The sequence below is a fragment of the Phacochoerus africanus genome, chromosome 2, assembly GCF_016906955.1.
Source record: "Phacochoerus africanus isolate WHEZ1 chromosome 2, ROS_Pafr_v1, whole genome shotgun sequence".
NCBI classification, from domain to species: Eukaryota; Metazoa; Chordata; class Mammalia; order Artiodactyla; family Suidae; genus Phacochoerus; species Phacochoerus africanus.
This window is the reverse complement of record NC_062545.1, coordinates 276,359,669-276,497,112: the sequence shown is the minus strand read 5'-3', so window position 1 is coordinate 276,497,112 and position 137,444 is coordinate 276,359,669. Positions and strand designations below refer to the sequence as shown.

The following is a 137,444-nucleotide window of genomic DNA, read 5'->3' as shown; positions in this document are numbered from 1 at the left end:
CACAGGATCCGAGCCATGTCTGCGACCTACACCACAGCTCACGGCAACACCGGATCGTTAACCCACGGAGCAAGGGCAGGGACCGAACCCGCAACCTCATGGTTCCTAGTCGGATTCGTTAACCACTGCGCCACGACGGGAACTCCCAGAAATGGACAGAACTTTAAATCAACTATAACAACAACAACAACAACAAAAAAGTTGTTTTAAGCCTCTCTGCACCCCAAACCCACAGCAGAACCATAATAAGCAAAGAGTCTCTTTCATGGGAAGCCCTTACACAGAGCGTCGGTTGGGGCAGGAAAAAGAAGTTTTAGAGAGGTGTGTGGGGTGGGAACTAACCACATTCTGCGGCTTTTCTCGGATGAAGGGATGGTACTTATCAGCTTTTTGAATGGGGTGATTTTGTGGGGTTTTTCCTCCTCACTTCCAATGAGTATTTATTTTCATGTCTAATCTAGATTAGCAATTTTTATTATTTTTGGCTCTCTGCCCAGTGCATCCATCCATCCCTGTTGGGCCTCCCCAGAGGGCCCCAGGAGTTGACCCCCCCCCCATCGAAGTTTGGGTTCGTTCTCACACTCCCTCCCCCTCCTGGGGGAACCCGCTGTGCAGCTGATGTGTGATGTCCCTGTCACCCCGGGTTCGAGTCCCGGCCTCCCCGACCTGGGCTCACAAGGCCCCTCACACGACACCGAGCTGAGCCACGTCCAGGCTGATCTGCACTGGGCTTTGGGGCCCCAGGGGCAGCAGCGAAGCCAAGAGCCGTGTGCCCAGGGCGGCGTCCGGAAAAGGTCACGTCGTGTTTGTGTTCCGGCTCTTTCTCCTCCTGGAGTTCCTGCAAGGCCCCGGGCTTATCTGAACACGGGCTGGCTTTGTGTGCTACCATGCTCTGAGTCACGGTCATTGCGGGAGGCCCGCCCTGGCGGCCAGGGAGCGTCCGCTTTTTCCCAATAGGAGAGGGGTGCGGCGTCGGCGAATGTACAATTACGGAGACAGCCTCTTTGTCCCTTCTTTTGGGGCACTGGACTGCTCAAACTTTATTAGCATAAGTGGTTGATTATATAGCCAGTTTTTCACTACAGATTACATCTAGTGTTAAAAGTACTTTGGTTAACTGTTAGGCTTTGTTTTTTGATCACATGGTACAGTAGCAATACGTTACATTCTAAAATCTTCAACTTCACTAAATTCAATGCGTACAATTCAAGGACAAACAGGTGCAGCATATCATGTGGGAAAGAGGAGACCCAGCACAAACCATCTCATGGGCAGCCAATTCCCACAAGCTGAAGAAGGCACAAACACAAAAAATCCTGTCTTTAGACTAGTGTCTATCTTTAAAGCGTCCTTGGCAGGGAGACAGTGTGAGAACATACAAATCAACTTAGCCAGCTACCACTACAAGTTTCTAAAATCAAGGACAAGACTCACAGCTGAGTTTCTTTTGATCAAGAGTAATATATGTCTAACCTCTATAGACCTCAGTAAAATCCTAACTCTAAAGTTTACTGTATAACTAGTTCATAGATAAACACTCTGTTTTAATTACGTTGGATTTGAATAGGGGAAAGTCCTTCAGGATGAAATGCTTATTACATGATTGTTGCGATTTTGTGAAATCACAAATCACCACAGGAAAATAAGAGTGGGAAATTTGTTGCGATTTTGTGAAATCACAAATCACCACAGGAAAATAAGAGTGGGAAATAGGAACAATAAGCAAATAATCAGGAAAGACTGAGGAAAACTGAATAGCAAGTGAAAAACAGAAAAGTCTAAGTCATCCATGGAACAACCCCCACTCAGCAACACAAAATGGAAATTATTTTCTGGGAAGTTGAGTTTTCCACCTATGTCGGCAGGCGAGCCTTATTGTCTTCTGGGGCCTGTCCTCGGAATTGTGCCGTCCAGGCAGGCATCCTCTTGTTTAGGAAGCTGCCCTCAGAATTGCACCATTCAGACAGGCCCCTTTTCCTGATTATGAGCTTGCCCTTGGAATTGCACCATTCAGGCAAGCTCCCTTCCTCGGCTTCTTGTATTTTCTCGGCTCCCCGCAGGTCATGGTCAATGTCACACATAGGCAAGAATGTGCCTGGAGGCCGCCTAGATTCGTGTCCTCCAGTCTCCGCTGCCAGGTCAGCGCCAGTGCAGGTGGCCTCCCCTCATGCTCCCCACAGGCTCCTCACACCCCCATCCCAGAGTGGATTCCCCGGGACGGGGCTCCCGAAGGCAGGCCTCTCCCAGGCATTGGTGCCTCGGAGCCACATGGGGCTCCCTGATGCGGTCAGCACAGGGGGCCCGGCTGGACGACCTTGGCCATCAGCGGGGGTGGAGGGGCCTCACTGGAAACGCCACAAGCTCCTGGCGAGGCTTGTTCCTAGGGGCCTGGTCCCCTCTGCGGTGGGACGGGCCTGAGCCCGGGACTGGAGGGCCAGCCCAAGAACCGTCCCCAAACTGTCCTGTAGGAGGACATCCGTGACCTTTCTCTGAGGACCCCAGGACTTGACTAAGAGAAGCCAGGAGCCCCTGAGAAGGGAGCAGCCTGAAACCACCCAGATGCAGCTCCTGGAAGCCCTGGTCCAGCCAGGCAGAGCCAGGCCTCCCGGCCTCCAGCGAGCAGCTCAGTGTCCCTGCCCAGGTGCCCAGCAGAGGCTGGAGATGCCCAGATGAGGCCCCGAGACCAGGCCCTGTGAGGGAGGCTCCATCCCCTGTCCTGCTAGCTGAGCCCCTGCCTCAGGAAGCCTCTCTCTGGGGCCTGGCTTGATGCAAACATTTGGGATTCAGGAAGTTCTTTTTGGGGAAAGGGTCAGAGATATAGATAAAGACACATGAGGGAAGCTTTGTAGGCCAGCCGTATATATAATTGCAGAAATTAAAAAAAGATCTAATGCCTGAGATGGGGAAATGGATAAAAAAAATCACAAGGTATCCTTAGGGTCCAGATTTGACGGCATTCTTGGGAGATCTTTTGCTGTGGTTTATCAATTTTGGGAAAAAAAAAAAAAAACATTTTCAATATTGAAGACATGTGAGGACAGATGCACTTTTTTTTTTTTTTTTGGTCTTTTTAGGGCCACACTTGCGGCATGTGGAGGTTCCCAGGCTAGGGGCCCAATTGAAGCTGCAGCTCCCAGCCTACACCAGAGCCACAGCAACGCAGGATCTGAGCCGCGTCTGTGACGGACACCACAGCTCACAGCAACACTGGATCCTTAACCCACTGAGCGAGGCCAGGGATCCAACCCTCGTCTTCATGGATACTTGTCAGGTTCGTTACCGATGAGCCGCGATGGGAGCTCCAGATGTACCATTTTGATTGTACGTGCTCTGCTCTCCTTTGCCCACAGACACCCGTTCAGAAGCACACGGAGGAGGCAGCAAAGTTCCCAGAACCATCACCCTCCGCACATGACCCTCTAACCACTGCTGACGCCTTCCAGAACTTTCTGTCTCCCCTGGGCTCCATGTTCTAAAAGCCCTCTGTTCTACTGCGAGTGGGACCTATTCTGCTTGAAAACACACCAGCCCTAACTCACAGACGGGGAACTCCTTTGACCACGAGGTTTGACACAACAGGATGAATCTCGTTAAATTGCCCCAGTTGGAATTTCTGGACCAGACGGCGGGTGAGTTAAATGTTGAAAGAGTTCTAAGGAAGCCCTGCCCCAGGCCCTCTGCTGCTGCCAGCGAGGGGCCAGTTGGCCTTGCCCCTACAAGGACCTGTCCCCCTGTCCCGTCTCACAGCCGAGGGAGGCAGAGGCGGGGCTGGGAGGTGGGTAAGCCGCCGCTCCCCTTTCACCCTGGGTTCCCCCCACCCCCACCCTGCAGTGGCCATGGTGGCGCTTTTAGGAGGTGAGAATGATGGGGGCTGCCTCTGTCCCAGGTTCCCCCCAAGGGGGTCCCCCTGGGGTGACCAGGGATTCTCTCTCTCACTCTCATTTCTTTCCTTTTTCGGTCTTGTGAGGCCTTGGTTGTCATGGCCTGAGGAGTAATGATTCCACCATAGACTAAGGGCCAACAGAGAGGCTGCCCTCGGGGGCAGAGGGCTGGGGGGCTGAACAAAAGAGGAACTTCACCTCCAACTTTTGCATGTCCAGCATTTTCTGATTTTCATATAATCTGAGTCAAAAAAGGTTATTTGCCATTTGCACCATAGTTGTCTATTTTTAAGAAAAAAATGGTAATTGCCTATCATCTCACCTCCCCATCCCCCAAGAGTTTGATGAGGCTGCCTTCAAGCACATGATTAATCTGGGGACGAGCAAATCCTCAGGGTAGGCGGTCATTTCTTTGCAGGCATCAAGCAGGTTAGGGGGAGTTTCCGGGGCGCCTTAGTGATCAGTAAGTGACACGGCCTGACAATGTGCTGGGCTGCTGTGCATGGGATGGGGTGGGGATGTTAGGGCAGGGAGTCAGGGGCCTGAGGAGGCCCTTGGTGGCCCTGTTGGTGGCAGACTTGGTACCCTTCCCCCCTCCCCCAAGCCCAGAGTGGCGCCCCGGGGATGCTGACCACCGTCCCGGCTCCAGGGTAACTCTGTCCCATCTAATGGTCACCCTTCCCTGTGGTGGGTGATTATTCCCACGAATAGCGGCGGGAAAAGCACCCAGGGCCTCGGTGGCATCACAGGGGGCTGCCCAAAGCTTCAGCTCCAGCCCTGCGAGCCAGTGCCCGGCCAGGTGCAGGGTGAGAGGAGCACGATGCGTGGCCTGGATGCCGGGAGGGTTTGGGGAAGCTGTGCTGGGATGGGGGCAGGAAGGGCGGTGTGGCAGGTGACAGTGTGAGCACCAAGGGGGAGGTACCAACGGCTCGGGGGGGGGTCAGGGGCAGGGCTCTGCATAGGCTGCCATCAAAGAACCACTGCTGATTTCCAGCCACAAGGAGGAGGCACCAGGACAAAGCAACAGGATACGGAGTGACCTTTAAAGCGCCAAAGGTGGACCATGCCCATTGCCACTCACGCCAACGATTATGCAGTTCACCGCACCCACGCGGAGGCAGCGCCCACGCCCGTGTGCAAGCCGGCTTCAGCTGGCTTGGCCCTTTCTTGGGAAGTGAAGCAGATCTCTGGCTTGGAGCCCCGGGCGTTGACCACCTGACAGCAGCGCCAGGCAGACCAGTAATTTCCAAGTGTCCGTTCACCAACCATTGCCTTGCTGTAAGCCGAAGAGAACAAGAGCTTTCTTTTCACCCTCGATTCTCAGGGTTCCACCTGCTTGCTTTGTTTTGGGGAAGGGAGACGCCTAGGTTGTGGTATCAAACATCCCAGAGCCAGATGGGCGAGGTCAGGTAACACACCTCACCTTGAACTCTGCTCCGGCAGCCAGTCCTGGGATCGTTCTTGTCAGTCTTACCGGTTCAGCTCTGGGAATATTCCTAAATTCTCTCTTTCTTTTGCCTCAGGGGGTGGAACTGCGTCTAGATCATCTCCGATTTTAACAGAGGTGATTTTAAAATCGTCTCTGATTTTAGCTTTCTTTTAACGACTTGGTGGGCACATGCTTCACTTCCCACAATATTCATCCACGCCAAGTGTGCCATCCAATGATTTTTAGCACAGGTGCAACGCCGTGCAGCCTGCAGCAAAATCAAGTTTTGGAACATTCCTCTTACCCCAAAAAGCTCCCTCATGCCCACCAAACACCAATCCTCAGTCCCACCCCTGTCCCTGGAAACCACGAATCTGCTTTCCAGCACCATAGATTTCTCTCTTCTGGACCCTACATATAAAGGGACGCACACAGGAGTTCCTGTTGTGGCTCAGTGCTAACAAACCCTACAGGTATCCATGAGGACGCAGGTTCTATCCCCAGCCTCGCTCAGTGGGTTAAGGATCCGGCGTTGCCATGAGCTGTGGTTTGGGTCACAGACGCGGCTTAGATCCAGTGTTGCTGTGGCTGTGGTATAGGCTGGCAGCTGTAGCTCTGACTCACCCCCTAGCCTGGGAACTTCCATATGCCATGGGTGTGGCCCTAAAAAGACAAAAAATAAATAAATAAAAATAAAAATGAAGTGACTCACGCAGCCCGTGGCCAGCGTGTCTGGCCTCCCTTGCTCAGGATCACAAGTCCGAGGTCCATCCGCACGGCAGCGTGTGTGTCAGTGCTTCCCTCCTTCTGGCCGAATACCCTTCCTTGGTGTGGGTGGACCCATTCTGTACCCCGTTCTTCATGTGCGCCATGTGGCTTGCTCGCCCTCTTTGGCTATCATGAATGAGGCTGCCGCGAGCCCTCAGGTCCACAGTCTTGTGTGGATGTGTGGTTTCAGTTCTCTTGGGCAGACACCTGGGCATGGAATTGCTTGGTCCTGTGCTCCCTCTGTTGAACCATTTGGAAAACTGCCAACCTGTTTCCCCTGATGGTCGTGCTCCCATCAGCAACGTACGAGGGTCCCAATTGCTCCACGTCCTTGACAACACCTGTTGTCCACTTTCCTAGCTGATGCCACTCCCGAGGGTGTGAGGTGGCAGGTCTTTGTCACTTTGACTTCCGTTTCCCTAGTGACTCATGACGGTGAATCGCTTTGCTGTTGGCCATTCGTAGATCTTCCGGGTGAAATGCATAGTCAAATCTTTTACCTGCTTTTTAGTTGAGTTGCTCATTTTAATGACTTACTATTATGGCTTAAGAGTTATTTATATACCAGGAATACAAGTTCCTCATCAGATATGTGATTTACGCATATTCTCTCCCAGTCTGTGGCTTCTCCTTTCACTTTTATGATGGCGTTTTCTGAATCACAAACGTTTTTAATTTTGACAAAGTTGAATTTATCTTTTTATTTTTTTTTGTTGGATCATTCTTTTGGGGATGTATCTAAGAAATCCAGCTAACCCAAGATCGTGACGATTTTCTCCTATATTTTCTTCTAGAAGAAAATATAGACTTTTTTCCCCACAGCATGCTGAGGCTTGAGGTGGGATCTCAGTTCCCAGACCAGGTTCCCAGAACCTGGGCCTCAGCAGTGACAGCACTGATTCCTAACCATAAGACCACTAGGGAACTCTCAGAAGTTTTGTAGTTTTAACTGATACGTTTAGGTCTGTGAACAGTCTTTTGTTTGTTTGTTTTGTTTTGTTTTTGCCTTTTAGGGCTGTACCCACAGCATATGGAGATTCCCAGGCTAGGGGTACAATCAGAGCTGTAGCTGCTGGCCGACACCACAGCCACGGCAACATCAGATCTGAGCTGGCAACACCGGATCCCTAACCCACTGAGCAAGGCCAGGGATCAAACCCTCAACCTCATGGTTCCTAAGTCAGATTCGTTAACCACTGGGCCACGACGGGAACGCCCGAGTGAACTCTCTTGAATTAAGTTTTTAGTATGCTGTGAGGTGCAGGCCTAATTAAATCTTTTCCCAAGTGGATATACAATTATCCCAGCAGAATTAGTTGAAAGCATTTCTCTTTTACTATTGAATTGCCTTGGCACCTTGTCAAAATCAATTAACCATTGGAATTCCATGCTGGCTCAGTGGGTTAAGGATCTGGCATTGTCACTACTGTGGCTCAGGTTGCAGTTCGATCCCTGGCCTTGGAACTTCTGCGTGCTGAGATTGTGGGCCCGCCCCCCCCCCAAAAAAAATCAATTAACCATAAATGTAAGGGTTTATTCCCTGATTCTCTGATTTTATTTCACTGACCCATATGTCTATCCTTAGATGGCAATATCGCAGTGTCTCGCTTGCTGGAGCTTTATAGTAAGTGTTGAAATGAAAAGTGAAAGTTCTCCAACTTTGTTCTTTTTCAAGATTGTTTTGGGTCTTTGAGCCCCTTGCAATTTCATATGAATTTTAAGATCGCCTTATAAGTGTTTGAAGAAACCCCGCAAAACACCACCAGGATTTTGCCAGTGACCGAATTGAATCTATGCGTTGATTTGGGGAGAGCTGCCACCTTGAAGGTGCTGAGTCTTCTGAGCCCCGCGTGTGGTCTCTCTCTGCATTTATTACAGCCCCTTGAGCTCTCGGCTCACTTTACGGGTCAGTGCAGGTCTTGCTAAATATTAACGTTGTTAAATTTATTCCTAGATATGTCATTCTGTTGGAGGATATTGTGATTGGAATTGTTGTCTTGCTTTCATTTACACACAGTTAATTGCTGGTAGATAGAAATAGGATTGGGGAGTTCCCGTCGTGGCACAGCGGTTAACGAATCCGACTAGGAACCATGAGGTTGCGGGTTCGGTCCCTGCCCTTGCTCAGTGGGTTGACGATCCGCCGTTGCCGTGAGCTGTGGTGTTGGTTGCAGATTCGGCTCGGATCCCGCGTTGCTGTGGCTCTGGCGTAGGCTGGCGGCTACAGCTCTGATTCGACCCCTAGCCTGGGAACCTCCATATGCCGCGGGAGCGGCCCAAAGAAATAGCAAAAAGACAAAAAAAAAAAAGAAAAAAGAAATAGGATTGGCTTGTGTGTATTGGTCTTGTATCCTAAGATTGCACAAACTTCTTTGGTAGTTTTCGTAGTGTCTTCTTGTCGATTCCCTAAGAGTTTCTACACAGAAAATGATGCTGTGTGTGAATAAAGACCTTTCCCAACTTCCTTTCCAACTGGGAGCTTTAATCTCTTTCTTTGCTCATGTCTGGATTTGATGCTTTCTCTGCTCGTTTCTGGATTTGATGCTTTTTTATGCCATATGCCTCTAGCTTGAGGGTACAAGCTAGAACCCTCACATATTTGGGGAACTCGATTGTTAAATGCTTCAACATTTATAATTATCTTCCTGAAGAATTGAGGAGTTCCCGTCGTGGCGCAGTGGTTAACGAAACCGACTAGGAACCATGAGGTTGCGGGTTCGGTCCCTGGCCTTGCTCAGTGGGTTAACGATCTGACGTTGCGGTGAGCTGTGGTGTAGGTCACAGACGCGGCTCAGATCCTGCGTTGCTGTGGCTGTGGCGTGGGCCGGTGGCTACAGCTCCGATTCGACCCCTAGCCTGGGAACCTCCATATGCCGCGGGAGCGGCTCAAGAAATAGCCAAAAGACAAAAAAAAAAAAAAAGAATTGAGCCTTCATCTATTATGAAAAGTCCCTCTTTCTCTCTAATAGTATTTCTTTTGTCATAAAGCCTATTTTGTCTGATATTAATAGAACTCCTCTAGCTCTCATGGTTAATGTTTGCACAGTATCACTTTTTCCATTATTTTATTTTAACCTCCCTTACCTTGAACCTGAAGCATCTTTCTTGCAGGTGACACAGAGGCAGTGGAGTTTTCTATTCTCTTTGGTGGTATCTGTCTTTTGATTGAAGTGTTTTAACCCATTTACATTTAATGGAATTACTGATCTGCTCGGGTTTACATCTGCCCTTTTGTCATTTATTTTCTATAGGTCTCATGTCTTTCTTTCCCCTGTTCTTCCTTTGACTCCTTCTTTTGTGTTGAGCAGATACTTGCTCAAGTATTTTTTGCTGCCTCTCCTCCTTCCCTCTGTTCAGACTCCCATGTCAATATTGATTGTGTCCTGTGCTCCTCGTTCTCCAGCTTTTTGTATTGGATTATTTCTATTGATTTATCTTCAAAGTCTTCTGATGCCTTCTTCTACCATTTCGGATAGACTGTTGAGCCCTCTATCTCCGCTGCACATGTGCAAGGCCTCACCCTGAGCAGGAGTGAGTAGATGGCGGTGTGCCCTCTAGTCTCTCCCGAGGGGGCACAGGTCTGCACATACACATGACCTTCTAGACCCCCCAGAGATGTGTGGGAGAGTGTCAAGGCCAACAATTTCTGCCTCAGCACCCGACACTCCCTCTTACATTTCTGGCTGGTGTGCCAGCCTATTGCTCAATGCGAAGTCAGTCTGCTAGGGTTGACTTTCCACGTCAGCTGCCATTCATCCTTAGGGGCTGGGGTTGTCCCACCTGTGCAAAGACCAAGTTGGAAACCCCTAACAGTGATGCTGCCCACCTCTCAGGGGTGCACACCCACCTCTAGCACAGTCTCATCCTGAGGGTCCGGGGGATGAGAGCTGCCCAGGGACACACCACAGACTCTCACTGCTCTTATCTGAAGGTTCAACGCCCCTCTATTGGCCACAAGCCTCTGGGCTCTTCCCAGAGTCCTGAACACCTTGTTTTAAGATGGTTTGTCCAGTGTTATCATCATTTTCTGGCAAGAGGATGTAGTCCATTCCTCGCTCCACTCCCTGTGTGTCCAGCCACCCCTTCCCCATCATGATTCGTTATTATTATTCAATTTAGTTTAATTAGGGTAGAGTTGATTTACACTGTTGAGCCAATTTCTGCTGTACAGGATAGTGACCCAGTCATACACGTATACATCCATTCTTCTTCTCATGCTGTCTTCCATCACGGTCTATCCCAAGGCCTGGATATAGTTTTTTGCGCTGTACAATAGGACCTCATTGCTCATCCATTCTAAATGTAATAGTTTGCATCTATCAACCCCAAACTCCTAGTCCATCCCAATTCTTCCGCCCCCCCCCCCACCCCACCCTATCACAAGTCTGTTCTCTACGACTGTGAGTCTGTTTCTGTCTTGCATGTAGGTACATTTGTACCATATTTATCTTTTATTTAATTTCCATTTTATTTGTTTGTCTTTTTAGGGCTGCACCCATGGCATATCAAAGTTCCCAGGCTAGGGGTTGAATTAGAGCGATAGCTGCTGGCTTACACCACAGCTCATGGCAACACAGGATCTTTAACCCACTGAGCGAGGCAGGGATGGAGCTCCATCCTCATGGATACTAGCTGGGTTCTACACCCACTAAGCTAGAACAGGAACCCCTTCTCTGTTATTTCTTTCCAGCTCTGGCCCCTATTTTCAGGAGCAGATTTCTGGAGCTCGCCACCCCTGATCATCCCATGGACTGTCCCCCATCACAGCATCCATGGACACAAGCTCCACTAGGGCAGGAGCCACATGGGTCCCACTCACTGAGGAAGCCACCCTGCTCAGCACACAGCAGAGACTTTTCGGCACGTGGGGACCCCACACCCACATTAGCAGCTGCCCAGCGCTCACTGGTCCACGTGGACCAGGACGGATGCGTCCCATCCCCTCTCCGTGGACACTGGCGTTTCCAGCCCCTGATATTCCAGCCTGTGCCATGCCGGACCCTCTTGAAAATACATCTTGGAGACACTGTGCAGGAGTCCCTGCGGCCGGGGTCTCGGGATGGGCTCTGCAGGGGAAGGGCCCCACCTGTGCACTTCTGGTCCTGCACACGTTTCTCCCAGAGAGCAGCGTCCTTCCTCACGTCCCCCGAGGGCATCTGCTGAGTCTCTGCTTCCTCATGTTGTCCCCAGAGCTACTGGTCACCAGACGAGAGACCTGCCCGTGGGACGGTGACCATGCTGTCGCCACAGTGTTCACATGTGTGTGTCCTTGTCAAGCATCGCTGACCTATACTGACTGTGTGTTGTGTTGCCTTTCTTTGGAATTGGATGATTGTTCTTTGTCCCTTTCTTTCTCTCTCTCTCTCTCTTTTTTTTGCTTTTTTTTTTTTTTTGCTTTTTTTAGAGCCACACCAGCAGCATAGGGAGGTTCCCAGGCTAGGGGTTGAATCAGAGCTACAGTGGCCGGCCTACACCTCAGCCACAGCAACTCGGGATCTGAGATGCATCTGGGACCTACACCACAGCTCATGGCAACACCGGATCCCTGACCCACTGAGCGAGGCCAGGGATCGAACCGACGTCCTCATGGATACTAGTCAGATTCATTTCTGCTGTGCCATGATGGGAACTCCTGTCCCTCTCTATCTTTTAAATTTACAAAAAATTTTCATATTCCTTTTTTTTTTTTTTTAATGCCTACACTCATGGCACATAGAAGTTCCTGGGCCAGGGATTGAATCTTATGGCAACTGGCAACGCTGGATCCTTTAACCCAGTGCCCTGGGCCAGGGATTGAACCCATACCTCTGCAGCGACCTGAGTTGCTGCAATTGGATTCTTAACCCCCTGTGCCAGAATGGGAACTCCTGTCCCTTTTTCAAAAATTGACTTTCAAGATTAGGGGGACCACAGGATGTCACACGTTGCCCTGGCCCTGGGCTGTGAGGAGGTTCTTCCAGTTTGTGGGTTGTCTTTCTCACTTTCTACATGTTTATTGTTCCTGTTTTGGCCACAGGAAGAGCCAGGAGTTTCCCATCGGTCTTCTGGCTCTGATGTCACACTTAGAACAGGGGACACTGCCCAGACGCACACAGTGACTCAAAGGGCTTCATTTTGTACATCTCCTCTTTCATCTGTCTGGGGTTTGCATTTCAAGTAATAAAAATGTCATTTCAAATAAAAACGAACCCCCCAAAAGAACCTGTCCCCAGTTAAAATATGCAGGCTACACAGAAAGCCACTTACTGTGGGATTCCATTTATAGGAAATATCCAGAACAGGTGAAGATACAGAGACAGACAGCAGATGAAGGGCTGTCGGGGGCTGGGGGGGTCGGTGGGGAGTGAGCGCTTCCAGCAGCGTTTCCTTCTGGAGAGTGACATAGTCTGCACGGGACATGGGACACGGGACACGGGGAAGGCTGCGAGGCATCGTGAATGTACTATGCGCTCATCAATTGTTTAATTTAAAATGACGCTGATGAGGAGTTGCCATCGTGGCTCAGCGGAAACAAATGTGACTATAACATGGGGGCCTCGCTCAGTGGGTTAAGGAGCCAGCATTGCTGTGAGCTGTGGTGTAGGTTGCAGATGAGGCTTGGATCCGGTGTGGCGGTAGCTGTGGTGTAGGCTGGCAGCTACAGCTCCGATTCGGCCCCTAGCCTGGGAACTTCCATATGCTGCAGGTACGGCCCTAAAAAGACAAAAATAAACTAAACTAAAATGATGCTGATGAAATTTCATTGTTTTTAAATTTAGAGCCTAAAATATAAGGCACCATATAAAATGTAAAATGAAAAAATAAATGTAAAGAAAAACAGAGCCCATGACGTGGGAAGGGGAGGAACATCCTGGGGGGGCAGCAGGTGGAAAGCTGGCTGCGGGGCCAGCCCTGAGGGCAGCTCCAGCCGGTTCTCCCTGCAGGGCTGCTGGGCCGCGAGCTGCCCCGGGTCTCCTGCAGGAGCAGGTGCAGGTGGCTGTCCCTGGTCACCTGGGGCCTCACCCTGGAGATCCTGCATGCCGGTGCTCGCTCCCAGCCTGTGCCCCCCTCGTGGACGGTGGGTGCCCCTCATTCAGGGAGGTGGGAAGGTGTTCCTGCCAACCAGCTCCTCCCTGATCTGCAGCCTGGAGCTCTGAAAAGACAGTGACGGGAAGCCAGCCCGATGCCGATGCTTTTCTGCCCACTGGGCCTTCCGCTCCCAGATCAGGCACAGACCTGTGTGCACAGACCTCTGCCCAGGCTGCAGTGAGGCCCACCTCTAGCACCTGCTATAAACCTCGGGCAGATGGGCACTGCCCCAGCCCTCTGTGCCCCATCCAGCCACCTTCGCCTGGGGGTTAACCTGACCGGCCTGCCAGGCACTGACCCCTCACCAGCCTGCTCCTGCTCAAGGCAGGCCCACCCAACACCAACCCTCCCTTCCACACCTGGGGGAGGGGACAAAGGGCTTCCCGGGGGTGCGGGTGGGATCCCAGAGGGGCCTGGCTGGCCCTAGTTTCCCTGGTCCCCTGTGTTACCTTTGGGCACCACCGGGCAAATGACCAGAGGTGTCTGTGGCCACAGCCTTGGGACATCAGGACCCAGCTGGAGGATGTGTTGCTCATTCGGGGTCTCTGGCCAAGGAGCGGGGCAGGGGCTTCTCTAGAACGTGGTGCCTGGTTACCCAGCTGCCAGTTCTATTGGGCTCTCTTATCAGGGAAGTGAGGTCACCTCCTGGGCTTCCCTTTCCAGGGCCTCTGCTCAAACGGGAGCCCCCCAAGATCCCCCCTGGACTCCGAGTGCTGCCCCCCACCCCATGCTGTGTCCTCCCCAGGCGGGGAGGCCTGGGTGCCGCCAGGACCCCAGCTCTGGGGACACAGCCAGGTTCAGACCCAGCCCCTCCTCTCACCAGGATGTGACCCTGGACAAGCTGGGCCACTCCAGGCCTCCCCAGTGTCCCCATCTGCACAGTGGGGGCTGCTCTAGCATCTACTTCCTGGGGGTCGCCAGGTGCAGAGACCTGTAAACACCACAGAGCCTGTAAAACCCCGGGGCTGGGGTCACATGCAGCTCGTGCACAGAGCTAGCAAAAGGAGGGTCACGGCAGAGCTGAGCGTAGCCCAGAGGACACCGCAGACACGCCCGGGCCTGCCCTGGGTCTTGGGACAGGGAGGTCCCCTCCCCTGGGGGGGGGGGGGGCTGAGATGAACTGAAATGCAGACATTGCCTCCCCCAACCCCCCGCCCCCTTCCAGGTCCCCTCCTGTCCTGTCTCACCTGGCCTGGGGGTGGGCAGCCCCACAGTGGCTCCAGGGGTCCTGCCTCCCGGTCACACATCCCTGTGCAACCCCTCCCCGGGGGGTGGACAGACTTTGGGACTGGCTCCTGATGACTAGAATTGGGCAAAAGGGATGCGCTCTCCTTTCCGAGACTGGCTTAGGAAAATCCTGTGACGTCTGTCTGCTGCCCTCCCGCCTGTGTTCATTCTCTCCTGTCTCTGTCTGTCCATCTCTGCCTCTGATCGAATGTTCTAGAGAAGCAAGAGCAGATATTATGAGCTCCCGCGCAAAGAACTGACATCGGGTCCCAACCCACATATAGGAAAGACCTGAGCGCCCATCCAAACCGAACCCCACCAATAATCCAAATAAAAGACCTTAGAGATGAGCATCCGTTGAGACCACAGCCCAGCCTCCTGGGCCACTTTGAGGCAGAGACTCCCAGCCACAGACATTGAGTTGGTCAGCATTGGTCCTTGCAAGCACTGGGTTAGGGCAATGAGACCCCCTAGTTGGAGGGGCTACAGGAGAGGAGGCCTCCGCTCACTCCTCTGCAAAGTGGGGGTCGGAGTTCCCATCTTGGTGCAGCAGAAACGAATCCGACTAGGAACCATGAGGTTGCGGGTTCAATCTCTGGCCTCGCTCAGTGGGTTAAAGATCCAGCATTGCCATGAGCTGTGGTGTAGGTCGCAGACGTGGCTTGGATCCTGTGTTGCCATGGCTGTAGTGCAGGCCGGCAGCTGCAGCTCCGATTAGACCCCTAGCCTGGGAACCTCCATATGCCACAGGTGCGGCCCTAAAAAAAAAAAAAGGAATTAAGTGGGGGCCTAGACAGGGGGACCCCAGGATCCCACAGGCTTGCAGAGGGTCTGTTGGCCTTGGTTCTCCATCCATGACCCGCTCTGCTCTCAGTCCTTGGAAAAGGCTTTCTGCCCCCTGAAGTCCTTCTGAGGAGGGGGCAGCCTGGGGACTTGGGGACTGGGGATGGGGGGGTGCAGATGGTGGCAGAGACTGGACCACTTGTCCCGGAGAAGGAACCAGACCCTCCTTGTTGATGCCTGGGGGTCCTCATTTGGAAGTGGGTGGAGTCATTGCCCTGGTTGGGGTGAGGAGGCCTCGTGAGTGAACTGGACACCAGAACAGTGGGAGGAAAGAGGGGAGCAAGAGAGGCTCTGAGGTCCCTCTCACCCCCAGGAGCTGGCAGGTCCTGCTCCTCTGCCCCCTGGGCCCTGGTGGAAACACGACTCTGAGAACCCCAAACAAGACACTTCGTTTCCTGGTTTTCCTGCCTGGGGCTGCAGTGCCGAGGATGACCACTAGGGGCAGGCTGTCCCCTCTCTGCTCAAGGAAGGGACCCGGGGGTCGTTCTGGGCATCCCCCTGCCTCTCTTCAGACATGAACCTTTTATTCTTAGCCTCCAGGCCCACAGTGTGAGCTGCTCAGAGGCAGGAGGGGGCTCTGAGACCCATTACTGTCATTCAGCTGCTGGGCCCTGGGCACTCACCCAGGACTGGAAGCCTGGAGAGGCAGATGGACATGAGCAGGAAAGCAAACCCATGGGAGAGAGGAGAGCAGGTGCTCTGGAGAAAGGAGGGGGTCCTGGAAGGGTCTCCTAGGTACCAACAACGATGGTCTTGCCCCTTGTCCCCGACGAGTGCTCCAGTTTCTGCCACCATCTGCAGCCCCAGGTCCCCAGTCCCCCAAGTCCCCAGGCTGCCCCCTCCTCAGAAGAACCTTGGGGGGCAGAAAGCATTTTCCAAGGACTGAGAGCAGAGCGGGTCATGGATGGAGAACCAAGGCCAGCGGACCCTCTGCAAGCCTGTGGGATCCTGGGGTCCCCCTGTCTAGGCCCCCAGTTTACAGAGGAGTGAGCTGAGGCCTTCTCTCCCGTAGCCCCTCCACACGGGGGGTGGGCGTGGGGCTCATCCTAGCTTCTGGGGTCCAGAGGGGTGGATATAGAACCCCAGACCCCGTCTTCCCCAGGTAGCTCTGGGGGCAGCCCCCTGGACACCCTGGGGACCCCTGGCCTGTCCCCTTCCCTATGCCCCGGGCAAGGACACGTTGCTAGGGTCCGCATGTGCACTGTGGAGGTGCCCAGAGGAATGGGTCCCATGTGGGAGGGGGCGGGCAGGGGTCTTCCAGGATCTGAGGGGCTCCAGTTCCCACGAGAGCAAACCTCAGGGGAGGCTGAGGCTGGCGGGGGAGGCGGGAACCCTCTCTGCCCCTCTGGACTCCGCCCACCTCCTGGGCCCAGGGAGACCCTGCCTCGGCCGGCCTCAAGGCGGGTTGGAAGTGGCCATGCATCAGCTCAGCTCCACAAGGACGCGGCGAGTTCAGGGTCACACTAGTCTTCCTCACATGAGGCTGCCCGGCCTTGGGTTCAAGCCAGGCGCGCACCAGAGAGCAGAGACCACGTGCACTTGACCATGCCCCGAAGCGCGCATGCGCAACACCAATGGCTCCCCACGTGGCAGGTCCCCTGTGTCCCAACTCCTGACAACTACTCTGTGACCAATCCCCTGCAGGTCCTGTAGGCTGGAGCTGACCTTGCCATCCTCACACTGCCTTCCCCCAATTCCATGCCTCAGACCTGCAGAAACCCCCGGGGACACAGGGTAGGGCTGTGGCACCCACCCCTCCTCCACTCTCACGCCCCTTGGTCTGAGACACCACGGACACTCAGGACTTCAGAGGCTCCTCCCGCCGTCCCATCCCAGCTTCTACACCCGGTCCCTGTCCCAGCCCACCTGCGGGACCCCACAGACAGGCAGAGTCACCGGGGATGCTGAAGCTCTTTATGTGGAACCAGGAGGGGGGGCGCTGGGGGGGACAAGAGGGGGCGACCAGGCCCCAGGGGCTGGGGCTCCTTCCATGTCCTGCAGGATGGTGGGTCCTGGTGGTGCCAACCTGGGGCTGCGTGGAGCCTTGGTGCCCCGCCCTGGAAAGGAAAGGGAGGGTCAGCGGGACCAGGAGGGGGCAGGGGGAGGGGCAGATGCGGGGTCTCAGGGCCGCAGCTGGAGGGGCAGAATCCACCTTCCACCGGTTCCCTGGGTGGGTGGGTCAGACCCAGGCTCCATGGCCCGATGGCACAATGGTGACCCCAGGGGACATTTAGAGAACAGAGGGAAGCCTCAGTGTGGGACAGACACTGAAGGGAGGGGCCTGTCCCAGAGCAGAGAAGGCTCTCCTGGCCCACGGGGTTGGGGGGGTCCCCTCCTGCCTGCAGCTTGGGGGCCTTCTGTGGCTCCTGATGTCCCACTGAACCCAGGACATTGTTGGCTTCCAGGGCCACTCACCCTAATTGTTCTCCGGACGGCAGCCTTCTGTAGAGACCGAAACAAACCCAGGGATGAGCAGGTGCCCCGGACCAGGCCAGACCCCTCACTGCCCGCAGCTCGGACACACCCCTGTGACCGGGGGCAGGGACCCTGGTGGCCCTGTGACCCAACACAGCGCTGACATCTCCCCATGGGGGGTCTGGGGAGGGACAGGAGGGCCTAGGGGGTGACGTGAAGGAGGGGTGGACACAGGGAGGGACGCGGACTGGACCTGGGGACACAGAGGGCCGGCCCTCACCCGTCTGCGCAGGTATGGAGATGTCATCCTCCGACAACCCCCTGCGCTGCACAAATCTCTCAAAAGCTTCCAGGGCCTCCGGGTTCACCTCGGGATTCCTACCTGCAGGTGAGGCCCCAGGTGAGTCTCAGGGGCCAGGGCCGGGGAGGGGGGGGGGCTCCAGCACGTGGAGAGCGGCCAAGGGCAGGGGGAGTGGAGTGACAGGTCCAGAGGAGACAGGCTCCCACCCAGGTGACAGGCCCCCGAGAAGGGGGTAGCCATGGGGACATGAGTCACTGAGGGCTCCTGGGGACCCGGGCTGGCTCCCAAAGCTACCTGCAGGGTCACAGCCCTGAGCTGGAAGGAAGTCCTGGCCCTGAGGCCCTGTGCTGCCCTCTGACCAGCGAATTCTTGGACTTCACCCTTCCCGAGAGGGACCTTGCCTGGACAAGGCCTCCATCAGCAACCCCTCCCTCCCCCACGCTGACCTCAGGAAGCAGGACTTTGCTGCTGCAGTGGCCAGAATCCCCCCCGAGAGCGGTCAGGTCACGGGGGGAGGTGTGGCTGCCCCTCCCCAGGCTGTACACTGCCGGGCACACCAGGGCCACCACGCGGTTCCCATTCTGGAACCAGGGTGTGGCTGACGCGGGCTCCACGGGCTTCTGGAAGCAGTGACTGCGGGGCTGGGTCAGAAGGTGGGGTCTCCGAGGGTGCAGGATGGTCGCCCCTTTACCCATGAGCTTTCCCACGTGGAGCTGTTTCCCGAGGACGTGGCCCTCGCAGTAAAAGACGTAGTGGTCCTTCACTGGCAGCTCCAGGATGTACACGTGACGCTTGCCCCCATCTGCAGACAGACAGAAAAATGAATCTTGACCATCTCAATCCCTAGAGAAGATACACGAGACACATTAAGGAACATTCTGGAGCGTCCAGCTTCCCCCCACCCCCGAGCTGAACAGAGCTCCCCATCTTCCAGGGGCCCCACCGACCTGTGTCCAGGACCTGCTGCTGCCCAACCATGACCTTGACCCCGGGGAGGAGCTATGGAGTCAAGAGAGGCTGGATGCTTGGAGGCTGGGGCTGGCACCAGCCAGGACCCCCCCAGAGGGAGGGTTGGGCCCCTCATCCTGCTGTGGACAAACCTGTCCCTTCTGGTGTCTGTGGAGCGGGGAGCTGAGCATCTCTGAGAGGGGACAGGGTGGGACCCCAGGCTTCACGGCCGCCCTAGGCAGGGGGAGGCCTGGGCTCTGGCACGGCTGGGCCGGGACTCACAGGCACTGTATTTGCCAGGCTCCTCCGTTGGCTGTATCACAGTCCCCTTCTCATGGCACTGACCTTTCTTCCTGGACATGGGGGGAGCAGGGGAGCCACTCTCAGCAACACACCTGTGCCCACCTGGGTCCCCCGAATTGCATCGTCACTCCCACAGCCCGGGACTTTTCCTGTCATGGCCAAGGGCATGTGCATTTTAACAACACCCCGAGCTGCGATATGAGGGTGCGTCAGGAGGGGCTGCTCCCAGGTGACCCCCTGGGGCCCAGGGAGGTGATACCCACATGAAGGTGAACGTGATCTCCAGGTCCCCACCGTCCAGGGCAGTCACTGTCATGGGGGACACCTTCCTGGGCCTCCACTCCTTAGGCAGGTCCTTGTCTGTCACAATGGCTTTCACATACAACGTCCCTGTGATCTGAGCAGGGCAGGGCTGTGAGCCCACCACGGCGGGGGGCGCGGGGTGGGGGGGGGGGCTGACTTTCCTCCTCACCCACCGCCACCTCCCCCTGCACACAGGCTGCAGCCCCTAAAAGGCAGGCTGGGATCCCCACACCCGCACACCCTCAAGCTTGGTCAAACCAAACCCAGCATTCAGGGCTCCCAGCCCCGGAGGCAGGGGTGCCTGTGACCCCAGGAGTCTGTCCCCTGCACGGACCAAGCCCAGCACCGGACGAGTCTTCTCTCGAGAGGGCCCAGCGGTGCCTTGGGGCCCAGGGAGTCAGGTCACCAGGCCCTGCGCCCCCTCCAGCCCGAAGAGGGCCCTGACTGAGGGCAGAGCACAGCCCTCGGCTGCCTCGGACCCCTTCCTGGGGGAGCGCAGGGTCGAACCCACCTTAGAGCACAGCCCTAAGACAGCACCCTGGCCCCGCCCCCTCCAGACTGTCACCACCTACCCCACCTGCCCTTCCCGCCCTCCCAGGCTCACATCTGGGGTCTCCACGGGGAAGAAAAGGGGGCCCTGGGCCCGCAGGGCGGGGACCAGGCCGAGCGCGATGGTCAGAAACAGGAGCTTCATCTCGGGGCTCAGCTCACAGCTGCCGGCGGGTCACCTGGGGTCTCGATGTGGCTGTGCCTGCAACTCCCGGGCTGCTGTTTATACCCACCTGGGCTCCTGGCCCCTGAGCACCTGGCACAGATCGCACCCCACCCCCGGCATCTCAGCCAGTTCCGCCTGGAGGGGGAGGGGGATGTGGTTCGTGTGAAATCTGATGAGTGACAATCAAAGGCCACCCGGAATAAAGGACGTAATGCCGGGCCATGTTTGCCACCCCAGGATGCTTGCTCATAGGTAAGCCACCTGGAGGAGGCGGCATCAGCCTGGGGGCGTTGGGAGCCTGCCCTCTGAGCCCCAGAGCCAAGGCCAAGACTGCTCGCCCCGCCCCCGCCCCCACCCTCCCAGAGCCCAGGGCTGGGGGCTTCTGCCAGTTCTCTGGGGACCGGCAGGCTCACCTGCTGAGGCAAAAGGGACCGAGCTTTAGAACTGCAGGGTCACAGATGTGGGACTGGCCAAGTCCCCAGGGTCCCTGGAGCCCATGTCTCACCTGCCAAGCTGCCTGGCACTTGCTGGTCCTGGCCTGGGATGCCAACCCGGGGTCCTCCTGAGGGTGGGGCCCTGGATTACGACCTGGGATCAGCCTCAATACCGCCTGTTCAGAGGGGTCTCCCCAGGCCCCGGGCGGAGGGATCGGACTCCCCAGCCCCTCATTCCAGACCCCGAGGGCAGGCTGTTTCCAGGAGCACAGTTATTACCCTCCGGAGGCGCTTGTTCATTTCTGTTGTCATTTTGGCTGCAGTGAGCAGCGGCTGGATGTGGGATCTCAGTTCCCGGACCAGGGATTGAACCTGGGCTGCAGCAGTGAAAGTGCTGAGTCCCACCCGCTGGACCACCACGGAACTCCCGGCCCTGCTCATTTCCGCACATGCGTGTTCACTGCCTGAATCTCCTGTTGCAGCTGAAGTTCCCTAAGCAGGGGCTTGATTCCCGGGGGTCCTGTTGGGTGGGGCTTTGGGGGAGCTCCGGCCAGGGGGTAGGTGGTCCCTGGGTATTTGTTGCTAAAGGAGTAAACCAGTGACGTGATCTCTGGGGCCTCAGAGCTGATGGGGGACATGCAGCTCTGTGGCTCTGGGTCCCCGTGAGGCTGGAGGATGCGCGAGGGGCTGGGCGTCTTTCTTCAGGACCCCGTATTCCTGGGCCTCACTCGTCCTCCCCGAGACCACAGCTGACCCAGGGCCTGAGGGCTCAGGCTGGGGTCATACAGTGAAGCCTTTGTGCTTTGTTGGCCCCAGATTGGACACTGCTGTCAGCTGCCCACCCCAAGTACCGGCTAAATAATAATAATTAGCCCTCTCTTTAACCCCTGGGGGAGGTACAAAAGGTGCTGGCACCACCCAGTAATTACTGCAGCTCGGAAGGTGCCGGGAACAGAAAGCCCCCTCCCTGGGAGTGGGCAGGGGCGGGGCCGTGCCCATTAGGACAGGGTTAGTAAGCAGGCTGGCACCTCCATGTCCGTGGAGGGCTCTTCCTGTTCCCTGTTCCCCTGGGCTGTACCCAGAGAACACAGGTGTAGGTTATTCCATGGGCGTCGCTGATCTAAGCGTCTATGAAAGGGACAAATTTAATTCCATCCTGGAGAAAGCAGTGGAACAGCATGCAGGTCTTACTGACAGAACAGGGGTGGCCCCCCCAAAACCCTCTGCTTGGTGCGATCGAGCTCCCCATGCCTCCCCCACTCCACCCCCATGCCCTGGGCCCCAGCGGGCTGCCCCCTGCCCAGTTGTCCAGCTGTGTGTTTTCTGGATCCTGGACATGCTCAGCTGGGTGTGGACACCACGGGGAGGTAGTGGGCAGGAGGGGAGAACCACCCCTGTGCCCAGTGCCCCGGGACGTGAGGCTTCCTCTGGCTACTGCTCCCTTTAGGAGGGTGGATCCTGCAGGGCTTCCCAGTCCATAGCCCTGGCTCCACTTCTGGTGAGTCTCTCATGGTCCCGCCGTGGAATCTCAGGGTGCTTACAGCTCCTGGGTGCTGCCACCTCCAAGGGTCTCTCTGGCATGGACAGGTTCTTGCTTTCCTTAGCATTTGGATGTCAGAAGGTTTGGATGACACCACCAGCAAACCCTAAGACCAGAGGGCTCACCGGCTGAGCCTGAGGGGCGTGTAGAAGGGGGGGGACGACGAGGGATGCCTCTAAGGTCCCCAAACACCTGGCCAGGGGGGACTGCAGCTTGTCCCAAAGCTGTCTCTTCACGTTATCTTAGCGATCATGGCCAGCACCACCCTGGAGCCTCAGCTCCAGAACTGGCCAGAATGGATTCAATATGGAGCATGAGCGAGGGGTGGACTGGGGGACAGTGCTTTTGCCCCCCGCCTCCTGCAGCAGCAGTGCATGCTTCCTACACTCAGACAGGACCCCAGCTTCCTGCCTCGACTGCCTGCATCCTTTCTTCTGTGCCTGCCCTGACCCCATGGGTGAAAGCAGACGAGCAGGTGAACTAACACACCCGGTCCAAACAGATGGGAACTCAGGGGCTTCCTATCCTGGGCTCCTCACTCCCCAGTGGGACAATCTGACGTGGTCCCACCATCACTCAGGAGGCCTGAGTCCCAGGAGCCCACAAGGGTGGCCATCTCATTAAAACACCCTGAATTAGACTTCCTATCTCCCCATCTCCCTTGACCTCAGACTCCTGGCTTCTAGACCTGGGAGAGAATGAATTTCTGTGCTTTAAGGCACACGGTTTGTGGTACTTTGTGTTATGAAACTAACACAAGCCCTAAGATATTAATAATTACATCAAATGTAAATGGACTAAATATACAAAGTAGAAAACAGGGATTGACAGAGTGACGAAAACCACGATGGGACTCCACACCGTCTTCATAAAACTTACTTCAAATGTAACAAAAGAGACATGTTGGAAGTAAAAACATCAAAAAATAAATAAGATAAATACGTGCTCATGGAGCCAGCTATCAATAGATGGCCTCTGTAATTCAACATCGATATATGTCGGCCCTTCCTTGCCTGTTCTAACGGAGCTGGTCCCAGCAGGGGATCCTCTTTTGCATCCAGCGTGAGCTTTTTGTTGGCAGAAGGCATAGAATGAAGGGTCCTCCTTCCTGGTACCCGGGTCCTTCCATTTATTCTTTTCCTTTCTGCGGCTATATGACGCATGGTGGCACCAATAGAGGATGTCCCCAGCCACTCACCGCACTGAGCACAGAGCATCCCCACAGATGGGTTCTCTGGAGATACCATGGCACCCCCCACAAGTGGATTCCCAGTGAGTCCTGTAGGCGTCCAAGCCTCAGCCCACCTGCCCTTGGGAGGGGAGTTTCCTGTGTGCCAGTCTCAGCCTGCATTTGCCACCGGCTGGCCTTTGCCCTGACCACAGACCAGCTTTGGACCAGGGCAACTCACTTTGGCTGCAGGCTCACCTTCTCCAACAAGGTCTGAAACCAGCCTTGGCGAGGGGTCTCCTCCCAGATTTGATTCTTCCTTAGCTATTCTACGGTGAGCCTGAGCTCTTCTTCATTTTTTTTTTTTTTTGTACTTAATTTTTCATTCTACAGACTCTCTCTCTTCGATCTGCTGTATGGCTTCTGTTTCCTGATGGAAGGAGGATTCATATAATTATATATTATTATAAAAGGTGCTAAGTCAAAGGGGGAGAAGGGGAGAAGGAAGTGTCAGGACAAGGGGTAGTTTATGTTCTAGGTGGCTGGTCTGCGACAGCCTCATCAAGGTGACCTGTGAACACAGAAGAAAGATACTGGAGGAAATGGGCCATGAAATCGTGAGGTGGAAGAGGCTTCCAGGTGGAAAGAACATTCTGTGTAAGTCTTCAGGTGGGAGAGGGTGGGGTGTGTTCCAGGGGCACAAAGGAGGCAGCAGGACTGGAACAAATGACGGAGGGAACACTGGCCACAGGTGCTTCCGAAAGCACCTCTGCTGTCAGGCGTGCAGGCTGCCGTGAGGATTTACCTTCTACTGCAAGAAATGGGGACCCCGGGAGAGATTTTTACAAAGCCAGTAAACCACTTATGGATTTAAAGCGTCGCTCAGTTGCTGCATTGAGGACAGGCTGGAGGAAAGGCAGAGAAATCCGTCAGAAAGATCCTGCTACAACAATCCAGGTTGGGGACAGGGCAGTGAGGTCTCCTCAGCCCTCAGGGAGTGATGCGGTAGGCTTCAGTGTGGACTTACATACCCACCACAAACAAATAGAAAGCGGGTCAAAATATGTGAAACTACAGTTTTGAGACATTGGCCAAGAGAGAGCGCAAGGCTGTCCCTGGGAGGGACACAGGCAATGCGAGCCCTGCGTCTGTGAATCGTCTATCTACATCCAGCCCCGCGGGACAGAGCAGGGAACCCAGGCAGAGCAGGGCAGTCACGCCAAGTGTGGGAGACAAGCCTGGACTCTGGGACATCTGCAATGATGAGAGTGAGTTGAGTGTGGAACCAGAGAAGAGAAAGCTGTGCAAAGAAGAGCTGCAGAGGGTCTCACTGGAAACCAGTCTATATATGCAGTGGGGGAGGCTCCAGGGGACAGAGAATAACTATTTGGGGTAAAGAACGTTTCCAAAGACTAGCCCTTCTCCACACGCATTCTGTGAAAGTGTTTCTGGACTGAGGTCCCCAGCAGTGGGGGTCCCACAATCAACCCCACCCTGGCTCAAGGTAGATGCCCAGGACACAGCAGCTGAATGATCAATAGAGGGTCTCAGAGCCCCCCCCCCGGCTCCGAGAAGCTTCCGTTGTGAGCCTGGAGGCTAATAAGAGGTACATATTCAATCAGAGACTGAGGGACGCCCCACAGGACCCCTGGGTCCCTTTGCCCAGCAGCTCAATTGAGCAGAGCGGGCTCAGTCTGCCCCCTGGTGGTCAAACGCAGAACTGCAGCCTCCCGCAAGAAACTGGAAAACTCTTCAGGTACCTTTGTTTGAGGTCTTCGAGGCAGTGGTTCGTTCCACAGAGGCCCAGGGGGCAAAGGAGGAGGACCTGTCCCCTCCTGGGGGATGAGAGGAACCTCGGGGCCTCTCTCCCCTCTTCCCTCCCACTGTCCTGGTGTCCGCGCGGGAGCCCTCCTCACACCAACCAGGGCAATGACTCCACCCACTTCCGAATGAGGACCCCCAGGCATCAACAAGGAGGGTCTGGTTCCTTCTCCGGGACAAACGGTCCAGTCTCTGCCACCAAGTCCCCAGGCTGCTCCTTGCTTAGAGGGACCTCAGAGCATAGAAAGCCTTTTCCAAGGACTGAGAGCAGAGCGGGTCATGGATGGAGAACCAAGGCCAACGGACCCTCTGCAAGCCTGTGGGACCCTGGGGTCCCCCTGTCTAGGCCCCCAGTTTACAGAGGAGTAAGTTGAGGCCTCCTCTCCTGTAGCGCCTCCGCACTGTGGGGTCTCATCCCAGTTCCAGGAGCCCGAGTGGTGGACACAGGAGCCCAGACCCTACCTTCTCCAGCCCCGCTCTAGGGGTGGCCCTGGCCTGGGGACCTCCTGCCATCAGCCTGGCATTTCCCCCTCCCCATGCCCTGGACAAAGACACGTTGCTAGGACATGGGGTGCCTCTGCCACATGGCAGAGCGGCCCCCAACCTCCTCCTTCTCACTCCCTGTGCTGCCTCATGCTCTCCTCTCTGACCCCCAGCAGAGGAGTCAGAGAATCAGAGAGAGAGAGAGAGTGTGTGTGCGTGCGTGTGTGTTTGCGCACCCGCACCTGCGCACTGTGGAGATGCCCAGAGGAATGGGGCCCACGTGGGAGGGGGTGGGCAGACGTCCTCCAGGATCTGAGGGGCTCCCGTACACGTGAGAGCAAACCCCACGGGACGGACACTAAGGCTGGTCGGGGAGGCGGAACCCTTCCTGCGGCTCTGGACTCTGCCCACCTCCTAGGCCCCGGCAGACCCTGCCTCCTCGGGCCCCAGAAGCTGGGCACAGAACTGCATCGCCCAACTCTGCACGGACCGGCTCTCCCCACTGACGGGTGTAGTAGGGACGCACTGGAGTCACACTGGCCTCCTTCCTTCAGCGCAGTCCAGCCTAGGGTCCAGGATGCGGCGCCCACGCAGAACCCCAGACAGCACCTGCACGTGGCCTTGCCCCACAGCGCGCAGGCGCAGTACTAACCCCGCCCCGCACGGTGGAGCCGCTGGCGGCAGGTAGTCCTTACTCTTAGGGAGCTGCCTGGGAGCTCCGTGTTTTAATCTCACTTTATGGACAAGCAATGGCCGCAGAGTTCAAGGTCACTGAGTTCTAAGTAACCAAGTCCGGCCGTGAACGGGGCACTCAGAATCATTGTTCTTACATCAATGCCCGATGACCCCCTGAGTCCAGCACGTTGGGCTCCTTCCTCTCCCTGCGTTAATCTCTGATCCCATTTCCAGTGGAGGAAACTGAGGCTCTGAGTCACCACACGAGCTCGCCCGTCACAGGGCTGTGACATGGCCCTGCTGTGGGTTTGAATCCAGGTCATTCTGACCCCAAAGGCTGTGCTTGCCCAGGAGCCTGAGCAGGTGGCCTCTGAGTCCAGCTTTGGAGATGACCCCTTGTGGCTGGGGGACTGTGGGGGCCCACTGCAGGCGGGGGGGGGGGGGCGGCTCTGAGGGGAGAAGGGCTTGGTGGGGTCCCTGGGGGAGGAAGGCTCTAGGGAGGCAGGAGGTGGGGGCCAGGGCTGCCCACTGGGGAGGGCGTCTGGACCACAGAGCACAGGGCAAGGAGTGTGGGGCAAAGAGCTGGGGGTTGGTTCCCTGCAGGTTGTTGAGGACACGGAGGAGCTGTCCTGGAGCCACAGCAGATGTTGGGCATAAAGACAGATAATGGCCAACTGCCCTGATGGGATCTCCCGTTAGGTTGGGTTTTCTGCTATAAGTAGGAATTTATCCTAATCAGGGTACTAGCTTTACCACGAATCACTGTGTGAGGGGGACAAGATCCCCCCCCCTTTTCTGGGACTTGGCCCCATCTGCACAGTGCTGGGAAAAGGGGGGATTAGTAGGAGTCTGAAGACCACTGCTTTTCCTGACCACATCCATGTCCTGTTCTACTGCTAACACTGCCTCCAGGTCTCTTTGAGGGACCCCCCCCTTGGTGGGTGTGTCCATCCTCAGAGATGTCTCGTGGCCCAGAATGGCTGCAGGAGCGCCAGCAAGGACCTTTGACCATATGCATTTCAGAGGACAGGAAGGAGGAAAGAAAAAAAAAGGCAAAAAGGTCTTCATGTTGTTTCAGCTCACTGTGAGCAGCCTCCTGAAGGCCCACATGACACATATAATTGTCCTGAGCTTCCCTACGAGAGACGTCGGGAAATACAGCCTTTCAGTTCAGTGAATTGCTTCCCTGAATAGAAGGGAGACTCTATTCTTTTAAAAAGGGAAGAATGAAACCTGTGTGGCCATGACCCCTGCTCTTTCCCTAAAGGAAACTCTAGAAGAGGAGAGGGAACTATGGGTAAATCAAAAATTAATCTGTCTTGGAGTTCCCGTCATGGCTCAGTGGTTAACGAATCTGACTAGGAACCACGAGGTGGCAGGTTCGATCCCTGGCCTTACTCAGTGGGTTAAGGATCTGGTGTTGCCATGAGCTGTGGTGTAGGTCACAGACGCAGCTCAGATCCCGCCTTGCTGTGGCTCTGGTATAGGCCAGTGGCTACAGCTCCAATTAGACTCCTATCCTGGGAACCTCCATATGCCGCAGGTGCAGCCCTGGAAAAAGACCCAAAAAAGACAAAAAAAAAATTAAACCGTCTTAATTGCTCTAAAAATTTTTTGCCATAAAAAGTTTGCTGTACTGGAGTTCCCACTGTGGCTCAGCAGGTTAAGAACCCAACATAGTCTCCATGCGGATGTGGGTTCGCTCCCTGGCCTTGCTCAGTGGGTTAGGGATTTGGCATTGCCCCAAGCTGTGGTGTAGGCCAGTAGCTGCTGCTCTGATTCAATTCCTAGCCCAGGAACTTCTGTATGTCATAGGTGCAGCCCTTAAAAAAAAAAAAAAAAAGCAGTACTAATATAATTCTGATTTCAGTGTTTTATTAGGCATAGAATCAAAACATTTTGAGTGGTAAGTCAGCTGAGCCGTAATAGCAGGGTCAAGGTGGAAGGGTAATAACAGCAAGGCCAAAATGACTATAGTTTTTTTCTTTTATTTTTCCTTTTTTTTTTCCCACTCCCATGGCATGTAGAAGTCCCCCCTGGCCAGTAATCAAACCAGCAGACAGCTGTGACCCAAGCCACTTCGGTGACAATGCCAGAGACTTAGCCCCCTGAGCCATAAATGTCTGTCATTTTAAATGTGTTAGAAAGACATCTGTTTAAAATAATCCTGGCTCAACGGTAACGATCCCAGCTAGTATCCCTGAGGATATGGGTTCGATCCCTGGCCCAACTCAGTGGGTTAAGGATCCAACATTGCCTCGAGCTGCAGTGTAGGTCACACATGCGGCTCAGATCTGGCCGTGCTGTTGCTGTAGCTGTGGCATAGGTCAGCAGCTGTAGCTCCAATTAAACCCCTAGCCTGGGAACGTCCATGTGCCACAGATGCGGCCCTTAAAAAAAGGAAAGAAAAAAAAAACCAACAATCTAGTTACCATGTTTTTAATGGCTGTGGTAGTTGGGTTATACTGAAGTTGAAATAACATCTGATTTTGCACACATAATATCACAGGCTGGGGAGGCCTGTCGTCATTTAAGAACCCAGAGTTCTACCATCACATGCCTTCAGCCTCCCCAGGGCCTCATTGCCATCAGCATCTGTCGGCAGAAAGGGAAAGACATAAAAGGAACAGGGGATTTCATGAGCTGGGTCTGGAAGGGTCACGCATCAATTCACTCCACTTCCATTGGCTGGAACCAGTGATGTGGTCACATCTGAGCAAGGGAGGCTGGGAAATGTAGTCTGTTTGTCCGAGGAAGGGAGAGGATTTAAAGGACAACTAGAGTTCTCTGCAACCACGAATCACTCCCTTGAATTTATTGTCTTTCCCAAATCTTTGTTGCCGACCGTATGCCCAGCATGGTGCGGAGAGCTGGAGGGGACAGAGAACTGGTTCTCTGGGGAGAAGCTCACAGGATGAGAGAAGGACTAAGACATGGTATAAAGAGCCTGCCCTCCCAAGAGAGGAAAGGATAAGGTGGGGGCGCTCTGGGAGCCCCACGAATCATTACAGACCAGAAGCCTCTGGAAGATGAGAGCAACTGAGCTCCACTGTCAGAGACAGACAAAATCGGCATCAACCAATCCACGGTTTTAAGTTACTGTGTTTTTGGACAGTGGTGTGTTACACAGCAAAAGCAAACTGATACATGATCAAATTGATTAAAAATTAAACCCAACTAAAACAAAGAAAATGAATGCAATAGTATGATGATGATTTGACCTAGAAGTTACTGTCTTTTTCTTTTTTTTTTTTTTTTGCTTTTTAAGGCCGCACTCATGGCATATGGAGGTTCCCAGGCTAGGGGTCTAATCAGAGCTACAGCTGCAGACTACACCACAGCTCAGAGCAACGCCAGATCTGAGCCACGTCTGCAACCTATATCAGAGCTCACAGCAACGCTGGCTCTTTAACTGAGCGAGGTCAGGGATCAAACCTGCAACCTCGTGGTTCCCAGTCGGATTCGTTTCTGCTGCGCCACCACGGGAACGCCTGTCATCACCTTTCATGTCGCCTTCAGAAATCTGATGTTTTCAATGAGCAAAGTATAGATGTTCTTGTTTGTGATATATAGATTTATTTCATCCTTTCTAAAAACATTCACGCACAATGTATCAACGGATGAATAAACTGGTTTATTTAATTGTCCCCCAAAAGTGGACATTGACAATGGTTTTGTGTTATTACAAACAATTCTTACCTCCTTGAGCGATAGGAGTGATTTTGTCATTTCTAATACATGTTGTCACATACTTTCTCTCATTTCTCCATTTATCTACCAATTGGCAGTGTGGTAGATATAAATGTACATTGTGTAAATATAACATATAAACTATATATGCGATAGAATATATAGGAAGACCATGGAAAGGCAGGTGTGGAGGTGATCTTGTTTTTTGTCTTTTTAGGGCCCCACCCGCGGCATATGGAGGTTCCTGGGCTAGGGGTCGAATCTGAGCTGTAGCTGCCAGCCTCCACCCCAGCCACAACACCACCAGATCTGAGCAGCATCTGTGACCTACACCACAGCTCACGGCAACACTGGATCCTTAACCCACGGAGTGAGGCCAGGGATCGAACCTGTGTCTTCATGGATACTAGTCGGGTGCGTTTCTGCTGAGCCCCAACATCTCCCGAGATGCTTTTTTCTATTTTCACATCATCTCAGGAACTAGAGATGCCTCCACTCCAGCTCCAGTTGCTGTCCATTCGGAGGAGCCAATTGCAGGTGCAGAATCGGTGCAGAAGTAAAGGCAGCTCCAGAGCCTGAGAAATACTCAGCCTCCATTGACGCCCCACCTTCCAGAGCAGCAGCCAACACCAGCATCAGCCGCAACAGCAGCTCTGGATCCAGGAGGAGCATCTGGACTGGCTCTTGAAGGAGACCAAGAGATCTTTCAGGACCCAGCATGCTTGCGGGAGAGCCAACTTGAACTGCCCTAGGGCTCAGTTCATAAGCCATACCTTCAACTTGCTACCCCAAAAGAAATTTCCTTCTCTTCCCCTGTTGTTATGTTTGGGGGTTTTGTGTGTTTGTTTACATTTTACGGCATCTTCTACTTTAGGTTTTAAATTAAATATAACAAACTGTAAACCTTTTATCATCTACCATGCTACAGCTCATGAGTACTAAGTACATTTGCAATGCTCTGCAGTCAGCCCCACTATTTAGTTGCAGAATATTTCATTCCCTAAAGGGAAATACTGACCAAAGGTATTCACCCCCCATTCATCCCTTCCCCAGTTCAACTGAACCCCTTATCTGCACTCTCTCTCCATCCTTTACCTATTCTTAATGCTTTTTATGAATGGAAACGCAGAGTCGGTACCTTTCTGTCTGCTCACATATTTTAAGAGGGGAGTAGTTACCTTTTGTTTTCTGGGTTTCTCTATGGGGAGAATCAACAGTTGCTCCTTATGGAAACCTGAAGCCTGCACAGGTACCACCACTCCAGAGGCAGAGCCATCACCTGCACTTGCATCTGCTCCTGCAGAAAACCTGGAGGCAGCTCAGGACCCACCACCTTTGCAGGGAGAAGCATCACCTGCAGGCGACCCAGAAGAAGAATCTTCCTTTCCCTAGCCCAGTGCAGCCCCTCATCTACATTCTCTCTCTGTTCCTTTACTTATTCTGGATGTTTTTTCCTAAACGGAATCACAGACCAGGTACTCGTGTGTGTGCTCACATATTTTCAGAGGGGAAAATTTAATTTTTGGTTTCCGGGTCTCTTGGAATAGCATTTTTGTTACATGAAAGATACATCCTATAGATAAAGATCAGGTGTATAAAATGAAGCCCTTTTAGTAAAATGAAGCTGATCCAGAAAACAGATGAGCAATGCCTGGCTCTTCCTGTGGCCAAGAGGAACAAGAAAAATGTAGAAAGTTGGAAAAACGAACCACAAATGCAACAGCATTCCTCAAAACCCAAGGCCAGAAAAAGATTAACCTCCTGTGTTCCAAAAAACCCTCAGAAGTCAAGGTCTTTACAAGGGACGAACAAACACATCAGTTCCAACGAGAGGCAGCACACTCGGTCGCTGCATGCTCGGCTTCCCCAGTGAGGACACAGGCAAATGTGTGTCACTGCTATCTGCATAGACCAGCACCCCTTCTTCTCGTGGGTGTGGCCAGCCTCAAAGCCAGCCCTTCCATCAGCCTCCAGGCCCCACACGGAGTCCAGGACCAAGGATAGCTCCCACTCCAGCTCCAGTAGCCAGCTCTGGTAGGGTGTTGCCCACATGCTCACCGGTTCCTCCAGCTTGAGGTGGGGAGGTGAGCTTCACCCAGAGTCCCCTGGTGACCAGGAAAGAGGGTGACTGCCCAGTGCTGCCTGACAGCCCTTCCATCCCTGTCCTTCTTGGGGTCAGGGTTCCCCACCCCACACTCCCAAAAAGGCCAGCAAGCCCAGGAGCTGGATGCTGGCCCAGGGAGCTCTGCAGGGTCACACACAGACCATGGTTATGGAAGTTGACCTCCCCGAGGTCCCCAAAGTCTCTGGCATCAGCTGGGCCTCCAGCAGCACCTCATCTTCAGCCTCCAGCATGTCTGGCGGAGCCTGGGGCATGCAAAGGCTGTGTCTCAGGGTCTGCAACTGAGCTCCTCGCTGTCACCCTCCATCTGGCAGGTGGACGATGCTGCAGCACACCTGTCAGCCTGGGAACGAAGAAGAGCAGCATGAAAAGGAGTGTCCTGCTGACCAGGCGAGCGGGGCATGCCCTCGGCCCCCTCGCTCAGACCTCTCCTGGCACAGACCTCTCCTGCACAGCTTCTTTGACAAGATGCCATCTCTGGGCCCTCCTAACAGCGTGCCCAGCACCATGAAGTGCCAGATGACTGGCACAGCCCCGCCTGCACAGAGGAGGAAACTGGGCGGCCTCTTCAGCTTGGTTGATGTGGAGAACCCATGCTTGAGTGGGGGTACACAGCACGCCCACTATGGTCCCTCCAACTGTGGGATGCCGCAGCCCTCATCAGACAGCGCATCTTGTCCCCCACAACCAGCAGTGACCCTGACCCCTCTCCCTACATTTAAAGCCCTGTGCTGTGTGGTCCAGACACCCTCCCCAGTGGGCACCTCTCACCCCCACTGCCACCTCCCTGGAGCCTTCCTCCCCCGCTGCGTACAGTGCCCCTCCCCCACAACCCTCATCCACAAAGGAGTCACCTCCAAGGCGGGGCTCAGAGGCACAACTTTTGAGGTCAGGTTACTCTGCGTTCAAACCCACAGTGGGACCATCTCACAGCCCTGTGACAGGCAAGCTCGTGTGACAATTCTCAGAGTCCATTTCCTCCCTCGAGGTCAGTGACTCCAACCTGGGGAGGGAGTGCTGGGATTTAGCGCAAGGAGGTGAAGGCGCCCAAAGTGCGGGACCTTGTATCCCAGTGTCCTGCTGTGAATTGGGGGGGGGGAGGATGGCGGAGAGAGGAGGTGGGGCCCGACTCGGAGTCCACCTCCGACTCCGCTTCCCCTTGATCCGGCCAAGCACGGAGCTGGACCATGAGGTGGAACCCAGGGACGGGGACATTGGAGTGGAGGGTGTGTTTCGTGTCTCTCTTGTCCCCAGGTCTTCACACCCAACTATTCCGGGGCCCTGTGGGCCCGCCTGGCAGTAGTGCGGGTGGTCCCAGGCCTGCAGGGATTGGGGAGGGGTGTCACAGAGCAAGCAGCAGAGACAGGGACATCTGGGACCAACCACTTGGGGGGCCGTTGCTGTTTGGCGGTTCATGGGTGAGGCGGGGTCCAAGGCTTCTAACAGTTGATGGGAAGCTCGCGCATGCCCAGAATGCTCCCTCGTCAAACAGCCAGGGCCAGGAGCCCGTGACTCTCTTGCTGAGCAGAGCGCATGCAGCTCCTCCTCCACCCCATCTTGGGACAACTGGCAAATGCAGGCCAGGAGAGGCAGAGACTGAGGTGGGCTCAACCTTCCCAGGGGGGTTGCTTTGGGAATGAGAGCCTCTAAGCTCTGGAAAGACCTCGCCCCCCCCCCCCATTGGGGGCCCTTTCCTCTGGGGTCCCCACACAGATACAGACACATACACACACACACTCTGACTGCTCCGTTATGGGTCAGAGAGGCATGAACACTGGGGAGGCGACAAGAGAGAAAGAGGAAAGTGAGCGGGGCATCCAGTCTCCTGGCAACACACCTGGACCCCTGGCAGAGGAGGGGAAAGATGTCCACTTGATGGCAGGGGGTTCTCAAGGAGCTCAGGGGGCTGCCTCATGCTAGAGACAGCCCCCTGCCCAGCTCACTTGGCTGGAGACACTTGAAAGAGCAATATGTCCTCCTGCGGGGTTCCAATGTCCCGAGGCCACAGCCCGCACGAGAGCCTTTTCCAAAGCTGCGGACATGGCATCCGTCCTCACCCCAGATGCCCCTGGCTGTTTGCATGGAGGCACCCAAAGATAACACAGGGAAGACCAGGGCAGCCAGCCCAGGGCAGGCCACCACTCTGATCCCACTGGCAGCCCTCTGTCCCTCCCCATATGTATGTGTGGAAGGTGGGGGCAGGGGCGGTGGGAGGAGCTCCTGCTGGAGCAAGAGCAGGCTGATGAGGGTTCAGAAGCCCAGGTCAAGCTGGTGAGATGTCCCTGGAGGCCGCCTGCTCAGAAGCCACCCAAGAGTCTAGCTAGGGTTCCATCAAGGGCTTTGCTCATTGAGGGGCCAGAGTCCCAGGGTGAAGAGTCTGGGCTCCTCCCTCCCTCCACCCCCACCATCCAGCCCCTGCCTTGGCCAGGAACCAAGTCTCCACTGTCTATGAACTTCAGGATCTGAGCATGAGTATTTTTGCCCTGCTTGTTTTTTGAACAGTCCCTCTTTGTGGAAAATTAGCTCCTATGAGAAAATGATTCAGCCCTGAACGCGGATGAGACCCGAGAGTGGGGACGGTCACTGCAGACCCCCTTCCAGGGCAGCGACCGCTCCTACATCCCCTTCTCCTGTGCACCTGCTGGGCCTTCACCACCCCCCAGCAAGTCCTGGACCTGCTGTTGGAAAGGTGAGCACCTCGCCCCCCAGGGCAGTGCTCACCACCCACCTCCTGGCTGTGCATCTGAGAAGGTCCCTTCACCTCTCTGAGCCTCTTTTTGCTCAGGTCAAAGCCGGGCTGTCAAGAGGCCGACCTCACAAGGTTGTCAAGACTGTGGGACAAGCAGGGACAGTGGCACCCTGTGCCCGGCCCCGTGGAAAAGGCTCCCGAGGAAGGGGAGGTGTCACCATGGATGGAGGGCGTCCTCCTGCAGAGACTGCTGGCCTCACCTGCTGAACAGGCTGCCCCTGCCTGGCAGCCCCGTGGGGGGTGGGCTGGGGCGGGGCCGGCCTCTTGATGGGCAAGGGGGCCCAGAAGCCCCCATGGGGGTGCCAGGGGAGGGCCCCTGGAAGCAAAGGCCAAGCCTCTGACTCTGCTGCCCACCTGCCCGCCTGCCCCAGTGCCATCTCCTCCATCCTGGGCACCTGGCTGGACCAGTACTCGGAGGACTTCTGTCAGCCCCCCGACTTTCCCTGCCTCAAGCAGCTGGTGGCCTATGTGCAGCTCAACATGCCCGGCTCCGACCTGGAGCGCCGTGCCCACCTTCTCCTGGCCCAGCTGGAGCACGCGGAGCTCACCCAGGCAGAGCCAGAGGGGGGAGGCGGCGGGGTGGGTGCTGGCCATGGGGGAGCCCCGGAGGCGGCTGCTGGGCCAGGGCACCCTCGCAGGGACCGAATCCTCCCAGGAATTAGAGGTCTTTCAGTCCCTCTTCCTGCTCGATCCGAGGAGCCAGGTGCCCCTGCAGAAACAGCGCACAAGTAAAGGCAGCCCCAGAGCCTGAGGAAGGTCCACCCTCAGCTACAGCGCCACCTCCACGGCGACTCCAGAATTGCAGCCAACAGCGCAGTCAGTTCCATTAGCAGCTCCCGAGTGAGCAGCCCCCAAGGGAGACCTGGAGCCAGCTCAGGACCCAGCACCCCTGCAGAGAAGGCAGCTCTCGAACCTTCCACCCTTTCCACGACCAGAACTTTTCTTCCTCTCCCCTGTGACTGTGTCTATTGGGGGCTCTTTTTTTTTTCACTTTACTTTTTTATATTTGAGGCTTTAAAATTCAAATCGAATAAAATGTAAGCAGCTCGTCATTTTCAAATGTGCAGTTCACGAGCCTGTCCTACATTCACAATGTCGCACAAAAACGATCACCGCTGCTTAGTAGCAGAATATTTCTTTCCCCAAAAGGAAGCCCCAGAAGCACTCGTTCCCCTCCTCTCCCTCCCCCAGCCCTGGCTGCCCCTAATCTGCCTTCTCTGTTTGTTTCTCTGTTTCTAGATGTTTCCTATGAATGGAATCATAGAATGTGTCTTTTGTGTCTTCCCACGTATTTTCATAAGGACTGATAAATTTTTGTTTTCTGTTTTTATTTGAAAAAGATCTTTGTTATTTGCAAGGGAAATTCCAGATGGGTTTAAAGATGAGATGCAGCAAATGAAGCCCTTTGAGGAGACATGTGCGCCACCTCAGGACAGAGTCCCCTGTTCGAAGCGTGACATCGGAGCCAGAAGACAGGGCAACGCCAGACTCTTCCTGTGGCAAAAACAAACATGTAGAAAGTGAGGAAGACAAACCCAAAGAGCATTCCTCACGCCCCAGGAGCAGAAAAAGCCTTAACATCTCTGTGGTCCTGAAAATATTCCAGGAGTTCCTGTCGTGGCTCAGCGGTAACAAACCGGACATATCCATGAGGACGTGGGTTCGATCCCTGGCACAGCTGTGGTGTAGGCCAGCAGCTGCAGCTCCCCTTTGACCACTAGCCTGGGAACCTCTGTATGCCTCAGATGCCACCCTAAAAAAAAAAGAGAGAGAGAGAGAGAGAGAGAGAGAGAGAGAGAGAATTCTCCAAAGCTAATGTTTTTAAAAGGGACAAAAAGCAATCATGTGATTCCAACGGGAGGGCCACACACATGGTCAGTATAGGTCAGCGATGCTCAACGTCCCCAGTGAGGACACACATGTGTGAACACTGTGGCGACGGCATGGTCACCGCCCCACAGGCAGGTCTCTCGTCTGGTGACCAGCAGCCCTGGGGACAACGTGAGGAAGCAGAGACTCAGCAGATGCCCTCGGGGCACGTGAGGAAGGACGCTGCTCTCTGGGAGAGGCGTGTGCAGGACCAGAAGTGCACAGGTGGGGCCCCTCCCCTGCAGAGCCCATCCCGAGACCCCGGCCGCAGGGATTCCTGCGCAGTGTCTCCAAGATGTATTTTCAAGAGGGTCCGGCACGGCACAGGCTGAAATATCAGGGACTGGAAACGCCAGTGTCCACGGAGAGGGGATGGGACACATGGGTCCTGGCCCACGTGGACCAGTGAGCTCTGGGCAGCTGCTAATGTGGGTGTGGGGTCCCCACGTGCCAACAGAGACCCCGGGCGTCTTCTGACATGGGCCACCTGTGGACTGTGTGCACCCAGGACCCCGTCTGTCAGACCACGTACACGTGAGGTCGGGGGGAGACACACACGTATGAACCTGAATCTGTGTGTGAGCGAGGAGACAGAGACAGAGAGAACGGAGACGGGGCCCGAGAGATAAAGCACCAAACCACCAGTCATCAATCTCCACCATCCTCTGGGGATGGGCAATCTCTTGTTTTGTTTTGTTTTGTTTTTTCTTTTTTAGGGCAGCACTCATGGCATATGGAAGTTCCCAGACTAGGGGTCGAATCAGTGCTGTAGCTGCCGGCCTACACCACAGCCACAGCAACGCCAGATCCAAGCCGTGTCTACAACCTACACCACAGCTCACGGCAACTCCAGATCATTAACCCACTGAGTGAGGTCAGGGATCGAACCTGAGTCCTCATGGATGCTAGTCAGGTTTGTTAACCTCTCAGGTTTGCTGAACCACGAGAGGAACTCTGATTTGAGCCTTCTTTTTTCTTCTCCTCCTCCTTCTTCTTCCTTTTTTTTTTTTTTTTTTTTGTCTTTTTGCTATTTCTTGGGCCGCTCCCGTGGCATATGGAGGTTCCCAGGCTAGGGGTTGAATCAGAGCTGTAGCCACCGGCCTACGCCAGAGCCACAGCAACACGGGATCCGAGCCGCGTCTGTGACCTACACCACAGCTCACGGCAACGCCGGATCGTTAACCCACTGAGCAAGGGCAGGGACCGAACCCGCAACCTCATGGTTCCCAGTCGGATTCGTTAACCACTACACCACGACGGGAACTCCCTCCTCCTTCTTCTTCACCATACCCTTGGCTTGTGGAAGTTCCTGGGCCAGGATGGAGCCTGAGCCACAGCAGTGATGATGCTGGATCCTTAACCTCTAGGCCACTGGGGACCTCCAAGCCCTCTTTTCTCCTTGGTCAGAGTAGCTAAATGTTTGTCAATTTTGTTTACCTTTTCAGAGAACCAGCTTTTAGTTTCATTGATCTTTTCTAATGTATTTTATTTTCTATTTTGTTTATTTCCACTCTGATCTTTGCTATTTCCCTCCTTTTACAAACCTTGGGCCTCATTTAGTCTTCTCTTTCTTGCTCCTTGAAGTACAGTGTGTTTATGTGAGGTTTTGCTTGTTTCCCAATGTAGGCATTTATCACTATGAATTTCCCTCTTAGAACTGCTTTTGTTGCATCCCTAGTTCTTCTTTTCAAAGGTTTTTATGCAGGACAACAAATGTTTATTACAGTAAAATGATGAATCATAAAAGCATTAAGAATCCAGTAAACAACTAAGTCCTTCCACCCAGAAAGAGAGCCCAGAGTGGTGTCCTGCTCCGGCCCTTTCCATGCTGTGGGGACCTGTTCACCCCTATGGGTGTCACACTATGGGGAATTCTGGGGCTTGTGCTCTTCTGGAACCTGATTTCCCCAGGGATGGACACTGATCTGGCCTCCTTTGAATTGTCTGCCTCTGTATGACCTCTGGCCATTTCCGATTTTTCACTCCCTTCAATGTGCTGAAGGGAACACCCATGTTCATAATATTTCGGACAGATCCCGAGAAGTGGAGTTTCTGGGTCATGATGTAAATGCGTTTAAGGTGTTGGCCGCAGCTTCTAAACAGGGCACCTCTTGTCAGCTTGGAGCCTTGTTTGGGATAGCGGGGCTGCCGAGCCCTCAGGGAAGGAGGAAGCAGAAGGAGTTGGTCATGGCAGTGATGACCCAGTTGAGCCTCCCAACTGGACCACCCCTTCACCAACTAGACTTGTTCAGCCGGTTTTAGACCCCACCCCCTCCTCCTCCAACCCGTGACTCCCAACCCCGACCCCACCCCAGTCCCCCCTCAACCTCCCTGGGCCCCGCGCACAGTCTACAACTGCCCCGCCCCCAGGCCCAGGCAAGATTCTCCCCTAAACACTGTGGATCACTGCCTCCAAAGTGATTCCTGGCCACCTTGTGCCGGAAATCTGTACTGGGTGAGCAGAGAAACAGGAGGCACAGGGTACTTGGCAGGGAGCACAGGGAGCAGCTCAGTTTGGCTGCTTTGGGAAGGAAGTGGAGGGAACCTCCCCCCGCCCTCATCGCTGGTAAAGGTAGAAGTGCTGTACCCATAAAATGATGAAAAAACTGAAGTTCAAAGAGACTCGCTCCCTCTGTGCCTTACAGAGGGACAGAGCCAGGATTTGAACCCAGGACCCTTTTGACCCCGTGGAGCCTACCCGACAAGGAGGCTGCATCCAGATGCCACAGGAGGGACCTCTGGGCCCTGAAGTGCCTTTGATCCTGGTACCCAGAGAGAAACCTCGCCCTGTGGTCCAAGTACCAGGAGAGCCCACAGGGCAGGTTCTTCCCCAGCCATCACTCCCTGCCCCAGACAGAGGGGTTAGCTTTGGCTCCTGTCCAGTTCAGAGAGGGCTGAGGCTGGGAGTGTGTGGCTCCTAGGGAAGCCAGGACCCTGAGCTCCAAGAGGCCGCAATGTGGGATGTGGTTAGGAAGGAGCACGGGGTCCGAAGAAGACAAGGATCCTAGACCCGGCTCAGCCTCTTTCTAGCCAGTGACTCCAGGCAAGGCTCTGAACCTCAGTCTCCCCATCTGTGAAATGGGCTAATAACTGAGTTATCGGGAAGAATTACCTGAGAAATGGCATGTGGCTCTCTTGTCTGGAGCCCAGAATGTGTTAAGAGCCACCTGCCAGGCTGTCCTCCAGGGCACAGGGTCCAGGCAGTCCCTCCTCAGGTGTCCCCTCCTGCCACGTGGCTCCCAGGAACAGTCAGCATTATTTGCAGAGCTGAAGATCCAGGAGGTGAGTGCAGCACAGGTGAAGGAGGCTCAGCGCTGGAAGGACAGCTGGACACGCTGACACACTCTGTGCCACCATCCAGGGCCTGTGCTGTGGCTCCCCTGACCCCACCCCACATAAAGACACTTCTTATATGGATTCCGGCTTCTGTGGTTTCACTCACTCGCTCACTCATTCAGCAAATATTCTCTAGTATATGCTGTGTGCCGAGCAGGGCAGCTTCCTCAGTGAGCGGGACCCACGTGATACCTGCCCATGGATGCTGTGATGTGGGGGGGACAGTCCATGGGATGAGCAGGGGTGATGAGCCCCAGGACTCTGCTCCTGAAAATAGGGGCCAGAGCTGCAAAGAAAGAACAGGAAAAAAATGCGTGCTTTGCATCTCCTCTAGTAAAATGAAATAATAAAAATTATGAAAAAATACAGCCCATATTTAACCAAATGAGGACCCCTGAGTCCAGAAGATCAGCTGACCTGCTCAAGTCATGGCCAGTGTAGCGCTGCGGCAGAGTTTGTGTCTCCAAAGCAAAGGAGACCTGGGGGCGAGCTGCTTGCAGGGGATGCCAGGAAGCCCAGGAAAGGATTTGGGCTCAAGCTCCCTGGGGGACCAGGTCCCACCTGGACTGGCTACTATCGCCTACTGGGTTAGCAGAAGCTCAGAGAAGGAAGCGACACCTCCAAAGTCACTCGGGGAGGATGAAGAGTGAGGCAGCCCCAGTCCAGCCCCAAAATGCAGATGCACCGGGAGCTTTGTAAGTAGGAACGCCCAGCAAAAGGGTCTACCACCCCTACGCCACCCTGGCTCCTCCACCAGGCCCTGGGCATCGGGTACAGATGACCAGCCATGATCATCTGGTCGGAACAGCCTAATAGGACCCCAGCCTTCACGGTGGATGAGGGTGTGCTTAGCAAGCTCAAGGGCCTCAAGGAAGCTGCTGGAGTCAGGCTGCCAGGTAACCCTAGCCTACCTGGCTCTGAGCAGCCAGCTGGGTGAGGTCGCTGCCCAGCGAGGCCCTGGACGAAGTCATCCTCCAGCTGCATTGACATGTGCCCTGAGCTTGAGGGTAGAACTTGATCCCCTGTAACCTCTGAGGTGAAAAAAAAAGAGTAGTTCCGTCCTGGCTCAGGGGAAATGTACCCGACTTGTATCCACAAGGATGCGGGTTCGATCCCTGGCCCTGCTCAGTGAAAAGATCTAGCGTTGCTGTGAGCTGTGGTGTAGGTTGCAGACATGGCTTGGATCCCGAGTTGCTGTGGCTGTGGCGTGGGCCGGAGGCTGTAGCTCTGATTTGATCCTGGCCTGGGAATTTCTGTATGCCCTGAGTGTGGCCCTAAAAAGACAAAAAAAGAGGGGTAGGGGGAGGAAGAAAGAAAGGAGAAGAAAAAGAGCCTCTGAGGCGAGGACTATAGATCCCCTGTGTTCTAAGTGGGAAACTGAGGTGCCAAGATCCCTCCTGGCCTGTAAGTAGCAGCCCTGGGGTTAAGGCCAGATCCCTCTGGTCCAAAGGCGCATGGCTTCCCCTTCCCCTGCATCCTCTCTGCCTTGGCCAGCTCTGCCTCCTCCTGGGGAATGGAGCCCTGAGCAGGGATGTCGGGAGCCCCAGGGCCTGGGATACCTCGGTCCCTTCCCCCACAAATACCTGTTCCCTGGCCTGTCCTCATCTGGGACCCACTTCATGTCCTACACACACACACACACACACACACACACACACACACTTCCCCCACAAATACCTGTTCCCTGGCCTGTCCTCATCTGGGACCCACTTCATGTCCTACACACACACACACACACACACACACACACACACACACACAGAGTCCATGAAACCCGGCTCTTCCTGGGAGAGCTACCCTCTGATGTTTTTCTGTTTTATTTTAAAGTCCTAGCCATCCCATTAACTTGATCATGAATGCGGCTGAAACCTCTGAGTGTTCCCATGGCGGGCCACCAGATTCCCCCGCCAGACCCTGGGGGTGTCCCCTGCAGGGCTCTCAGAGGCAGGCAGAGATGACCAGGAGCCCGGCGCTGTGTCACTGAGGGGAGGGGGCCTTTCCTCTTCCCTCACCCTTTCACCCAGCTCCTCCCAGACCAGCCCTGAGGCTGCCCTTAGGCTGAATCAGTCCTCTCCCGAGGTAGGGAGAGGGGAAACAGAGACTGCTGGGCCAGGGGACGGCTGCCTGTTGCCAGAACGCTGGCCTCGCCTTCCAGGGCCACGAGCCTGGGTCTGCGCCACTCCCCTCATCTTTTTATTACCAGGGAGGGACCAGCATCCAGAAGGTACACCTGGAACTCTGCAAAAACATAAACTGTGTGAGAAAAATCAGTTGGTCCCAGACCAGGTTCCAGGGAACCAGTGTTTGCAGCTAAAAATGGAAGCACGGCCTTTCAGCCAGTAGTCACCAGCTCCCCCCAGGCTTGTGCCAGGTCCCTGCAGACACTGGGAAAACAAGCCCTGCCTTACAGAAACCATCAGTCCTCCAGGGACATCCCAAGGATGCAGGCAACGACACCCACAAATGATCTGGGAGGCTGGGCCGCGGCTCCAGGCATACCTGGGTTTGCAGCGTCAGGCTGTGTCATTGCGACCTTGAGCAAACCTAGAACTTCCCTGAGCCTGGATGGTCGTTCTGTCTCCCGTGCTGCCCTCTGCCATGCTGCCACCGAGTCTACTCCCGCCTTTCGACAGCCAGCTGGGGAAAGATCAAAATCCACAATTCGAATTTGGGCTTCTTTAGGATGCTTTCACAGCATCCTAAAGTTGCAGGTGGCGTCTGCATCTGGTTTCTCCCCAGCCCTTGTGGGCTCCCTTATTTACCACTAGGGTGCCTTCCTTCTTGTCCCTCTGAATGCCCCTCTGTCACCACACCTAAACCGAGGCCTCTGCCTCCGAGGCCTCCAATCGGCGCAATAGGTCTACCCTTGGCGACAGTAAGAGGATCCCCCTGGGGCTTCTAGAGTCGCTGTGGTGAACGAGGGTCCATACCACCCGACAGACCAACTCCTTTCCCAGGGGAGGAAGCAGAGCCCCGGAGCCGCTCATGGTGTCCGGGCCGACGTGCCAGGCCCAGGGGCCCTGAGCAAAGGATAAAGGATCCTAAACCCGGAAGGTAAGCGCGGCGACGTCCCGCTGGTTTGCCCTTCCTGTGATTTGCTTCTGAAAACAATCAAGTTTTTCCCCCAAGCCGCTTCTCGTATTTCTTAGACCCGCACCCCCATCCGGAGTTCCTGGACCCGGGCTTCTCGCCACTGCGTCGTAGGCGGCGTTCCGGGTGGCCAGCAGAGGGTAGAGTCCCGGGGACTGCCCCCCCGGCAAGCGCGGGAACCCCTGGGGGCGGAGACTGCAGCTGGTGGGCGGGGCGTGCGGGCGGGTGGGAGGAGCAGCGGCGGATAGGCGGGGCGCGCGGGCTTTTTCCCGCCCCGGAGCCCCACGCGGCCCGCCCCCGGCCCGTCTAGCGTCAGGTCGTACCCTGCACGCTACCGGAAGCGCGGCGCCGCCACCGGGTTTCGCCCGTCCCCAGGCCAGCCGAGTCCTTGATTTCCTGGCGGAGGTGCTCCCTCAGTCTGTCGACGCTGGTCCGGCCGCAAGGGGTGAGTCTGCAGCCGGTAGGGACAATCGCGCTCCCTCCGCTGCGCCTTGTCCCTGCCCCGCGCCCAGCCGGAGGAAGAGCGCCGTGAGTCCCCAGCCCGCAGTGGTAGGCGAAAGTCGAGATGTGTGTCTTCGGCCCCAGGCTCCTGGGTGCAGATCCCCGGCTGGGGCGGACCGAGCTCGGCCCTGGCTGTGAGTCGGCAGAGCGTCCCCGGCGGCCTGGGCCCCGCGGGAGGGAGAATCTCGCAGAGCCAACTGTCGAGGGGGGCCTTGGAGGACGCTTCGCCCCAAACCGGGATGGGAAAACTGAGGTGTAGAGGGAGGGAGAGGGATTGGGAACGGCCTTGCAGAGGCCACCGAATGAGCAGGGCCAAAGCCCCAGAACTCTGGCCCGGGGTCTTTGACCTCGAGCGGATCCCCGCAGGGCGGCCAGGGGTCCGGTACTCACTGCTCACTGTGACACAGCCCTCCCAGTACATCAGGGAGTGCGTATGGCGTCTTGTCCCCTGCACCAAGCCCCCTCTAGCCGAGGAGGACCCCGACGCTGTGGCGGAGCGGGGACGAGAGTGACTTGCCCAAGATTATCGCCGAGCGGGTGCGAGCTGAAGCTCGTTCCCGCGGTCCCGGGAGAGTCCAGGCTGCCGCCTCCTGGAGGAACGCCCTGCTGCCACCCCTGCCCCTGCTCCCCGCCCGGGGGGATCGCGGCCGCCCCTCGATGCGCAGCATCCCGCTTCCCAGGCCCGGCGTGTCCCCGCTGTGCCGGCTCAGAGCTTAATTTCGGCGTCCTCATTGTTCCCTGGGGAATCCCTCTCCAAGATCAGCCCAAGCGCTGTTGCCCTGGTCCGGAGGATGGCCGCCCTTCGCTCGCCGCAGGAGCTTGGGAGGGAGACCTGAGAGCCAAGGCAGGGGACCGGTCCTTGGGGCACAGCTGCAGGCTTCGGGTGAGCAATGAGCCTCTGTCCCCGGGTCAACTTGCCAGAACTGCCCCATCTGGGCCTAGGGTCCAGCAGGATGAGAAGATGACCTGGAATCCACAGTCCCCTGGCGGGGCTGCCCGGGGGAGGGCGGGGCAGCAAGGCTGGGGCAACTATCCTCCAGATAAGGAGCATTCCTTTGCAGGTCTTCCCCGGACCCCCCGAAGACACAAGCTCAGAGCCTGACGGCCCTGAGAGAGGTGGGCGGATCCGCCAGGTCACACCCAGGCTCTGCAGGTGCTCAGGCTCAGATGCTGCACCCAGAGATGCGCTGCCGCAAACTAGCCCTGGGCCTGGGGTTCGGCCTGCTGGTGGGCGTGGCCCTCTGCTCTCTGTGGTGAGCATGCCCCGTGGAGCCCTCCGGCCCCACCCGACTCCTCCCTCTCTCAGCATCTCAACTCCCAAGCCCGACCCTTCACTGAACTCCCAGGGCTCTCATCCACCTCTTCTGACAACACCTGTCCTTCTGGCACAGTAAGAGATGAACTAGTCCGGACTTATGGATTTTGCTTTGCACTGGCTCTTTCCTCTGCCTGGACTATTCTTCTAGCCATGTTAACGAGGAACTCCTGTTTATGCTCCAAAATTCACCCCAATGTGTTCTTTCTGCAAAGTTCCCGGCCCCCCACCCCCCACCCCCGCCCCTTGTGTGCAGCGCCTGGCATCAGGAACATTCCTGCAGCAGGAATGAAGGGCTGCATGGTTCTGTAATAACTGTGTGGCCACAGACCGGGGGCTTTGCCATCCATGGTCCGCCAGACCCAAGGAGTGATTGGTGGGGTGGGGGTGGGGGGTCCCAGGTGCACCCCTGGGGGCCTTCATTCCCACTAACATGGACCAAGTAGGTTTTCAGCCTCAGGTTCAAAGTCGAGTCAGCCAGTGTTTTTCCTTCCCAGGCTGTATGTGGAGAACGTGCCGCCGCCGGTCTATATCCCCTATTACCTCCCTGCCCTGAGATCTTGTGAGTATGAGACGGGGGGAATGGGGAGATGGGAGGGGTTTTTAAGGCCGCTTTGCAGGTTCTTTAGATTCTCAGCTCAGGATTCTGATCAGTGTGATTGAACAGTGAGGCAATTTATGACCGTGCTGGTGTCACCCCTGGCACATAGGAGGTGCCCAGGAAAGAGTGCTTTTAGGACAAGACCTTTTTGCTCAATTTGGTGTTCTGCGTGGATTCGAGGAACAAGGTGCCCAGCCTCTCCCACATGGCAAAGCTGACTTTTGACAGCTAAGTGTGACACAGATGGAGTGTGACGGAGGTTGGGACAGTCCCGAGGGCACATCTGGCCCCCTGGTCTTTTGCTGTTCGTGACAGCAGAAGGAAAGTAAAGCATGCATCACAAGGGGAGTTCCGTCGTGGCTCAGTGGAAACGGATCTGACACGTATCCATGAGGATGCAGGTTCGATCCCTGGCCTCACTCAGTGGGTTAAGGATCCGGTGTTGCCGTGAGCTGTGGTGTAGATTGCAGACACGACTTGGATCTGGCATGGCTGTGGCTGTGGTGTAGGCCAGGGGCTACAGCTCCCCGGAACCTCCATATGCTGCAGGTGCGGCCCTAAAAAGACAACCAAAAAAAGCATGCATCACAGGGAGTTCCCTGGTGGTCTAGTGGTTAGGATTCAGGATTCAGTGCTTATGTTCTAAAAGGCAGAAAGGCTGCTTGCTTTTTTTTTTTTTTCTTTTTGCTATTTCTTTGGGCCGCTCCCACGGCATATGGAGGTTCCCAGGCGAGGGGGTCGAATCGGAGCTGTAGCCACCGGCCTACGCCAGAGCCACAGCAACGTGGGATCTGAGCTGGGTCTGCAACCTACACACAGCTCACGGCAACGCCGGATCCTTAACCCACTGAGCGAGGACGGGGGGATCGAACCCACCACCTCATGGTTCCTAGTCGGATTCGTCAACCACTGAGCCACAACGGGAACTCCAGTATTTACTACATCTTGCTACTTTTTTTTTCTTTCTAGTTTGTCTACCCTCTTGGTTCTTCTGAGGGTTTGTGTGTGTGTGTGTGTTGTGTGTGTTGTTATAGATTGAGGCTGGAGATTTGTGACTTAATTATTTAATGTTTACTTATGTATGTATTTATTGGCCACACCCCACGGCATATGGAAGGTCCCAGGCGAGGGGTTGAATCGGAGCCCCAGCTACCAGCCTACAACCACAGCCACAGCAACACAGGATCCGAGCTGCGTCTGTGACTTACACCCCAGCTCACGGCAGCGCTGGATCCTTAACTCACTGAGTGAGACCAGGGATCGAACCTGCGTCCTCATGGATACTAGTCGGGTTTGTCACACTGAGCCACGGCGGGAACTCCCGAGAATGATCTTTATATAAGGTTCAGCTGGTGTCCGGCGTTACTCACACGTACAAAAATACAGACCTTCACAGCCGTGCCTGATTGATGGCCATGTAACTGGGTCCCACAACCCACCCATCACCGTGGGCTCAGGTTAAGCAGCTCATCCAGGCTAGAAAGTGGCAGAACTGGGCTTACTGGGCCTTTGCAGCTTCTCAGTCCTTCTACCCAATGCCCAGGCCCTTCCAGGAGCAACGTTTTTGCAAGAGAGACAGAAAAAGACTTTGGATACAAGTGGTACCGGGTTTGAATCACAGCAACCCCGGACAGACCGCCTCTGTAGAAGCCCAGCCCCTGCAGTGGGGGAGGTCTAAGAGAGTCTGCGTGGAGCCTGGTGGGGAGGGGGTACCTGTCCTGTGGGGGGGTTCATCCTGGCTTCCCTGCCAAGCATCCCTGCCCCCAGGCCCCGGCACTAATGGCTGTGTCTTCGCCTCTCCCACCAGCAACATGAAGCTCCAGTACAAGGGGTGAAGCCATTCCAGCCCGTGGCACAGTAAGCAGACTCTCACTTCCCCCCTTGGGCGGCCCCCGGGGTGGGGGCGGCCTCCCCTTACCACCGGCCCTTCTTGGTTGCAGGTCCCAGTACCCTCAGCCCAAGCTGCTTGAGCCAAAGTAGGTGTCACTTAGGGGCGGGGCACAGAAGGGAGAGTCCTGGGGCGGAGGTGGGGGGGACAGAGCGCTGATTGACAAGTTGGGGTGGTGGAGGGGTCAGGTGGCCTTGGGATCCGGGTGGTCTGGCACCTGGGCTCCAGTCCAGCCCTGTCACCTAGCTGTGTGGCCTTGGACAGGCTACCCAACTGCTCTGAGCTTTTCCTGCGTGGGTGGATAATAATAACCCCACCTGGAGCGTTCCCGCTGTGGCTCAGCAGGTGAAGGACCCAATGAGGGTCTCCGTGAGGATGCGGGTTCAATCCCTGGCCTCGCTCAGTGGGTTAAGGACCTGGTGTGGCTGCAAGCTGTGCCACAGGTCGCAGATGCGGCTCAGGTCCGGTATGGCTGTGGCTGTGGCGTAGGCCGAAGCTGCAGCTCCAGTTCTCAACCCCCGGCCCGGGAACTTCCATGCGCCACAGGTACGGCCATAATGATGATAATAATAATAATAGTAATAACGATAACACCCACCTCATAGGAGGTTACAGGGCCAGACGAGATGGTGTTTGCAAAACGCAGGGCACTGTGCCTGCACCCTGCGGGGTGCCCGACCCACCGTTAATGATGGTATCAATGACTCCCGTTTCTGAGGCACTTGGCAGACACCAGACATGCCAGGCCTCTCCAGACCCTGGACGCCTGGTCCTGCCGATCACGCTGAGAAGTAGCTGTTACTACCCACACTTTCCACGTGAGGCTCCTGGGGCCCAGAGACAGGAGTGAAGCTGCCCAGGGCCACACAGCGCAGGAGGCAGGACCAGGATGAGACCGAGGCTCTCACAAGGGGAGCGTCTCAGCCCCCACGGCCTCCTGTGCTGCCAGGCCCTCAGAGCTCCTGACGCTCACATCCTGGTTGGCACCCATCGTCTCCGAGGGCACCTTCGACCCTGAGCTTCTGCATCACATCTACCAGCCGCGAACCTGACCATCGGGCTCACGGTGTTTGCCGTGGGGAAGTGAGTCGTGGGCTGGGCGTGGGGAGGGTGGTTTATAGATTCTGAACCCCAGGAATGTATGGTCTGGGGACAGACAGGACCCCGCCCAGGCATCAGGGAGGCCCTGAGCCAGGTGCTGAGCAGGTGGGAAGCACAGGGTCGAGTGTGATGGTTGCAGGGGGGCTTCCTGGAGGGAGGGGTCTGCTCTGGCAGCGAAGCAGGGGAGCGGCCCAGGTGAGAGATCGATGGAGCCTTTGTCGGGAGACAGCTCGTCCCCTCACCCCTTCTGCTTCCCTGAGCCGCCCAGGCAGGTGGGGAGGGATAGAAAGCCCCCCGACCACCTCCCATAAATGGGGGTCCCTGGTCGGGCCACACTCAGGTCAAGAGACCTGGGCAGAGCAGCCTGGCCCCCAGGAGCCTCTCTCCAACACCCCCTCCCCCGGCGGGCCCGCTGCCCTCTGTTCAGCCTGTTCTCCCCTCTCCTCCCTCAGCCTGCCTGGCTTTTCCTAAATTAACCGTCACCTGGCAGCTTCCTCGGGGACCTTTCTGGAGTCCTGAGAGAGGGGCCCTAACGGGGTCCTAATGCCCAAGCGCTGTCCAGATGCTGGATGGCTCAGCAGGGGTCGAGACACCCCCCTCCCCCGCCACCCCAGCCCAGTCAGCACCCAGCATCACTCACCTTCCCTCGATGCAGCCACTCACCGCCTGTGTCTATAAAATGGGTGTGTGGTCCCTGCCTCCTAGGGAGTTGACGAGGCCTGAAGGAGTCCCTTAAAACAGGAGTCCCTTAGAACACTGCCTGGCACTTAGTAAGTGCTCAGTAAAAGTTAGCTCAGGAGTTCCCTGGTAGCCTAGCGGTTAAGGTCCTGGTGTTGTCACTGCTGTGGCGCGGATTGGCTCCCTGGACTGAGAACTTCCACATGTTGTGGGTGTGGGGAAAAAAAAAACGTTAGCTCTGGAGTTCCCATCGTGGCTCAGTGGTTAATGAATCTGACTAGCATCCATGAGGACGCAGGTTCGATCCCAGGCCTCGCTCAGTGAGTTAAGGATCCGACATTGCCGTGAGCTGTGGTGTAGGTCGCAGACACGGCTCGGATCTGGCACGACTGTGGCTGTGGCGTAGGCCGTCGGCTACAGCTCTGATTGGACCCCTAGCCTGGAAACCTCCATATGCCGTGGGTGCAGCCCTCAAAAGACAAACAAACAAAGTTAGCTCAGTCTGTGAATGTAAGACTCCCTGAGGGTCAGCCTAGGACGGTCTTAAGAGGCTGGTGCTGTGAGTGTGGGGATTTGACAAGTAAGGACTCGGAGGCGCCTCTTGAGCCGGGAAGCTGGGAGGTGGACCCCAGCCTGGCCGACCCTGGGCTCTGTGCCCCATGTGGTGCCAGCCTGGCGGGGACTCAGGCAGTGGCTCTGCTGAGGCGGTGGTGGCCACTGGGCTCTCGTCCACAGGTACACCCAGTTCGTCCGGCGCTTCCTGGAGTCGGCCGAGCGCTTCTTCATGCAGGGCTACCGGGTGCACTATTACATCTTCGCCAGCGACCCCGGGGCCATTCCTGGGGTCCCGCTGGGCCCCGGCCGCCGCCTCAGCATCATCACCATCCAGAGGCCCTCCCGCTGGGAGGAGGCCTCCATACACCGGATGGAGGCCATCAGCCAGCACATTGCCTCCAGGGCGCACCGGGAGGTCGACTACCTCTTCTGCCTCAGCGTGGACATGGTGTTCCGGAACGCATGGGGCCCCGAGACCTTGGGGGACCTGGTGGCTGCCATTCACCGGGCTACTTCGCCGCACCCCGCCAGCAGTTCCCCTACGAGCGCCGGCATGTTTCTACCGCCTTCGTGGCAGACAGCGAGGGGGACTTCTATTATGGTGGGGCGGTCTTCGGGGGGCGGGTGGCCAGGGTGTACGAGTTCACCCGGGGCTGCCACATGGGCATCCTGGCGGACAAGGCCAATGGCATCATGGCGGCCTGGCAGGAGGAGAGCCACCTGAACCGCCGCTTCATCTCCCACAAGCCCTCCAAGGTGCTGTCCCCCGAGTACCTCTGGGATGACCGCAGGCCCAGCCCCCCAGCCTGAAGCTGATCCGCTTTTCCACGCTGGACAAAGACAACCAACTGGCTGAGGAGCTGACAGCACAGCCGGGGCTGCTGTGCATGCGGGGGGACCCCAAGCCCTGCCCCCAGCTCGCCCCAGCAGCGCCTCCTCGCCCGCACGCCTCACTTCCCAAGCCTTCTGTGCAACCAGCCCTGCGCTGCCTACCTCTCAGGCTGCCAGCAGACTCCAAGGCCTGTGTAAACTGTGAAGGGCTGTGCCCTTGTGAGAACACACGTCCTGTGGGCCAGGAACGGTCAGACGGGAGGAGAGGGACCAGAGGTGGAAGAAGACGGGACCCGCAGTCCTCACCCAGCCCACGTGCCTTCGGGGTGGGCGCTGGAGGGTCAGCCCTGCCCAGTGCCTGACGTCCCGCCCACCCCCCTTTTGTGGCCGTTTGTACCTCTGACACATGAGAGAGGTATCCTGGACCCCTGTCCTCTGGCTGCAGGGGCCCCGGGGACTGTTCTGTCCCCCTGCCACACGGAGCCAGTACCTCACTCAGGACCCCAACCGAGCCTTCGAAATGGACCCCGCCTGGGCTCTCTCGTTCCACGTCCAGCCTGCCTCTGCGTGGACCACGCTCCCTGGTGCCCGCCGCCTCCTTTGCAAGGGGGTTTGGGCAGCTTTTAATACAGGTGGCAAGTGCTCAGCCCTAACCAGGGTTTTCTGCAGCTGCGCATCTGAGTATCTGTACTGCTAGGCCCTGGGGGCGCAGGCCGCCTGGCACGGGAATATAGTCAGCTGGTGGGGGTGTGGGTAGAGGGCACAGTTTCCCAGAAAATCTGATCTGAAGCTGGCTGCTGCGACACACAGGATTTCACTCCGATTCTCCTGGGAGATGGGCGAGGTGGAAATGAGCCGGAACGCAGGCTGCACTTCTGAGTCGCGGGGAGCAGAGCCCACCGGCTGGATCCCCTGTAGGTTCTTGTCCCTGAGCCCATAGCAGATGTGTCTGCTGGGGCTCTGGCATCCAGGGCCCGCCTCAGCCCTGTGGGTCCCAAGGCCATGGCACAGGCTCAGGATCACAGAGGCTTCAGAGCTCTGCGGTGGTTCCATCTGCCTGGCAGGATAGAGGTGCGATGGGGGGTGACCCAGTGTCCACTCCCCTGGGGGCAGCAGCATCTTTGCCACATTAAGGGGGGGGGGTGCAGTCTGGCCATAGCAGGTGGAGCAGGAGCTCCCCCCAACAACCTGGCCACCCCTGGCCAAGCCCACTGTTCCTGCAGCCTGTAGCTTGGGCTAGGAACAGTGACGGGTGGCAGAAGAGTAGGCCGAGTGACTGCTGGAAGGAGACAGCCTTTGCTGGAGAGAACAAGTCAGGGAGAGGCCTCGGAGTGCTCCCTGGGGAGAGGGACAAGAGTGGACCTGTGGCCCATGTGTCCCCAGTGGGGACACTTTCCCGGGGCGCCTGGACCTGCTTCCCCCAACCCCCACCCCCAAAGTGTGTGTGCAGCTGGCTGTGTTGCAGGAGCAGGCCCTGCCTTCAAGGAGCTTCCATGCTGGAGCAGGGGAGAAGGCATTTGAAGTGGAGGACAGGAGGAGGTGGCCCTGAGGCCCCGGGCAGCCACAGCCTCACTCCCAGCCCAGCTCTGAGTCCAGCTAATGGGCCCTTCTCAGCCCTGGCCTAAAGTCCCCAGGCATTATGGGTACCCTGGTCCCCGTCCCAGGACATGGCCCTCAGACACAAGTTCAGGGAGTGACAGTGTCCAACTCCTAGACCCAAACCCGGCTCCAGGCTACCTTCCAAAAAGGAGCTGAGGAGTTCCCATCTTGGCTCAGTGATAACACACCTGACTCATATCCATGAGAACGAGGGTTCAATCCCTGGCCTTGCTCAATGGCTTAAGGATCCAGCATTGTCGTGAGCTGTGCTGTCGGTCGTAGATACCACTCGGATCTGGTGTTGCTCTGGCTGTGGTGTAGGCTGGCAGCTGTAGCTCAGCAGGTGGGAAGAAGTAAGGGGCCTGGTGGCGGGGGAGGGCAGGCCTGACCCAGCAGAGGGGGGGCTTGCCGGGAAATAGAAGGAGACAAAATTTGGAATGCAAGGAGTTCCTGCTGTGGCACATGGGAAACGAATCCAACTAGTATCTGTGAGGATGTGGGTTTGATCCCTGGCCTCACTCAGTGGGTTAAGGATCCGGCATTGCTGTGAGCTGTGGTGTAGGTTGCAGACATGGCTCGGATCCCGCATTGCTGCGGCTGTGGTGTAGGACGGCAGCTGCAGCTCTGATTCCACCCCTAGCCTGGGAACCTCCATATGCTGTAGGTGTGGCCCTAAAAGAAAAAAATTAGGAATACAAAATGTCTGCAGTGCCCCTGCAGTAGAGGCCCCTGGGACCCTCAGCTTCCTGTTCCTTCACAACCAGCTACCCTCCTTCCCACGCCTTACAGCCCAGTGTCACTGCCCTGCACAGGGCCTGGCCTGGCACACCTCTGCTCACACTGCCTGCTGGTCAAGCCTCCCTGGCCAACCACCTGGCCAATTCCCAGGGACTTGCTCCTGACATCACCTCCTCCAGGAAGCCTGCCTTGACTTGTGTTTTTGTATTTTTAGGGCTGCCCCCTCAGCATATGGAGGTTCCCAGGCTAGGGGTAGAATTGGAGCTATAGCCGCCGACCTACACCACAGCCACAGCAACGCGGGATCTGCCACCTACACCAGAGCTCCCGGCAACACCATATCCTTAAGCCACTGAGCGAGGCCAGGAATCAAACCTGTGACCTCATGCTTCTTAGTCAGATTCATTTCCACTGAGCCAGGACAGGAACTCCCTGCCTTGAATTGTACCACCCCCACCCCACCCCACCCCACCCCACCCCCCGCCGTGGGTGCCCTTCAGCATTCCTGTATGTCTTTATTCCTGTGTCATCATTTATAATGCTCTGCCCCTCTCCACCCCGTTCCTGGATTGGTAAACCCTGAAGAGGTATGTAGATGGTGGCCAGCCAGGTTTGCGCATTCCATGATGTTTGTTGAATGACTGAATGAATGTGAGACAGCTGAGAGAACGCAGGTTGGAGTCTGTTGTAGCACATATGGGACACTGGGCAGGTCGCTCCACTGCTCTGAGGCCCTAGGATGAGGATCAAATGGGAATATGGCTGCAGACTTCCAGGCACTGGCTTCGAGGCAGGTACTCGGAGAGGTAGCTCAGGGCCCGGCAGGGAGGAGGCCGAGGACCGCCACAGCCCCCTGTACACAGCAGGAAACGGACCCCACCCCTGACTGCATCTTGGATGCAGCCTTGGGTGGGGCGAATAACACACCCACTAAGCTCCTTCCAAAACCGCCCAGTAAAACCACCTGCATCATGTCCCCTGCTGCCCCCAACCAGCTGCTGGGGACCCCAACTCCTTGCCCTGTGGTCCAGATGCCCTCCCCAGTGGGCACCCCACCTGCCTCCCGCCTCCCTAGAGCCTTCCTCCCCCAGAGACCCCACCAAGCCCTCCTCCCTGCAGACCCCTCCCCCCCCCCCCCGCCTGCAGCACGCCCCCCACGACCCCCCATCCACAAGGGACTCACCTCCGAGGCTGGGCACAGAGGCCACCTGCTGGGCTCCTGGACAGGCACAGCCTTCAGGGTCAGAATGATCTGGGTTCAAACCCACAGCACGACCATGTCACAGCCCTGTGACAGGCAAGCTCAGGTGACTCTCAGAGCCTCCGTTTCCCCCACTGAAAATGGGTCAGATACTCCGATCTCGGGAGGGCATGTCAGGGATTAGCGCAGGGAGAGGACACACCCAAAGGGCTGGACTCAGGGAGTCGCCTGCTGGGGGCGCCCAACCCAAGAAAGGCCTCTGGAGGTCAGCACGGGTCTCAATGAAAGTGGATGGCAATGATTCTGAGTCTCCCGTTCACGGCTGAACTAGGTCACTTAGAGCTGAGTGACCTTGGGGGCTGGGGGTACTGTTATCAAGTGGGAGGAAATCATTGGGCACCCAGGGGGTGTCCTTAATATCACTAACCCCCCCGACACACTCACTCATCCCAGGGTGTGGCCTCTCCTCCCTGACCAGCCGGGGCTGCAGTCAGGGACAGGCTGGACCCCAGGTCAGGAAGTCCTGCCAGAAAGAGAAGCACGGGGTGGTGTAGGGGGTTAGGGGTGGCCTGACCTTCTCCTTGACTGTACTCTGTGTCCACTGCCGCCACCAGGACTGCCTGTCCCCAGCCATGCATTGAGCTGGCCTCGGCAGGTGGCATATGCAGACCAGGACAAGTTAGGGGTGTATAATCGGTGACTCTCACATCTCCAGGTCTACACTAACACCCGGCCCAGCCCCTGGCCGGTTGGGCTTGGGGTGGCCCGAACTCCCAGGGGGCACAGAAGGTACAGAGCAGGCGACAGGGATAGAGGACGCGCGGGGGCGAGAGCGCTCTGAGCTTTCGGTGCGCTGCGCGCGAGCGCGCCGGGAGGCGGGGCTCGAGCGCACGCGCTGTCTGCGGGCTGCGCAGGCCCGGTCTGCGCGCCGGCCGTGGACTTGAGGCCTGGCTGCCCCCGCGGGGTCCTCCCACGAGAGGGAGGTCGCTGCGCGCCCCCGAGCTGGCGCGGCGGGGCCCGCCCCCCTACACCTGAGGCGGGCGGGGGCGGGGCGGGGGCGGGGCCGCGGTGGTCCCCGCCCACCCGGCCGGAGCCCGGGAGCCCGGGCTGAACCGAGCAGCGGGACCCTAGCGGCCGGCGGCGCGGCTCAAACAATGGGATCAGCGCCGGCGGGTAGTGGTGACGCTGGCGGAGCCCGGGGCTCGGCGGGGACAGAAGGCCGCGCCATGAGCCCCGCCGCCGGGCGCCCCGCTGCGCTGCGCGCGGGCAGAGGCGATCGGCCTCTGAGAGCCCTGGGCCCCGCCCTGGGGCCGGCGATGTGCTGCCAGGGCTGAGGATGATGGTAGATTGCCAGGTGAGTGCCCTGCCTCGCCGCGACTGCCCTCCCCGCCTTCGGGGGTGGAGGGAGGACCGCATGCCCCGCCCCCCCCCCCTTCGCCCGCCCACACCCCATCCAGCTGGGAGGGAGCACGGCGCCGAGTCCACACTGAGCGCACGCTTACGCAGTTCTATGCCCAACCCCTCCTGGTACAGTTGGGAGATTGAGGCCGAGAGAGAAACAGGGACTGGCCAGGAGCCCACGAGGTGGGCAGAGCCCAGAAAAGAAGGGAGGGTCCAGCCTCCCAGGCCAGGGCTCAGCCACCCCCATGGGGTTTCCCTTGGGAATGAGAGCCCCTAAGATTCTGCGGGACCCCCGTCCACCTCCTCCCCGGAGGGGTCTTTTCCGCTGTGCATCTGGATGGGCCCACAGGTACATACACACACCTTGATGTCACCGGTGTGAACCGTGGCTTAGATACAGAGGGGGAGAGGACACTGGGAGGTGACCGGGGGAAAGAAGAAAGCGGTTGGAGGCAGCGTCACCATGGGACAGGACCATCCAGTCTCCTGGCTACATGCTCAGGGGCCTGAGAGGAGGGAGAGAGATGCCAGGCAGATGGGCAGGGTGTCCCCAAGGTTCCCAGGGGTCTACACAGGCAGGGATCATCCCCAGGGCAGCCTGGAAAGATCAGTTTCTGGGGGGCTGCGTCCACCACTCCAGCTCCTGGAACTAGGCTGGGATCCCCCTAGTGTGGAGGGGCGACAGGAGAGGAGGCTCAGCTTACTGCGCTGTAGACAGGTGCATAGGTGGGATGCCCCCAGGGTCCCACAGGCTTGCAGAAGAATGTGTTGGCCTTGGCTCTCCATCCATGACCCACTCTGCTGAGTCCTTGGAAAATGCTTTTGACTCTCGAGATCCTTCGGAGCCCGTAGCAGCCTGCCGGCTGAAGCACTGGGGACCTGAGTGGTGCAGAGTGAGGCAGAGCACGGAACCACTTGTCCAGAGATGGGGCAAAACCGTCTCTGTTGGCGCCTGGAGGTCCTCATTTGGCGGTGGGTGGAGTCATTGCCCTGGTTGGGGTGAGGAGGCTTCGTGAGTGAAATGGACACCACGACAGTGGAGGGAAACAGGGGGACAAGAAAGGCTTCTAAGGCCCCTCGCATCGCCTCTGGACCCAGCAGGTCTTGCTCCTTTGCCCTTCTGGGGGAGGGAGAGCCGCTGCCTTGACTACATCCAAACAAAGGTGTGTGTTTTGTTTTCTGGTTTCCTGCCTCGGGCTGCAGTGCTAGGGATGACCACCAGGGGGCGGGCTGTGCCTACGGTGCTCAATGGAGCAACCAGAACAGGGAAGGGACACCCAGGGGTCATTCTGAGCGTCCCCCTGCCTCTGACCCAACAAGCATCTTTTATTATTAGCCTCCATGTCCACAATATGATCTACTCAGAGGCAGGAGGGGGCTCTGAGACCCGCTATTGGTCATTCAGCTACTGTGCCCGGGACACTCACCAGGATTCACAGCTTGGAGGGGCAGATGAACAAAAGCAGAAAAGCAAATCCATGGGAGCGAGGAGAGCAATTCTCTCTAAGGAATGGAGTAGGGGTCCTGGAGGGCGGGCTAGAAGCCCCTAGGGGGTCTACAAGGTCTCCATGGTGACACTGATGCTGTGACCCGAAAGCCAAGAGGCGCCGGCCCTATATACACCAAGAAGGGTGCCTGGGGGAAGATCAAAGGTGCTGAGACAGAAGAGACTTTGGGCAGAGAGCAGGTGAGACAGGAGCCAGTGTGGCTGGGGAGCTGGGGGGGAGAGGAGGGCGGGAGGGGGGTACAAGGTCAGACCTGCAGGGATGCCCCATCTATGCTGCATGGCGGCGTTCCCCTAACCTAGCATTTATGAGATCACTGACCACCTCACAGTGTCTGTGACCAGGACGCAGGCTCAGCACAGCTGGGAGCCTCTGCCTCAAGGTCTCCTGGGAGGCTGGGCTGTGGTCTCAAACTGAGGCTCGGGCAGGGTGGGGTCTGTCCCTGAGATCATTCACAGCTTATTGGCAGGACTCATCTGGGCAGTGGGTGGATGCAGAGAGATATTCTGGAAGGAAGTGTCCTGTGGTCAGAGTTGATTGGGGAGAGGAGGCGTGATACTGGAGAGGAGGCATCTGGTGTCTCCTGAGCGCTCACCTGTGCTCCACCCTCCCTGCCCCGGTCACCTGCATCGTTGTCAGGTCCCCTGGATTCTGCCTGGAGCTCTGGCTTGGCTGCCCTTGGCCAGGGCAACAGATGTGGAGCTTGGTCCACTGTGGGGGGGCCGTGTATTTGTGCCCTGTAGCTGCTGTAACCAAGTGCTACAAACTGTGCGGGCCCAAAACAGCAAAACTTGATCTGGAGGCCTGGGGTCCAAAGTCAAGGTGTTATGCAGCACTATGCTCTCTGAAGGCTCTGGGGGTCGGGGTGGGGTCCTTCTTGCCTCTTCCAGTTTCTCATGTTTGCCAGCAATCCTAGCGTTCCTTGTCTTGTAGTCGCATCACTCCAAACTCCGCTTCCAGCTGCACGTGGCCTCCTCTGTGTGTCTGTGTCCAATTTTTCCTCTTATAAGGACATTTGATTAGGGCCCTCCCTACTCCAGCATGACCTCATCTTAACTTGATTACATCTGCAAAGACCCTGAGTCCAAATAAGGTCTTACTCACGGATGCAAGAGGTTGGGACGTCAGTGTAGCTTTTAGGGGGACAATTCAACCCACAGCAGGGGCATTCTACCCCCAAAGCCCACAGGGATAGAGGTAGCAATTGGGGTCTGAGGAGGTCTTGGGGGCTTGGCCCCCAGCTCAGGCCTGTGGGGTGTGAGCACAGCCTGGGGGGTGCGCCATCAGGGACAGCCCGGTTCCCCAGCGGGGCTCCTCCTGGCGCATCACCAGCAGGTGGCGCTGCGCCCTCCCTGTGGCCGCCGGGGAGCTGCTCTGAGCGGCCGCAGCGCGGAGACAAAGGTCTCACCTTCCAGTTGCGAGGAGACGACAATCACTTGTAAACACAGAGCACAGTCATTTCAGGGGTGACACACAGTGGGGGAAATCAAAAAAGGCGGGACCGTGGGGTAGTGACTGGGTGGCAACCCGGATGGGTGGCCAGGGAGCCCGGCAGGGCCAAGCCTGCATGGACTTAGTTTTGTGTTTCCTGTTTCACCTGCAAGCTGAGCCGCCCCTTCTCAGCCACTTGCAGGGGCCCTGCAGCTACAATTACACCGGTGGCTTCCAGACAGCTCTCCCATTACTTCAGGCGGGTGGCCACATGCCTTAGGTGCTGAGAGAACACGGAAGGCAGCCATGGGGATGGGTAGGCCGTCCGTGCAGGTGGAAGCGTGAGGGGTCCCTTCCCCAGAGATAGGCCAGATGAGAGGGCGATGCTGCCTGATCTCCCCCACTGCCCGTCTGGTGGGGCTCTGCCCTGTCCTCTTATAGAGAGCAGGGAGCACCCTCTGGGACTGAGGAGCAGGGCCCTGGGCTCCCCTGGGCATCAGTGGGAAGGCGCCAGGTGCCCGGTGTGGCTCTGGCCTGGGAAGTGAAGGCTGTTTCTCGCTGTGGTCCTCGGGCATGTCGGAATCTCCCAAGGCTGTGGCTGCCAGTCCTGAGCAGTATGTCACGGATTAATTCACGGAACACGTGTTTATCGAGGGGCTCAGAGCTGAGCACCTGGCCTGCATGGAGCATCTTGGCTCTCATCGGAGCCGTCGAGGCCACAGAGGAAGAAGGCAGGAACAGGGGTGTACGCTAAGCAATAAGCCCAGTGGGGACGGCATTGGGCTGGGAGCCTGGGGACCTGGATTTGGCGACCGCTCTGCCATCAGTGGCACACTAGCCACGGGGCCACACTCAGTAGAATAAGCACTCCCGCACCTCCATCCTGCGCTCTGGCGGTACCTGGTGATGGTAGCCAGCCCAGAGCGCTGTCCCTGAGCCTGGCCTTGGGCTGTGGTATCTCGTATCTGCAGGATGGGCTCTGCTGCCACCCACGCTCACGGGAAACCAAGGCGCTGGCAGGCAAAGGGGCTCCCCCAGCGAGGTAGCGGCCGGCCGGGGGTGGGGGCACGTCCCTACATACAGTGCAGACAAGCCTGGGAGGGGCCAGGCATGGGTGTCGGGCCGAATTCCTTCCAATTACCCTGAGCTTCCAAAGATCAGGGCTGGGCCGGCCCCAGGGTGGTGGTTAACAGCGAGAGTGGAGACGTAAACAGAGCTAATGAACCCCTTTCGTCCTCTCTCCGCTCTAATGAAGGCCTTGGGCTCTGTCCTCTGCATTTTCTCAGAGTTCTGGGGTTTTGAACCTTCAGGAGTCTTCTCTTAGGGTCACGGGTGGGTGGTCTCCCAGGGGTGGGAGAATCAGTTTATGGGACCGCCATGTCTCCCCCTGGCAGCCAAGTCAGGGTGAGGAGGTAGAGAGGCGAGGGCATCTCGCTAAAAGAGATAAGCCCCAGAAGAAAGGAGAGTTCCCATGGCAACCTGGAGCCGTTGCTTGGCAACTACAGGTCCCCAAAATACTTGCCTACAGGAAGGCTCAGGGCTGGGGCTTTCCGATGGCCTGTGTGTGGGGCCTTACCTACTGTTTGCGGCTGATCCACCCCCACCCTCCACTACCCAGCAGCCCCACCCTCTGAGTCTTCTGGAGGGAAACCCTCACCTGCTCCCCGCTCCCCTTCGCCCCACCCTGCCAGCCAGCCACCTGGCATCAGGCCAGTCCCCCAGCCCCGGAGTCTATTTCCTGGATACCTGAGTGATAGTTGATGGCAGCAGGATGTCATAAAATGCAGGGTTGAAAGGCATAGTGGATGGAGCTGGGTACCAGCCAGAGCTAGGGAGTGGGCATGGTACCCTGCGCTTTGCACCCCCTGCATCCTGGGCCTGGGGCAGGATGGCAAGGCAGAGTGTGACTGGGGGCGTTGGCAGGTCGAGCCCCTGGAGTAGGGGATTTGGGATCCAGGCCAGCTGCGTGACCTTGGCATGCCCCTTCTCACCTGCCTCAGTTTCCCCATCTGTGGCCGCATCTACCCTTGTACCTGCACATTCACCATTCAGCGCAAACACTCTGCCTTGTGAATCGTGCCACCTTCTGAAGACTTGGCGTGGGAGGGTGAGGGACCAGGACCAGGCCAGCTAGTGCTTCCTCTGCCTGCTGGCCTCAATCGCCGCGCTCTAGGGGGGGCGGCGGCCTCATGGTGAAGGCCACTGGCTTTGGAGGTGGACACCTGTGTCTGTATCCCAGCTCAGTCCTTGGCACTAAGCGTCCCAGAACGGACACCGAACCCCTGGAGCCCCACTGCTCCCTAGTGTGAGGAAATGGGGGTGCTGTGGGGATAGGAGGCACTCCTGCCCTGTGGGCCCCTGGGGGCTGCTTTAGTTTGTGGGCGCTGACCCTGTGCCCAGCATCGCATCCCCCAGGACACAGAGGCGGGCTGTGTCTAGCCTGGGAGGGGTGAGAGCTCAGCCCCTGACCACAGGAGGAGAAGGCCAGCAGGGGCCAGGCTGCCCCGTGGCTGGGTTTGGAAGCCGAGCAGAGGGTGTGATGCCCACTCGCCGCCCTCAGGTCTTCCCTCTGGGGAGCACAGTGAGGGGCAGGACTGCTGGGGGACCCCCCCCCCCAGGGGTTCCGGTGCCCTCAGGAAGCTAGGATTCTAGTCTGACCTTGAGGGTCACTCTCTGACTGACCTTGGGCCATAACCTCACCCCTCTGAGCCTCCCTGGCCCCATCTGTCTAAGGGGAAGGGGGCCTGCCCACCTCCGGAGTTGAGGGGGGCCGGGTGGCACCCAGTCCGCCGGTGCCCGGCATGTGTGTGGGGTGTGCGGGCCACGCGGGAGTGGGCGGGGGTCCAAGATGATCCCGCCTTGACTGCCCAGCCCCCACCCCCCACTCGAGCGAGCGCGGCGGGAGGAGGAGGCGGGGCGAGGGCGGCGCAGACAATGGCCCGGGGCGCCGGCGGCAGTGCCCGCAGCCGGAGCCGGGGCGCGGGGGCGCGGCCGGCTGGGCGGCGGGAGCCGGGATCGGCGGCGCGCCTCTGCCCGCGTTCATGCTGGTGGTCCCGCCGAGCGCGCGGGTGGACGAGGTGAGCCCCAACCCGGGGGACGGCCGGGGGGAGGGGCCGGGGGCCACCCAGGGGCGCAGCAAGGAGCTCAGATGGGGGAGGGCTGCCCCCCCCCCCATCCCCCGGGCTTTCGGCGGGGTGGGAGCGTCATTGACCCAATAGAGGCAGCTGGACCCCTCCGCCCCGCTTCCCCCAGGATAAAAGGGGGCGGGTCCACCGTGGGGCCGGCACCCCAGATCCCCCCACCCACGTCTGGTTGGGACCCAGAATTGGTTCGCTGGGGGACGCACAGGGCCTCTTCTCTGACACCGCCTGCGGTTCCACGTGTGCCCACCTAGCTGGGTGGAGCTGGGGTGGGGACGGGGTGACCCCAGATAGTGAGAGGAAAGGACCCTTGGCCAGAGAGTGGCCCTGAGCCCAAGAACTGCCCCACCTCACCACCCCCGCCTTGGGACTCCACCCTGAGCCCAGGCCTTTGTCCCAGGAGCCCCTTTTCCAGTACCTGTCCAGCTCAGAACTGGGAGGGTGAGAGGGTGGGGGGTGGGGCTGGGGAGGGGAGGACAGTGTGTAAGTCCCCAGGGCTGCCACCACCTGAAATGAATCCATTCCAGCCAGATTCCTGCTCCCACCCAGCCCCATCTGTCTGGGCTGCAGCCGAGGGCGGGGAGCCCGGCCCTGACCGTCTCCATCCCCTTCTAGAAGGACGGCCCTGGCCCTGGGGCCTGAGGGAGGCCAGGCTGTCTGGAGGGGAGAGAAGCCTGGGGCGGGGACGGGTCTGCAGCACCCAGACAGGTAGCGCCTTCACTCCTCCGTGTCTGCACTGTGTCTCACCTGTAGACTCCGGGATGTCACCGTGTGTGAAATGTTCCTGAGACACCTGGTCCCCGCACAGGCAGGCCCTCTGCAGGTGGCAGGAAATGTCTTTTCTCCTCCAAGGAAGGCAGGGGGCCATGTGGCCCACCAGCTGCGCAGACTTTCAGTGCCCACTGTCCTTGCGGAGCTGGGGTGGGGGGGAGCAGGCCCCCCAGTTGGTGTTGAATCCAGTTGTTCCAGGTGGGGAAGCTGGGGTCCAGTGAAGGTGAGAAAATTGCCCAGCCCTCCCCGGGTGGCCTTCCTCCCTGAGGCCAGAGTTCCAGGCCCCTGAGCACCACCGCCCCCTGCCCCCAGAGGGTGTGCTGACCAGGAGGCTGCCCTTTGACCTTCTAGTTGCTTGGGGTTGAGGTTCAAGGGTGAGGCAGTCCACCTGGCCTGAGGCCCTGGGTGGCCAGGAAGGTGACATTTGGGCAGTGCCAGGTGTGGAAGGGCTGAGCTGGCGGCACCGCCCTGGCAGACAATTACAGTTCTGCAGGATTTCACCAGGAGTTTCCTTCACAGCCACTTGGGATCCCCGCAGAGTCGTGCCTCCCTCCCCTTCTCACAGCCCTGCCAGGAGCCAGTACAGGAAATCCCCGAGGACACGTGCTCCCTGAGTCTGGGGACCCGGGGCAGCCGATGTTGTCAGGAGTGTGTGTGTGTGTGTGTGTGTGTGTGTGTGTGTGTGTGTGAGTGCACCTGCGTGCATACATCCTGCTTTTTCAAAGCACCAGGCCCCAGACTTGACCGTGTGTGTTGGTGACCTGGCCCCTCAATCTCTCATCTTTAAGTAGGTGGGTAGGGAGTTCCCATTGTGATGTAGCAGAAACGAATTCTGCCAGTATCCATAAGGATGCGGGTTCCATCCCTGGCCTCATTCAGTGGGTTGGGTTTCCAGTGTCGCCATGAGCTGTGGTGTAGGTCGCAGATGCAACTTGGATCCTTCGTGGCTGTGGCTGTGGCTGTGGTGTAGGCTGACAGCTGCAGCTCCAATTTGACCCCTTGCCTGAGAACCTCCATATGCTCCGGGTGCGGCCCAAAAAAGACAAAAAAAAAAAAAAAAAGGTAGCTATAAGCAAGCCCAGCTCAGCGGGCTGTAAAGTGCTTAGCACAGAGCCTGCACATGCAGGTACACTCTTGCCTGGCGGTCACATGGAACCCATGCCATGCTTGGAGGTCTCCCCGGGGGCGGCCACCTGATGCCTTGACGCCCCTGGTCCTGTGTCCCAGGTATGAGCAAGGGGAGGCAGAGAGGGGAGGCCCTGGAGCAGAGTCCAGGTCTTGACAGAGGGACAGTGGGGAGCAGGGAGTAGGACAAAGGCCACAAAACCGTCACTCAGCCCCAGGGCCTGCAAACCCAAGGCATCCCCCCCGCCCCCCCACACCAGCGGGAGGAACTTCCTTGCTGGAAAAGGACTCTGGGAAAGAGGGCGGTGGACACCAGCCCCATCACCTCCCGGCAACCAGCTGGAGCCCCGGGTCCTTTCCAGAGGCCAGGGCAGCTCAGGGGACCCCCCCCCCAAAAGGCAGCCCTGCTTCCCAGGCCCTGGGCCCCTGCAGGCAGACGGGGGGGGGTGGCACCGGGCACACAGTGTCCCTGGCACGGCGGGCAGCCTCCTCACCACAAGGGCCCGTTTGTCCTGCCTCCCCTGGCCTTGAAGCCCCAAGTGACCAGTCCCCGCTGGGCACAGGGGCCTGACTGTGGGCTCAACTCCCCCCGCCCCCCCCCCCCCGAAGCCTTGGCTGTGGCTTCGAGAAGGGACTTCTTAGCCCAGGCCAGACCACCCCAGAGCACCGTTTGCTTACCCGATGAGCAGAGACCCACTCTCCAAGGGTTACTGTTGAGCTAGGGACTCAGGAAGGAGGGGAAAAAAAGCAGCTTGAACTAGAGCTGAACTGACTATCCGCCTCCCCCATCCAGGCAGGCTGGCTTCTGGGAACCTCCAGCTCCCAGAAAACCTGGCTGTCACCTGCTCCGACTCCTCTGCCTCGGCTTGCCTTCCACCTCTGCCCCCAGCCTCACTCTCTGGAAAGCATTTTAACGGCAGGTTGGCAAAGAGAGCCTTACCTTTCTATGCCCTTCCTCTTTGCCATCCCTCAGGCTCCTCTCCAGCCCCCCGCCGCCTCCTCCAGGAAGCTTTCCTGGTCATCTTCCCAGAAGGAACTTGTTGGCTTTGAAATCTGAATATTTTCGATTTAAGGCTAGAGGGACCATCTGGACCACGGTGCGTTTGTTGAGAGCCCACCATGTGCCAGGCACCATTCTAGGCATCGATAAATCAGGGAACAGAGTCCTTGCTGTCAAGGAGCTTATGCCTCTTCCAATTTTAAAAAGAGGGAGGAGTTCCCACTGTGGTGCAGTGGGTTAAGAATCCAACTGCAGCTGCTCAGGTTGCCGCGGAGGCACGGGTTCCATCCCAAGCCAGGCATAATGAGTTAAAGGAACTGGGGTTGGAGTTCCTGTCGTGGCTCATCAGTAACAAACCCTGCTAGTATTCCTGAGGACACGGGTTCGATCCCTGGCCTCGCTCCATGGGTTAAGGATCCGGCATCACTTTGAGCTATGAGGTAGGTTGCAAATGCATCTCAAATCTGGCCTTGCTGTGAGCTGTGGTGTAGGCAGGCAGCTACCACTCCGATTCGCCCCCGGCCTGGGAACTTCCATGTGCCAAGGCTGCGGCCATGAAAGACAAAAAATACAAATAAATAAATAAATAGAAAAGGAACTGGTGCTGCCGCAGCTGTGGCTCAGATTCCGTCTCTAGCCTGGGAACTTCCACATGCCTCGGGCGCGACCATAAATTTTTAAAATAAATAAATAAAAAGAGGGGAAGGAAGTTCTCCTGTGGCACAGCAGGTTAAGGGTCCATTGTTGCCACAGCTGTGAGGCAGGTTACAACTGTGGTGAGGGTTTGATCCCTGGCCTGGGAGCGTCCACGTACTGTGGGTGCAGCCAAAAATAAAAAGAGGGAAGAACTGAGGAAACACTCAGAATATCAGCGCTCTTCACATTCTGTGACACTGTGCTGTGTGGGTTTTTCAGCATCCATCTGCCCACATCACCGGGCGGGCACCATTCCCGATGCTTGGGTATGAGGGGCGCGAACAGGGCAGACTGAGCTTAGAGCCCAGTTGGGTGTGGAAACGCACACTGATCCCACAGTGGTTGGAGGTTTTATTAGAGTTTTATTAGTGTTACTTTCTCAGCTCACCCACCCTATTTAAAGTCTGAGTGATCCAGGAGTTTCCCTTGTGGCTCAGCGGAAACAAATCCGACTAGTATCCATGAGGATGTGGGTTCGATCCCTGGCCTCGCTCAGTGGGTTGGAGACCCGGCGTTGCTGTATGCTGTGGTGTAGGTCCCAGATGCGTCTCACATCCCGCGTTGCTGTGGCTGTGTGTACACCGGCAGTTGTAGCTCCGATTGGACCCCTAGCCTGGGAGCTTCCATATGCCACGGGTGCAGCCCTAAAAAGCATGAAAAAAAAAAAAAAAGGCGAAGCTCTCCAATCCCCTTAATTTAGTCCATTTTTTTCTTTTACTGATTACTTACCTTCAAACAAGTATTTTACTTATCATATTGCAGGACCAGAAGCTGACTTTTTATCTGGGGTTTGTTTTGTTTGTTTGCTTTTGTTTTTAATGGCCAAATCTGAGACATGTGGAAGTTCCCAGGCCAGGGATCGAACCTGAACTGTACCTGCAACCTGCCCCCCAGCTGTGGCAATGTGGGATCCTTAACCTGCTGTGCCACAGGAGAACTTCCCTTCCCTCTTTTTATTTATTTATTTTAAAAAATTTTAGGGGTTCCTGTCGGCGTGGCGCGGTGGTTAACGAATCTGACTAGGAACCATGAGGTTGCGGGTTTGATCCCTGGCCTTGCTCAGTGGGTTAAGGATCCGGCGTTGCCCTGAGCTCTGGTGTAGGTTTCAGACAAGGCTCAGATCTAATGTTGCTGTGGCTGTGGCTGTGGCTGCAGCTGTGGCTGGCAGCTGTAGCTCCAATTACACCCCTAGCCTGGGAACCTCTGTGTGAGGTAGGTGGGGCCCTAAAAAGCAAAAAAAAAAAAAAAAAAAAAAGAAAAAGAAGATTCTCTGATTCCTCCCCACAGAGAGTGTCCTAGGTCACTTGGGCATAAGGGCTTTTTAACATGCGCAGCCCCGCACTAAGTGCTTCGCCTGCTGCTTCGTTTCACCTATGCAAGCTTTTGGAAGCAGGGCTCATCCCTCTATGTGGGTCAGGACCAAGCTCAGCAGGGGGAGGTCACTGCCAGCTCCCCCCCGCCCCGGGCCCGTAAGTGGCAGGCTTGGGGTTTGCACCACCCAGACCCTGTCGTCTACCTGGAGCTCCAGCTCGTGGCTGTCACTCTAATCCTTACAGTTGGGACGTTGGGCTCCTTGCCGCCTGCCTGCCCAAGTCCCGGCTGCCTCGGGAGGGCGCTGCTCCTGCTGGCGCCCTGGGCCGGGCTAGATCCTGCTGGGCTCAAAGCCAGTGGGAGCGGCTGGGGCAGGGCCTGGATTCTCGGATCCTCAGCTTCTTGGCAACCTGTGTGACTCAGTGGGCTGGTAAAAGGGCCGGCAGGCGGGCAGCCAGCACGGGGGAGCCCTGCGGTGAGTGATCAACAGCCGAAGGAGCTGACTGCTGGGTTACTGTCCTGCCTGGGGCGGGGCCAAGCCTCAGCTGCCAAAATAAGCACGGCCCCTCTCCCCCTTTCTCCCTCCCAGCTCCCCTGGCAGAGGCTTCCTTCCTGTGGCTCCACGGGTCCTGGGGTCCCCAGGTCTCCCCAGCCTGGAAGAGGGGCCAGAGGCTCCCCGATTGGACATGTAGCTTCCACAGCCACTCAGGCTCTGGCCCCCGTTGGCCCTCCCGGAAAGAACAGGGAGAGAATCACCCTGGCTCTTATTATAAAAAGGCTGGGAACAGCAGCCTCAAAGCCAGACTGCTGTGTGGCTTTGGGTGAGTTTGGTGCCAGCTCTGAGCTTCTGTCCCCAAGCACACCTGCCACCTGCCTCCCACGTTGTGACAATTGACTGATAGCCACTGGCACATCCGTGAGTAGTAGAAATATGGAGGTCCTAGACTCCGGCTCTGGCACTGAGCCAGGGGTGGGGGAGGTGACAGCATCTCCAGCTGGGGTCCATACTGGGGACAGGCCACCCACCCTGCTGACGGGGACCTAACAGCCCCAAGCCGGTCTGTGAGGCCCAGAACAAATCCACGCTGACCCAGTGCAGAGGAGAGGAGAGCAAGCTGCCCTGGGGACTGGACAGCCCTAGGCATGTCCCTGGACTTGGCACCTACCTGCTGTGCAGCCGCAGGCAAGTTGTTTGCCCTCTCTGGGCCTCGATCTTCTCAGTTTTACAGTGGAAATAATTAGCGCGGCTTCATCTGTTTCACAGATGCTGGGTGGAAAGGTGCTTTGTCCCATGGAAGAGAACAAAAGGCAGGACCAGGCTGTGTTCTGGGGGGGACGAGGGGGCATCAGGAGGCGCTTCGGTGGCTTCTCAGTGTGGACCTTGCCTTTGGGCTGTACGTTTGCCCTGCCCTGGTGCCTCGGAGTCTCCGTCAGACCTGAAGCAGGAAGGGTGCCACCCGCACATGTGCACAGGCATGTGTGTGCACACACAGACCTAAACCTCTTTCCTGGCTTCTGGGGGTGGGTGGCTGGGTCACGGGCCTACCCGTCTGCGGCATCACCCAGAGCCGGGCTGCTGGTGACTGCATGCAGAGCGACTTGCTAATGGGCCTCAGGTTCCCAGAAACAAGAGGGCCACCCCCTGTCCCCAGCAGGACCCCGAGTCAGGTCAGGAGGCTGCAGGAAAGAGGAGCAAAAGACTGGCCCCGGGCCTCTCCTGTCTGCTTCCTGGACAGGATGTTATGCTGAGTAAACAGCTTCGAGGGGAGTCACGGCTCAGGCTGAGTCACAGCTCCTAGCGACAACCACGCCGTGTTTATAAACAGTGGGCCTCGCACCAACCAGGGCCTGCTCTCCCCGCCACCCCGCCCCGCTGGAGCCTGGACGGGGTGAGAGGACCCCAGATGGGGGATCAGCAGACCCCAGAATCCCTCCCCCACCCAAAGGGCGTGATTCTGAGCATGCGTCTGTGTGTATACTTGTGTCCCCAAGTGGGGCTTTGCTGTGTCTGGGCTTGTGTGTGGCTGGCCGGGTTCCTTGTTCCAGGGCCACCTGCGTGGTGGGCAGAGCGCTATGGGACTATTTGCAGGTCACATGACCTTGGTGTCCTGGGACACGTGTGAGGTCCGGGCAGCATCTCCCGTGCTGGTGTGACTGTTCCTGAGGCCGTGCCCACCCAGAGCGCCACGCACATAGGGGCACAGGAAGCGGAGGGCAGGCGGGATGCAGGTGGATCGCCCCTAACCGTTGTCCCTGGCCCTGGAGCCCTGGCTCTCCACGGCTGCTCTCCGTTCCAGGCTGTGACAGTGATGAGCTGCACCATGTGGCGACACGAGGCCGAGGCCGGCAGGGAACAAAGGCGCCTCTGCTCTCCCCCAGGCGGGTGGGAGGGGGGGCTGTACCCTGCCCTCCCCTCCCCCCGGCCCCGCCTCCTCAGGGCTCCTGCATTCTTGCCTGCAGCTGGTCCTGTCCTGCCTCCTGGCTGTGACTTAAGTCCTAGGCCTTCCCAGCAGCTCAGGGCCCACTGCTCTGGGGCAGCCCTGCCTGCCTGGCCTGGCTCCCAAAGGAATGGCCCAAATGGCCCTGAGGCCGGGCTCACCCATACAGGAGGCTGGGAGGCGAGGGTCCTTGTGAAAGAGCCCAGGGAGCCTTGAATGGCGCTCAGCGGCTGTGGGAGGCAGGGGTGCCCCCTCCCAGGGAGCCTGGCACTGGGGAAATGCACAATAAATGCAACAAGTGCTTGTCAAATCAAAGGCACTGACACACAGACACACCTAACGGGGCAGCCTGGTTCCCTATTGGTTCCTGTAACCCCGCCCCCACTTCCTCCCAGGGCCTCTTGAAGTTCCCCCCACCCCCTCACCCCCTGGCCTGCTGATCCCTGCCTCAACCCTGGGCCCTGGAGCTGGGAGGCCCTCCCCCATTTCACCCAGTGTCCCAAGGGCTAGGGGGAGCTCACTGGTCCAGGTACAGGGCAGCCAGACCACATCAAGGGGTGCCTGGGGTTGCTCGGCCAGTCCGTGGGGAACACGGGGTGTGGAGGGGGCAGAGGCCGAGGGTGGGTGGCCCGGGCACCGGGGGCTGTCTCCTTCTTCTGCTGCCCCTGCCTCTCCTGCTGGCATCTGCACAGGGCCTTCCCCATAAGACTGAGCACCTGGGGGAGCCCTGCCAGCCTGTCCTGGGGGAAGTGGACCAGTGTGTCTGCCAGCCCTCCCGGCTTCCCCTCTCATGGGACCAGGGTTGCCTCGCGGTGCCCCGCGAACGTTTGCTGCTCTTCGACAAACACATCCAAGTTCTCCCCTGGCATCCGGTTCAGGGTACACGCTGAGCACCCGATAGACCTCAGGCTGCTCTCTGGAGCTTGTCCTTGGAGGGGGAGCCAGGCTACAGCGCTCCTGGTGCGGGGGCCATAGCCACCAACCATCACCCAGAGGGAGTTTCACACCAGGCCCTGGGGCAGGTGCAAGACCAAGGGAGCCGGTCAGAATGCAGGTCTGCCAAGCGTATTGCAGGAACCAGGCCTGTGCAGAGTTCTTGTTGAGCCGTCCAGAGTCCTCGTGTCCATTTTACAGATGAGGAAACCAAGGCCATTAAGTCACTAGCCCAGAGTCCCAGAACTGCTAAGAGAGAACCCAGTCGCCTCTGCTGTTTCTCTAAAGTCCAGGTTAAGTGTCACCATGCACGGAAGGGCCAGGGTGGCGGGGGAGAAAGCAGGCGGGGTCTGAGGGGAGGTGGGCATGGGCTGGTGGTCACCCTGAGTGAGTGGGGGGGCCCTGAGGGCTGGGGACAGAGAGGACTTTGGATCCTCCTTTCTTTGGGGACAGAAAGAAGGCTTTGGAGGGATTTTAGCGCAGCGGAGATGCGCCGTGCTCTGGCTGCAGGTAGGAGAGTGGGCACGCAGAGGCAGGAGGGGGCCTCAGGGTCCAGCTGGAACCCCCTACCCAGAGGCCTGCCCACATCCTTTGGAGAATCCCCCCCCCCCCCCAGGGACTCCTAACCTGAATCGTTTCTTCTATGAAAGAAACCCTCCTGCCCCAGAGGTGCGCGGGGAGGGAATTCAAATACCCCTGTAGGCTGCACCCCCCGCCCCCTAACAGATCAGGAAATAGGCCCCGAGAAGAGGAACCTGCAAGTCCCACAGGGAGGCAGTGCCTGGCGGTGGCAGGAACCAGGTCTCGGTTCCTGGCCTCTGAGCTGCCTGCTTCGTCGCGTCCCCTGCTCCCCGCAAAGCCACCGGAAGAGGATGTGCAACCCTCACTCGCTCTCAGAGAGGCAGAGTGAGTGCTGGCGGGGCTCGGTGCCAGGGCGGCATGCTGGGCCCCCGCCACCCCGCCAGGGCCTGGGGGCCTGATGTGCCTGCGGGCCGGCTCCGGAGCCCCCGCCCAGCCGCCTCTCCCCTCGGCCTCTGTGATCCTGTGCACCCAGCCGGCTGCCCACCAGGATCCCAGGAGGGTAAGGAAGTGGTCCCGCCTCTTGGCTTCTAGAGCACCCTGGCATCTCGGGGGTTTGGGATTGGAGCCCTGAATGCGGATGGAAGGAGGCGGGGGTGTGGGCTTTGCCGAGATGCGGGCAGGCCCAGCACCTGCGTTCTCCCTCTGACTTCTCCGGCAAGTCCCTGCTCCCCGGGGCCTCAGTTTTTCCATTCGTCAGATGGACAGGTCGGACTCATCCCGTAGCTTCCAATGTCTGGTTTGCAGAGAGATGAGAAAAATGGAGACCAGGCGTGAGCTTTTCTAAAAGCCAATCTTCCTCGTTTAATGACTGCCCGTTTTTCTGATGGAGGGCCCTCCTGGTTACTTTCGGCGGGGTCTTTTCTGAAATGACGACGGTGGTGGTGACAGTATTTCTTGTTGAACTGCCCTACTTGGCAAAATAAACACTTGCCAACATAGGTTGGTCCCCACTGTTTAAACCTGAATCCCCTGTCTGGGCACCGGCGGTGGGGGAGCCCTGAGAGCTCAGTGGCAGGGAGAGCTTCCGGAGTGAGATGGTGGCTTAGAGTAATCAGGGTCTCCTGGGCGCCCCCGCGGTGCCTGGCTGGGCTCCCACCCCCTGATGGCCCCACTGGCCACAAACCCTGCTTGATATCTGTGACTTGTGCCTGCCACCTTTTCTGACTCTGGGTGGTGGTGAGTCCTCCTCCCCCACCCCTGCCCCAGGCAGGGGGAATGGGGAGGGGGCCTGGGGTGTTGGAGGACACAGCTGGGCCCACCCCAGGTGGGCAGGTCTGAGCTGGAGCTACTGGCCTGGCCCAGGACAGAGCCCTGTCCTCCCATCCTTGGCTGGCCTGAGGCCTGGTATGAGTGGGAATTCCTGGCCCTGTTCGTCACAGGAGCAGGTATGACAGCCACACGGGTGACACCAGGCCTAGGCACTCGGGTGCCCGACTCCACTGGGGCTGGTGGCCAGGCAGGCACACTGGCAGAGGGCCTCCCTGGGAGCCCAGCCCCGGCCCGGCTCCTGCCCCTCCATGGCCCGGGAAGCCAGGCCCGCTGAGCCCAGGGCCAGGAAGGGCTGGGTGTTCTTTGCCTGTGTCTCCGTGGTGACTGCCAGGCGCTGGGCCGTCGCCCGACGTGCTGCTCTCCAGAGCCCCACGCCTTTGCCGACAACACCTCTGCTGGCACCAACCACCGAGGTGAGTTTCCAGGGCGACCGGTGCCTCTGTGGAGAGGCTGGCTAGGTCACGGCCAAGGCCCTCAGCTTCCTCCTCTCCCGTCAGAACTGGTTGAGGGAGTTTGGCCTGAAGCTGCCAGCGGAGGTTGTATCTCTGTTCTGGGTGTGAGAGGGGAGTTGGGGGTGCGCTGCTGCTGGTACCCTGATACCCGCGTGTGCCCACCAGGCCCGCCTGTCTGCCTGCTCCCCGCCCGGGCGGGAGGGGTGGCTGGGGGCTGTCGGAGCGGCTCCAGGTCCTTCGGTGCTTCTCAGATTGCAAAGCGCCTTTGTGCATTGTTTTCCCCTCCGCTCTCCTGAGAGCCAGGTGGTGTCGGTAACAGTACTGTTCCTATTATTAGTATCGTCATCCCCATTTTACTGATGGAGAAACTGAGGCTCAGGGAGGTGAAACTGGAGCTAGGAAGGTGCATAGCGGGGGCTGGAACACAAACCTGGGCTCTGCATCTTAAGAGAGAGTTTCCCAAACCTACAGCCCCCCCACCCCCCGGCCGTGTGTGCCCAGCGCTCGGCCGCCGTGGGCTCTGTAACAGACGGGACCCTCTGGTCTGACTCTGTTTCCCTGTCTGACCTCCCCCTTGTTATTCTCGTGTTTCAGGCTCACTCTGGAGTCTCAGCCTCCCTGTTGGTGTCCCCCCCGTTTTTTTTCCTCCTCTCTCCTCCTCTGCGCCCCCACATCAGGCTCGTCCTATGTTGGACTGGAGGGCTTTGGGGTGTCCAGGGTCCCTCGGGGGGCCCGGCACTGAGCGCTCTGGGGGTGGAGGACAGTTGTCGGAGTGGCCCTGGTCTCACTCTGTGGATCCCAGTGACCCTGGACTTGGCGTGTGGTCCCTTGAGGACTCCCCCCGCAGCATCACAGAGTCAGGGGCCACGAGCACCCCTTTCCAGGAGGACGGGGAGGCTCCACAGCCAGCTCCCAGCAGATCCAGAACAATTGGCACCCCAGTCCTGACCCTCACAGCTCTGGGCACTCGTGTGTCTTGTTCCAGGTCCGCCCTGGGACAGCAGCGCCCTGTGAGGTCAGAGATTTGGGGTCGTGGCGAGATCAGATCTCTCCACCCAGGATGGTCCCCTGGCTGTTCGGGAGCTTCATTTCCCGCCTCTAGACCATCTCTGAGCCTGGCTTCCGGCCCGTGGGGACTCCCTGTCCTCCCAAGGGGGAGGAGGCCCCTGGAAGTTCCCAGGAGCCAGCGGCAGAGGGGGTGGTGCCCAGCTGTGCCAACAGCTCCCACACTCAGCCCAGGTGCGTCACCTCCTGCCAAGGTGTGTGCTCATCCACCCACAGAGGGCTGCCCCGGGGACCCAGGCAGCCAGGAATGGTGACATCAGGCCAGGGAAATGACGAAGGAGCCTGGCCAGGCCATGCCCCCTCCACGGCGTCCCCAGGCTCTAAAAATAGGCCACAAGAGCCAGATGGAGTGACCTCCACCTGCCCAGTGAGAGGTGAAAGCTTTTCCACCAAGGCCCGACCTAAGGCTGGTACCTGGCTGCTCTTCCTCGCTGCCTCCATCACCCTGGCCGAGCCCGGCTTGGGGGAGGTGATGGCCAAGGCCCTTGTCACCTGGACGCTGCCGCGAGCCTGGTTCTCATGCTGAGCCACCGTGTGCCTGGCGGGCCTCCCCAGAGTGCCACCCTGGGCTCACACCCATTCTCGGGGACCCTGTGAATGGGGCATCACGTGCCAGGCCAAGAGGTAGAGGAAAGTGGGAAGCCTGGGCCAGGCAGAGAGGGGCTGGCTCAAGGCACTAGGGTCTGAGGCCATTCTGTGGGAGACTCACCGGGCGTGGCAAGGGAGGTCCTCAGTGATGCCAATTGGTCTTTTGTCCGAGGACAAAGGAGGTGGGGAGCTTTGAAGAGTCAGGACCCCTCTGGCTGCTGGGCATCGGGGGGACCAATGGTGGGTGGCAGTGGGAAATAAAAGTGTCTCCAGAGATTTGGCCTGAGCACACCTTTCTCTTAAACCAGAGGTGGCTTCTCAGGGGCCCTGAGCCAGGGAGTGACAGGAAGCCCAGTGGAGTCCTGGCCCAGCTGGAGAGGACAGCCACTGGCCAGCTCCCACCCAGCCTCCTGTTGCTAGAGAATGCAGAGCCGGTGTGGCTGGGTAGTTTGAAGTTACGGGAGCAGCCGGAAACGTGGACTTTTATATGAAGTCACCTGACCTTTTACTGTTGGCTCAAAAATTGCAAAACATTTTGTCAGCCAAGCCAAACACACGTGTGGGCTAGATTTGGCCTGGTTCTCTTCCCGGCTGTCAGCGACAACCTGTCTTTTACGCTTCCTGTGTAAGGAGCATCCCGCCTGCGGGAGCGATCTGTACGGGGATGTTGTCTGGGGTCCCTTGTGACCCTGGGGAGGGATGGATGCACCTCCCCAGGGAAAGGTTGCGAACCTGGGACAGCCGGGGGCAGGATGAGCTGTGAGCAGGAAGCGAGGCAGGAGCGCACCAGCGCCTAAAACCGTGCACTTGGAGCAGTGCTGCGTGCTCCCTCTCCCTCCATGCAGACCCTGCAGGGCAAGGTTAGTGTAGCCTTGATTTCAGACCCCCAAGGTCTTGGGGGCTGCCTCCGGCCCCTCCTGAGTCCCCCATGATTCAGCTCCCGGCTGCCCACTACCTCTGGTCCCTTGTGCCGTAAGGATGCTCTGAGCGCCTTGGGTGTAGAGGAGGGAACGCGGGACATGGTGAAGCTGGCCGGGTGTCCCTGTGCGGACCCCATGTCTAGACATTATTGTCCTCCCTCCATGGGAACCTCAGCAGCATTACAGGGTGAGCCTCAAACTGTATCCTTTCTCTTTCTTAACTTCTGTTATGGAACATTCCAGAAGCGACACAGAAGTAGAGAAAATGGCATGAAGGCACGCAGCTTTAATCACCATCGCGGGGCCCCTCCTGCTGCTTCTCTTACCAGCCCCACATTCTGCCCCTTCCCCACAGCAGACGATGTTCCATCCGTCAGTATTTCAGGACGAAAATCCCATGATTGCACCCCAAAAATGGTGTCAGCTCCCATCAGATATCCAACAGTGTTCTAATAATCCCAGTTGTTCCTTTGGGGGTTTTGTTGTTTGTTTTTGTTGTTGGTTTTTTGTTTGTTTGTTTTTAACAGTTGCCCTGGAGTTCCTGCTGTGGCTCAGCGGTAATGAACCAGACTAGTATCCATGAGGATGCAGGTTTGATCCCTGGCCTCGCTCAGCCGGTGAAGGGTCCCGAATTGCCAGAGCGGCAGTGTAGGTCCCAGACGTGGCTCAGATCCCACATTGCTGTAGGCTGGCAGCTACAGCTCTCATTTGACCCCTAGCCTGGGAACCTCCATATGCCACAAGTGCATCCCTAAAACCAAAAAACAAAAAAACAGTCTCCTTGTTGAAATCACAAACCGGGAATTCCCTGGTAGTTCAGCAGGTTAAGGATCCAGTGTTGTCACTGCTGTGCCTGGGGTTGCAGCTATGGTGCAGGTTTGATCCCTGGCTTGGGAGCTTTGTTTTTTTTTAAATGGCTGCACCCTTGGCATGTGTAAGTTCTCAGGTTAGGGATTGAATCCAAGCTTCGGTTGCGACCTACACCGCAGCTGCCGTGACACTGTACCTGGCCGGGGACCGAACGAACCTTCGCTTCTGCAAAGACCAGAGCCACTGTAGTTGGATTTTTTTTTTTTTTTTTTGTCTTTTTAGGGTCTCACCCGAGGCATATGGAGATTCCCAGGCTAGGGGTTGAATCAGAGCTGTAGCCGCCCGGCTATGCCAGAGCCACAGCAACGCCAGATCTGAGTCACATCTGCAACCTACACCACAGCTCACGGCAACGCCGGATCCTTAACCCACTCAGCAGGGCCAGGGATCAAACCTGCATCCTCATGGATGCTAGTCAGGTTCATTAACCACTGAGCCAAGACAGGAACTCCTGCGGTTGGATTCTTAACACACTGTGCCACAGCAGGAACTCAGGCTTAGGAACTTCTGCATGCTGCGGAGAGGTTAAAAAAAAAAATGCAACCCAGAACCCACACGTTGCATTTGGTTATAGTACGTCCTACCTTTCTTTCAATCTGCATTTTCCCCTGAAATGTATTTGTTGAAGAAATCAGGCGGTTTGTCCTGTGGAGAGTCCCTCAGTCTGGAATTTGGGGGAGGGGGTGTATCCTCATATGTGTTCCTCTGTCACCTGTAATTCCCCCAAAGGGTCATTCCATGCAGTGGCCTGGCTAGATTCAGGGTAGGTTTTTGGCAGGAGCACTTCCAGGGGTGGCTCTGTGTTCTTCCATCAGGTGGCACCCACCGTCCTGAGGGTCCCTTATCTTTTGGGCCAGTGAGCTCCCTGACAGCTTTCGGGGAGGATAGTGAGGGGAGGCGCTGGAGGGCCAGGGTGAATGCTTTGCCCACGGGAGGTGCCCTGTTGCTAACAGCCTGGGGCAGAGTCTCCACCTGCCTGCCCAGCGTCTCCACCTGTGCACAGTGCTTTACCTGCGATGTCTCCTTAGGTATGCCCTCTTCGCTAAATGGCGGTGGGGGGGGGACTGAGCCTTGGAGATATTGTGAGATGTAAAGCGGGGCAGGGAGGGTGGCGGGTGGCAGGGAGGGAGGGTCACACAGTAAGAAAGGGGTGGAGCTGAGCTTCAAACCTGGGCATTTCAGCGTCAGAACCTGTCCTCCACGCTACACGGCCACCCTGGGAAGTAGGGTGTTTGTGTGTGTGCGTGCTCGTGTGTGCATGCAGCTGCAGCAGTGGGTAAGCTTGCCAGGAACCCGGGACGGGAGCCCCAAAGCAAGGGTGAACAAGGCAGAGAGGGGCAGACACTGACCAGAGGGACCCCCGCCACCGCCTCCCCCTGCAGATGATGTCCAGGTGGTTGGCTAGGTGGCCGCCTGGCCGGCTGCATTGGTGCAGAGGGTAGGGATGGAACGCCACCGTCCTCACCTGTCCAGCCTGCTTGGACTCTCCTAATCCCGGCCCCTTGACCTTCACAGTCAGAGAGGTGGTGACACTGGCACACTCAGGGTCACTTGGCTTTCCTGGCCCCCTTCCTCAGCTATAAAACAGGCACGAGCTTGCTTGCGGGCCCCTCCCTGGAAGAAAGATAAAGGGAGCAGGTGCTGGATTCCCCAGGCATTGAGAGCCTGGCCTCGGGAGAAGGAGTGGAGAAGCTTCTAGCCCGAGGCAGCGTCAGGGCCCAAGTGACCCCTCAGTTGCTCTTGGAGGACCTCCTTCCTCTAAATACGCCCCACCCACCTCGCCCTCCCCCGGGGCTTCCCAAACAGCCTTCTACTGTCTCCACCCCAAGCCAAATCTACCTGCTACAAAAACAAAAACCAAAACGCAGCCTTTATTATCATCACGTGCATGTGATTACCAAACTATTTTAGAAAAAAAAAAAAAACAGCACATTCTGAGAAGTACAAAGAAAAAAATGTGTAGCCCTGCCCAGAAAGAACCCTGTTACTTTTGCAACGTAGGTCCCTCTCGGCCTAAGCACGCACCTTGTCGTCACCTTTGGAAAGGCAGTTGCCCTGCGATTCTGACTCCACAGTGGTAGCTGAGCATCTGTCTGCAGCATGCTCAGCCTGTGGTGTGTAATGGCACATGGCACGCAGGGACCTGCCCGTGAGTCAGCGTGGGGTGTTTGAGTTGTAATCGAGGTTGCCATCGATATCCTTGTATAGCAATCCGGGCTGGTCTCATTAAAGGGCGCGATCATTTTTCATGCCCTTAATGGAAATCACCAAATTGTTTTCCATGCATCTTTGCCAAGGCCTTGCCTGGTGCTTGATGGAGGACCACCTGGCAGGTGCTCAAGCCACCCAGGTGGGCACGTGAGTGGGAGGGAGCTGCTGGGGCCCCACTGTCCACGGGGACCTGAGGCCTGGCACACAGTGGGTGCCCGAGATAGGCTTACGGAGTGTGTAGTCTTGGACCTGCCTTCTCATTTGATGGACGGGAAGCGAGGCCCAGGGGTTTGGAACCCATGCTGGGAGGTTGGTGGCATTGCCAGGGCTGCTAGCAGTGATCGCAGGCCTCTGTGAGGGCCATGAGCTGAGGCCAGGGCACTGTGTTGGTGTGAAAGAGGGGTCCTGTTCACTCAGTGGTCTACTCGTCCCCTCTCTGCTTCCTCCGCAGCCCTCAGCATCCCTGCCTTACCCTGACCAAGGCCCTGAGATCCTCAGCGCCCAAGTTACCAGTGCCTCCAGCTGACGAGGCCAATGGCAGGTGCTCGGCTGGCATGTGTCCCTCTCTATCCCTCACTCTTAAATGTTTGTAGGCCCCAACCTGGTGATGCCTGGCCTGGGCTCGTCCCTGTCACCCCCAAGACTGCCCCTCCTCCACGGCTTCCTTTCTGCCTGTCCCTCCTCGGAGCAGCCTTAGGGCTCGGAGGACCCGGTCACCGGTCCAGGACTCAGGAGCACACAGCCAGGCACAGGCACCGATACATCAGTGACCCAGTGGGATCCTCTGAGGCTCAGAGAGGTTAAGCAACTTGCCCGAGGCCACAGCGCTAGGGAGGGGCTTAAATGGAATTTGTAGGAGGAGGTGGGGACCCGCCGCTTGGCCGCTCATCAACACGTACGCAAGTCACACCCCTACACAACATGTGCGCTGCAGCAGCGCACACACCCACACAAAGTGCCAGACTGCGGTACCCACAGCCCCACCGCACTCGCTGCACGCGCACTCCCTGGGGCGCCAACAGCCCGCACGCCCGCCGGGGCGCGCCCCTCCGGCGTCTCTGGCCCCGCCCCTTCAGCCCGGGCCCCGCCCCCTGGCCCGGGCCCCGCCCCCAGCCCCGCCCCCGGGCTGACCTCAGCGAGGCCCGGCTGCCGGCGCACAGCGCCAGGCTGCGCCGAGCCGCGCGGGCTGCCGCCGCTCCCGCCGCGCGCCGGGCGGGCCCCCGCGCCCGCGCCCGCGCCGCCTCGGGTCCCGCGGCCCGGCCGGCCGCCCCCGCTGCTGCGAGCCGTCCATGGTGCAGCGCATGTGGGCCGAGGCGGCTGGGCCTGCGGGCGGCGCCGAGCCGCTGTTTCCGGGCTCCCGGCGGAGCCGCAGCGTGTGGGACGCCGTGCGCCTGGAGGTGGGCGGCCCCGACAGCTGCCCGGTGGTGCTGCACAGCTTCACGCAGCTCGACCCCGACCTGCCGCGCCTGGAGGTGGGTGAGCCAGGCGGGCCCCGCGCTCCGCCGAGCGAGGAGTGGGTGGGGGCCCAGGCGTCCTTAGCGGGTCACCCACCTCCAGTGGTTGTGGTCACCATCCCCTGGTCCAGGGGGTTGCGGGGGAGGGTCTTTCTGCAGAAATCCCCCTTCTTGCACCAAACCCAAGGCAGCCAGGTGGATGTGGGCGCTGCCGCACAGCCGGCCCAACTGTTTAGGGACCAGAACTGGGTTTTCTGGACCCCCTCTATCCGTCCCCAAGCCCAGGCGTGCCAGCCCCGCGCCCCTGCAGCCCAGGTAGATTTGTTCCCGCGGGCAGTCACTGTCTGGGTCTGAATTTCCCAACCGCGAGGCTGGGCCGTGTTTCATCTCTGCAGCAGCCCTGGGCCTTAGGGTGTGTGGCTTCGAAATGCAAGTGGTGAACTAGTGATTAGGGTGACAAATGCCTAGAATCCACAAAGGCCTTCCAGACAGCCCCTCCCTGGGGCCAGAAGTGGACTCGATGGTCAGGGCTGCCCGGAGGAGGGGAGACAGGCCTCCAACCTGGGAGCCAGGTGCCCAGGCAGGGAGGCTGGGACAAGGGCCTCTCAGGCCAAGGAGTGACTCCCTTCTGCTTGCTTAGAAAATGAATTTGTAAGGATTTGGGAGGATTCAGAAGGGGAAATGTGCTTATCATGAAAGGGGGTAGGGGTCATGGGTGAGGGCTGGATTCCTGTTTCTAGGGTGCTCTGGGCAGCAGGGGACCCAGTGGGCCCTGGGTCCTGGGGCACAGCAGGAGGGAGGAGGGGGAGGGGGCTGCCCTCCCCCCCCCCACCTGGCTGTGCACCTGACTCTGACTCTCTGCGGCCGAGGTAGCAGAATCCAGGGTCCGCGCTGGGACAGAGGCCGTTCCTGAGTCAGAGGGCTCTGTGCAGTTCCTCAGCCCCTGTGCTGGTTCGGGCCCCCTTGGCATCCCCCACCTTCATCTTTTTAGGCCCTGGCTCTTGTGCCTCTGTGTGTCTGTCCCCAGTACCTCGTCAGGGCCCGGATGCAGATTTGCCCAAGGACAAAGCGCATCTCCCTGCCCAGTGTAGGGGGAAGCCAAGCGGTGGAGGGAGCTCTGGGCGGCCCAGCTTAGGACCTGGGGAGACCCTCTACTCCTGAGCTTCGTGGGCGGCCTGGCCAGCATATTCCCAGACCCTCATCCACCCACAGCTCTGGTCTTCCTTGGCAGCTGGAACAAGACCCCTGGGAGGATGGGGGTGGGGGCCTGACACCAGCCCAGCGCTCATCTGACTCTCATTACGTCTGGCAGCTCCGCGGGCTTTGTGTGCTGGAGGGTCCAGCCTGCGTGCTCACAGGGGCGGGCCGCTGGGCTGCTTCTCTCTGTCTTCCCTCTGCCCGCTCCCCCCCGCCCCCCGTACCTCTGCATCCCCAAGGAACCTGAGGGAGAAGCAGATCTGAGCCCGACCCCTGCCCGGGGCTCCGCCTTCTCTCCCCAGCTCTGTCTCTCCCTCTGTCTCCCCTTCTCCCTCCTGCTCTCCCTCCCTGGCCCCAGCGCTGAGATCCAGGCCATGGCTGCTGATTAGAAATCAAAGGGGAAGCTTCTGGCTGTGACAGGAAAACCAGGGTCCTGGCAGGAGAGAAGGCCACTGCCGGAAACCGAACACAATGACCATTTACCATTGCCTGGGGGAGGGGGCGGGGAAGTCCCTGTCCCTCCTGCCAACAGCACCCCCCCATCCTGGGGCCGATTTCCTGGTCGCTGTAGCCTGCCAGAGCTGAAGCGGCTGCTGTGGTCCCTGTCGTGTCTGGAAACCACCAGGCAGTTTCTGTTTCCTTCACCCGTTCCTGTTTCCCTCCCAGGCCCCCACCCGGTCCTTCCCTCTCTGGGCCGCCAGATGTCCTTGCACATCTGGGCATCTGCTTGTCATCATATTTCTAAGCCAAGCCCCTGCTGACTCAGCTCAGCCCGCACAGTTCTGTGCTTTCTAGAGGTCACCAGGCCCCTGCCCCCGAGCCAGGCAGGAGTCCCAGAGTCTGGAGCACCTCCTGGCTGCAGACACCACCCGCTCGCTCGCTCCAGCTGGCCTTGACCCACCCTCCCGAGTGGGTGCCAGCCTCACTTTATAGGAGACCGGAGCGCAGAGAAGTGAAGTCCCTCATCTGCATGCACACACAACCAGGAGGATGCAGCCAGGATTTGAACCTGGGCTGTGTTCTCTGCTGGCGTCTACTGTGTGCAAGAGCCCCCGGGCATCAAAGAAGCAGGGGGCCCAGCCGACAGTGAGGACGATGGAGCCTCTGTGCAGGGGACGGAACCAGGCCCCCGGCAGCCCAGAAGCCCCCATGGCGATGGATGGAGGGTGGGGGCGCTTATAGCCAGGGCCAGGTGGAAGTGCTTTGGGCCAGGAGACACTGGGGAGAGCTTCAAGGAAGAAACAAGCCCCCGGCTGGACCCTAAAGGTTTGAAATCCTAGCCAGTGCGAGCCAGCACTTTGTGGGAGGCCTTCCGCTAAGTAGCTTGCAAGCGTTCTGTGTTTTTGGTCAGATCAGCCATCGTCCATTTAACAGAGGACACGACCAAGGCACTGGAGCGTCCTTAGATCACACAGTCTCACCGAGCTGGCAGAGGCAGGATTCCGACCCGGCAGTGTGCCTGCAAGCCCTGCACGCTGTGTGTGTGTCTGTGCGCGCGCGCGCACAGTGGGGTGAGGAGGGCTTTTCTGATTATGTGGAGATTCACAGGCAGATACCTTCCCTCCAGCCTCCTGGCCTCCTTCCCCGTTGTCTGGTCTCTTGATCACATGATGTATAGGTCTCCAGTTTAACCCCCAGGGCTCATTAGCCTTAGGCCAAGAGGCTTGGCCTAAGAGAGTGTGTGTGTGTGTGTGTGTGTGTGTGTGTGTGTGTGTGTGTGTGTGTCTAGGTCTGTGGACTGCTGTTTTTCAAGGAGGGCTTCCCCTAAGAGGGTGTGTGTGTGTGTGTGTGTGTGTGTGTGTGTGTGTGTGTGTGTCTAGGTCTGTGGACTGCTGTTTTTCAAGGAGGGCTTCCTGGCAGGCTCCAAGGGGGCAGCCTCCGTGGCTGCAGAGCCTGTCAAGTTCAAGAGGGAACTGACTGGCTGCCACCTGCTGGCACCCTGTGGACCTTCAGGTTTCCCTCTTGCTTTTCTGCTCTGGGGCCCCAGGAGAGAGGGTGCCACGTTGTCCTTGTTCCTTGCCTGGAGGGGGACCTCCAGGTTGGCCCCCTCTGGGCTGTTTCCCTGGAGGCTCAGGGATGGAGCCCGAGCTGCTGGGGGTCAGCTCAGGAGGTGGTAGACTGCTGGTGGGCGGTTTTGGGGCCCCATGCCCAGCCGGGAAGCTTGGCTCTTTCCAGGCCCCTTCTCCGCTGGAGGGAAGGGTCTGGAGTGGACCCAGCACCGGCCATCAGCAGCCTCCGAGTGAGCCGGCGGGGGTGGTTTCAGGAGGCTGCACCCAGCAGTGGAGAACTGGCCGCCCAGCAGGCGGCCCCTGAGGCATGGCACCCCGTGTGTCCACCGTGTCTCAGGCTCAGGTGTCCAGCCTTACAGGCCCAGAAACGCCGTGTTCCCCAACCCGGTTCCGAGGAGGTGGGCGTTGAACCCTGCCACCCAGTGCAAGAGAAGTGGGTCTTGGAGTAGCCGCTAGTCTCGGTTCCTGGGCCAGCCCGTGAGGGTGGGGTGGTGAGCAGATGATGTGGCCAGGAGGGGTGCTGAGTGGGCAGGCCAGGGGTGCCACCATGCAGGCCTGCATTCGGGGAGGTCTTGCGAGCAGCTATTTCCTGGGCCTTGGGTTCTCTCTCTGCCCCAGGGAACACTCGGCTGCCTGCACAGTCAGCGCTGTAGTCTCGCCCAGAGGCTTAATGTCCTTTTGACCCCAGGGGCAGAGCCATGCCTGTGGCCCCGAGCTTAGGCACTGGAGGGGAGAGTCCCACCCTCTCCCACAAGAGTGCCAGCTCAGCCTCTTTTGGTCCTCGACCTGCTCTCGTTCCCTGAGCCTCAGTTTCCTTATCTGTAAAATGGACACTTGATGCCAGTTCCTCTGCGTAGGGGTCTGGTGAGTACTGAACGAGACAACCAGCCCAACAAGCAGTCCCCACAGTGCCTGGCACAGCGTCAGAGCTGGACAGGTGGTGGCTACCGCAATTGCGTCTTCTGACGGTGCCAGGGGAGGGCCCACTCCCGGCGCTCCAGGACACTGGCCGGTGCTGTCGGCACGGTGCTTCCCAGGCCTGGTTCTTGCAGCTGACCTTGGGCCTGTGGGTGCTCTGGCTGTCCCATGATGGGAGGCCTGACAATCAGGATGGGCAGAGGACGAGGTGGGCCAGGCCAGCCTGACGTCTGGTCTCCCCTCCCCATGTGAGGCGCGATTCTCCTCCAAAGGCCGATGAGTAGCTGGGCTTGTGTTGGCCAGGGAGGTTCTTAGGGGAGATGGGGTAGCCTCTGTGGGGGCTCAGGTTGAAGCTCTCCCCAAACCCCAGCTTCTGGGGTCACTGAGCTCCCTGGTGGCCTTGCTAATCAGGCCCCTTGTGTGGTTCCCTGCCAAGGCCACCTCTGGGCTGTGAAGCCTGGGGACCAAAAGTGTGGCCCACCCCCATCCTTGAGTGATCCTGAGTCGTCACCGGGGTCTCGTTGGGGCGCTTGGGCTCCGGGTGCAGGACACCTGCCTGAGGGTGGGGCCAGGCCCAAAGGTGAGACCCTGCCGCATCCTGGGACGGTCACACATTGTTGGCGTGTTCACTCTGCCTGCCTTGTCGGGCAGATGGTCTAAGAGAGGACCCAGGACTTAGCCTTGAGAAGCCTCGAGTTCTCTCCTCCGCCTGGACACTCTCCCCTTGACCATCTCCCCTGGGCCTTGGTCTCCACATCTGTAAAATGGGTGCGAGACGTTGTATTCAAACTGTCTGGGGAGGCTGGGATTCTGAGAGGCTGACGCTGAGCCCCGATCCCTCTGGAGTTTGGGCTCCCGCATTCAAACCAAGGCTAAAAGGTCAGGAGGCTGCAGGCCTGGTTTCCTCCTCCCTGCAGCGTTTCAGGATGACCTGTTCTCCGTGTCACAGGGGCCTCCTCCAGGTTCCCAGAGCATCTGGCGGTCCTCCGGGGAGGTTTCCCGGCCCCGGCGTCCACCGTCAGCTCCCCAGCAACAGCGTCCTCTGGTCCAGTTCCTGGGCACTTTGTATGCCCAGCGCCGAGCTGGTCACGGGGCACATGTCCCCTCTCGGGAGCCTGTTGGAAAGCTGCTGCCCTTCCCCCATCTCCCATTCAGGTTCAGGGAGGCCAAGGGCTGCGGCTCGGCCGAGGGGGCCCTGGAGAAGGGCTTCATGTACCCAGGGCCACGGGGTGCTGGAGGGAGGCCGGCCAAGGGCCTCAGGTTGAACTCTGTGACTCAGTGGACCTGGGTGGCAGCTCAACGGGGTGCCACGAGGTCCCCGAGTGGTGATCTCCTGCTCGTGGAGGCCACCCGGCTCCCCCACCCCCCACCCCACCCGAGACCCGGTTCTCGCGTCATCCCAGGCAGGAGCCGGGAGGAGTGGGGGTGCAGGCTCAGGGCCTCCTCCTCCATCTGCCTCAGCCCTCGGCCAGGTCTCCTGAGGAGGGGCCGGTCTGCGGCCGGAGGCATCTGTGGGTCTGAAGGCCCCATATGGCCCCGAGTTGTAGCTTCCGCAGGAAGAATAGAGCTGAGCCAGAGCCAAGGGGGGCCATCGGGACAGGAGAGGGTCTACTTCCATCTGTGCGGGCGCAAGCCACCTTCCGGGGGGCTGGCGGGGCTGGCGAGAAGCCTGGCAGGTCTCTTCGGGTCTCTCCTGAAGGAAGGGGTGCGATTGGCCCCTGGGGCCTCATTACTCTGCCTTGAGGGGAACCAGGGCTTGGCCTGCAGTCAGCTGGGGACACCGCATCCTGCTGGCTGATCAGGTGACACACGGACAGATGCCACCCAGGCGGTCTCTTGTCCCTGGGGCTCTGGACTGTGCTCTGAGGGTGTGGGGCGCCCTGCGGCCCATTCTGCCAGCCTCTGCTCACCCAGAGGCCCCTCCCCACCCACTCCACCAGGCCCAGCTGTGTCCCAGGGCTCTGGGGACGACTGTGGGTACCTGCTTGGGGCCGGACAGGAGGACCTGTCCCCTGAGGACACAGCCGCCCACGTGGCATTCTTTTCCCCTGACAGCTCAGCGCTGCCCTGTGGACGCCTCCCCCCGGGGATCTGCTGTCTGCTCGGCCACTCCCTCCCCCCACCCCAGCGCCCCAGCTCCTGCCAGAATGTCCCCAGGGGCTTGGCACTACCTGCCCTGGGTCTGTGCAGTCGGCTCTGCTAACAGAACGGGTCACCCGTGGGGGCCGGGGCCCTGTCCCTCCTGCCCCAGAGTGTCCATGGGGCAGACACCAGGGCTGCTGGCGCTTTCTTTCTCCGTCCCTGGAAGAGCGGCGGGAGCAGGGAGCAGTGCCCCACGCTGCCACTTGGTGCCCAGGACCTGGCAGCTCTCTCGGAGCCCGCTCCGCTCTTGGCTCTTGTAGTTGGTTTAAATGGCGCCTGCTCTCAGCGCTGCTCTGACGGTCTGGTTTTGTTCCTCCTGCTGCCGCCGCCGTGAAGGGACCGTGACGGGACCAGGGAGGACGGGGTTAGCTCCTCGGGGCTGGAGGAGCCCCCATCTGTGCGACAGGGCGTTGACTCCCCTGGCCCAGCATGTGTGGCTCTCAGCGTCCTGCCCTGCCCCCCACCCGGCTGGCAGAAGGGGGCCCCTTGGGGTGGGGGAAGGGCTCGGGGATCACATGACACCCAGGCAGGGCCAGCCAGCTGCTTGGCTGCCAGCGAGGCCCATGGCTCACTGCAGAGCCGCTATTTCAACCCGCTTAGGGATGACGAGGCCCCCGTGCGTTGGCCTGGCTGGGGGCCGGGGGGGGCTTCTGTCCAGCAGGCTTTGATGGAGCCCCGCTGGGAGCCAGGTGCTGGGCGGGCTCCCACCGGGTTCATGTCCAGTGCCCCCTGCTGCCAAATGCTCCAAACCTCTGCCAGCGACTTGGGTGCTTAGGACACTGGCTTCCAGCTGGACAGATGTACCCGGCATCCCCGGGAGAGGGACAGGCCTTCCAGGAGGGCCCGCAGCCTTCACAGGAGGCAGTCTCGGACCCCTGAGAAGATGCAGGGGGTGGGGGGACAGGGCCCTGGTCTGGTAGGTGGACGGCAGGCTCCCGACATCCCCGCGGCCTCTCCCAGGCAGGGGAGGGATGAGTGAGGCCGGGGAAGAAACTCTATTAGAGTTTTCCTGCATCAGGAGGAGGAATTTCCCCTCCTCGAAGGGAGGGTTGGACCTCCCCCAGCGTGGGCTGCTGTGCGCTGCGGGGAGGGGGCATTGCGGGGGTGCTCTGCCCACGGGTTCCGTGCTAGCTTCCCAGAAATGCCCGGCTTTCTCTGCGGAGGAGGTGAAGGGTCAGGAGCCTGGCATGATTGCACCGGCTTTCCCGTTGGTACGATGCCCAGGGTGGGAGGGAGGCCTCAGGTCAGAGGAAGTGGCTTTCCGGAGGATGGCCCCGGGCCTCCCAGAGCCCTCCCAGCACCCTTGAGGCAGGAGGTAAGAGGCTCAGGCCCCCCCGGCCCCTGACCCCAGGGGTGCTGATGGCCCAGGGGGGACAGCCCACAAGACCCTGGGCACCTGGTTCTACTCAGGGGCCCACCTTAGGCCAAGGCTTTAGGGAGGGGCTGTTGGCGGGACCCAGGCTGAGTCAGCTCTTTCGCTGGGGCTTCTCTGAGCTCTGTGCCCACCCTGAGTTGGGCAGTGACCTGTGGTCCAGCTAGTGGCCCTGGCCACGTGACCGATGGCCCTCTGCCATCTGGTGCTCCCACCTCCTCCCTAAACTCTCAACGTCTGTATCTTTACTCCTAGGGACCCCTGGCCCCGGTACAAGCTCACCCCTTTCTGCCCGGGGCCTAGGGAGCAGCCAGATGACCCCCGTGATTCGGGGTCGTGTGGAACCCCAGCCATTAGCCCAGATGGCAGCACCGCTGTCCTTGTGCTGTCCCCGTGTACGTGATGACAGAGGGAACTGGGAACTCCTCTGTTGCCCAAGAGAGCACACGCACGTGAATGAGCAGAAAGGGAAGGAAGCAGCCTTGGTTTGGCCGTCGAGGATGCCCACACCTGCCCCAGACCCAAGGGGCTGACACCAGGGTCAGGGCGGCTGTGGTGCATAGGCTGGCAAATGAGGGTGGGCAGGCTCCCTCCTTGGGGGGCTGGAGCTGCCTAGGTGCCGTTGGCTGAGTCAGGCCCTGGGGTCCCGGGTCTGCTGGGGCTTTGGACGCGGGGGCTCTTCACTCGGCCTCTGTGTGTTTGTCTGAGAAATGGCCACATAGCAGGACTCGTCTTGGGGGGGGTGGCAGGACCAGGCTGTGGTGGGGTTGGACCCCCCGTGAGTGCATCTTGCTTGCTCGCAGCCTCGGCGGGCAGGGGCGGGGGCTCGGCGCCTGCCTGCCCCAACAGTAAGCCCCAGCCCCCTAGCTGTCGCCCCATTTCGCCCCGGACCAGAGGGCTCTGTGGCCACTGATCTTCGCCTCATCTGGCGAACAGAAGGTGGCACGGGGGCATCCGCCGGCAGCGCGGTTGGCCAGGCCGTGCCACCCCTACCAACAGCTGGATGTTGTCCTTGCAGAGCTCCACACAGGAGATTGGCGAGGAGCTGGTCAACGGGGTCGTGTACTCCATCTCCCTGCGGAAGGTCCAGGTACACCACGGAGCCACCAAGGGCCAGCGCTGGCTCGGGGTGAGTGCGGACGCAGGGCGGGAAAGCGCCGTGCCCAGAACCCCTGGCGACTCCCTCCCAGGGTTTCCTGCCTGAGAGCCCCCAGCCCTGCTCCCACTGCCCAGCCCTGGGCCGGGCCAAGTGCACACGCGCCGTCCACGCATTTGCATGAACATCAGAACAGACACTTTCAGGGTTCCCGGGTGGCCTAGTGGTAAAAGGATCTGGTAGTTGTCACCGTTGTGGCTCGGGTCACTGACCTCTGTGCAGTGAGTTTGATCTCAAAAGAAAAATAAAGACACCTTCGTACTATTTTCATTTCATGTTAGGCCAGGATTATTTATGTGTTTTGCCTAAATATATGGGTTTTTTTTTTTTTTTTAGTTTTGTAGCCGCACACAGCATATGGAAGCTCCTGGGCCCAAGATCGAACCTGCGCCTCGGCAGTGACCCGAGTTGCTGCAGATTCTTAACCCATTGTGCCACAGCGGGAACTCCGCTGCAGTATGTCTAACACGACTGCCTCTGCTGTCCTGAGTAGCCGTCAGTCTGTCCTGCACCTCTGCCACGCCTTATAGCACCACACTTAGTAGGACTTTTTGTTACCCTTAAAGAGCTCAGGCTGCTCTGCACAGACTTCGGCAACTTGCTCTCAAGGAGCACAGCCCGACCCCTCCCTCCAGGTCAGCGCAGAGGGCCTGGCAGGTGCACCACGTTTTTTCAGAAGGCAGGCCCGTTAGCACCCTGAGTCAGCCTTTCGCTGCCGGGGACCTTGGCCTGGCTCCTTTCTGTGGCCGTTTCCACAGTGCTGCTCCGAACAGCCTGCACGTCCTGGGATCCTGCTCCCTCCCACCCCAGCGCGAGCCTCTGTTGTCTCAGCTCTAGAATGGGCAGGTTCGGCCAGGCAGGGCTCGCGGGGGTGACACTCTTGGTATGACCAGGTACTGTCATTACTCAGCTCATCAGACGACCTGAGGAGGATTTGTCTGCACCCCTCCTGCAATCCTGGCTTTCATACTGAGCACCTTTTTCTGCTCAGGGGACCCCTCATGTCTCATCTCCAGCCCAAAGTCACCAAGCCCAGGGAGATCCTCTGAGCTCCAGCCCCCCCGCCCTCCCAGTGGCCCAGGTGCTGCCGCTGACCTGACCGTCCGTCCTGCTTTGTCCCACCCCAGTGTGAAAATGAGTCGGCCCTGAACCTGTATGAGACCTGCAAGGTGCGGACGGTGAAGGCAGGTACGCTGGAGAAGCTGGTGGGGCACCTGGTGCCCGCCTTCCAGGGCAGCGACCTCTCCTACGTCACCGTCTTCCTGTGCACCTACCGGGCCTTCACCACCACCCAGCAAGTCCTGGACCTGCTGTTCGAAAGGTGGGTGCCCCGCCCCCCAGCGCAGCGGCTCCCCGCCCAGCTCCTGGCTGTGCTTCTTCAGAGGATACAGGGCCTCTCTGAGCCTGGCTTTGCTCAAGCTAAAGCCGGGCTGCCAAGAGGCTGACCTCACAAGGTTGTCAGGACTGTGGGACAAACACGGACAGTGTCACCCTGGGCCTGGCCATGGAAGGGGCCGCCGAGGGACGTGGGGGTTCTTCCTGAGGTGTCCCTCTCCCCCCGTGAAGACGCTCTCTGCCTCCCCATTTGGAAAGGAGGTTCGGGATTTTGTCTCGGGGGCCCCCTCCTGGGGGTGGCCAGAGCAGAGTCGCTGGGGGCCGGCCGAGGGCCCAGGCCCACTCGGCTCTCTGTAAGGTGCTGGGCACATGGCCGATCTCAGTGAGCCGGGCAGACCTCTCCCCACCCTCCCGGGCCCTGTCCTAGTTGGGGAGTCGGCCCGTAACCCTGGACCTCACAGCAGGTATGGTAGGTGTGACGCACTCACGGCCTCCTCTAGATACGGCTGCATCCTGCCTTATGCCCACGAGGACGGCGGGCCCCAGGACCAGCTGAAAAAGTGAGTCGACTTTGGGTCTCATGGGAGGGACCTGGCTCCAGGTGGGGACATTTAGGGGCCGAGGCTGAGGGGTTGGGCAGAACCTTGGCTGTCGTACATCTGGTGATTAGAGGGCCGAGGTCTGGGGGCTTCTCCTGCAGAGGGGAAGGAGTCGGAGCCTTGGCCTGGGTCCCGGGGTCCCCAGGGAGCAGAGCAGAGGCTGGGAGCCCCATCTCCACCCAGATCCGGGGGCCCAGGATGGAAGGTGTGTCACCCCCTTGAGTGCTCAGCTGGGGCTCAGGAGAGCTGTCAGGGCTCGGGGGCCGGCTGGGTCCCCATTCCCGAGAACAGTGTCATTGGGAGGACGAGAGCCGCACGTGGGCACAGAGACCAAGGCAGCCGTCGGTGCGAGAGCTGCAGGTCCAGGTGTGCGAGGCCCATGAAGACTTAGCCCGTGACACGCCCTCCTTGTCCCCTCCTCCCTCCCACCCTTCTGCAGCACCTACCTGGGTGTCCTGCAGTTTCCCTCCCAGTGGGTGGGGGGTGGGCAGACAGCAGTGAGTCAGGCTCCCCTGAGGAAGGGGGGGGTGTCGCCATGGAGGAGGGGAGGGTGCCCTCCTGCAGAGACTGCCCGCCCTGCCTGCCAACCAGGCTGCCCCTGCCTAGCAGCCCCGTGGGGGGTGGGCTGGGGCGGGGCCGGCCTCTTGATGGGCAAGGGGGCCCAGAAGCCCCCATGGGGGTGCCAGGGGAGGGCCCCTGGAAGCAAAGGCCAGGCCTCTGACTCTGCTGCCCACCTGCCCGCCTGCCCCAGTGCCATCTCCTCCATCCTGGGCACCTGGCTGGACCAGTACTCGGAAGACTTCTGTCAGCCCCCCGACTTTCCCTGCCTCAAGCAGCTGGTGGCCTATGTGCAGCTCAACATGCCCGGCTCTGACCTGGAGCGCCGTGCCCACCTTCTCCTGGCCCAGCTGGAGCATGCGGAACTCACCCAGGCAGAGCCAGAGGGTGAGGAGGCCGGGTCGGGTGCTGGCCATGGGGGAGCCCCGGAGGCGGCTGCTGGGCCAGGGCACCCTCGCAGGGACCGCAGTCGAGAAGGCATCCTGGGGTGGACTTTTCTGGAAGGCACTTCTGTCTTGGCAAGGCAGGCCCGTCTCTGAACTCTTCTCCCCTTGCAGCTCTGAAACCAGCCCCAGAGCTAGAGCTGGCTCCAGCACCCCTTCTAGCACCCAGTCCAGTGCCAGCGCCAGACCTGGAGCCAGTGCCAGGCCCAGACCTAGAGCCAGCTCTTGCGCCAGCTCCAGACCCAGAGCCAGCACCAGCACCAGCACCGACTCCTGAGCTGGAGCTGGCTCTGTCACAAAGCCTAGAGCTAGAGCCCACCTCGGCACCGGAGCCCTCCTGGCCCTCACCCGTGGCTGCAGAGAAGGGGCTCGGGGAGGAGAAGCCTCACCTCCTGGCATTCCCTGCCGTCCTGGTGGCGGAGCAGTTCACGCTGATGGATGCGGTAGGCAGCGCTTCTCAGCAGGGCGGGTCGGGGTGCCCCTTCCTTCCCGCGTCTCCCGCCCAGACCTGCCACTCCCTGTCCGGAGCTGGTGTCCTGCCCCAAATCCCACTTCCACCATTAGAGACCACGTGCCCCAGGCGGGTTTCCCAACCCCGAGGGCTCAATTCCCTCCAGCCTGTGGCCGCGGGCCCCTGTCCCTCTGCACAGCTACCATGGATTATCGAAACCTGGGTGGGGTTTAGCTCCCTCAGCGGGGGCGGGGAGCTCACCGAAGTGCAGCCGGCTCCATGGGCCGCCCTCCACCCTCACGTCTGCTGAGGAGGCCTCACCAGCTTCAGCACTTATTAGGCCCCTGATGTATGCGAGAGGCCACAGCGGACACCAGACACCAGACAAAGCCTCTGCTTAAAGCACCCACAAGAATGTGCCTCTGGACAGGGGCCAGGCCTGAGGCGTGATCTAAGGTGAAAAGTACCACCTGACACCTGCAGGTGTGAGCCACTTCTGGCACCTGCTGTTTGGATGGGCTGGTGAGAGTAAAGTCTCTTGCCAGTTTCTTCCTGCTGGCATCATCTGAGTGCTGGGCGCCCACAGTGGGCAGGGAACAAACCCAGAGCACCCCCCTACCTCCTCAGCTCCCCGTGCTCCAGCTCTGACCAGTGACCTCATCCAGAACCGGGGTGGGCACTGTGGATGCTGAGCTGGGGTGCAGCAGAGCCGGGTAACACCCCTTCTGCCCCCCAGGAGCTGTTCAAGAAAGTGGTGCCCTACCACTGCCTGGGCTCCATCTGGTCCCAGCGGGACAAGAAGGGCAAGGAGCACCTGGCTCCCACCGTCCGCGCCACTGTCACCCAGTTCAACAACGTGGCCAACTGCGTCATCACCACCTGCCTCGGGGACCGGAGCGTGACGGCCCGGGGCAGGGCCCGGGTGGTGGAGCACTGGATCCAGGTGGCCAGGGTATGTCGCCGAGCCCCAGGGGAGCCCTCTGCACCCCGTCTGCTCTCCGGCTTGCGGTCTGTGGTCCTGGCCCCTGAGAGACCGTGCGCCCGCCCTCCCCAGGGCCCGGCGGCTCGCTTCCTCCTCAGCGTCCTTCCCCGGGTTGAGCTCAGACCCTCCTCCTGGGAGAGCTGCTCACGGGGTCCCACGTGCCTGCTGGGGGTCCCGTCTCATCGGGAGGGGTGGTCCCCACCGAGAGGGACCGAAGACCCCTCCTCATGGCCTGTCCCTCCGCCGCCAGGAGTGCCGGGCACTTAAGAACTTCTCATCCCTCTATGCCATCCTCTCGGCTCTGCAGAGCAACTCCATCCACCGACTGAAGAAGACGTGGGACGAAGTCTCCAGGTACAGGCTTCTCCCTGTAGGGGCTTCAGGGTTGACCCCGGGCACCCCACCCCCACCAGTGAGCCTGGGGCCCCCCAGGAGGCTAGGGTCCTGGGGATGGGGCCTTAGGACAGCAGCTCTGCCTCAGGACTCAGTTTCCTTATCTGTCAGGCCCTGGATTGAGCCACTTTGAAAAGCTTCCTGTGTTTACTTCGCAGCCACACACCTCTGTCCACTTGAAATCAAAACTTGCCAGAGTGTGCATTGCAGCTCAGCGGGTTAAGAACCTGGCTAGTACCCAAGAGGATGTGGGTTTGATCCCTGGCCTCGCTCAGTGGGTTAAGGATCTGGCGTGGCCACGAGCTGCTGCGTAGTTTGCAGACACGGCTTGGATCCTGTGTGGCTGTGGTTGTGGTGTAGGCCAGAGGCTGTAACTCTGATTCAACCCCTAGTCTGGGAATCTCTATATGCCGCAGGTGCAGCCCAAAAAGAAAAGCAATTTAAAAAAACTCAAAAGTAAAGGAGAAAACTTTCCAAAACAGCTGCTCCATAGAATGGGAAGTGGCGGGGGGTGGGGGGGGCAGGTGACCCAACATGAGAGGTTCCCCCCCACCCCAATCCACAGAGCCTGTAGGGTCAGTGGAATCCTATTTGAAAACCACCCTTCCAGGCAACTGGGGCCTCTGGGTCCTTAAACTTTTTTGCACACACCCCCACCACTTTGCCCCCCTGTCTCCTTCCTTCCTCCAGGGAGAGCTTCCGGATCTTTCAGAAGCTGTCAGAGATTTTCTCAGATGAGAACAACTACTCGCTGAGCAGAGAGCTGCTTATCAAGGTAGAGTCGGGGGTGCAGGAGTGGGTGGCCTCACATTCCCTTTGAAAGTTTCTAGAGTTCCCGTGGGATCTGTTTGGTCCGCGGGCAGGTCAGGGCCAGGAGGCCTGGCGCAGGGATGGAGCGGGCCAGCTGTTCCAGAGATGAGGGGCAGGGTTAGAGTCTCCTGGTTCCTCACTGGTCCCTCCCCGGCACTCAGCTCCCCCCAGGGGGCGGCGGGGGTCTCTTCTTTCCCCAGACCAGTCCAGCCTGTCGCCACAAAGCCATGCCCTCTCGCTCCTCCGTCTGCACTAACTTCCCGAAGTGGGCACCCCGCCTGCCCAGGGGCGGTATTGCAGGCTCTGCCCAGCCCTGGGTCCAAATGAGCAGACCTGGGAGGCAGACCTGGGTGTGGGGGACTCGCCCCAGGTCAGACGCCGCAGGTGAACCCTGGCGACTCTCGGATCCTCGCCCCAGGGCCTCCATTAGCCAAGACGAATGCCCGGATGGCTTGTGACAGGCATAGAGGGCCTGGTGCCTTCACTGGGTCCTTCCACAGAAGCTGCCGTGTCATAGAGGGTGCAGGGTGTCGTTGAGCCGTGCTCGCCACAGCCCCAGCTCACCCCGTCAGAGGTGGCACTGAGGAGGCCCCCCTGGGCAGAGAACATTCAGGGGGCGCCGTGGGGGTGTGAAACCTTTGGTGTGGCAGACACCCGCTCAGCCAGCCCCCCCCAGAGTCCCTCTGACCACAGCTCTTCCCATTGGGGGGCTGGGGGCCAGCACACACCAAAGGCTCTGAGCCTTGTCCTGGTTTATGGGGGAGGGGGGCCTCCTGCCGGGCGGGGGAGTCTGTTCCCCTCTGAGTCCTTCTGAGGCTCATTCAGAGGCAAGTCCCTGTCCCTCTGGGCCTCAGTTTCCTCATCTGGAAAGTGGGGGAGTTCCCATTGTGGCTCAGCGGGTTAAGAACCCGACTAGTATCCATGAGGATGCGGGTTTGACCCCTGGCCTTGTTTAGTGGGTTAAGGATCCAGCCTTGCTGTGAGCTGTAGTGTAGGTCACAGACACAGCTTGGATCCCGGGTTGCTGTGGCTGTGGTGTAGGCAGTTGTAGCTCCGATTCAGCCCCCAGCCTGGGAACTTCCATAACTTGTGGGTTCGGCCCTAAAAAGCAAGGAAGGAAGGGAGGGAGGGCAAGAAAAGACAGAACAGAAGAGGAATGATGACCCCGGGGTGTCAGCTTCTCAGGGAGGCAGTGAGGGTCCAGCGGGAAAAGGAACCACGCCTGAGTTTTGGGCGGGACCCTCCCTGGGAGTGGGGGTGGCAGCACAGCCACAGTGACCAGCGTGTGGCAGTGAGTCCTCGGAGACCCCAGGGGCAGGTGGAGTCCTGTCTGCACTTTGCAGATGAGGGAGCAGGCTCAGGGAGGCCAGGCCGCCACCCGGGGTCCCTGCGGGAGCGAGAGCAGGGGTCGGATCTGGAAGCAGGACGTGCTCTAGATCCGGAGTATCTGTGCCAGTGACCAGGCTCAGGTCCGGTGGGCTGGAGGGGCAGGGGGAGGGGCAGAGGCCTCAACAACCCCATCCTCGCCTGGCAGGAGGGGACCTCCAAGTTTGCCACCCTGGAAATGAACCCCAAGAGAGCCCAGAAGCGACCCAAGGAGACGGTGAGTGTGCGTGCCCGAGGCTGGGATAGGAGCCCGCCCTCAGCCTTCCCTCCTGTGGCCATACTGCCTGACCTTAGACCCGACCTCCTCTGGGCCCTGGTGGGGCCACGCCCTGACCGGCTGGGGTCCTGGGGCACTCGTGGCCACCAGAGCCAGGGCCTAGAAGAGCTGGGCCCAGTGGGGATTTGGTGATGGGGGGTGGCCGGAGACCAGATCACCTTGGACATGGGCCAAATACCAGGCCTGGAAGGTGACTGGAGGGGGGTTGGGCCCATGGCACTGGTGGCGGGGGGGGGGGGGCATTTGGGAGAGACGGCTAAAGGCCCCCAGGCTGCTCCACGCGGGCTGAGGGGTCTTCGGGGGAGGGGCTGGGGCTTTGCTCATACGTCCCCGCCCCCAATGCCACAGGGTGTCATCCAGGGCACCGTTCCCTACCTGGGCACCTTCCTCACAGACCTGGTGATGCTGGACACGGCGATGAAGGACTATCTGTATGTGAGTGAGCGCGGGGCGGGGCGGGCGGGTCCTCAGCCCTGAGCTCTGCGCGCCGGTCGCCCCCCGTCTCACGAGAGCCCCTGGCCGCCCTCGTGTCCTGGGGACACCTTGCCCATCTTAGCAACACGTGAACAAAGCTTGCTCTCTGGCTGGTGGGGCTCAGAGCTGCAGAGGGGGTTGGCCCAGCAGGACAGAGCCCCCGCCTCAGGCCTTGGTCATGGGTGGAGAGAAGCTGGGCCCGCCAGGGTCAGGCACATGGTGGCCAAGCTGGGCCTTCCTGCCCACGGCCTCTGTCTCTCCAGCCGTCCTCGGAGGGCTGGGCGGGAGGTCCCTGAGGCTCTGCCCGCCTCCCAGCCAGGGTCCCAACCCGGGTCCCACCTGGGCCGCGGAGCGTGCCACGCTGCCCCCTGGTGTGTGCTCTGGGTGGTGCAGCCTGAGAGGGGGCGAGGGGTGGTGTGGGCAAGAGGGCGCTTTCTGATGGGCCCTGGCTGTCCGCTTTCCAGGGCAGACTGATCAACTTCGAGAAGAGAAGGAAGGTGAGCCTCCTGGGAAGGGGCTGGGTGTTGGGGGGTGGCCAGGACACCTGGCTCTGCCCGCCCCCCGTTACATTTATCGGGAAAGTTGGGGACAGATGGGGGGAGAGTGGGGTAGGAGGGCGAATCCAGGACAACTTGGGGAGGGGGCTGTTTGAACCCAGCTCTGAGAACAGGGCGGGAAGAGGGGCCCAGAGGCTGGCCGTCACCACCCTGTCCTTCCCTCTGGGGCCAGGAATTCGAAGTCATCGCCCAGATCAAGCTGCTCCAGTCGGCCTGCAACAATTACAGCATCGCGCCCGAGGAGCAGTTCCGGGCCTGGTTCCAGGCCATGGAGTGGCTCAGCGAAACCGAGAGGTGAGCCCGGGTGGGAGCTGGGTGGCCACAGGTGGGCTGTCCCTGAGCAGCTCCCGAGAGCCTGTGGCTTAGGGTCCTGGTGTTTCCGGGGATGGCTGGGCCCCTGGACTCCACCTGCCGGGCGGGCCCCGGGAGGGAGACCCACATGTGGCTCCTGGGAGCCTCAGCCGCCACCGTTCCTGTAGCTACAACTTGTCCTGTGAGCTGGAGCCCCCCTCGGAGTCAGCCAGCAACACCCTCAGGGTCAAGAAGAACGCGGCCATCGTCAAGCGCTGGAGCGAGTGAGTGCCGGGGGTCAGGGCTGGGCTCCGTCCCGGCCCAGGGGCGCGCGGGCTGGGAGCGGGCTCTGGATGCAGACAGTGGACCCTGGATCCCAGCCCCCCAGAGCCCCGTGACTGGGCCACTTGCCCCGCCTCCCCGGGCCTCAGTTTTTGCCCCTGTGAAATGGGGCGATGCCAGTGGGATGATGCCCTGAGTGCAGGGTGGCAGGGGTGGGCCGTGTCCCCGGAGAGGCCTCCCCCAAGTCAGCCAGCTTTTTTGTGCAGCCGCCAGGCCCCCAGCACGGAGCTCAGTGCCAGCAGCAGCTGCCACTCCAAGTCCTGTGACCAGCTCAGGTGCAGCCCCTACCTCAGCAGCGGGGACATTGCTGACGCACTCAGCGTCCACTCGGCTGGGTCCTCCAGCTCCGACGTGGAGGAGATCAACGTGAGCTTTGTCCCAGAGTCCCCCGATGGCCAGGAGAAGAAGGTGACTGCCCCATGCCCGATCCCTCCCCAGCCCCTCCAGTCTTAGTGCCCGACTTCCCCGTCGCCACCCGCAAGAGGGGCCAGGAAGCCCCCGCTCCCGAGCAGGGCTCCCAGAACCCCCCAGAGCTGGACACTGGCCTGGGGTGCCCTGCAGGGCCGCAGGCTTCTGCTGACCGTGCCGTCCCCCGCAGTTCTGGGAGTCGGCCTCCCAGTCGTCCCCGGAGACCTCCGGCATCAGCTCGGCCTCCAGCAGCACCTCCTCCTCCTCAGCCTCCACCACGCCCGTGGCCACCGCCCGCACCCACAAGCGCTCCGTCTCCGGGGTCTGCAGCCATAGCTCCTCGCTGCCCCTCTACAACCAGCAGGTGGGCGACTGCTGCATCATCCGGGTCAGCCTGGACGTGGACAACGGCAACATGTACAAGAGCATCCTGGTGAGCTGGCGTCCCCATGGGCACCCCCCCGCCGCAGACCCGGGCCCATTGGCATGGATCGGCCCTGCCCGCCCCCAGAGTGGCCGTCCAGGGGTTGGGAAGAACAGACGGTCAACCAGATACGGGAATAAAGAAGCCAGTGCGGGAGTTCCCACTGTGGCTCTGCAGGTTAAGAACCCACCTAGTATCCACGAGGACGCAGGTTCCTTCCCTGGCCTCGCTCGGAGGTGTGGCCTCGAGCCGCAGTGTAGGTCGCAGACATGACCTGGTTGGATCTGGTGCTGCAGCAGCTGCAGCTGCAGCACTGATTCGACCCCTAGCCTGGGGACCTCCACATGCTGCAGGTACAGCCCTAAAGAGACCAAAAAAAAAGGAAAAAAAGAAGCCAGCGCACGGAGCACCGATGGTGATCAGCGCTGGGGGACGAGGACCAGAATGACGTCAGCAGTGGGGCGGGGCCTCCTTGATAAAGCACCTGAGTGTGGGGGGGCCGCAGGCCAGGTCCCAAGACAGAGTGTGCCTGGGGCTGGGAGGAGCAGCAGGAGGCCCCAGGTGAAGGAGCAGGGGTCACACGAGTGTCAGCACCCACGTCTTGCTGCGGGGGGTGGTAAGCTGGAGTGAGGAGTGGGCAGCAGTGACTTTTGGCTTCTCATGGCGGGTGGAGGGAGCGCAGACAGGAGTCAGGCTGGAAGAGCAGTGGCTGCACCAGGCTGCTGGCCGTGGAGGTGGCCGGCGGTGTTAGACACTGCACATAATTGGAAGACTGAGACCAAGCCAGCGGGATTTGCCCACGGATGCTGTGTGTGTCCAGGTGGGGTGGGGGGGGGACTCTTCTCATCCTCCCGACCTCAGGCTGCAGATGAGCCGTTTGCACCCCCCCACACACAAGCCCCCCACCCAGCCTGGGTCTGGTGTCCCATTAACGCTGTCGCCTGTGTGACCCTGTTTCTGAGGCCTCAGGGTCAAGGCAGCAGGGGTTGGCCTGCACTGTCCGCCAGGGCAGCCTCCAGCCAGTGCAGGCCTGGCACATAGGCAGCCACCGGGCATCCAGCCAGCTCCTCCTCTTCCCCTCAGGGCTGGGACCGGATGCTGTCAGTTCCCTGGCTGTTGCCCTGGATGGGCGAGGTCAGGGGAGCAGCTCTGGGGGCAGGCACCCTCGGGAGACCCCCTCCTCATGGCAAGGGGTGGGGGGAGGGGAGGAGAAGGCGGCATGACCCCCCCCCGCCGGATCCAGCACCTGTGAGCCCCTGAGCGAGGTGCCAAGGAAGCTGCGAGGGTCCTTGGCTGCCGCTCTCTGGACCCCCAAGCTCCTCCACACCCTTGTCCTAACGGCCTGCCCCCCACCCCTCCCAGGTGACCAGCCAGGACAAGGCTCCGGCTGTCATCCGCAAGGCCATGGACAAACACAACCTGGACGAGGACGAGCCGGAAGATTACGAGCTGGTGCAGGTCATTTCGGAAGATCGCAGTAAGTCAGGGCCGCTCAGGTGGGCGGTGGGACCGTGGCGGGGCCGTACCCCAGGCCCGCCACCCTAGAAAACGTGCCACCAGGTGGGACTGGGCTTTGTCCACCCCCTGACCTGCCTAGGGGCCGCCCTGGACGCCCCCAGCCTCTCCTCACTGGCCCCTGGGGGCTGCTGGGCCAGTCCCATGCCCTTCCTGGGCCTGTGGTCAGTAGGGGGCCTCGGCCAGTGCCAGCATCTTTGAGGAGAGGGGAGAGAAGGCTTTTTTCCTGGGGCCAGGCAGCCAGTGGCTGAGCCCACGGGCCGGTCAAAGAGGCATTTTGTGGTCGAGATGTGGCGAACATGTCCTTTGGAAAGACTCGTGACCGCTGAACCCTGGCATCGAACCTGAACCTCCACGTGCATGTGACGCTGTCTCAGCCCGTTTGGCGGCTGTAGCAAAATATCCCAACTGGGGAGTTCCCGTTGTGGCGCAGTGGTTAACGAATCCGACTAGGAACCGTGAGGTGGCGGGTTTGATCCCTGGCCTTGCTCAGCGGGTTGAGGATCCGGCGTTGCTGTGAGCTGGGGTGTGGGTCGCAGACGTGGCTCGGATCCCACCTTGCTGTGGCTGTGGTGGAGGCCGGCAGCGGTAGCTCCAATTAGACCCCTAGCCTGGGAACCTCCATGTGCCGCGGGCGCAGCCCTAGAAAAAGGCAAAAAGACAAAAAAAAGAAATCCCAACTGGTAGCTTATAAATGACAAGAATTTATTTCTCAAAGTTCAAGAGGCTAGAGGTCCAGGATCAGGGTGCCAGCGTGGGCAGGTTTGGTGAAAGCCCTCTTCCGGGTTGCAGGCGGCCCACTTCTTGCTGTGTCCCCACAGGGGGGCAGGGGCTGGCGAGCCCTCCAGGGTCCCTTCTGTGAGGTCGCCCATCCCATCCCATCACGACCTCACGGCCTCAAAGGCCACCCCTCCTAATCCCGTCCCCTCAGGACTGGGATCTCAGCAAATCGACAGAGGACCCAAACTTTCAGGCCACAGCAGACAGTAAACCCAGAGGCTGCTAGGGAGCAGCTCCAGAGTCTCCCGACTGGGAAAGGAAGCGAGTTAAGAACAAGCGCAGACGGGGCCAGACAGCTGCGGCCGGGAGACCTCCGGCAAATTCCTAAAGCCGTGTGTGCCTGTTTCCCATCCCCACAGACTCATCCACGTGTCTGTGAGCTCACACGTGTGTGCCCGGATGTGCCCTGGCTGCAAATGCTATTGTTACTTTCTTTCCCTTGCAAGGAGCTCATCGCCCACGCACGGCCATGACCCAGACGGCTAGCCACGAGCCTCCCTCCCCGCCAAGCCCCCCTGGGAGTTGTTTTCTAAGTCCTCTCTCAGCTTCTTGCACCATTTTGGTGAGGCAGACGGGGCCGGCAGTACTCCCATCTTACAGAAAAGGAAGACTGAGGCCTAAACAGTTAAGGACCAGAGTGAGAGCCCCATGCTGGAGGCCAGAGCACAAACTCCAGCCCCGCGTGGGGAAGAGCAGGCTCAGGGCCGGAGGAGAGGGCGGAAAATAGGAACCAAGAACACATACCTGGAGTTCCCTGGTGGCCCAGCAGCTTAGGGATTCGGCATTGTCAATGCAGTGGCTTGGCTTAGGGTCGTGGCTGTGGCTCGGGTTCAGTCCCTGGCCCAGGCACTTCAGCGTGCCGTGGGTGCAGCCAAATAAATACATGTAAAAAGTTGAAAAAAGAAAAAAGAACAAGTGCCTGCTGGGAGCCCAGCACCCAGGGGTGTGGAGGGCTCCCTGGAATCCGGCCCAGGAGGCCTGGGGCACAGCCTGCTCTTCGCAGAGCCCCAGAGCCCTTGTCCTGAGTTGGGTGGGATTCAGGGGAAGAGGTGTGGCTTCTAGAAAGATCTTGATCAGTGCAGGCAGCGGGGGCCGGGGGGCGGGGAGGACGGGCTGACCCTTTGCCAGCCGCAGGCTGAGGCGGGGCTTTCTGGAGTCAGGGTCCTTTCTCAACAAGAGTCGTTAGGGTTCATCGGCGCCACAGCGGAGTCTGTCCCAGGCGGGTGTCATCAGGAGGGGTCCTTGGGGGTCCAGAAGTGGCGTTGGGAGGGGCAGGTCTCCTGTCTCTGGATCAGGCCTGCCCTGGCAGGGGTCCTCGCAGGGCGGGGTGTCCTGCAGTGCCGCCGTCCGCACAGCTGACCCTCTGCCCCTCCCCGACCAGAGCTGAAGATCCCCGACAATGCCAACGTGTTCTATGCCATGAACTCCACCGCCAACTATGACTTCGTCCTGAAGAAACGGACCTTCACCAAGGGGGCAAAGGTCAGGCATGGAGCCAGCTCGACCCTCCCCCGCATGAAGCAGAAAGGACTCAAGATCGCCAAGGGCATCTTCTGACTGGTCCCGACCGAGCTGGCCCTTCCGGGGCCTGGCTGGCCGGACAGCTAAGCACTTACAGACGTCAGTGGCCCAGGCCAGGCGGGCCCTCCTGCCCAGCCTGCCAGCCCAGGCCGCCCCCAGACTCCAGTCTCACCCTGAACCTCTCCTGCTGCCGGGACTGACGCCCGCCGATCGGTGGGCTGACCTGGCCTCCTGTGGACCTCTCGCTGCCTTAGGTGCCTTCTGCTCTCTGGAACCAGAGGACTAGCTGACTTTTGCCAAGGAGCGCTGCCAATGGGCACGGAGCCCTGCCTGCTGCCGGGTGCCGCCCTCTGTACACGTCCCTCACACCTTCCCAGGTGTGGGCCACTGCCACCTGTGCCCGTGGGCACCCCAGGGCACCCACTCATCCACCAGGTCTGACCACTGCAGTTCTCTCCTCGTGCCCTTCGTGGGGTCCCGGCCCCTCCTCGCTCCACTCTAGCCTTTCTCAGGCTGCACCAAAGATTCCATCATCAGGGCCAACGGGGAGTGAGGAAGCCTCGCCCACTGCCCAGTCCAGCCCTCCCCTGGGAGAGGAGAGAGAGAGAGAGACCCTCTTCGCAGACCACGCTCATAACCAGTGAGTGAGGACGGCCTCGGCCGAGTCCCACTGTTGTCACAACCCACGACACTGCAAGTGCCCTTCACCGCGGCATCTGGGCTTCACGAGACCACACGAGACGGGGGTTGGTGAGAAAGGAGGGTTTGGGGAGGGGAGGGGATTGAATGTTTGTATAAAAGGTGAAAAAAATGTTTACCAGTTGGGGAGGGGCAATATTTATTTGTTGTAAATAGCAAAGGCTAGACTTGAATATTATATTAAAATCCTGTTTCTACTGTAGCCTGGGAGCTGTCGTGTGGTTCTCTCATGGCCTGTGCTCATTTCAGTGAGATTCAGACGCTCGCCTCCTCTGTTCACACGGGGCGTCTCGCAGGGTTATCGGTTTGCTTCGTGCAGGAAAAGTGCGAAGGGCCAGCCGCCCTTCTCTGGCCCACTTCAGGAGACACAGGTCCACCTTCCACGGCAGACGTTTCCTTCAGAGTCATGAAACTGAGCAGCGAGCTGAGACAGCCCCTTAGAACCCTGAGGTTTGAATTTGGAAGTGCTTTCACGTGGCATAGCAACAACCTCTGAAATTTAGGTGTTTTTAAAACTATCATGAGGTGGCGGGTTCAATCCCTGGCCTCTCTCAGTGGGTTAAGGATCCGGCGTTGCTGTGAGCTGGGGTGTAGGTCGCAGACACGGCTCGGATCCCATGTTGCTGTGGCTCTGGTGTAGGCTGGCAGCTACAGCTCCGATTTGACCCCTCGCCTGGGAACCTCCATATGCCGTGGGAGTGGCCCAAGAAAAGGCTAAAAGACAAAGAAAAAATTTAAAAAAAAATTTTTTTTAAATATCGTTTTAAATAGAAAAAAGAGGAAGGGTTAGTCTCTCCATGGAAACAACAATTAAGCGGGGAGGGGGAAACTATCAGAATCAACAATATGGGGGACCCTGGACGCGCATCAGACACGACACTGGGAGGGTCCTTGGTGAGGGTGATGCTGCCGAACTCCAGCCATTAAGGAAGGACTCTGCCAGGTCACATGCTGACCCCTGAGACAAGGGAGCAGAAGCCAGTGTGACTACATAGCAAGGGATACAGGTTTTGTGAAAAGGGTTTGGAAAATTCACTGTTGAGAAAAACAGAAGCCTGGAATTCCCATTGTGGCTCAGTGGTAATGAGTATCCATGAGGATGTGGGTTTGATGATCCTGGCCTTGCTCAGAGGGTTAAGGATCCAGCATTGCTGTGATCTGTGGTGTAGGTTGCAGACGTGGCTCAGATCTGGCGTTGCTGTGGGCTGCAATGTAGGTCGGCAGCTGCAGCTTTTGATTCATCCCCTAGCCTGGAAACTCCCATATGCTGCAGGTACAGCCCTAAAAAGACAAAAAGGAAGCGTTCCTGTCGTGCAGCAGAAAGGAATCCGACTAGGAACCATGAGGTTGTGGATTCAATCCCTGGCCTTGCTCCGTGGGTTAAGGATCTGGTGTTGCTGTGAGCTGTGATGTGGGTCGCAGACGTGGCTTGGATCTGGCATGGCTGCGGCTGTGGTGTAGGCTGGCAGCTGTAGCTCTGATTTGACCCCTAGCCTGGGAACCTCCATACGCCACAGGTGTGGTGCTAAAAAAAGCAAAAAAAAAAAAAGACAAAAAGGGAGGAAGGAAGAAAGAAGACTGCAATTTCTGAGAAGGAGGAGAATCTGATTTCCAGAGTTATCATATTATAGTAATATCTAGTTCTCCACAAATTACAAAACATATCAAGAAATAGGAAAATAGGAGTTCCCATCACGGCTCAGCAGTAATGAACCTGACTAGGATCCATGAAGACGTGGGTTCAATCTCTGGCCTTGCTCAGTGGGTTAAGGATCCCATGTTGCTGTGGCTGTGGTGTGGGCCTGCAGCTGTAGCTCTGATTCAACCCCCAGCCTGGAAACTTCCATATGCTGCACATTGGCCCTAAAAAGTTAAAAAAAAAAAAAGGAAACAGGAAAATAGGGCTTGTTCACAGGGGGCAGAGGAGGGGGGAAGGATTTAACAGAAACTATCCCAGAGGAGGCTCTGACATTAAAATTGCTTGTCAAAGACATTAAGTCAACTGTTTTAAATAAGCTCAGTGAGCTAGAAAGAAACCATGGACCAAGCAATTAAGGAAACAGTGTAAGAACGTAGAATTTAGTAAAGAGATAGAAACTCTAAGAAGACACCAAATGGAAATTCTGGAGCTGAGCCGCGCAATAACTGAAAGGAAGAACTCACTAGAGGGGTTCGGTGGCATATCTGCGCAGAGAGAAGAAAGATTCTGTGAACTTAAGGCAGTTGAACTTATTTTGTCCGTGGAGCAGAAAGGAAAAAGAGCGAAGACAATGGAACAGACCCAGAGGGGCTCTGGGGACACCATCGAGAGGAACGACACACGCGTGAGGAGAGTCCCGGAAGAGACAAAGGAGCAGAGGTGAAGTGAACTGATCACGGCTGAAAGCATCTCCGATTTGATGAGAGGCGTAGACACCTACACGTGAAGCCCAGGGAGCTCCAAGCGGGATAAACTCAGAGAGAGCCACACAGACCCAGGGGAACACGGGTGTTTAAAGAGAAGCAGGAAGTCTTGAAAGCAGAAAGAAAGCAACAGTCACTGCTTGGGGGAGACGGGTGGGGGAGTGTCCCTCCCTAAGAAGATTAACAGCGGAATTTTCGTCAGAAGCCATGGCAACCAGAGGGCAGTAGAATGACGTATTTGAAGTGTTGGGGGGACAGAAAAGGAACTCTATATCCAGATCCAGGAAACTGTCCGTGAAGAATGAAGGGAAATGAAGATGTTGCCAAATACACAAAGTTAAGGGGTTTGTTATTAATAGCCCTGCCTCCAAGAAATGCTAATGGGAGCCCTTTGGGCTGAACGAACAAGCTCCAGACAATAACTCAAAGCCACATGAAAAAGGAAAGGACATCGGAGTTCTCCCTGGGGTGCAGCAGGACTGCTGGCATCGCTGAAGCTCTGGGATGCAGGTTCGATCCCTGGCCCAGCACCGTGGGTGAAGGATCTGGCCTTGTGGCAGCCGTACAACTGCGGCTCAGATCTGATCCCTGGCCTGAACTCTACATGCTGTGGGGCGGCCAAAAAAGTTGAGGAGAGATAACTAATAGGTAATTCTAGAAGCCTGTAATGGGGAGGGTTAAGGATCCGGCGTTGCCGTGAGCTGTGGTGTAGGTCGCAGCCGCAGTCGGATCCTGCATGGCTGTGGCTGTGGTGTAGGCCAGCGGCTACAAGCTCCGATGCAGCTCCTAGCCTGGGAACCTCCATGTGCCGCACGTGTGGCCGTAAAAAAAGAAACAAACAAGTATCTAGGAGTTCCCTGGGGATGCAGTAGGTTCATGAGCCGGTGTCATCGTTATAACATTACAGCAGCTCAGGCTGCTCAGATTCGATCCCTGGCCCAGGACCTTCCACCTGCCCAGGGTGTGGTCAAAAAAACAAAACCCATACAAACAACAACAACAACAAAACAATAACAGAGAAATAGAATAGGCAAGTTGATTGGACCAGAAACTGCACCAGATTGCCAGGGGTAGGGAGAAATTAAGATTGGGGAACGGCTACAGTGTTTCCGCTTGAGGTGATCAAGTTTTAGAAAGAGATGGTGGGGCTGGCTGCACAGCAGCGAGAACGGCGTTGAAGTCACCGCGTCGTACTCTTCAAAATAAAACGTATTTATTTAATATATTCTATTTAAATATAAAGCTAAAAATTTCATGCTATATATAGTTTACCTCCGTTTTTAATTTTAATTTTTATTTTTTACCTCCATTTAAAAAAAATAACAGGAGTTCCCGTCGTGGCGCAGTGGTTAACGAATCCCACTAGGAACCATGAGGTTGCGGGTTCGGTCCCTGCCCTTGCTCAGTGGGTTAGTGATCCGGCATTGCCGTGAGCGGTGGTGTAGGTTGCAGACGCGGCTCGGATCCTGTGTTGCTGTGGCTCTGGCGTAGGCCGGTGGCTACAGCTCTGATTGGACCCCTAGCCTGGGAACCTCCATATGCCGCGGGAGCAGCCCAAGAAATAGCAAAAAATAAAATAAAATTAAAAAATAAAATAACATGTGCAAGGACCACTTCCTGACCCAGGAAGTACTTTTTCTACAGCCTTGAGGAAGAGGGACCACTTCCTGCTTCTCTGGAGTTTCTTTGGACCACCCAGCTACCCCTTAGGGCTTTTGAGGTCATACCGGGATTCCAGCAGCACTACGTGGGGGGAAATTGCAGACAGATCCAAATGTGCAGCCCGGGGGGAAGGCAGGGGCCGGGGGAGGTTATCAGCCAGGGGACTGTGGACAGGCAGGGCTCAGCATCCTCGGTCTCCCACAAGGCCCCGTGATCAACCCTTCATCTGCTGGAATCCTGGTCTATGAGCTCAGAATTCCTTTTCCTGCTGGTTTGGTGTCCTTGGGAAATACTTGTGATGCAGCTTTGAAGGCTACCGTTGGGCCTCGTCCCTTAAGCATTTCTGCTGCTTCTGAACAAGGATTTCCTGCAACTCTGTGCAACTGACCTTACCCAGAAACATGCTGGAAAGTCCCTTGCCACGTGGTGGCCACTAGGCACATGGTGGCCACTCATCCTGGCCACCATCTGATGGATTCTGGGTGAGTGCTGGTTTACCAGGGTGAGGATGCTTATTTCTGCCAGTGAAGGACCTGTACCCTGTCCCTCACCGGCCGGGGTGAAGTCAGAGGCCACGTGGTTCTGAGGGTCTCCGACTTGCACCGTCACCAGCTTACAAATGCAATCATGCTGGAACTGACTCTGTCTTCAAGAGTAGCTGGGCTGGAGCTCTTGGACTTTGCTGCCCCCTAGGGTGGCCGTGGTTTTGTTTGTTTGTTGGTTTGTTTCTTTTTTTGGCCGCAGTCAAGGCATGCAGAAGTTCCAGGGCCAGGGATCAAACCCGCGCCACAGCAGTGGCAATCCTTAACCCACTGAGCCACAAGGGAACTCCCGGATGGCTGTGTTCTTTGTCCAAGTCTGTGCTTTGGTCACGTCATGGAGAAGTGGATGGTTTGACCCTTTCCCGTAGGGAAGGCTGAAAAGATTAGACATCAGGGCAGGGGTGGGAGAGGGCGTGTTACCAAAATTACCAACCCACAGCCTGCTCTGGCGCAACCTTGGCAAAGAAACACCAAAACACGGAGTTCCCGTCGTGACTCAGTGGTCAATGAACCTGACCAGTATCTATGAGGATGTGGGTTCGATCCCTGGCCTTACTCAGTGGGTTAAGGATCTGGCATTGCCGTGACCTGTGGTGTAGGTCGCAGACACAGCTCGAATTCTGTGTTGCTGTGGCTGTGGTGTAGGCCAGCAGCTAGAGCTCCGATTAGACCCCTAGCCTGGGAACCTCCATATGCCGCAGGTGTGGCCCTAAAAATACAAAAAAAAAGAAAAGAAAAAAAGAAAAACAATACTGAAGCACTTCTCATCAGGGCGATAAACAACAGACTCTGGCCTGAGCCCACCCGTGTATCCCCTGGGCGTCCCCATGTTGGAGCTAAGGGTTACTACTGGCCCAGCAGGGAGCCTCCAGGCCCCTAGACAGCCTCTAGCCTGCACCGTGGTTAAGTGCTATCAGCTTCATCCCCAGGGCACAGCCTGAAAAGGCAAGAGCCTGGTGAATTACGGGCTGGGGGAAGCCACGTTGTCGTGATGGCTGTGCAGGTCACAGGGCAGGGCTGCCCTCTGCCAGGGAGGCCTTAACCGTGCAGCCCAGGGACTGAGCACACCGCTGGATGCCGCCCCTCCTAATGGGGCCCAGCCTGCCAGGGACATGTTATCCTGAATGACAGACACAACTGTGCTCTCCCCAGCAAAGGGGAGAAGCTCCACCTCCCAGGACCGTCCAGGCCCGGAGGAGGCTCCCGAGAGCAGACCCAACAGGTAGAAACACTCAGAGGAGCCACGTGCACGAATGTGTCAGAGGAGGGACAGTCACCAGGAGAGCCTGCCCTGTAGCGAGGGGCCGTCTCCTTCGGTCTTTTTTTTTTTTCCCTTTTTCTCTTTTGGCTGCCCCACGGCATTGAAGTTCTCAGGTCAGGGCCCTTGCATCCTACACTGTGGCTGCAGCAACACTAGGTCCTTAATCCACTGTGCCAGGCTGGGGATCGAATCTGCATCCCAGCGCTCCAGAGATGCTGCCAATCCCGCGGCACCATGGCGGGAAGTCCGCCTCACTCTTTTATACCTGAGAGCACTTGACCAAGGCAGGAAGCCCAGAGCAGCCACGTGGGTGCTCACAGGCCCACCTGGAGTGTGGCCTTTCAGGTGCCAAAGGGAGCTGCAGGACTCGCCCCCCCGGGCTCAGCCTCCCATCTGCGGCTGGAGAGGGAGAGCGGCTGGCTGGCCCCCTGGTGCTGCTGGTCCCGCCCGCAACCAACCCACCGGGCTGAGCGGCTCAGGACTCTGGGACCTCTGACCCTCACCCTCACCCCACGGTGACTCAAGAATGGGGGGGCCCTGACATTGTTGCCAGCTCTGACATTGGAGTTTCTGGGTTTGAGTCTGGCCCTGCTGACCCTGAGCACGTGTCCTGGCCAGACTCCAGAGGTGGCAATGACCCTGACGCTGAGCTCTGCCAGAGCCATCGGGCTCGGGCCCCGTGCTCTGTCCCCTTGCTCCCTGGCTTCTGACCTTCCGTGTGATGCTTTATTGTCTTGTTGACTCGGTCCAGCTGAAGGCAGAGTCCATTCCTCTTCCCAGACCCTGGTTAGAACACAGAGGTCCCACCCCGCAGCCCAGAGGGTCTGGGCAAGCCTGGGCTCCGCGGGTCCAGAGGCGGCCCCCGCCTGCCGAGCCCAGCTGTTCTCTTGGCCGCGGCCTCCAGCCCCCAGTCCCGCTCTGGGCCAGAGCCCAGCCTTCCTTGGAGGCAGCCGCCTGGCGTCCAAGGGCCCACGCCTGCATCCCAGCCCTGGCCCCGGCACTTCGGTTTGCAGTCTGTTTCCTCCTCTGACTTGAGGGTGGTCCTGCCGGCTTCCTGGAGCTCGAGGACTGACAGGTCAGGGGAAACGGGTTGGGCCAGGCACCCGGTGACGTCAAAGTGACTGAGGGTCCCCTTCCTACCGCTGGGTCTTGGGAGCAAAGGAAGATGCCAGACAGAGAGAGGAGGCTTTATTGAGGACAAGCTCGGGAGGGAAGAAGGCCGCTGGGGTCCCACCCTGTGGCCTCTGGAGGTCAAGGACACTAGAAGCCAATGACTATGGGCATCTGAGCCACCTCAGCATCGCTGGGGGGGGGCGCTGGGGCGGCCTCCGAGTCCCCCGTGGGGGGTGCTGGGGCGGCCTCCGAGTCTCCCGTAGGGGGGATGGGGTGGCCTCCGAGGCCCCGGTCGGAGGCACCGGTATGGCCCCCTCGTCCGCCACCGTGGGCAGTGCCTGGTAGGTGGTGGCCCAGTACTGCAGATAGCTGGTCCTCAGGTGCTGCTTCATGGAGCTGCTGCCCATCTTATTGGTAATCTCCAGGTACTTGCTGCTTTCTAGGGTGTAGGGTTCCCAGTGTGTGGGCACACTCGACCCGCCCATGTTAGGGTCCCTGCAGAGTGCGAAAGAAGGCTGGGTGGCTCGGTGGAGCCTGGGGGCTCCCCGGCCTGGCCCGGCTCCAGCTTCGCTGGGGTTCCCCCCCCCCACCCCCTGCCCCACACGGAGTGGGACCCACAAGGGACCTGGCTGTTTCCCAGGCACTGGCTGGGCTCGTGTGCATCCGGGGGCCCCGCCGGGAGCCCTTAGCCTGGCACAGACAGGGGTACCGAGGCTCAGGGAGGTTAAGTGGAAGTGAGGGACCAGACCTGGATTCCAGGCCTGCAGGGCGAGGTGGCAGGAGGGCCCCCCCTCCACCTTACCCGCTTCTGGCGAAGTTGGTCCAGTAGGCGATCATGGCCTTGGATACGGTCCTGTCTTGGGACCGGTAGCCCAGGGGAGTGGCAAAGGGCTTCCCAAAGACATACTGGAGGTCATCCGCGTGGTCGGCCCCCACCCAGCTGGGGTAGACGGGCATCCGAGAAGGGTGGGCAAACACGTAGGTGTAGGTCTGGGCGCTCCTGGAGTGGGGGGGGGGGAAGACGGCCTGCGTTGGCCCTGGGCTCACCTGGGGTCCCCCACCCCGGACCTGGGCCCCAGCGGAAGGCCTCGGGGCACAGCAGGGCAGGGTCCGGCGAGCTCCCGCAGGACTCAAGAAGGCCCTGGATGCTGACACCTGGGGGAAGGAAAGCTGCGGCCCAATACATAACTTGAGGGTTCTGTGACTTCAACTGCATTGCTGTCCCGCCTCCAGCAGACATTCTGCACCACATCTTCCCGCATAATTCAGTACCGAGCAAGTTTCACTCGGCAAGCGAATTTGTTTTGGGCTTTGTTTGTTTGTTTTTGCTTTTTAGGGCCGCACCTGTGGCACACGGAGGTTCCCAGGCTAGGGGTCGAATCAGAGCTGTCTTTGTTTTCACTGGCTATTAGTATCTGGAGGTTTTTAATGCGGCTGCGGGCTTATTTTGGAAGCGGGCAAATCGGAAGCCCTCCACAGAAGCCACCGCCCAGCGTTCCCTCCCACACGGCTTGACGGGTGGAAGGCCGAACCTTCCAAGGGCGAGGACTGTGGGGTCTGGGAGAGCATGCAGGGCTGGCCGGGGCAGAGGGTCTCGGGAGGATTCGGTAAAGCCCCCGAGGCTGGGAGGGGAGGGGGGCCCCTCCAGCCCTGCGAGGCCTGGCAGATGCTGCAGGCACAGGAGGGGACAGAGCTTGGCCTTCCCTGGCTTCCCAGCACCTGGGAGCTGCCCAGCCGTGAGGCGCCGGATCCCGGGGGGCCGCCCCCGCCCCTCCCTCCTCACTTGGCGTTGGCCCTGTGCTGGGCCACGGCCATCTCCGTGGGCATCAGGAAGAGGATGTCGGTTTCCAGGTCCACCACCGTCTTCTTCTTGGTCTCCTGGGACAAGTCCTGGGCCCAGGACGCGGTGTACACGTCAAAGGTGGTGTTGGCACCTCTGGGCCCCTTGACGATGGTGAATCCGCTGACCAGCTTGTAGAAGTCCTCCCTGTGGGGTCCAAGCCGACCCTGGACTCTGCGCCCAGTGCCCGCAAGTGGGCATCCGCACCCCTATGCAGCAGGAAGCCGTGGACCACACCCCCCCCATCACCCCTGCGGTGCTGTCTTCCTCATTCTTCTGCTGGCACCTCCCCCAGCCGCCCTGGGGCACCATCCCTGTGCCCCCTGCTTACTCCGTGATGGTCTTTTTGTCCTTGTCGACGGCTGGCATGTCGACGGTGGCAAACAAGTGGCCGTCCATGTCGTTGGTGCCCGCCAGGTAGTCGATGTCGGCGGCGTTGGCGTACAGGTTGATCGGGTCATCGGGGATAAAGTCCCCATCGACGACCGGGATGAAGCCCAGATAGTGCACCACGGGGACTGGGGGGCAGAGCAGCAGGTTCTCGCACCTTCCGGCACCCGCCCGCCCATCTCCTCAAGCTCGGCCAGGAGCCGACTCCACCCCGACGGGGCCACAAGAGGAGACCTGCCTCGTTTGACGGAGGCCGGGGTGGCCCGGCTTCAGCTCTCCTGACATCAGGGCCGGATGATGCAAGGTCGTGGGCCCCCACCCAGGGTCTGGCTCAGTGGGGGGTGTTGAGCACCCTCCCTGGCCTCCACCTGCTGGACACCCGTAGCACCGCCCCGCCACCCAGCTGCGACCAGCAAAACTGCCTCCAGCCTCTGCCTCGTGTCCTTGGGCACTAAGTCGCCCAAGGTGGGAACCCCTGGTCCTGGGACCAAGACTGTTCCCCATCAGCAGCCCCCACTCACGCTCCTGTTTCGTCAAGGGCAACTTGTAGGCCAGCGTCAGGGCGCGGGGGTCAGTGATCTTCAGGCACCTGGCCATCCTGGCAGTGTCGTCCGTGGGGCAGCCCACCTTCTCTGCAATCTGGGGGTTGGGGGTAGGCAGAGTTCAGGGTGGGGGACATGGGGTCCAGGACAGAGAGCAGAAAGGAGGGTGCCCCCTGCCAGCTCCGTCTTACCGTTTTCGCCCAGGAGAGGGGGTTCTTCTGGATGGCCCAGGGGGACAGTGCCACGCCACTCTGGCTGATGGCTCGCTTGATGAGGCCCTTATTGTAGGGAGAGAGGGTCTGCGGGCACACAGAGGTCCTGTCACCAGCCTCGCCCACCTGTCTGCAGGGCTCCGCTAAGGAGACCCCACATCGAGCAGCTCCCTCCCACCGCCTCGGGGGCAGGCCATCCTCCGCGGGGGTCCCCAGACCTGCAGCGAGACACTGGCGCCTCCCGCCGATTCCCCGAAGATGGTGATGTTGTCGGGGTCTCCCCCGAAGGCCGCGATGTTTCTCTTCACCCAGGCGATGGCCATGTGCTGGTCCCGGAGGCCGTAGTTACCTGGGGGCGGGGGTAGGGGGGGTGGGGCTGCGTTGGGGACCCTCAGCCAGGACTGGGGTGCCGGGAGCCCGGCCCACACAAGGGGCACAATCCCTGTGCGTGTGATAAATACATCCCCGAGTGGGGACCCTGGGGAGCCCCAGGGTGGTGCATGGTGGGTCGCAGGAGGCAGGACTGCAGGGGGGGCAGGGGGACAGGAGGACCAGGCCTGCGCAACTCTCTCCTCAGTCCCTCTTGTGTGTCCTACAGCTTCTGGGTTGCCCCAAGTCACCACCTCCATGTCCCCTCTCCTGCCCCTTTCATGGCTCCTTGTCCCCCGGCCTGACGGGCGGGCCAGCCGCCTCTTCTCTTTCGCTCCAGCTCCCTCACTCCGCAAACAGGATTCTGGGCCTTTCTAGGGGGCTGGCAGGAGCTGCTTCAGGACACGGGGTGCTCCGCACACTCCCCCACCAGGGCCCCAGGCGCCCAGCCGACCTGGCAGGTTGGCGTCCCCGGTGCTGAGAAAGCCCAGGGGGCCCACGCGGTAGTTGAAGGTGACCACGATGACGCTGCCACGGGTGGCCAGCTCCTCCCCGTCGTACAGGTAGTTGCTGAGGAAGTTGGCGCCCTGGCTGGACCCCATGAGGAAGGCCCCTCCGTAGATCCAGATCATGACAGGCAGGTCCCGGGAGACTGGGGGGGGGGAGCAGGCCCGGTGACCCCAGAGGCGCCCCCCCCCCCCCCCCCGTCCCCCCCTCCGCGTTCCCCACCCCGCTCCGTGCTGCCGGGGCCTGGGGCTGCCTGGGGGCTTCCTGCAGGGTGGGGGGAGCAGACCTTCCTTCCTGCCCTGGGGGACCCAGATGTTGAGGTAGAGGCAGTCCTCGTCCCCAAAGGTGCTGTCCTGGGTGATGGTGGCCTGCAGGCAGCGCTTCTTGAAGTCCTTGGCCTTCAGGGTCCCTGCGGGCGGCGGGAGGGGCTGGTGTGAGGACGGCGGCAGCCCCGCCCACCCCGTCTCCGGGCCCGCCCCGCACCTGCGCACGCCCACCTTGCCAGCCTGGGTGTCGCTGGGGGTTCTCCAGGGCCTTGGGGGCAGCGGCAAAGGGGATGCCCTTGAAGATGTCCACAGAATCGCCGAGGAGGCTCAGCTTCTTGTTGACGCCTTCCACGAAGCCGCCCTCCGTGTACACGGAGCCCAGCTGGGGTGGGAGGTGGAGATCAGGTGGGCGCAGGCTGGTTGCCCCCCACGCCCCCTTCCCCCCACCCACCCCTGGGGCGGGGGAGCCATTCCAGAGTCCCCCCCAAGAGACAGCCTCAAGGAGGGGCCACCTGCCCACGTGGCTTGAGGGGCCGGCTCACAGCTTCCCCGGCCCCCTGGGTGTCTGTCCCTGAATCTCAGAGGAAGGTGGTCCAGCCAGTGTGTCTCTGCCTGGGAAACCTTCCATGAAGGCCAAGAGAGGGCAGGGGAGGCTTGGATTCTCACTTTTGCCCCCTAATCTCGGTTTCTCCACCTGTAAGAGGCGTGACAAGAGTCCGTCCCTCCTGGCCTGTGCTTGTCTGGCTGCCCACAGTGGTAGGTGCCCCATGGGCCCTGAACGCTTCATGCCCAGCCGGGAGCTCCCTGAGTGGCGGGCCCGGCTTTCTACCCACCTGGTCTCCCCCGATGGTGTCTGACTGCCCTGTGCCAAGTCCTCTCAGCCCGTGTGCTTTCCCTAAGCTGGGAAAGACGCCTGCCCCCCGAGGCACCAGAACCACTGCTGTGTATCCAGCCCTTGCCCTGAGCGGCCAGGCCTCACTGGGTTCCTGGGGGCCGTCTGCCCATCATTCCAAGGGAACTGAGGCTTCCCTGTTAGAAGGCGCTGCCGGGGAGTTCCCATCATGTTTCAGTGGTTAATGAATCCGACTAGGAACCATGAGGTTGCAGGTTCGATCCCTGGCCTCGCTCAGTGGGTTAAGGATCTGGCATTGCCATGAGCTGCGGTGTAGATTGCAGATGTTGTTCGGATCCCAAGTTGCTGTGGCTCTGGTGTAGGCTGGTGACTACAGCTCTGATTAGACCCCTAGCCTGGGAGCCTCCATGTGCTGCGGGTGCGGCCCTAGAAAAGACAGAAAGACAAAAATAAATAAATAAAGAAGGAGCTGCCGGGCAGCTGCTGTCTGACCCCTCCCCGCCCAGTGCTCCACCCCGACATCCAGAATGGGCACAGGTCCAGGCTTCCTGGGCCTCCCCTGTGCTGGGGCCAGGTGGGCAAGGGCAGGGGCCCACTGCCAGGCCTAGCCAGACCCCAGCTGCCCTCCGAAGTCTAGGCTGATGGGAGCCCCTGCCTCGCTGGGGTGGGGAGGTGGGGCGGCTGGAATTGGAGAAAGAAGGATCCAGAAGCAACACTGGCCAGGTGCCTGCGGTTTTGCCCGGGAGCTGGCCCCACTCTCTCTCTCTCACCCCAGGATGAGCCTCCTTTTTTTTTTTTTTTTTGCTTTTTTTTTCAGGGCTGCACCCGTGGCATGTGGAGTTTCCCAGGTTAGGGGTCCAATCAGAGCTACAGTCGCCGGCCTGCACCACAGCCACTGCAACGCCAGATCCGAGCTGCATCTGTAATCTACACCACAGCTCATGGCAACACAGGATCTTTAACCCACTGAGTCAGGCCAGGGATCAAACCTGCCTCCTCATGGATACCAGTCCTGTTCTTAACCCACTGAGCCACAGTGGGAGCTCAGGATGAGTCTCCTTGTTCCAGGCCTCCTGGCATTCTTCCTGACCAGCAAGAGCAGACACAGGCCAGGTCAGGGCCTGGGGGACTAAGGATCACAGCTCAGACATGTCTCCTTGTGATTGAGACCAGCCCGAGGGCCCCAGGGTGGGGAGGGGGGCATGGGGACCTGGCCATCGCGGCAGCCGGGGCAGGGGTGTCGCTGGCAGTTGGAGCAGCATGGAGGAATCCAGGGACCCCTCAGCACCCGGAACAGAACTGCCCCTGCTACCACCACAAGGAGGAGAATGACCTCTCTGTGGCGGAAGGTACCTGGGACCAGGGCCAGAGCTGCTGGGCAGCAGGGCCCGGGAGGGCAGGTTGAAGTGTGGAGAGAGCAGCATGGTGGGGGCTGGGCCCCCGGAGCCCCGCCGGAGCCAGACGGACCACACAGCTGTGGCTTCCCTCCTGGCGATGCCGTCCCTGGCCCTGCCTCACGCTCGCCAGAGGGCAGAAGGGGGCAAGGAGCTTTGTTTCCAGCCGCCCCGAAGCCCATGGAGTTCCTGGGCCAAGGATCAGATCCAAGCCACAGATTTGACCTACACTGCGTCTATGGCAATGCTAGATCCTTAACCTACTAAGCAAGGGCAGGGGTCAAGCCCGCAGCCTCATGGATACTGGTGGGATTTGTTTCCACTGTGCCACAGCGGGAACTCCCTCAGGCTGGCTCTTTCTGCCAGTGGCTCCATCTGTTGTCCCTCTGCTGTGCCCTGTCCCCAGTTTCCAAGTCTGGCCTCGAGGAGGAGAGCAGGGCCCCTCTCCGGGTGCGACCGCTCTGCTGAGCTCTCACCTACCTTCGCTGCCCTGGCTGCAGCCAGGCAGCAGGCCAGGCACCAGATGACCAGCTCTGAGCTCCCCATGGTGTGTGGCCGCCTCCAGGTCACCCTGCCTCTGGGCCTGCGGGTATTTATGGGCTGCGCCAGCCGGGAGCCCAGGGTGGCAGCTGCCTGAGGAGGGTCCCTTCCCCTCCTCTGACCTCTGCCCTTTCCTCCAGGTGGCAACACTCCAGGTGGTGGGGCCAGGAGCTGCTGTTGCCAGCTGGGCTGGGGCTGGGCCAAGGTCATGTGCAGAAACACACACACACACACACACACACACACACACACGCTGGGACGTCCCTCTTTCCCAGGGCCATGTGCAGAAACACACACACACACACACGCTGGGACGTCCCTCTTTCCCAGGGCCATGTGCAGAAACACACACACACACACACACACACACACACACACGCTGGGACGTCCCTCTTTCCCAGGGCTGGTGCTCCTGGGTGACCTCGTGTCCACAGAGCACCTGTGCAGGTTACCGCTACCTGGGAGCAGAGGCAGATGGCACAAGGCGGGGCTGCAAGCGCGGGGCCTTGGCTGTGTGGTGCGTTCTGAAGCCTCGACCAGGAAAATGGGCACGATTCGCCTCCATGCCCTGCCTGCAGCTGGGCAGGGGTCGCTTCTCGGGGACTGGGGGCGAGACCTCCAGGACAGAGAGCGCTGTGTGCTCCTGGCCCTTGTGGCCGGTGTGGCTGTCTCTTCTTACCCAGGGTGCACTGGGTGTGCGACTCGAGGAGGAGGTGGTGGCGGGGACTGAGCAGCACCACGTGGCCCTGCCTTGAGTGTGGGGGGACGTCACTTCCAGCAGGACAGTCCTGGGTTGGGAGGGCCAGAGGCTCCAGTCTTGAGGGCTTCCTGGGGGAAAGGAAGGGCCAGACTTTCTGGCTACCGGCCCGCAGCTGTCACCAAGACCACTGGGACCTACAGACACACATCTGTCTACCTGTCCGTCTGCCATTTCCACCTGACGCAGAGGATGGGAGAGGGAAGCTAAAGTCAACAGGAGATGTTCTAGCCGCCAAGCAGGTCCCTCCTGTGCCTTGGGGGCCGGACTGCATGTTCAGAGCAGGATTTAGCCTAAGGAGTAGCCAAGTGCAAAGCAGTCTTGAGTGATCTTCTGTGGTCTTATTATTTTATCACTTGTTTAAATTTGCCCACTTGATAATTTGTTATATGATCTATTTTAATAAATTCTATTTTGAAAATAGTATACATATGGTATAGGAGAGAAAGCAATTATGCTGATGCCATAAGATTTTCAGCATAGTTAGAAAAAGAAATGAGAAAACCCTATAACCTTAATTTTTTTTTTTTTCTTTTTAGGGCTGCACCTGCGGCATATGGAGGTTCCCAGGCTAAAAGACAATCGGAGCTGTTGCTGCTGGCCTACACCACAGTCACAGCCATCGCCAGATCCTTAACCTACTGACTGAGGCTGGGGATTGAACCTGCATCCTCATGGATGCTAGTCGGGTTCATTAACCGCTGAGCCACGACAGGAACTCCCCTATAACCTTAAATTTTAAGTGGGAAATATCTGTATAAATTCCTAATTTATTTTTTCTTTATAAAAAATGCCTATTTTCCAGCTCTGTGTAACCCAAAGCTCTAGAGGTAAAGAAAACTCAGGAGCAACAAGCACCCCTTGCTGCCCAGAGGAGGGTCTCAAAACACCAAGGAAGGGCCACCCTGGAGCGATGGCGAGACTGGGCCTAGGGCAGGAATGCAGGGGAGGCGTCTGGGCCATGGCGGTGGCCCCAAGACCAGAGGGTGTGCCCAAGGACAGAAGCCAAGCTGGGCTGCTCTCCAGCCAAGGGAGACACGCTGGGCAGCAAAAAGCACGACAGCGATTGACACAAACCTAGTAAGTATACCTCTGGTCATCTTTGGTCTGGTTGCTATGGTTTCATGAATGAGGCCAGTGGATGAGGGTGACAACACCAGAAGCTGCTGGTCAACGCTCATGTCATTAAAGGGACCCAGCAGACACCCCACCTCCCAACTGGAGGGGCACATTGGAGGCTGAATTGCTGTTTTTTGTCTTTTTGCCATTTCTTGGGCCACTCCCACGGCATATGGAGGTTCCCAGGCTAGGGGTCGAATCGGAGCTGTAGCCACCAGCCTACGCCACAGCCACAGCAACATCGGATCCTTAACCCACTGAGCAAGGCCAGGGATCGAACCTGCAACCTCATGGTTCCTAGTCGGATTTGTTAACCACTGCAACACGACGGGAACTCCTGAATTGCTGTTAATGAGTTAGGTGTGAGGACAAGGGTACTATGTTTTTAAAACAAGAAGTCCTGATATGTTAGTGATACACACTAAAGTGTGTGATTTCCTTAAATCAATTTCAGCAAAACGCAAATACAAAACAAAACAAAAGCAAGGGGAAGAGATGCAACAAGTGAGGCAGAGGTCACTGGTGAAGCTGTATGAGGGGTAAGGGCGGGCTCACTGTACAAACCCAGGACTTCTCTGTGTCTGTATGATACTTTTCGTAACAAAACTTTTTTTTTTTTGTCTCTTTGCTATTTCTTGGGCCGCTCCTGTGGCACATGGAGGTTCCCAGGCTAGGGGTCGAATCGGAGCCGTAGCCACCAGCCTGCGCCAGAGCCACAGCAACGCGGGATCCGAGCCACGTCTGCAACCCACACCACAGCTCATGGCAACGCTGGATCGTTAACCCACTGAGCAAGGGCAGGGACTGAACCCGCAACCTCATGGTTCCTAGTCGGATTCGTTAACCACTGCGTCACGACGGGAACTCCGACAAAACATTTTTTAATGGGAGGATGAAGGTATTTAGGTCTCTAAGTGCAGAACCACCAAACACAGCTCAAGAACGTGGGCAGGGAGCTCTCTGGGACGCAGCAGGTTAAGGACCCAGTGTTGCCACAGCTGCGTAGGCTGCAGCCATGGCTTAGACTCAGTCCCTGGTCCGGGAACTTCCACGTGCCACGGGCATCCGAGACCAGAGTCACTTCTGGCTGCTCTCACCCGGGCCACCTGGTGAAAGGCATCAGGTCTGTTCTCAACCACCCCGGCATCGCCTCTTTGTTCATGAGGTCACTGAACGAACACCTGAAGGAACAAATGATACCTGGCCAGAGCCCAAGTCCCCAGGCAGGAGGAAACTTTTTCCTCCCCCACCCCCATCGAGACACCAGGACTCCTTGGGAAAGTGTGTTTAATAAGGACAATTCCAGCGGGGCCTGCCTTTTGTCGGGCCACCCCAAATGAACGAGGTCCAATCCCAAAGGCAGTCTTCAGCCACCTGCCACCATGGACCGGGCCTGTCGCCCGTGCCTGCCGCCAGGCCTGAGACCAGCCGGACCCGCACCGCCACCTCCGGCTCTGGCTGGTTTCAGCTGGAAGGAGGCGCCGGGCGCCGGCTCAGCCTGCTGGACACGGGGCTGGCTCGTGGCTGTGAAGCAGGGCCCAGCCTTCGGGAAGTCCCCAAGCACCCAGGGCCAGAGGGCAGCTCCAGGCGACAGGTCAAGGGCAGAACCAGGGCCGCACCCGGCTTTCCTCAGGGGGCCTCCCAGGGCCATGCTGGCTGCCGCAGGCAGCACTGGGGGCCCTGGCGGCCTGTCTCCCCGTCAGGCCTGGTTGGGGGGGACCCAGAGCTGTGTCACACATAGTCCAGAATCTCCGTCTCCATCTCGTTCTCACTCCCGTCGGACGGCTTGAAGTCCTCCTCCTCCTCCTCGTCCTCGTCCTCCTCCTCCTCGTCCTCCCCAGAGTCGCAGGTCAGCTGTTCTTTCCCGCTGTCAGCTTTGTCCGGGCCGGAGAAGAGAGCTGGGCCGGAACACGAGGCCGCATGTGTCCCAGCACAGGCGCCTGGGCGGCCCACGCCAGCTTCTGCTGGTCTCAGCCCGAGAGCCCCGCCCCCAGACCGGGCCCCGGGGCCTCCCGGGGGCCCCTGTACAGCAACGGCATCTGGGCTCAAGCTCTGGAGAAGCGGCTTTCGGGCCCGACTCTGCAGTTTAACAAGCACTTCCGGGGGATGCAGAAGCTAAGAGCTTTGAAAACCCCCTCCCCGGAGGAGCCTTGGGCACCTCCTGGGTCCAGCGGATTCCCCAAGCGAGCGTGTGCGGCGTGAGTGCTTTTCTCGACCAGTCTCTTAGGGGGTCAGAGGCGAAGGGCCGCGTCCTAGCGGACACTGAGAACCCTACCCTGTCAGGTCTGGGAGGGCAGGTCTGAGACGCCCCCTCCCCAAGTCTGGGAGGAACCCCCCAGAGAGGGGCCCGGTTGCTCACTTTCCCCCAAGCCCATCAGACCCTGGGCCCAGCAAGGGCTCACTCCCCTTCCTCACCCCTCTTGTGGGGGCTGTTCGTCCTGGGGAGGGGCAGGCAGTGCAGGGTGATAGGAGCCTGGCTCCCCTGTCCCTGCCCTCCCAGGGGAACAGGTGCAACGCGTCCACACATGGCTGGAGGATGTAAGGTGAGGGCAGAGCACGAGGCAGCAGCCCCGTCCCAGCCCTGCCCTCGGGCCCGAGTCCTGCCCCGACCCCCAGGGCTGAGTCCTGGCTCCGAAGGCCTCCCTCTCCCCAGTCAGGGCAAGAGGAGCCCAGCTGGGTGCATTCCCTGGGGACGGACCTCTGAGGGCGCCCCGCTCTGACCCCAGAGTGGGCCCAGGGTAGGGGGCTTGCCCTCACCCGAGTGGCTCTCACCGGGCCTCTTGGAGCGGATGATCTGCCGGATCATGAGGGACATGGCGTCCCTGAGGTCGTCGCTGGTCTTGGGCAGGCACCACCCGTCCCGCTCTGTGCAGGGGCCCTCGGCCCCGTCATTGCGGTGAATGACCTTCTGCAGCCTGGGGTTGGGAACAAAGTTCCGGGGTGAGGTCTCTGCGCCAGGGGCCGGCGAGCGGTCCTGGCAGAGCTGGCGCTGCGCTCAGACGGCACTTGGAGGGACGAGCATGGTCGCGAGAAGGTCCGTGAGAGCCACCCGGCCCCAGCCGGGCCCTAACCAGCGCGACCCTGAAGCCCACCCCGCCGGTGAATCAGGCGTGTGCGCGTCTCCCTGCTGAGAGCCTCAAGCCGTGTTTACCGCTCTGCCGTCCCCTCCGCTCCCACCGCGGCCCCTGGTTTTTCAAACAACACTGAGAACAACCGGATTAAAGGTTTCAGGGACTCTGGTCAGCTTGGCTCTGGGGATTGGGAACCATGTCGTGAACCCCCACATGGGCAGGAGCGGAGGAAGGCAAAGACCCAGCCCCGAGCCGAGGCCTGCACTGCAGCCTGGAAAGTGCTCCCGGGGCCACGTGAGCCCGGGCAGAGCCCTCTCCGGGCCGGCCTAGAGCTGCAGGCCACACCTCGGTCCCCGGGCGGTTTCTCTGCACTAACCCCGAGTCCCAGGGTCCCCACCTCGGCGTCGCGGGGCCCCTCACGTACGTACTCGTCCACGTTCAGGTCGCATAACTGGTAGAACATCTGGCGGTATGGCGGCAAGGCCCCCTCCCGGAAGATATAGATGGAGTCCTGAGAGCGGGGGAGACGGGGAGGTGGGTGGGTGGGAGCATCCTGCGGGCGGGGTGCTGGAGACCCCCACACTCGGCTCCCATGGGGTCTCTCCAGGGCCGGGGGCTGGTCTAGGTCCCAGGACCAGGCAGGCCTGGCTCTTCTCCCTGGACGCAGGCAGGATGGACAGGCCAGAAGCCGGGGAGCAGGTGTGCAGAACACCAGCTCCAGCTCCCCAGGAGTCGAGGGCGGGCCGGAGCAGCCAGGCCCTCCCACGGCCCTGGAACAACGAGCCGCCACTGGGGGGCCTGGCCAGGCGCTTCCTGCAGGGTGTCCCCCAGCCTGGGCCCGAGCGCTGCCTCCGTGCTTCCTGCCGCCCACCCTGCTCACTCCTCACCAACGGTCGAGGCAGCCCTGGCCACCAGCTCCAGAGGTGGGGGTAACAGCCTAAAAGGACAGTCCTTGAGGACGGTCACTGGGTCCCTTGGGCGAGGAGGAGAGACCGGCCTGCTGGAGGACAGCCGCCCCTTGCCCTCTGTGAGGCCGGGGACACCAGGGAGGGCCCACCCCCTCCCATCAGCCCGAGCTGGGACAGGCGGCGGGAAATCACTGCCTCTGCTGGGGGCTGTGCTAGCGAGAGTGAGAGTGAGGCCGAGGGGACCCCACCCGGCCCACGGCTGGGGTTCAGGTGGGCCGCTCGGGCTTCGTGCTCACAGTGCCCACTGCTGCCCATCCCTGCGGAGGTCACGTGGGGCCCCAGGGCCAGTTCACCCGGGGCAGCCCCATGCAGTGCTGCTGTCTGAGCCCCGCCCTGAGACAGGCCCAGGTGGCCCTCAGAGCCCACCGCCCCGAGCTGCCCCCACCCTGAGGCTGTGCTGGAAGGCGGGGGTTGTGCAAAGGCCCCGGGAGGCACAGTGGGTGCCCGGTGTGGGGCAGCCTCTTCCACTCCCCTTCACTGGCACCCGGCAGGCAGCTCAGGGGACCCACCTTAAGCTTGTAGTTGTTGGAGGCCGACCTCCGTGCACTGATCATCCGGGAGGGGGCCAGGCCCTGCTTCAGGTCATGCATGGTGACGAGCGGGCTGGCTGCGAGGGGACAACGGCAATGCTTTGGAATATCGGGGGGGGGGTTCTCCCCCACCCCCCGCCCTGTCCCCCAGCCGCCCTCTCCCTCTTCAGTGCCCAGGAGTCACTCCCTTGGGAAGCTCCTCCCCACCCCACGGGAGAGGTCCCATCTCCCCCCGCCTGGGGTGACAGCGAATCCTCAGCCGACCCGCAGGGCGAGCCCCGGGCACCCACGTGTCTTCTTGATGGTGATGGGGAGGCTGTAGTTGTAGGCGCTGCGCTTGGCCTTGACAGGCATGTCACTGGGGGTGTAGCCTGCGGAGGGGAGGGGCTGTCAGGCAGGGGTTGCAGGGCCCCTTGTGGCAGCAGCACGGGCTGCACCACAGGAGCACCAGGGTCCCTGGGGCGAGAGGAGCTGCTGCGTTCTGGGAGGGGGGTCGGGGCTCCCGTCGGACGCCTGGCCTGCACTGCAGGAGCTATGATGAATGGTGGATGAGCAGACACTGAGGGATAGCAGTGCAGCCACCAGAGGGGGACCACGGGCAGGACTCGAGCCTGGGTCCCCATGTCCACGCTCTTCTGCCTGCAACAGTCCCGCCAAGGGGGCGAGGGTTGTTTTTTGGTTGCACCAGCAGCATATGCAGGTTCCTGGGCCAGGGATCAAACCCGAGCCACAGCAGGGACAACACTGGATCCTTAACCTGCTGAGCCTCCAGGGGACTCCAAGGGGGGGAAGGCTTTGATCCTCTCCTGTGGACATGCTCGTGGCAGAAGAGAGACCGCTGGGAGCAGGAAGACACGAAGGGAGGAGGAGGCCAAGGTATCGGGCGTCTTTACCGTGCTTCATCCCGCAGCGGATCCGGAAGTCAAGGACTTGGTAAATCTTGGCCTCCGGGTGTTTGCGGGGGTCGTACCCGAATCGAATCCACAGGCTTCTCCAGGGACCAGTTATCTGAATAGAAAGAGATGGAGCCCAAGTGGGCCGAGGCCCCTTCCTGGCTCCCGGGTGGCCCAGCACAACACTTGAAGAGTGGGGGACAGGGCTCGGGAACCCTGCCCCGGCTGGCCATGGGCGGCCCTGTCACCTCGCACAGGTCACGTGGCCCTCCTGTCGGGTGGGGTTCTGTGCAGGTCAAACGAGAGGGTGTCCCGGAGCCCTACCCTCAGGGCCTGGCACAGAGCGGGAGCTCAACTGACACACTGTTCTAGTGGGTGGGAGCTACTGTCCCCAAACAGTACTCCTGAGGTCCCTGTGTCTACAAAGCCAGTTCTGAAAGGCAGACATGGGCTCTGTGGGGGGGGGGGGGCCCTGCCCCCCCCCACCGTCCTGGTCACATCCCACCCTTGTCTCCCTGCTGCTCATGAGCAGCTCTTCCTCGGCGCAACTTTGGGAATCTCGGGGATGGCGTCCCACCTCCAGGCCCTCCTGGACGGGTCCAAGGGGCAGCTCATGCACACTGAACCCCACTCAACCCAGGAGAATGGGTTAGGGGCCCAGGCGCTGCAGCCACACAGGCCGGGGCCCCCACATGGCCACGTGGCTCTGCCACTTGCTGCCTGGAGGACCCTGGTGCATCAAGCCACAGATGTGAGCCTGGCCTCGGCAGTACCAAGCCTGCCGCCCTCCTCCACAGAGGTAACCCGGAGCCCAGTCTGGCCTTAGGAAGCTCTCCATCAAGGCCCTCAAGGAGCTCTCTCACGGCGCAGCGGCCTAAGGATTCAGTGCGGTCAGCGCAGCGGCTCAGGCCGATCCCCGCCTGGGAAATTTCACGTGCCACGAGTACAGCAGATGGTGTCTGGGTTTTGTTTTTTGTCTTTTTGCCATTTTCTCGGGCCGCTCCCACAGCATATGGAGGTTCCCAGGCTAGGGGTCTAATTGGAGCTGTAGCCGCCGGCCTACGCGAGAGCCACAGCAACGTGGGACCCGAGCCGCGTCTGCCACCTACACCACAGCTCACGGCAACGCCGGATCGTTAACCCACACTGAGCAAGGGCAGGGATCGAACCTGCAACCTCACGGATCCTAGTCGGATTCGTTAACCACTGCACCACGACAGGAACTCCTTGGTTTTTTTTAATGTATAATCCCTTTACTTAAAAGACATCCCTCTAAAATACAGTCACCCCCACGGGGGCAGTGTGTTCCTGCAACCAGCTGGCTTGTGGGGCAGGACGGAGCTAGCTGCTCTTGCTGCGGCTCTGACAGGTCACTTTGGGGATCGGGAGGCCCTGCCGGGACCAGAGTGGGCGCCGGGCGGACACTCACCATGTAATAGGCCATGAAGGGCAGCAGCACCTTGAGCTTGTCGGGGTGGATGCTGATGTTGGCCTTGACGGCGTTACGCGACCAGATGGGACGGATCTCAAACAGCTGGGGGTCAAGGCAGAAGCTGCGATGAGCACAATGGCTTCCCATCCGCCTGCCTGGACCCCCACGCGGTCTGGCCCCGGAGGACCTTCCCGAAGGAGGCGGCAGAGGCAGGCCGAGCCGGCGCAGGCCAGGAGCCGCTCACCTGCCTCCCTCAGAAGTGGGCACTGCCCACCCAGCACCTGTCAGGTGTGCTTGCAGAGCCTGGGGGTCCTGAAATGTCGTGAGGGACACCGTCCGTGTCCTTATGCAGCTTTTAGAGGACAGTTGTGGGGGGGATCCAGAGCAGGGCCAGGAGGGGGACAAGCCAGAGCTCTGGGGCCCCAGGCAGCCTCGGCCTAGAGGCTGAGTTGCGACGTCATAAAGGCTGCAGGGGACAGCCCAGCCTGGGGCGACAGGGAAAGGCCAGGGGCCTGGAGAGCTGAGGGCCAGCACAGGAGGGGCCCTGAACCAGGTGGGGGACTGGGCTGTGCCCAGAGGACAATGAGGGGCCTCAGAGAGTGGCCCATGTGCCCCTGACTGAGTGACTGCTAGAAACACAGCAAGGTACCCACCACTTAAGGAAGGACACCCCTCCCCACCTGCCAAGGGGACTATGGCTTCAACAGGACAAGAGGCAAGCGTCAGTCAGCAGTGATGTGACCTCAGTGAAAACTGCTGTGCCTGCCGGTGGGAACACGAGGAACAGAGGCCCTCGGCCTGGGTCTTCCCAGAACCTGCCAGCCAGCGGGCGAGGCAGAGGGAAGCTACCTCCTCTTGCTCCAATTCTAACTCAGAGGAAGCGCCTCCGGCTGGTATGTTGCCACCAACGACCAGATGCATGAAGGCTCCCGGGGTCCAGGAGCTCCAGGCTAAAGTCACATCTGCACAACGCTTGCCATCCCCAAGGGACCCCAAGTGCTTCTAAGAAGTACTTTCAACCTTGGGAATGCGGGGCTACACTGGCGTGGCTTTCAGGCATGACGTCTGGAGCTGAAAAGTTCTCGTGTTGATGAACGAGCGTCACAAAGCGGCAGGGATGGGGCGCAGCTGGGTACACAGGAGGCGCCCGTGCAGAGGCGGCCCCGGCGGGGCTCTCACCTTGCTCAGCTCCTTCTCCACCTTCTGGTCCAGGGGGTTGGTGCAGACCTTCTTCCACGTCTGCACTGCGGCCTCCAGGGGCTGCGCGGGCACCCCGTCGTCCTCGAAGTTGACGAAGATGGCGTTGTGGGGGCGCCGGGCCCTGCTCAGGCCGATCACGTTCTCGCCTGAGATCGGGGGGTTGTTGTAGCCTTCCCTGGGGACAGAGAGCGCTGTCAGGGCGAGCGTGCCAGGGCAGGCTGGGCTGGACGGTGGCAGCCCACATCTGTGGGCTTCTCCCTGGAACCTGGGTGAGGAGAGGGTCTCACCGCCAGCGGCTGAAGGCAGCGCCTGTGTTCTCAGGCCGAGGATCAGGAGAAGGGCCTGGGGGCCTGCAGCTGCAAGGCCAGAGCCCAGGGGCTGGGCTGCGGGCAAGGGCGCCTGCCCTGAAGCTGGTGGCCTCACAGTGGCCCCACAGTGTGCGCCGCCCCGTCCAGCCAGCAAAAGCTGGCAACAGTCCAAATGCCCATCAGGCAGGGACGGTGAAACCAGCTAAGACGCGGGACACTGTCCACGGGCTGTGATACCTGATGGCTACAATTCATTCAACCCTTGAAACGACCCTATTAAGAAGGACCCACTTTCCCATGAAGTCACTGGGACCACAGGAGGAAAGCTGCCGAGAGCCAGGGCTCCAGGTGACGGAGCTGGGACCCAGGAGGCTGGCGGGGCCGTGGACCGCCGTCCTGTCACCAGCGACGGGGGCCGAGTCCAGGCTTGGAACCCCTCGATGAAGCCGCGGAGGGGGAAGGAGGGTCTTCAGGGCGAGCACAGAGGCTCCGTGTGGGGGCGGGACGGGGCGCAGGGGGCGAGGGTCCCCGGATGTTCAGCGCGCCGACCCCCCGAGGCGGGTGTCAGGAGACCCCGCAAGCCCACCACCAGCTCCAACCATCACCGTCACAGGGCCAACTTGGGGTCATCCAGACCCCACCCCAAACCCAATCACGTTCAAGAGCGATTCCGAGAACCCGCCGGACGCCACTCAGCCTCATCCAGGTGGTCACTGCCTTTGAAACCTGTTTCCATCTTCCTTCACTTTCCACATGGATACAGACCAGCTGCACGGTTTTCCTTTTAGGGCCACACCTGCGGCACATGGCAGTTCCCGGGCCAGGGGTCCAACCGGAGCTGCAGCTGCCAGCCAACGCCAGAGCCACAGCCACGCCGGAGCCTTAACCCACTGAGTGAGGCCAGGGATCAAACCCACATCCTCAAGGACACTGTGTTGGGTCCTTAGCCCACTGAGCCACAGTGGGAACTCCCATCTACTTATTTATAAAGAACAACAAAATGATTTTTCACACATTGAGAAACAAAATATAAAGATGGGATCAAATTTGTTCCTTCCCCCCCCCCCAGTGACTCCAGGAGTTCCTGCTGTGGCACAACGGGACTGGCGGCGTCTCAGGAGCTCAGGGACACAGGTTCGATCCCTGGCCTGGTGCGGTGGGTTAAGGATCCGGCGTTGCCACAGCCATAGCTTAGGTCAAAACTGCAGCTCGGAACTGATCCCTGGCCTGGGAACTCCATATGCAAAGGGGTGGCCAAAAAAGTAAAAAACAGGGGTTCCCGTCGTGGCGCAGTGGTTAACGAATCCGACTAGGAACCATGAGGTTGCGGGTTCGGTCCCTGCCCTTGCTCAGTGGGTTAACGATCCGGCGTTGCCGTGAGCTGTGGTGTAGGTCGCAGACGTGGTTCGGATCCCACATTGCTGTGGCTCTGGCGTGGGCCGGGGGCTACAGCTCCGATTGGACCCCTCGCCTGGGAACCTCCATATGCCGAGGGAGCGGCCCAAGAAATAGCAACAACAACAACAACAAAAAAGACAAAAGACAAAAAAAAGTAAAAAACAGTAATAATAATAAAAAATGGTGATTCCATTTGAAACCATCCTGAACCTGTGCACCACCACCCTGTTTCCAGAGACACCTCCCAAAGACCCAGACCCCGCCGGGAAGGAAAGCCCCCGGTGGCCCCGCTGGGCCCCCCACCTCTCCCAGCCGCAGGGAGCCGGCAGCCCGCCTGGCGCCTCAGCTGCCTCAAGGAGGACGGGGGGGGGGGGGGGGGGGGGGGGAACCCTGTCAGGCCAGCGTCCAGCCTCTCCTCCACCCACTGAGCCTCAGGAGGCTCAGCCTGGACCAGAGAAGGCCAGCGAGGTGGGGCCAGTCCTCAGGCACCCAGGAAGGCCAGCCGAGCATAAAAATCGATAGCAGCCCTGGGAGAAAGGACAGGTTCTTTCCACGTCTGGAAAATCCGATAAACCACATGGGAGAAAAACAGGGCCTGTGGATCCAAGGGCAGCCAGTGCCCCTCCCTCGTCCCCTCCCTGGGGCTGGGGGACAGTTCTGGCCCCACAGGACAGAGAAGCGACTCAGACGCTGCCATCCAGTGCCAAGGCCAGCGATGGGGTGGGGGTGGGGGGCTCTAGGGCCTCTTTCTACATAAGAGCATAATGCCTGCGGGGGCAAAATAATCAAAACTTTTCAGAAATATGTAAAGGGGGTTTTTTTTGGCCACACCCTCGGCATGCAGAAGTTCCCCGTCAGGGATGGAATCGGAGCCACATCTGCGGCAAGGCCAGAGCCTTAACCTGCTGCGCCATAGTAAGCAGGAACTCCAGAAATACGTAAATTGGAAAAATGGGTAATATTTCCTTGCTTGGAACTCTTGTCTGAGTACAAGACCCACACACACCACTGTCACTGCAGACGTGAGGGTTGTCAGCAGGGAAGGGATGGGACCGGCTCTCTTTAGTTACACGTCTCTGTAATGTTTGGACTTTTCTAACAAGCACAATTCACTCTTGCAATCAGAAGAGGCTGCGGGCGGGGTAGGGATTCCACAGGCCTGGCAGACGTGGCCAAAGGAACAGCTCGGCCCTCACCTGGCTCTTAAGTCACGTTTGAGATCATTGGACATCGGGACAAGGGTTGGGACGCTTCGCTCTCCGTGTGGAATTCCCCGTAATATTATCATTATTATTTAATTTTTAATGGCTGCACCCACAGCACATGGAAGTTCCTGGGCCCAGGACTGAAACTGAGCCGCGGCTGCGGCAGCACTGGATCCTTCAACCCACTGCGCCAGGCTAGGGATCAAACCCACACCTCCTCAGCAGCCTGAGCTGCTGCAGTGGATTCTGAACCCACTGCGCCACAGTGGGAACTCGCCCCATCACACAGTTTCTGAAGGAAGGGAGCAGCACACCTTTCTCCCCGGGACAGGATCTAAGCTCCAGACCGCGGTCTGCGGGACCCTCGCAACGACCCCTGACCTGGAATCTCCCCCAGATCCCCCCCGCCCAGCTCTGTCACCATGTGGGGCTGTTTCACAGGCCAGCCCCTCGAGGGCCCTCCCTGACAGCTCCCTGTCTGTGACGGCCCACTCCCCACTCACCTCCTGCCCACAGCGCCCCACAGCCCCCTTGCCCTCCACACGGGCCCACCGGCTCCCCAGCCCCTGGCCCCGTTGGAACTGCCTCTGTTGTGTTCCCCCCAACACTGGCTCGAGAGGAGCCCTGGGCCATGACAGGCGGTCAGGACGTATCGATGGAAATAGCTGACAAGGAAAGAGAAGGTTCTCGTGTTCCCACCCCTCCAGAGAGAGAGAACTGTCCTGGCCCAACCCTCCTGATTTTTCTAGGCTTCTATCATCACCCCACTATTTTTTTTTTTTTTTTGGGCAGCGCCCACAGCACACAGAAGTTCCTGGGCCAGGGATCAACCCCGTGCCACACCGGTAACCAGAGCCATGGCAGTGACAAGGCTGGATCCTTAACCTGCTGCACCACCAGGGAGCGCCTCACAATTTATTTTTACACCACAGAATCTGCTCTAACACCTGCCATTCCTCGAGGGAAGGCTCCCTGGACACAGGCCACGTCGGCCCCGGAGCCCGCCGTCTCTCAGGCTGTGCGGTCTTCCTCGGCACGGACGTTAATTAATTAATGAATCAGACATTAATGACGACTCTGGTGGACTGGCCGCTTACGTATCCACTTTATCCAACTCTGCCAGGCACTTGCTGTTGCAAGTATTTCGAAGCCTTCAGCCACACAGCCCTGCAACCAGGCAGGGAGGCGGGAGCTGTTACATCGCCAGCCCTCTAGCGGGGGGGCGGCTGGCGCGGGAGCTCAGGCTCAGGTGGGATGGCAGCCCAGGGCCCGAGCACGGCCCCAGCGCCTGGCTTCCAGACAGCAGCCTCTCTCAGCTCCTGCTGCCGCCCACAGCCAGCCAGGAAACGTTCTCGTCAGTGCATTATCTCTAAGACTGAGGCGACAGCCACCGTGGGATAAATTCCTAGCAGGACAGCCTGGTCAACAGGACAGGACATTTAAAACTGCAATAGGAACTCCCACTGTGCTGCAAGGGGACTAATGGTGTCTCTGCAGCCCTAGGACGCAGGTTCGACTCCGGGCCTGGAGCAGTGGGTTAAGAATCCAGCACTGTGCAGCTATGGCAGAGGCTGCAACTACGGCTCGGATCTGATCCCTGGCCTGTGCGGGGCAGTCAAAAGAGGAAGAAAAGAAAACAGAAGAAAACTGTCCCAGATTCTCCCAGGTTCTTGAGACTGCCCTCCAGAAGCACTGACCTCGGCCCCGTGCCCCTTGGGCAGGGATCTCTCTCCACACCGCAAGGCGCCTGCTTTGGGGGATGGGCCTTCAAGTCTGAAGGTGACATCCTGACTTCCACACTGTAGTGTGGGGACAGCTCCGAGCCAGGCCTCCGGGTGGGGCCTGGGGACAGGGGCTGGTTCCTGACACCCCTGGTCAGGGCCCGGGTCACCAGCTGCTCTGCCGTGGGGAGGCGCTGGGCCCGAGGGCCTGAGCCAAGCCGGCCGCCCTGGCCGCCTGACCCTGAGGGGCGGCAGTGGGCCTCGGACGCAGGGCCTGGACGCCGAGCCCGGAGGCGCGGGGACTCACCGGTGCTGCGTCTCCGGGCGGTAGAAGTAGTCCACGGGGGTGTCGAGCCGCGAGAAGATGGGCGGCGGGATGTAGAGCGGCAGCTCCTGGTGGAAGAAGCTCTCCTTCTCGGGCTTGAGCATGAGCACCTTGTCGTACATGGACACCTGCCGGCCGCCCGGCTCCGTGTGCACCGCCAGGTACTGGAAGTCGGACAGCCCTGGGGAGGGGACAGAGGGCTGACACCCCGTGACGCCACCCACATCTGCGGGGCGCTGAGCCGGCCTGGCCCCGGAGGCCGCTAAGCAACAGTGGCAGGAGCCCAAACTAAGCCTTCGAGTAGCTTCTGGGGGAGCCCAGGGTGCTTGGGTCCCGTGACTGTCAGGGGCCGGGGGATACGGGATATGTGGGGGCAAGTCAGCGACTCCCCTGGGACCCCGCTAAACGCAGACGCTGCATTTCTAACAAGCTCCCAGGCGAGGCTGAGGCTGGTCCAGGGACACCCGAGGGGTGACGTCCCGGCTCCGTTAGCGGAAACGAGGGACCACGTGGGAAGCCTCGACGGGAGGCCCACGTCCCAGCAGGATGACTGGCATTCGGCAGGCCCACCCCGTGGGATCCCAAGCGGTTTTAGTTTCTTTACACTTTTTTCCTCTTTTCTTTTCCATTTTTTTAGGGCCGCACCCACGGCATATGGACGTTCCCAGGCTAGGGTCGAATCAGAGTTACAGCTGCTGGCCTAACCACAGCCACGGCAACGCCAGATCCTGGCTGTCTGCCACCTCCACCACAGCTCACGGCAACGCCGGATCCTTGACCCACTGAGTGAGGCCAGGGATCAAACCTGCGTCCTCATGGATCCTCGTCGGTTCATTACCACTGAGCCACAGCGGGAGCTCCTCGTTCCCTCACATGTTGTCTTCCCCTTTGTCACGCTCCTCAGTTCCCAGCTCAGAACCGCAGCTGCTCTACAGCCTGTTGGGGCTTGTGAGAAACTTGCTTGGCGGCTCCCAGGTGCATGAACCGGCCCTTTTATACACAACATGTCCCTGAATCTTCACGAGGGCCTAACACTCCCTCCGTACAGACAGAGACCGAGGCCGAGGGCAGCCGGCTACCTGCCCCAGAGATGGGCAGAGCAGAGGCGGGCAGAGCGCCGAAGCCCACATTCACTCTGGCTTCCCTCCCACCCCACACCTTACTGCCTCTTTATAGGGGTTCCCCGTGGGGAGCAAACACGCTAAGGATCCCACAAGAGCCGTCCAGGTGGCTAAGAGTCCAGGGATGTGAGGTCCCGAGAGGCCGAGGCGACCTGGGCAGGCTTCAGGGTGGAGGCAAGACCAGCGGCAGGCAGACCCAGACGGTTTGCAAACCAAGGGGTGAGAAATGGGAGACCTGCTGACCAGGTTTACTTGGCCCCACAAAATGCCCTTAAAAACGAGACGAGTTCAGAGTTCCCTCTGTGGCACAGTGGATTAGGAATCCGACTGCAGTGGCTCAGGCCTCCTCAGGGGCACAGGTTCAATCCCCAGCCCAGAGCAGTGGGTTAAAGGATCCGGTGCTGGCCCGGCTGCAGCAGAGGTCACGGCTGCGGCTTGGATTCAATCCCTGACCCGAGAACTTCCATTTGCCACACCCAAAGCAAACAAACCAAGAAGAGCTCTCAGAGAGCTCCAGCTCCTAAGCACGCCGAAAACCGAGCAGCAACAAGCCCACAGCCCAGAGGGAGCTGCTAGCAGGAGGGAGGAGCGCCTGCCTCCCGGACCGGCCTGCACCCACGGCTCCCCTCACCCCTGCCCCTCACCCTGGGCCGATCCCGGCCCCTTCACTGCGCGGATGGCCCCCCCAGCTCCCGCGGGCATGAGGGACTCGGGCCCCAAACAGCCCGGGGCCGGGAGAACGCGTCTGCGGCTACCTTGAAACTTGTAGACGGTGGCGACAAGGCCAAGGACCTGCAGGTCGAGGCGGGCCTCGGGCCCCGGCGCCCCCCCGCTGCCGCCGCCTCTTGACCCGGAGCAGCAGGCTGCTGGTGCTGAAGCGGTTGGCACACACGGGGTGGCAGTAAGGGTCCTTGGGCCGGAAGTAGAGCTCCAGCCTCTTGCTGGGGTCCGCATAGACCTGCGGGGGGGTCACAGGAGGCAGGGTGAGGCCGTGACCAGCTAAGCAGCTGGCAGCTCCTCTCTCAACGAAAGCCTGAGGGGGACCCGGGCAGCCAGAGCAGCTTTTCCTGTTTCACCCTGACCTTTTAAGATTCGTCCCTCAAACCCAATTTTTACCAAGTGCCTTCGTGTTTGTCTGGTAGGAGTAATGAGGATAAGCTCTTCATTCTAAGTGGCTGTAAGGCTGGAGACAAGAGCCACCAGTGAAGGGGAGCCATCATCTCTCAAGGGACTAGTCAGTGCGGGTAACCAGGCAATTCTTCCAGCAACACTTCACGGAGGCATTACTGGCCCCCTTCCCCTCCCCAGCCTGGGTGGGGGTTGAAGGACTTGTCTGGAGCTTCCTCCTCCGGGAACCACCCACCCCGAGGGTCTCAGCATTCAGACTCACAAAAACTTCAGGGTCCAAAGGAGATTAAATCAATCGGCAACGAGCACATCGGCCCTGACTTGTGTGATTTAGCCTTTCCAAGCCTTGGTTCCTTCTCCTTAAAATGGAGATAGCAACAGTACCTACTCAGCTGTTACGATGATTAAATGAAAAAATACATAAAGCACATAGCCTGGAGCCTACCTCATGGGAAACACTCTACATGGGTCACCCACATGCGGGCAGAGGGACACAGCGAGGGTCAGCTGTGTGCGTGTGAAAACCCCACCAGTGTTCCCTGGGCCGAGGTCACATCTACGTGCTGCACCGCTGGCTCCCGACACCCAGGACACAGCCTGGCCCTTAGGGAAAGAGGAGGGTTTAAAAGAGCCCCGAGCCTTTGGAATCCCTTCTCATGAAACACAGGTCTAGACTCTGCTGGGTTGGGAAGGAGGCCAGCTGAGGGCCTGGCCCAGAGGGGTTGCCCCAGAAACAGGAACGGAGGAAGGAAGGACCGGGCTCCTCCCAAAGGGCTCATACTCTAACTCGGTACAAATATCCCGGGGTAGTGGAGTAAGGGTCCTGTCGATGCAGCAGTAAGTCGGGCTGAAAGAACAAAACAGGAGGAATTCCCTTGGCGGCTCTGCGGGTAAAGGATCTGGCATTGTCGCTGCTGTGGTGAGGGTTCAATCCCTGGCCCAGGAACTTCCACACGCCATGACGCCATGGGTGTGGAGGGAGACAAAACAAGACTAACTGGGCCTCTGCTGGCATCTTGTGCTTAATGACATGTTCGGGGGTTTTGGTATTCATCGAGCATGGAGGATGGAGGTCAGAGTTCAGGCTTCAGAGGGAGGCATGAATGAGTTCAGATTCCCACTGTACCCCATAGGAGCTTGTCTGGCCCAACCTTTCTCTTTTTTTTGTCTTTTTGTCTTTTTAGGGCTGCACCTGAGGCATATGGAGGTTCCCAGGCCAGGGGGCCAATCGGAGCCGCAGCTGCCAACCTACGCCACAGCCTCAGCAACGTGGGATCCGAGCCGCATCCGCAACCCACACCACAGCTCATGGCAACAGCGGATCCTGATCGAACCTGCAACCTCATGGTTCCTAGTCGGGTTCATTAATGACTGAGCCACTCCGGGAACTCCCCCAACCTTTCTTCCTGGGTCTTTTTCTGAAAAAGGGGAATAATAATGGTACCTGTACCTAACTCGTTAGATTGTTGTGAAGATTCAATCATGCATTTGACAAGTGTTTGGGAAGCAGGCACCACTATGGATGTTAAGACCACAGGTGTGAACGAGAGCGACAAGGTCCCGCTCTCATGGAATTTACAGACTCAGAGCCAAGAGTCCAAGACAGACAATTAACACGTTAAAATAACTTCAGGTTGGAATTAGCAGGTTGGATAGGCAGATATTAACTGCTAGCAGCCACTTTAGTGAGGGCCATCAGGGAACGACTCTCTCAAGAAGAGACACTTCAAGATCTGGTTCGTGTAAAGCCCTTACATAGAGCTTTCTTTGCACAAGCTAAGAATCCATCTCGGCTCCACTCTTGGCTGGGCGAATCTGAACAAGCTGTTTCAGTTTCCTTGTAAAATTCAGACATTGACACTTCCTACCAGGAAGGGTTCCAGTGAGGATCATGTTTTAAGTAAAGCACCTAGAACTGTAGCTCGTACAGAGTAAGTTGTTAGCTTTGACTACCTTTAGCCTAAATAACATAATTCTTCCTTCCTCCCTCTCACTTAGGTCGACGGTTCCTAATTTCCCATATCTCAGTTTTCTGCTTCGTGAAATGAGGATGTGGCAGTCCAGCACATCCTGCGGTGGCAGAAAGCGGGGAGCTGCAGCTGAGCTGAGCTCAAGGCAGAAATGCCAAAGCTGCGGCTCATCCGAGGATGGGAGACCCTCTCTGCGTCTCCCTATGGTCCTTTTCCCGCGCTCTCTGCCCGCGAAGACAAAACGGTCCACGCCGAGTGGTCTCAGAAGCAAATCCCCGCCCGCTGGCCGCTGCAGAGCCAGCCTCAAGCTCCACTGCCAAGGAAACCTCACGTCCCTGGGTGGTCCCGCCCCTCTGGCCGTTGTCCCGCGATTGTCCTCCCCCGTGGACCCCGGAGACTCCACGCTCCTCACCCGGGAGACGCTTTCCTCGCCGCCCAGGGTCAGCAGCATCTTGGACACGTCGCGCACCAGGCCCGGGTACTCCACACACACCATGCGCCGCTCGTGCCGCAGGTCCACCGAGACGGCGCCCCCCTGCCCCGCGTCGGCCGCCGCCGCCGCCATCCCTGCCAGTCTAGTCGGGTCCGCCGCGGTCCGTTCCTGTCCTCGCGCTCCCCGAGGCCTCGCCCCAAAGGTTCCGCGAAGGAATCGTTCCGGCCTCCTCCTGGCTCGCGCCTCCCCAAATCCCTGAGTTGCGCGAGGCTCGAAGTCCTCAGGGAGCAAAGGCCCGAAGGAAGGGCCTAAGACTTCGGAGTTAACAACCGCTGGATCCTCAACTTTGTGTTTTAAATGAAGAGGGTTGGAGCCCAAGGGGCGGGGTAAGGGCCTGTCTCTCCCACCAACCCGAGGGACGGCGACGCTTGGAAGACACCACCCAGCCCTCGACTTTAGCCAATGAGAACCCGAGGGCCGAGCCGAGCTTTTTAGCCAATGAAGAGTCAAGACGAAGCCGGGTTTCACCCCCCTTCCTTGGCTCCCTTAGGTTTTAGCCAATAATGAACCAGAGCTAGGTTGGGTCCCCGCCCCTTCCTGGGATTTAACCCAATAATAGATGGGGGCGTGTCCGAGGCAAACTTCCGGCCGCTCTTCCTGCGTGGAAAGGTCCCAGTAAGCAATGGGTTCCGGACCCCGGGTCCGCCGAGTGGGTTTCCTCCCGGGTGGGACCCCCCCCCCGGGTGGGACCCCCCCCTTTCCCGCTGACCGCCCCAGAATGTGGTTTTTAGCGGCGCACGGAGGCCGCGAGGAGTCCGATCTGGACTTGGAGAGCGCGATCTGGAAATGCACTTTGAATGCTTGCCCACCTCCACTCTCAGAAAACGCGGAAGCGCTCCCCGCGCGGACTAAGGCGGGCGTCAGTCCTTCGTTTCTTAGACAGTTATTCAGCGCCTGCTGTGTGCTGGGCACCACTCAAACCTCACGGAAGCATGAAGTGAGGAGAACCCCGAAGCGAGCGACTGGGGGCCGTTCTAGGAAGTGACAAAAAGCGAAACTTGAAGGAGCAAAGTGGAGGGAGATGAAGGGTCAGAGGTCGACAAAGGCCAAACAGATCCTTAAAACGATTTACCTAACGGGTTGGCTTTTTCTGAGTGCAGTGGAGAGCTGTTGAAGGGTTTTGTGCTGGGAGTGCGGGAATCTGATTTATGCATTTGACTCTGTGGCTGTTTCGTTGGGGTTGTTTATGTTTTAGCGGTGCCTGTGGCATGTGGAAGTCCCCAGGCCTGAACTCGAACCCAAGCCACAGCAGTGACAACCCTGAACCCTTCACTGCTAGGCCACCAGGGAACTCCTCCGTGGCTGTTGTGTAGAGAATAGACCAGAGACACCAAAAGTAGACTCAGATAAACCACTGGAGAGAGGTTGCATAATCCAGGCAAGAAATGCTGCCTGGGGAAGTGGCAGTGAGGATGGAAAGGACTGCATTCGAGGAGGTTAGGAGATAAAAGAGACTCCTTGGGAATGGATACCCCACGTTTCTGAAATGACTCCTGAATCAAAAAGTTATGTTATTATTCTAGA

General features: G+C 59.1%; 5 protein-coding genes and 2 long non-coding RNA genes across 15 annotated transcripts; 2 read left to right on the top strand and 5 right to left on the bottom strand.

The window, feature by feature from the left end:
* Positions 1 to 17,130: 17,130 nt before the first annotated feature.
* OBP2B (odorant binding protein 2B) lies at positions 17,131 to 20,180 on the bottom strand. Its single transcript, XM_047769299.1, has 6 exons — positions 20,091 to 20,180; positions 19,447 to 19,595; positions 19,163 to 19,233; positions 18,624 to 18,734; positions 17,912 to 18,013; positions 17,131 to 17,273 (listed from the first exon to the last, which is right to left on the bottom strand). Exons 1-6 carry the CDS (start codon positions 20,178 to 20,180, stop codon positions 17,131 to 17,133), a joined length of 666 nt encoding a protein of 221 aa, XP_047625255.1.
* Positions 20,181 to 36,215: 16,035 nt separating this feature from the next.
* On the bottom strand, positions 36,216 to 43,359 carry LOC125120488 (uncharacterized). The gene is made up of 5 exons (XR_007133328.1): positions 43,246 to 43,359; positions 42,588 to 42,725; positions 41,000 to 41,119; positions 39,865 to 40,374; positions 36,216 to 36,377 (listed from the first exon to the last, which is right to left on the bottom strand). It is a non-coding gene; the product is annotated as an uncharacterized LOC125120488 (long non-coding RNA).
* A 114-nt stretch (positions 43,360 to 43,473) lies between these two features.
* GBGT1 (globoside alpha-1,3-N-acetylgalactosaminyltransferase 1 (FORS blood group)) lies at positions 43,474 to 51,316 on the top strand. The gene is given in 12 exon segments (XM_053743486.1): positions 43,474 to 44,562; positions 44,741 to 44,932; positions 45,492 to 45,535; positions 45,538 to 45,556; positions 47,403 to 47,424; positions 47,427 to 47,452; positions 47,536 to 47,571; positions 48,433 to 48,524; positions 48,527 to 48,566; positions 49,998 to 50,320; positions 50,323 to 50,610; positions 50,613 to 51,316. Coding segments are annotated over 11 exon segments (1,374 nt in total). The 5' UTR covers positions 43,474 to 44,562; positions 44,741 to 44,846; the 3' UTR covers positions 51,011 to 51,316.
* Positions 51,317 to 53,480: 2,164 nt separating this feature from the next.
* On the bottom strand, positions 53,481 to 60,117 carry LOC125120489 (uncharacterized). Its single transcript, XR_007133329.1, has 3 exons — positions 56,292 to 60,117; positions 54,169 to 54,273; positions 53,481 to 53,719 (listed from the first exon to the last, which is right to left on the bottom strand). It is a non-coding gene; the product is annotated as an uncharacterized LOC125120489 (long non-coding RNA).
* On the top strand, positions 55,398 to 102,586 carry RALGDS (ral guanine nucleotide dissociation stimulator). Of its 9 annotated transcripts, none has more exons than XM_047768806.1 (18): positions 55,398 to 55,540; positions 88,005 to 88,115; positions 89,270 to 89,463; positions 89,939 to 90,037; positions 90,828 to 91,021; positions 91,192 to 91,520; positions 92,265 to 92,480; positions 92,761 to 92,864; positions 93,594 to 93,678; positions 95,248 to 95,316; positions 95,725 to 95,811; positions 96,315 to 96,347; positions 96,580 to 96,701; positions 96,887 to 96,982; positions 97,247 to 97,448; positions 97,639 to 97,881; positions 99,235 to 99,349; positions 101,549 to 102,586. In XM_047768806.1, exons 1-18 carry the CDS (start codon positions 55,523 to 55,525, stop codon positions 101,722 to 101,724), a joined length of 2,493 nt encoding a protein of 830 aa, XP_047624762.1. In that variant the 5' UTR covers positions 55,398 to 55,522; the 3' UTR covers positions 101,725 to 102,586. The 9 variants fall into 9 exon arrangements, with proteins under 9 accessions (XP_047624762.1, XP_047624761.1, XP_047624759.1 ...); XM_047768805.1 differs by lacking the exon at positions 55,398 to 55,540 and adding an exon at positions 61,550 to 61,600; XM_047768803.1 differs by lacking the exon at positions 55,398 to 55,540 and adding an exon at positions 70,814 to 71,018.
* Positions 102,587 to 109,430: 6,844 nt separating this feature from the next.
* CEL (carboxyl ester lipase) lies at positions 109,431 to 116,564 on the bottom strand. The gene is given in 12 exon segments (XM_047768797.1): positions 109,431 to 109,643; positions 109,646 to 109,863; positions 110,171 to 110,368; positions 111,152 to 111,355; positions 111,540 to 111,726; positions 112,120 to 112,237; positions 112,332 to 112,439; positions 112,571 to 112,701; positions 113,176 to 113,373; positions 113,515 to 113,637; positions 113,726 to 113,876; positions 116,222 to 116,564. Coding segments are annotated over 12 exon segments (2,034 nt in total). The 5' UTR covers positions 116,492 to 116,564; the 3' UTR covers positions 109,431 to 109,515.
* A 2,863-nt stretch (positions 116,565 to 119,427) lies between these two features.
* Positions 119,428 to 136,288, bottom strand: GTF3C5 (general transcription factor IIIC subunit 5). Its single transcript, XM_047768796.1, is given in 12 exon segments — positions 119,428 to 120,055; positions 120,930 to 121,072; positions 121,657 to 121,739; positions 122,706 to 122,803; positions 123,017 to 123,097; positions 123,620 to 123,734; positions 125,049 to 125,153; positions 126,231 to 126,426; positions 131,191 to 131,389; positions 133,085 to 133,143; positions 133,145 to 133,287; positions 135,840 to 136,288. Coding segments are annotated over 12 exon segments (1,542 nt in total). The 5' UTR covers positions 135,993 to 136,288; the 3' UTR covers positions 119,428 to 119,888.
* Positions 136,289 to 137,444: the final 1,156 nt, after the last annotated feature.

Coding starts and splice junctions, on each gene's coding strand:
- RALGDS (XM_047768798.1), top strand. CDS start 79,184: ATGGTGCAGCGCATGTGGGCCGAGGCGGCTGGGCCTGCGGGCGGCGCC. Junction 88,116..89,269: donor AGGGCCAGCGCTGGCTCGGG/GTGAGTGCGGAC, acceptor GTCCCACCCCAG/TGTGAAAATGAGTCGGCCCT. Junction 89,464..89,938: donor CTGGACCTGCTGTTCGAAAG/GTGGGTGCCCCG, acceptor TGGACCTCACAG/CAGGTATGGTAGGTGTGACG.
- OBP2B (XM_047769299.1), bottom strand. CDS start 20,180: ATGAAGCTCCTGTTTCTGACCATCGCGCTCGGCCTGGTCCCCGCCCTG. Junction 19,596..20,090: donor TCCCCGTGGAGACCCCAGAT/GTGAGCCTGGGA, acceptor GTGGGCTCACAG/CCCTGCCCTGCTCAGATCAC. Junction 17,274..17,911: donor CTCCATACCTGCGCAGACGG/GTGAGGGCCGGC, acceptor TTTCCTTTCCAG/GGCGGGGCACCAAGGCTCCA.